The 144179-nt window shown below is 41.0% G+C and overlaps 7 protein-coding genes across 12 annotated transcripts in view; 5 read left to right on the top strand and 2 right to left on the bottom strand.

Annotated features, from left to right (window-relative positions):
• The first annotated feature begins 708 nt into the window (after positions 1 to 708).
• On the top strand, positions 709 to 20676 carry naa15b (N-alpha-acetyltransferase 15, NatA auxiliary subunit b). The gene is made up of 20 exons (XM_084046541.1): positions 709 to 848; positions 6408 to 6492; positions 6833 to 6937; positions 7970 to 8127; positions 9989 to 10123; positions 11004 to 11157; positions 11679 to 11798; positions 11935 to 12030; positions 12496 to 12602; positions 12789 to 12861; positions 13065 to 13234; positions 13745 to 13897; positions 15325 to 15453; positions 15795 to 16008; positions 17264 to 17457; positions 17701 to 17809; positions 18013 to 18111; positions 18326 to 18469; positions 18591 to 18688; positions 18910 to 20676. The coding sequence occupies exons 1-20, from the start codon at positions 795 to 797 to the stop codon at positions 19105 to 19107; spliced, it is 2595 nt and encodes an 864-aa protein (XP_083902667.1). The 5' UTR covers positions 709 to 794; the 3' UTR covers positions 19108 to 20676.
• Positions 20677 to 23368: 2692 nt separating this feature from the next.
• Positions 23369 to 27513, top strand: LOC311059070 (ras-related protein Rab-33B-like). The gene is made up of 3 exons (XM_084076688.1): positions 23369 to 23764; positions 26474 to 26652; positions 26966 to 27513. The coding sequence occupies exons 1-3, from the start codon at positions 23543 to 23545 to the stop codon at positions 27309 to 27311; spliced, it is 747 nt and encodes a 248-aa protein (XP_083932814.1). The 5' UTR covers positions 23369 to 23542; the 3' UTR covers positions 27312 to 27513.
• A 3858-nt stretch (positions 27514 to 31371) lies between these two features.
• On the top strand, positions 31372 to 39686 carry LOC311038137 (uncharacterized protein). The gene is made up of 4 exons (XM_084047494.1): positions 31372 to 31548; positions 35270 to 35364; positions 36192 to 36222; positions 37500 to 39686. The coding sequence occupies exons 1-4, from the start codon at positions 31479 to 31481 to the stop codon at positions 38057 to 38059; spliced, it is 756 nt and encodes a 251-aa protein (XP_083903620.1). The 5' UTR covers positions 31372 to 31478; the 3' UTR covers positions 38060 to 39686.
• Positions 39687 to 44971: 5285 nt separating this feature from the next.
• On the top strand, positions 44972 to 69533 carry LOC311063252 (ETS-related transcription factor Elf-2-like). Of its 4 annotated transcripts, XM_084082553.1 has the most exons (11): positions 44972 to 45469; positions 47803 to 48307; positions 53570 to 53750; positions 54028 to 54262; positions 62652 to 62765; positions 62893 to 63081; positions 65090 to 65176; positions 65850 to 66045; positions 66286 to 66690; positions 66937 to 67099; positions 67204 to 69533. In XM_084082553.1, exons 3-11 carry the CDS (start codon positions 53676 to 53678, stop codon positions 67843 to 67845), a joined length of 2106 nt encoding a protein of 701 aa, XP_083938679.1. In that variant the 5' UTR covers positions 44972 to 45469; positions 47803 to 48307; positions 53570 to 53675; the 3' UTR covers positions 67846 to 69533. The 4 variants fall into 4 exon arrangements, with proteins under 4 accessions (XP_083938679.1, XP_083938678.1, XP_083938680.1 ...); XM_084082552.1 differs by lacking the exon at positions 47803 to 48307; XM_084082554.1 differs by lacking the exon at positions 47803 to 48307 and having other exon boundaries at positions 44972 to 45249.
• Positions 69534 to 70179: 646 nt separating this feature from the next.
• LOC311034242 (nocturnin-like) lies at positions 70180 to 87023 on the bottom strand. Of its 2 annotated transcripts, none has more exons than XM_084042068.1 (5): positions 86893 to 87023; positions 73260 to 73354; positions 72533 to 72707; positions 72005 to 72336; positions 70180 to 71739 (listed from the first exon to the last, which is right to left on the bottom strand). In XM_084042068.1, exons 2-5 carry the CDS (start codon positions 73344 to 73346, stop codon positions 71224 to 71226), a joined length of 1110 nt encoding a protein of 369 aa, XP_083898194.1. In that variant the 5' UTR covers positions 73347 to 73354; positions 86893 to 87023; the 3' UTR covers positions 70180 to 71223. The 2 variants fall into 2 exon arrangements, with proteins under 2 accessions (XP_083898194.1, XP_083898193.1); XM_084042067.1 differs by lacking the exon at positions 86893 to 87023 and adding an exon at positions 75855 to 75970.
• Positions 76862 to 102710, top strand: LOC311054760 (uncharacterized protein; the record flags this gene model as incomplete). The annotated part of the gene is made up of 12 exons (XM_084070765.1): positions 76862 to 77212; positions 78164 to 78269; positions 79976 to 80187; positions 80310 to 80478; positions 82991 to 83137; positions 83856 to 83915; positions 94832 to 95166; positions 95992 to 96056; positions 96495 to 96652; positions 96888 to 97409; positions 97716 to 99271; positions 99986 to 102710. The coding sequence occupies 12 exons, from the start codon at positions 76862 to 76864 to the stop codon at positions 100622 to 100624; spliced, it is 4320 nt and encodes a 1439-aa protein (XP_083926891.1). The 3' UTR covers positions 100625 to 102710.
• A 40858-nt stretch (positions 102711 to 143568) lies between these two features.
• LOC311057991 (uncharacterized protein) overlaps positions 143569 to 144179 on the bottom strand; it is a 6203-nt gene continuing 5592 nt past the window's right edge. For both annotated transcript variants that reach the window (XR_014602020.1, XM_084075230.1), the window contains one exon: positions 143569 to 144179. This exon is cut by the window's right edge. The gene's annotated coding sequence lies outside the window, so the exon portion shown is untranslated.

Below are 144179 nucleotides of genomic sequence, written 5' to 3' on the forward strand. Positions count from 1 at the left end.
GTGATGAGGGGTAACCTCGCGGTAACTGAGGCTTTCTCAGTACCTGTGGAAAGCCTGGTTTCTATTTACTGCTTAGTGCTCAGATCTGGTTTAGAGCCCGCCTACTATATTGGAACATTGCATAAAGGACAATACACGCATATATACTAATTCCGTATCCGCTCTAGACCGGATCTGCAAACTGCACAGTGAATTGAGCGCAGTCTACGCGAGAGGGAAGAGAGGAGAGGCAGAAAACGGAGCAATCGAACGGAATGAGTCCGGAGAACAAGGAGCTTGTCGACATCAGGGTTGCCATGTCCGCTTATTACAAGCGACTTTGGGCTTCTTTTTCTGTACATTTGCTTGTAAATATTGGTAGTTGCGGGTTGCGTTTTTTGTTTAGCTTGTTTCTAAAGTGTAGTTGCTTTTGGGCTTGCTGTGTAATGTTGTTTAAACCAGTGGTTCTCAAACATTTATATGTCAAGGACCCCCAAATTAATATGTGTGGATCCCATCTGAAAATATGTTATGCCAGGGACCCCCCCATACAAGATGTGTGTTGTTAAAATGTTTTTAAAAAAATATATATATATATCTATATTTTAAATTATCTACAAGATTTTCAAATAGCCAATGTTTAAAGTGCGAAGGGCTCGCTTCTTTTGGGCTTGTCTTCATGGACCCGGTTACTTGTTTCTTTCGCGAAACCTGGCAACACGGGTCGACATCATTCAACTCCGCTTTGACTATCCTTGCTAACTTTAGCTACATGTGCTGAGGACGAGGGTTGGAAACCGATCTCCGCCGCAACAATGCCGACCATTACCTTACCGCCCAAAGAGAATGCTCTCTTCAAGAGGATTCTGGTGAGATAATATACAACCTAACGTTGTATAAGCGGCCCGTGGGCATCATGGTGAACAGTGTCCGGGTTGGAGATCTATCGACGGGCAACGCTGCCTCGTTCTAGCACCACTAGCTAGCTAGCCGTTAGCTTCCACCGTTAGCAAGATGGCATAATTGAATGAGTTAGCTAGTGTGTTTAGGCATGGTGATGTGCGCTGTCATTGTAACGGATAGCCGAGTATAGCGTTCATTGATGTGCTTTTCTTTCTCCGGTTTGCTACCGCAAAGCCGGCTATCATGTGTGTTTGATATTTATTTACGCAAAATGTGGATAAAGGTGAAACCACTGCACGCTATTTACATGGAGCCGTGGTTCCGTTAGCCAGGTTATGGCTAATTTATAGGCTACTTCGTCGCACGAGCGCATCGCTCGATACAATAATGTGATTTTCTGCTGGATAAAGTGTCCTTGCGACAACAAGCTGAAAATGCAGCATTTTTGTCGACCCACACGCTGATGAGATGAGGTGTAAATGATAAGGTGTGAAGGCCTCACAGCTTGTCAAACACAACCAACTGCACACTGACAATGATATAATATAATTAAATTCACACACATCAACTCTGTTAGTTGTGTGACCTAAATGCCTCAACTTAAAAACAACTAAAGTGGTCCCTACTGTCGGTTTGTTTAGTATGAATTCACAGAGTCCACAATCGACCATCACTGACACACAGCTCCTTTATAGCCAACTATTGATAGCAAGTTGTAGTTAGCTGAATAAGTAGCGTGAGGTTGGCTAATGTAGGTATAGTTTCTAAACTTGACATGTCTTGGAAGAGAGACAGCCTGCACTGTATTCCAGAAGTCAACGACTTTGAACACCCCGTTTGCTCTGTGGGGGTTTGTGTTAAAGCGAGGTGAAAGGGTAGAAGAGCACTGATGGGACTGTGTCAGCACATTTGTGGCTAGAAATGTCAGCTGCACGGCTACTTCAGGCCTGCCATGGTGCTGCCCATCCCTCCCTGTCCACTGTTTAAATCTTTGTGAAGCTCCCTCTGTTTTATGACATATTTTATTCTTGACACCGTTTCAGCCACATGGAGAGATCTAATCTTCACTCAAACGCGATATTTTTCGCGGGTTGAGTAAACTTTTAGTCCGAGGTTAATTCTCATTTTCACACGATTTATTTAGGACCACAGGCTTGACTCCCTGTCTGTGGTATCAGGTTGGGTGTCTGCCCCCTCTTTGCATGCTGGCAGTTGGGGCATTCTGCATGAGTACAGTAAGCATCCATGAAGCTTTTAGAGATAAACATTATTTGAGATAAGGGCTCTGTAGACTTGGTGGTTGTTTTTGACCTTGTAGGTCTAACAGCAATATGAACTGAAGTTGCTATAGCCTACGTACAGCTGTTTATATATTCTTCTAGATCAAGTCTAAATATCATAAATGTGATGATTACCCTTATGCATTAGTTACCTGCTGCTGTGTAATTTGAAAATCGCAGATGACATTCTTTCTGAATGAAAGCATGGACCACACCTCCCATTATTTTTGCTTTTGCAGACAGGGAGTCTAAATACACTCTTATTAGTTGGGCAGGCCTCCAACTTCCAATTGGCAGTGGTCTTGGATGAGGTTCTGTTCTCTTTCATGGCAAGCAGTGGTATCCGAATAGTAACCAGTTATTAAAGAAACTTTTTAAGCACTACGGAAGACAGGTGAATTATTATTATTAATGACCATATAGCTCAAATGAACATTTATTGACAATGTATTGCCTTAAGCTTAATCCTTGTTATCCCTAGTTCCATTTATAGGAATAGTATTTTCTGTCATCTGTTAACTATACATCAACTCAACACACTGGAAAGGTTAATTGATAGGTGACCATGAATGTGAAATAAATAATGCAAGTATATATAGTACATGGGCAAGAATGGTTCTCCAAACATGTTCAATCAATTGAGAATTATTTGAAAATTCTGTTTGACAAAGGTACGCCTTTGCCCTTTTATTATACAGCATTCCGTGAGCTTTTCTATGTCCAATGCTTGGACAGAACAGAAATACTGTTCACTCTCTGTGCTTTTGAGCAAAGAGGCCATGGTTGTTTCCCAACTGTTAACTGTTGCACCACAAGTCCCACTACTACACTGTTTGGCTTGCACTCTCACTGCTGGTCAAGTTATTTTGGGTGAGGTGTAGAACATGCTGGATAAGCACTACTACTGGTGGTGATGTTACTAAGGTTACATTTAAAAGTGTATTTGTGCCTGTGTGCATCATGCAGCAGCCTTTTTTTGCATGGACAATTGAGATAGATAATACTGCTTGGGGATCTCTGATCAAGTGAGTGTACTGTATGAAATGGATGATGGAACTGAATCGTTTATAGTTGTAACTTGTAATGAATAAAAACTTAGCATAATGGCCAGGAGTAGTTATTACTTGAGGTTATGGCTTCCCTAGTCCATACAGAGTATGCATTAGAAGTGGCATGGCACATTCTCATTACTTTCTGTTGTAATGAATAAAGAAGATAACATTTCATTCAATATCAGGGTGCTCAGTCAGCAGATTAAGCCAAATACCACTGACGCGTCATTTTATATATAGCTCTAAATTTGACATTAACGTCATGCGTTATCCCCCATCTGTCCACTTGCTTCTGTTACTCCACTGCTGTCCAATAAAGTAAAAACGAAGGATTTAAATACTATTCATTCAGTATCACAACATTAATGTTTTGAAGTCTAGTGCAGCACTGCTTTGAATTTGTTTTGGAAGTTCCACATTGCACTTTGCAAAAAGGCATGGGCCCAGCTTATTAGTATTATTAAAGGCCTAGGCAATGCCAATCAAGAGTCTACTCTTGGCAGTCTAATGTCACATCTGGAATGAAGCAAAAAAGAACTAGGGCTAGGCAGAGAAACATATTTTCAAAAGATTAAGTGGGTAACAAGTTATTCTGTAATGGTTGGACCGTCATCTCCTTTCACAGAGCAGAGGCTCATTAGTTGGTCGACACATTGTTCTCCTAACTCATCTTACTCGCTGATAGTAAAATTTGTCTCTACGTATGGAGAGCAACAGCATCAATAAATCAGATGTTCAGGCTTCTCAGTGGCCATGCCATTGTCTAGATAGCAACTCTGCTCAAAAGTAGGGAAATAAAACCTTTTCCAATCTCCATCATTAGAGAGATTGTATTAACCTTTCCATAGCATAAAAAGTTGTACGACAAATTTGTACCCAATATTTATAAGTAACGTAATGTTTGTAAATGTTGGAGCTTATGTTTGAGGACCATTGCTTCAGCAGGCCTTTAAAACAATCTGCCAGTTTCAATTCTGTTTGAACAATTTGTTTAGATGTATTTCCAAATTCTCATTGATTCCTAAAATGGGAAATTGGCAAAGAGATTTACTGTAAAGTAGGATAAATATTGTGTTTATCTTTGGGGCTGACATCATTTTACTCCTTTATTGTCATCAGTGACATCTGTAGCAGGCCACTGAAATTCTATCTGCCAGCTAATTCCGCTGCAATCTCTCTCTCCCTCTCTCGCCCTCATAATACAATATCTCTCCGGGTAGGCACCGATCAGTTTTAATGGAGTGTAGAGAATGGTAGTGATTGTGCAACACTATACCGAATAATGGCTTCAAGACTGCTAATGTGGAGGTTGTGGGGTGATGGGAAGATTGCATTCTGTGGAGGCAACACTTCAAGCTCAGAGGTTTTGGACAGTAGTTGGCATGCATGGTATAGTATTTAGTGCTTATTTGGGTCCTATGAAAGTATGTATGGTAAATAATGAATCCAGTTGCTAAATCCACCAATATATTTGTAGCAGCAACATAATTCATGACTCGTGTGTACTGTCAGAATGGGTTCTATACCTGGTCCTATGAGATGATTAGTGCTGCTGGTTTTCAGACCTGGGATCCCATGTTTGTACAGCACAATTGCGATTGTTGTAAATGTGCTCTATAAATGTATTGTTTTGCTTAATATTGTTGTTAATCAGTTCAGTGGCTGTGTAGTTGGAGTGTCAAAACTGAGAATTTGGGGAGTTTGGGTGCTAAATCCCTGGTTGAGTCATACTGAAGAGCGAAGACTATAAAAGTGGTAGCCAATGCCTCCCTGCATGACACTTTGCATGAAGGTTTGGATTGGGGGTCCTTGTGACATAACTAGTGTCATGTCCATGGGGTGTACTTGTACATCAAGCTGCCTCACTCCGAGGAAACGGGAGATAGGCTCTTGACATATGGGCCACATGGCTGCCAAGGTTACTTACTTATTGTTGTTAATCACAATCAAATATATAAATTGTTGCTCATTGTGCTCGCCGGTCACATATCTTTGGCCAAACGTATGTAATGTGGCCTCTGATATTAATGTGCCCCTTCGAGCCTAACGGATTGGGAGATGTACAGTGTTCTGGTTATTAGGCTGACTGGTGTTTAATAGTGAGGAATTAGAGGGCAAGGTGCAACAGCTGACCAAATAAGGCGTTGGAATTAAATGCCAAGTTTAACAGTTACATAAATTGTAATTATACAAATTTTAGTTATTTGTCATATCTGTCCCGTCCAATTTTTATTTACAAAGCCTAAAAGCCAAGTAGAAATGTAATTTTTATGTTCCAGTGTTCAATGGAAAAACACAATAAAATTGGTAATTGCAATTATTTGATGGTGATTAATCGGCAAGTAAAATGTCTTGCAACACATACATTAAGTTTGAAAGCTAGCCGTGATAATAGAAGTACAATTTTTTTTTTAAATAAAAGTATCAATACCACAAAGTAAAAGTGTAAAACATTTACATGAGTAAGAGTACAAAAGTTTTGTCATTAAAATATACTTAAACCAAAAATAAAAGTACTCATTATGCAGTATGTCCCATTTCACTGGTTTGTCATGTATACAAATCCTTTGAAAATAGCAGATCTACGAGCTCACGACGCATTGTGGGCTTGTATATCTGCTTGTATAGAGAATTGGAAATAACTCCAGTAAAGTAAAAAATTACATGGTGCTTTACTTGCGTAAATCTAATTGGTTGCTTTCCATCGCTGCATACTAGACTGGCTCAGCTGTCGTGTGGCCAGGATGCAGCACAGCTCAACCCTTGGTGGTGGTAACAAGGGACAGAAATGGTATTGCAGTCAGATACTTCTTTAAATTGTCGTAAAGCCTTTTCATATAACAGATAAGCTTAACACATTCAATACAGATAAGAGGAAAGCTAGGAAGGTTAGGCCTTCACACAATAAGTTGTCTTTTATGATCGAAAACTCAACCTGCATCCACGTGAATCATTACTCCAAGAAGGTTAAAACATAGTCTAAGAAATAATTACAGTTAAATGGGGTTTGATTCAGACAGCTTGCTGTCTTTTTTTTCTCTCCATGCTGGGTTTAGAATTAGTTGTACTACATGCTGTCATTATTCCTCTAACTGTTCTCTCTCTCAACCTTTTAAAATGTTTCTGAAATATACATACAATAAATACATACTCTTTCTTTGCTCTAATGTGCTTCCTCTCACTCTCTACACAGCGATGTTACGAACACAAACAGTACAGAAACGGACTCAAGTTCTGCAAACAGATCCTGTCCAACCCCAAGTTTGCTGAGCATGGAGGTAAGGACTATGATGTAGGCATGGACCCTGGTCGGGGGGCTTGATCAACCCCGGCTGGGTCACCTGGGCGAGGGTGTATGTTGCAAGAACCGAAACACCCGTCGACCCCAGGCAACAACACTGATGATACGTCCCAGGTGCATCCATGTAATGTTTTTCTTTATAGTCAACTAAAACTAGACTAAAAGTAAAAACATTTCAGATGACTCCAATATGACTAACACTGAATTGAATTTTATTCAATAAAAATGTGCCTTCAAAATGAACACCGCTGCAGCCCTCACTCACTTTGTAATGGGCCGTCTTTCCCTTCCTCTTTGTCCTCCCTTCCTCCCTGCAGAGACCCTGGCGATGAAGGGCTTAACGCTGAACTGTCTGGGGAAGAAAGAGGAGGCGTACGAGCTGGTGAGAAGAGGCCTACGCAATGACCTCAAGAGTCATGTCTGTATCCTTTCACAAAGTTGGGTTTCAGGGGTTCTTTTGGACACTAGGCACATTATGTATAATGTGGCTTATATGGAGATAGTGGTAAGCAGCATCTTGTGTTCCTACAGTACAACACGCACCTATACGCAAGTGGGTGATGCAAATATGGGCTGACATTTCCACCAGATAAAACGTTTGCAGATGAGTTCCCAAATCTCACTCAGCCCAAACACTGCCTGAAGTCAACACATCTTGGTTTCTCATAGGCCTTGGCAATAGGATGATGTTATCAGCCTGCAGAGATGCTAGGCATACATCTTGACAAGTGATAATTGGCCGTGGATGTGGGGAAATAATTAATGCATTTTCACAAGCTATGTCCTTACAAAAAAAAGTGAAAGTTCACTGGGGTTTATAAATTACAGATTGCCAGCAAAGTTGGATATTTGGTAATTTTAGTCAGATCAGTGCATAAAATGTAACGCATACAGTGGATAAATCCATTGCATGAATATCACAGGTGCAGGTGTTTTGATTGACAAAGATGTGGTGAGGTGCTGTTCCGAACAAAAGTCGATCCAAATTTTCACTTCTTCTGCCAATTCCTCCATTGCACCGTTACGTTTAACATTTGTTAAACAGCACCAGGTAAGACTGTTTGGAAATACGTCATATCTAAGGTGAATGAACAAGGAAAGTCAAAGAATACAAGCAAGCCCATATGAAAGCGATGCTACAGACCGGTGCTAATAAAGTAAAAGTTGCTGCACTACTTTCCAGCACCAGCGGTATGATAATTTGTTTATTAAAACAGGTTAGCCCCTGTCTTTTTTAATGTTTCCAGTTGAATGTTTCCATGCTGATACTACAAAATACACGTTTCAACCATGATGCAGCTTGCTTTGAGCCTACCCGTTCCTAACAGTGTATACAGCTGACCACAGCGATGTGAAAACCCTTGCGAACAATTGAATCCATCCCCGTTCATTCATTGCCATCAGATTGTATAGCAGATGAGTGTCTATGCTCCTCAACTCCTCACCCTCCCCAGGCTGGCATGTGTACGGCCTGCTACAGCGCTCCGACAAGAAGTATGATGAGGCCATCAAGTGTTACCGCAACGCTCTCAAGTGGGACAAGGACAACCTGCAAATCCTCCGTGACCTTTCCCTGCTCCAGATCCAGATGAGAGACCTGGAGGGTTACAGGGTGAGGACAGCAGATGGAGAAAAGGAGTGGGAGAGGAGGAGATTAAAGGACTAAAAACAGTGTAACCAGACAATCGGTTCTCTCTGCCTACTGATATGTCTGGTGACATCTGAATTCAATGAATGGGTGGAAACAATTCAGAGATTTAGGAACTAAGCATCGCTGAGTCAGTGCAAATACTTAAGGGCGGTCCTTCATATTGAAACGGTCTCAGGATTGATTTTCAATGCAGTGGTTTAGGTTTGTTATCGCTTAGCGGTGTGGGTTTGTTAGCGCTGTTAGTGCTTAGCAGTGTGGGTTTCTTAGCGCTGTTGGTGCATATTCGAGGCTCAATTTATTTACTTGGCAGCCCTACAAACTGGTGGGGTCTAGTCCGCAGTGATTTTGCAAACATTTATTATGCAGTTGTACGGCAGCCACTCTCATGTTCTCTTGCCGCAAATATTTGCAATTAACAATTTAATTGTGTTTTTGGCATCGAAAATGTTTTGCCCTTTAGAGTTTGTAAACAAAGATTCCACAGGGCAGATGTGACAAATAACTTAAATATATAAAGTAAGAAATTACTAATATATTTAATCATTTTATAATATATTATTTTATATATATATATATTTTTTTAAATAGTGGAAATAGCTGATCTTCTGTAGATCTGCTATTTCCGCTACTCGGAAAATGTTTGAAAATGTATTAAGATTTTCCAACATGTAAATGATAATGAAGATTATGACTGCAAAAATAATAGCGATTATCTTAAATAATTGGGATTAAACTATTATGTAGTAATTGTGACAGGCCTACTCTATACTGCTGTGTGTAGCCTGCTGCACTGACAGCTTGTGTGTAGTCGGCAAACAATTGACAGCATTTAACCACCCACTGTGTGCGACTCGTCAACCCCCAGTCTGCCTTCAATAAGGCTGGGGAAAATGTTGATCGCCATTGTGGTGTTTGCCAGTGTGTTTAATGTTAATATGCAAGGCCGCAACAGAGTTAAAGGAATACAACAGCATTCCTGCCTTTCAAATTAAATTAGGTCTGTGGGAGATACAGCTATCCTGGAGTAACCCAGCTCATTTCCCTTCTTTGCAGTCAGTGCGTGTCGTGACCTAAAATGAGTTTAACACCCCTGTCCTAGAGAGCTGCAGGGTGAGGTTGGGACAGAGTGTCGAAGAAGGTGAGGGGGAGCAGGAGAAAGGGGGCTGTAGAAGAATGAACATTGGGCGATTAGAAATGTGAGGTCCAAGGACAAAATGACTGAAGGTAAATAGGCGCTTCTAAAATACATTAGCCCTTGCAGCTCGGCACCAAAGTGAGCAAAATATGCTATAGCGTAACAGCATAACCCCCTCCCACACACACGACACACGTTCTCTCTCTATTGCTCTCTAAATCTTTCTCTCTCTTGCTCTGTCCCGCTCCACTCCCTGGCCCAGGGTACAGTATGGCAGGGAGATGGGATGTCATGTTGCAGTCGGCCTCCTCGATGTAGCACAGCTCTCCTGGGATACAGTCTTGGATTCAGATGCAGATTTTTATGAGAAATTTCAAATGGAAAGACTAGTCTTGGAAGTATAAGAAACTAGGATTGTGTGTGTGTGTGTGGGGCCTGCACACTTTCCCCCCATCCCCTAGTCTCTTTGTGCCAGGTAACATCGACACAATGAGTCAGCAAAAACACCCACCAGCTTCTTCCCTTGCCAATGGTCCATTCCGCTTCTTTTTCTTCCTCCCTCATTCACATTTTAAATTCGCAACTTTGCAAGAACTGGGACACATAAGCATTATGCTAAATTAGCTGCTAGGTTTATTCTCTCTGTACTTTGGTTCTGACGCTGACCATCTCCATTTTTCTCTCCAGGAGACACGGTATCAGCTACTGCAGCTGCGTCCGGCCCAGCGAGCCTCATGGATAGGCTACGCCATCGCCTACCACCTCCTGGAGGACTATGAGATGGCTGCCAAGATTATTGAAGAGTTCAGGAAAACGCAACAGGTTGGCTTCTGTCTTCCTGTCTGTTAAGGGGATTTTGACAGATGGGTTTAAAATAATGTAAATTGCATTTCTGCAGTGCACTACAACACATTGTTGGTTGTCAGATGATGCAAATAGCTCACTTTCTTTACCCGGTTAGATCTGTCTGAGTGGGCCTCAATGTGCGGGTGCAAAAATTAAGACCACACATTTACTGTACACTTAGTTTATACTCCATCGCATGACAAAGTAATACGTATATATTAGGCTTTAGTCTCTCGTTTGTAAACATCCTTTTTAGTGAGAAACAAATGATAACAGATTCAGTTGTCTAAAAATCTCTATTAGAGTTTCTTCTCACCAGCTCATGTACAGACAGAAAGGTAGGGTGATATTGGGGATCGATTATGACTCCCTTTAATTGCAAGAAGTCATCACATTCAAATTGGAAGTAGTTATTAGAGGGGACACAATATGCCATAGTCGGTATGCATTATGTTAGGGTAATTTATTTCTGAGGAAAAGCCCCATTGCCTTAAATGCACCTAACATCTAGCTTGATCGCTATTTTAGGCTCAGTATACACACAGTTCAGCCACAGACTTGTAAATATGGGCTGGTGTTTAAGACAGTCTCAACTACAATAGAGCACTCTCTGGCCTGTTCCAGATAAGGCCAGCTTGTTTCCTGTCTTTATTATACCATGCCTATGTAATATATCAAGCTGGGCCAAGTAGGCCAACACGCATTCAGGAAAAATGTGCTGCCGCCTTCTATTTACAATTTAGGACAATTTAGGTAGACTTTAATCCAATTCGTTTATTTCTCTTGTTCTCATGTGACATCATTGATTATTCACTTAACTGTGTGTGTGTGTGTGTGTGTGTGTGTGTGTGCCCAGACATCTCCAGACAAGGTGGACTATGAGTACAGCGAACTGCTGCTATACCAGAACCAGGTGCTGAGGGAGGCGGGTCTGTATAAGGAGGCCCTTGAGCATCTCACCAGCTATGAGAAACAGATCTGTGATAAACTGGCCGTGGAGGAGATGCGAGGTGGGTTTGTCTCTTGGATCAGTATGACTTTTATCCTGTGTTGGTCTGTGTCCGTGTATGTGTCTGGAGGTAATCTCACAAACATCTGCACCAACGTTTTATACACGTTTTTATTTTATTTTGATGTTTAACTTAAATGTTATAATGGAAGTCTTGGGTCGGGTTAACCTTGCCACATTTGGAGTCATAAGTTAAGTATCTTAGATACTTAATAGGTGACTGAGGACAATTTAGGTAGACTTAAATCCAATTGGGCCATTTGTTTATTTCTCTTGTTCTCCTGACTGGCTACGTGAAGTCTGAGATCCACATTGGAGCCATGCCATTCCCATTTGCATCCTGAGACCCACATGATGAGATTTATTGATTACTTGTACTTTCATGTTTCCGATTAATTTCAGCCATTACGATGTCACACTACCCCTTTATAAAGCTAAGAAACATTGTGGAATTCATGGCACATTGAACACATGCCCATATCACCACATCATATCACCATTGGATACTTGCTGTCTCTGTAGGAGAGCTGCTGTTGGACCTGGAGCGTCTTGAGGAGGCTACCGAGGTCTACCACCGCCTACAGGACAGGAACCCAGAGAACTGGTCCTACTACCGTGGCCTGGAGAGGGCCTTAAAACCTGGTACCCAATTCCATTACACTTTTTCACCTTTAGTTTTTTCTTCATTTCCAAAATTGGCAAAATTAAAATCATTTAAAAAATGCGCCTCAAAAGCCTACTTGTTATACATTCTTTTTTTTTTCTTTTTCATTTTCAGGCAGCGTTGAGGACAGACAGAAGATTTATGAGGATTCCTGGGAGAAGTTCCCCAGGGGTCTGGTTCCTCGTAGGCTGCCCCTCAATTTCCTGTCTGGTGCGACCAATCATATATTTACTCTGTCCTAACTGCAGTTGAACGTTGTATCCCTGTCATCTGTAGAAGTAGACTTGCATTAGTCTTTCAACAGGTTCTTGATTTCAGGTCATGAAAATCTGTCATTTTAAAAATGTGTTTTCTGGGTTTAGAATGTATGAATGAAAAGTCATGATGCTGCTCTTTGGCCTTGGTGATTGTGGATCAATATTGATCCACATAGCATTTCCTGATTACATACATTCCAAATGAGTTTTGTAATTAAAACAACACAGAGCCTGGAATAGTCAAAGTAGTACTTGAGAAGAAAGTGTGAGACAACTTGAAAATGAACAGTGAAATTACTGGTTCTAGAAATGTATCTTTTGTATTGTATTGTATTTTGTAAAAATGGATGTTGTTGTTGGCGGTTGTTTGGGGATAAAACATGTCAAGTTGAATTTCCTGCATCTTTTCCTTCTCTAGGTGAGAAGTTCCGTGAGGTTCTAGACCGGTATCTGAGGATGAACTTCAGTAAAGGCTGTCCACCTGTTTTCACCACCCTCAAGTCACTGTATCACGACAAAGAAAAGGTACTACTGCCAGGGATACCCTCAGTACATTCCTTTCTCTTCCTGATCATTTGTCCTTGGCATCAAACACTAGAAAGGGTTCTGGGCATTCTGAGTACAGTCCTAGACCTGAGAGGAGCCAAGAATGTCATTACTGTGCACTTCACACAGTAGGTTAGATGACCTTGTTTTTGTGTCTCTGTCCAGGTGTCAATAATAGAAGACTTAGTTGTTGGTTATGAAACATCGTTAAAATGCTGCAGAATGTTCAACCAGAATGGTAAGTGACACTTCACACTAAAATGTCACATGTGAATTATTATAAACTGTATGTTGCATGGAAGGATATTGATGTGTTTTCTGTTTGGTTTTAGGTCACTGTGTGACGTGTATTTAGACCAAAATAAGTATTGCTTCCTCCTGTACCCTAAAAGTGTCAATAGCTCTTGTTTATCAATCCTGGAATATGGTTGGCTTTTGCAGATGATGGAAAGGAGGAGCCACCAACCACATTGCTCTGGGTGCAGTACTTCCTGGCACAGCATTACGACATGATTGATCAGCAGACACTGGCCCTTGAATACATCAATACAGCCATCGAGAGCACGCCTACGCTCATCGAGCTGTTCCTCATAAAAGCAAAGATATACAAGGTAGCAAATGAGTTCATGAATCATCACACATTTTAAGGACCATACAGTGGTATTCCATGTTTAGCTCATTGACTACAGCTACTGCTGTAGTCAACTTTCAGATGATTTTAAAACCCATGAGATTCTCAGTCACAGACTTTTGATTTAAATTTGTAAAACCATCTTTTCTCCAGGGTTTATTTTTGACTACACTTCCCAAATCAATTCACACGTTCATCTGCAGTAAAATTTAACATAACATCACTTTGGCAAAATGTGTCAAAGCTCAGTGTTGGGACTACCTAACTCAAGCAAGTGTTGTGTATCTGCAAGTTGATTTTCACACTACTGAAATGAATAGAAACCGGTGACTTCTCTGAAAGTCTGAATAATAAATAAAAAAAGTGCAGTAATTCTGACAACACCCTAACTCATAGGCTGGCTATGCACATAGAAAAGCAGCCGTGCAGGTAGCAATAGAAAAAGACAACAGTAACAGAAAATGAGTTGTTGACATTTGCCCAACTGCAGCATGCTGGGAACATTAAAGAGGCAGCACAGTGGATGGATGAGGCCCAGGCTCTGGACACTGCTGACAGATTCATCAACTCAAAGTGTGCCAAGTACATGCTGAAGGCTGGAATGATCAAAGAGGCAGAGGAGATGTGCTCTAAATTCACTCGGGTAAGCTGTGTGTGTGTGTGTGTGTGTGTGTGTGTTTGTATGTGTGGGGTCAAAAACGCTGGTGAGCTTAAGTTTCACATCTAAAATTCATCCTTTTGAAAATGAATGAGATGCTGTGTCTTAATGTGTTTTGAGAGAGTCCATAGCCGTGTGTTCAGAGAGGACATCTGTGAACTGGAAGGTTGCTGTTTCGGCCTTGGGCTCACCTAGTGTATAATGTGTCCAAGTTAAATGGTAGCACGGGTCTGCCCGGAACCGAAGACCCGAGCCCGGAACCGAGCCGATTTGGGGCCAAAATATTGACTTTTTGGTCGGATCGGTTCCAATTGCCAAGGGTCTCGTGGGATCCATTTGAAATGGATGGATCCGTATGCACTTGTGAGGACCCGACGACCAGCTTTTTATTATTATTATATTAATCTCTTTAACCTTAGGTTTTAAAATGAGACTTATGCATTGTAATTACGCTCCCAAATCCATATTGTCTATTCTCGCATTTTTAATAAGACCCGTTTAATGTTAACAGCTGATTGAAACGCAGCCAATCAAGCGCACTGCTGCTGAAGTTGAACACCATTGCAGGTGAAACGCAAACAAAAGCCACAGGGAAGATTCAAGTTGGAACGTCATCTGTGTGGATTGGAGCATGTTTATGGACATAATCTGCGGGGACGGGCGGTATAAAGTCGGCGGAAATGTTCTGTCTGTCTGCAACACAGAGCAGAACACACGCGACGCAGCTCGTCTGTGATTACTCTGTTGGGGCGGGGGGAGCTGGAGGTGACTGACACACATGGCTAATCTGAATACTACGGTGATTGTAGCAATAAATGAGCTCCCGGGTCCAGTACGGGTCTAGAGACCCGGTCGGACCGGGTCTAATACATTTCAATTATCCTCGGTTCGTTTCGGACCGGGTCCAGTTTGCCTCTGTTCCTTTTCGGACCGGGTCCACTTATCCACGGGTCCGTTTCAGACCGGGTCCAGTAATTTAGAATGTTTTCTCAGTTCCGTTCGGACCGGTCCAATTATCCACAGGTCCGTTTCTGTTCAGATCTGATTTTTTGGACCCTAGTCTAGTCCAACTGTCACGATTAACCCATAACTGCTCCCCAGGCACTGCATTAAAAGCGCTCACTGCTCCTAATATTTAGGATGGGTAAATGCAGAGGAATTGTGCAAATTTTAAAATAAAAAACTCTTTGAGTGTTTCCAATGATTCTAAATATTGGGTAACAAAATGAAAAATATGGTAGCTTTTACAGTGTAAAAGGCTAGCATGTTCAAATTAGCTGACAAAATAAATCAGATGAGCTCCTGTTTGAATGTGTCTTACTCCCCCTAGTGTAGGTTTGCAGCAGTGAACATGAGTAAGCACCATAAAGAGTGCATTAACTCTAACTTAACTGTATGTGTGTTTTCTCCAGGAGGGGGCATCAGCGGTAGAGAACCTGAATGAGATGCAGTGCATGTGGTTCCAGACTGAGTGTGCGCTATCTTACAAGTCCATGAACAAGTTTGGGGACGCCCTCAAGAAATGCCATGAGATTGAGAGGGTGAGCTCATCATACTTTTATTTGTTTATGTCCAAAATACACATGCTTTGTATTAAAAGTTAAAAGAGTTCATATACAGGTAAAGTTTTACACAATCAAACTTCCATTAACTGAGGATTTTACTGTGTATGGTTGAGATGGATCCTTGCCAATTACTCTATCTCTATAGGTCTAATACATTTCAGGATACTTAACATTCCTTTGCTTCTCCCTCTGCCTTCCACTGTGATCCCACACAGACACTCTGAAATCACAGTGTTTAAAATCAGGATTGTAAACCAACATACACTCACAGCATGCAAATCCATCTCATGCCATCCACACCTCTCCTCTCCCACCAGCATTTTGTGGAAATCACAGACGACCAGTTTGACTTCCACACATACTGCATGCGGAAGATGACACTGCGCTCGTACGTGGATCTGCTGAAGCTGGAGGACGTGCTGCGCATGCACCCATTCTACTACAAGGCCGCCCACACCGCCATCAACATCTACCTGAGTCTCCATGACAACCCCCTCACTGACGATAACAAGGAGCTGCAGGCAGACACAGGTGAGGGTTTGGGTACAACTGTGTGTGCCTGCCCTTCTTTAAAAAAAAATGTTATAAATGTATCCACTTTAACAAAGTAGACAGACACACTGCGCACACTGCTTGATAGTTGTACCGCTGTTCCAGAGAGGTGATATTAACATGAACATAAATCCTGTTGGATTTATCCAATGTACTATATATCAATATCCAATATTGCTGGCGGCCTCAAAATCTATAACATTGACAGCAAAACAAGTGGCACGTTAAGGGGGAAATTATCACTTTGTATTCTGCATACAGTATAAACCTGGCAAGTTTAATTTCCGTTTTTAATACCTTGGTTTAAAAAACTATACAAAATGCTTTGATCTGAAGCTGAAGCTGATAAAGACACATGTAGGAAACCATGCAGCAGTGGAAAACATTTCTATCTCTTCACCGGTCTTCACCTTTGTCATCTCTGTCTGTATAATGAGACAGTGATGTGTGTGTGTGTATATGTGTATATGTATGTATATATATATGTCACAGGGAAATTGGCATTCCAGGGAAATTGAAAAAGGAGCGCTCGTTTTTAGGTACGGGGCTTCGGCGCGAGGCAGGGCTTTTCGAGACGGGTTTTTTTTCGCAAGGAGGAGGAGGCGCGAGGCGGGGCTTTGATGCGAGGCGGACCTGGCTTTTGTTGTTCCCCCCACATAGCAACCAGGAAGCTACGCTAGGGGAACGCTGAACATGCGTTCACACGCATGCGTTCACACGCACGCGTTATAATAGTTATTGTCCATGACGGAGGCGTGCCGACTTAGCAGAGCTTGAGGCTGAGTCGAATCAGCGCCGTCCGAGTTGTAAACCGATAGGGAGAGAATAGATCTTTTCATGGATTACTATCCACGTGTGTGTGTGTGTGTGTGTGTCGTGGATAAACTAAAACAAATGTTAAAAGCCAGAACACAATAACATTTTCTTAACAGTCATGCTTTCAATAAACCAAATTGAAAGCATGAGCATGTGTGCGCGTGCGCGCATGTGGTCGGGGCCATATATGTTAATGCACTGTGGTTGGGAAGCCTCGTGGCTTGCATTGCCCTCTAGTGTTGGTTCTACAGAATTGCCTGGGGGGGTGGGTGAAAACGAGCGCTCCTATTCCAATTTCCCTGGAATATATATACGCACGCACGCACGGACGGACGGTTTGGCCTTTGGTCACCTTAAAATAGACAAACTATTGCTTATCCATTATATAAGCCATTATTTTCCTCTTTCTCCTTCCTAGCCAACCTCTCAGACAAGGAGTTGAAAAAGTTGCGGAACAAGCAGCGGCGAGCCCAGAAAAAGGCCCAGCTAGAGGAAGAGAAGAAGATTGCTGAGAAAGAGAAGCAGCTAAAGAACCAGAAGAAGAAGAAGGAAGATGATGATGAGGAGATCGGAGGCCCAAAGGAGGAACTCATTCCTGACAAACTGGCCAAGGTTTGTTTGTGTGATTGAAGTGAATAGAGTGTGTGTGTGTTTGTGTGGCAAATAAATATAAAAATCCACTTTCTGTGTTTAATCAAAAAATACAATAGGTATTCTAAGTTGTGCATGTTCCTGACAATGGTGCTGGTAGAGTATGTCAACTACAACTACAGTACATCTAGGTCCTGTGATTGCCTCCCTCCTTAATCTGTTTATCTTTTCTTTTTTCACCTCACCTCCATAACCTGCTTGCAGGTAGAAAATCCACTGGAAGAGGCTGTCAAGTTCCTGACCCCCCTCAAACATCTGGTCAAAGACAAAATAGACACACATCTCCTGGCCTTTGAGATCTACTTCAGGAAAGGTACACATAACCCTGTCTGATTATGACTCATTATTTTATCCCTTATCCATCTGGTCATGTACCAGTCTGTTGGTGAGTTAGTCTCACATTGCTGAGCGCTTACATGTAGTTTCTAATCTTAGTTGCACTCGTGATTATCTTCTGACCCTTTCCTCCCATGTTGTCCTCCATCACACCCTAAACTTTCCCTGCCTGTTCTTCAGGCAAGTTCCTGTTGATGCTCCAGTCAGTGAAGAGAGCATTTCCCCTAGACCCAGACCACCCGTGGCTACACCAATGTCTAGTACGCTTCTTCAAAGGAGGTGAGGGATGCAATGCACCTTTAGTGATATTGTACTGATGTTTATTTCAGTGTAAGGTCCAACATTTTAGTTTATAAGATGATTTACAGCTAACATTTCTACAACAAACCCAAGTATCATACAACGATTCCATCCTCTCACATTTCACCACATAAAATCAGTTGTTCCACTCGTCCCTTCCATATGTCCTACTTACCCTTTTCGCTCCATCCAGTGTCGGAGAGTAGAGACCTGCCAGAAGCAGTGGGGACGGTCCTGAAGCAGGAGATTGCACGACTGTGCGGAGACAGCAATGCCAAGAGTTTCAACCAGGCCTTCCTCACTAAGCATGTTGACTCTGTACCACACAGATTGGCTGGTAGGCCTCTATCTTTACACATGCAGTTTTAACACATAATTTGATAAGAGAATGTCATCTGTACTGTTGCTTTCATATTTTATTAATTGTTCTATGTTTATGTCTTGATTCCATCTGGCAGCTGCTAAGATGATGGCGTATCTGGACTCATCGACGGAAACGAAGGCTGCGGAACTGGCCACCGCGCTAGATGAGTCACTCAACAATAGAACCATACAAGTATGCATGCTTGCTGAGCACTATGCAGTCTGACTGCTATTTCAATTACTCACAATAATGACCTGATATGGCTATAATTTCAATGAAACATTCCAAGTAGAAGATATTGCATCATTTACTATTCACCTGATTGCTAATGAATTTGGATATGATGTACATGGATGCCTCCTCAAGTCTTCTGCCCCTTCATAGTTATGCATGTTTTTTCCTCCCTCTGTCAGATCTGCACAGATGTCCTGGAGAATCTTCGGAACGGCACGTTGGGCGACTGTAAGGAGCGGATGGAGTCGTACCGTGCAGAGTGTCACAAGCTTTACCCTTATACATTAGCTTTCATGCCCCCCGGATATGAGGAAAACACAAAGATCGTTAACGGAGACATCTCTGTGGAGACCGAGGAGCTAGCCAATGAGATGTGAGGTGCAGAGGTTGAGCAGCTGTGGAGAAGAAACGGAAGCAGGCCGAGCACAGAACCTTGGGAAATGCCCGGTGGCCATTTTGTAGAGCACAGACACAAGAGAAGCAAAAGAGGAGTTTTTGTTCTTTGGCTGAGCTCCATATGGTCTGGCCTGGCATGGCTTGGCTCTGTCCCACATGGAGAAAATCAGGACTGTGTGTGTGCTTACGTGCGTGTGCGTGTGTGTGTGTGTGCGCGTGTGTGTGTGTGTGTGTGTGTGTGTGTGTGTGGAAGAGGGGAGGGGGGAAGAGGAAGATGACATAACGGCCATTGTTTTTTTTTATGACAAAATGCTACGCTAAATTTGAAAATAAACTATTGTTATTGACAATAAACTGTTCTTAGAGACTAAGACAGTCGGACAAATGACAGTCCGTTTCCTTGGAGATAACGAACAACAATGACAGCAGCCACTTGGGGGTCTGGCTCAGTACTGCTCTGACGTGCACATGAACTGCCGCATCCTGTGTTCTGACCAGTGTTCTCCAGGTTTTAAAACAAAAATGTACATGAAAAGAAAAGAGGACACGTCGTCACTGCAGAATGGAAATCTTAGCTGACTGGATCTCTGACTGATCTGTAGGAAGCTGAATACATACAAAAGACCCAAATTTCAAACGATGACATGCACCTCCAACACACATGGGTGTCTATATCTTTAATTGCTGTAGCAAAGGTTCTGACACCCTCAGTTTATCAGCACTCTAAAAGATTTCATCTGTGTGTGTGATAATGGCACTGTAGAAAAGGTTGATTAACAAGATTTTCATCTATGGTACTGTGTTTTTTCACAGATTACAGATTCTGTTTCAGATTTTGCTCATGCTTCCTTGCTGGCTCTAGTTTAAAATGTGGTAAAATATCCTAGCTCTGTGGTATTGTCTTGAGGGGAGCCTTGGAGCGTAATCATGTGTCTTAAATGCAGCACAGGTTAAAAACAGTAAAAGGTTGTATGTTGTGCTCAATTCCAAATATACTGCGATTCCTAAACATGTTTTTCTGTAGCTCTGAAAGAGTTGGGTAGCTCTAAGCAATACTGTAGACACTGTCTAGTCCATAATGAAATGACAGGGCACTTAAACTCGTTATTGTTGCTAATCATTTCTTGATCCACATGTTTTGGAATAGATTGGGCCTCTGCAGAATGACTTGTATTATAATTGTCACTGTCATCAAATGGTTTTATCTGCATGAATTACCCAGGGCTTTTTTTAAGCAGTCGATGTGGAAATGAGCCTCCTACATCCTATTTCCTCCAAGAGAGCTCTTCTCGGCCAGTCAGAATAGTTTGTCAAAGGTCAGAGTTGGAGCCACCTGTTGCCCATGGTGACAGATGTTACAAGGTAAACGGTATAAGCACCAGGTTTGTCTGTTTTGCTTTTTTCTTTTCTCCACCTTCCAGTTTCTTTTCAGCTCTTTTCATCCCTGCTCTCCCTTTTTCCCCTCTAATTTGGGTTCTAATGTGAAAGATGGAATATGAGATGCTGATGTATATCTGAATTTTTGTATTAAAACTAAAAGGAATAATAGATTTTGGCATCAGTGTTTATCCATTTTTGTTGATAGTAAAGTTGCATCCAAATTTTGTGACACCTGACAGCTATTGGTGAAAAGTAGGGTACTAAATTGGTCAACAAGTGATTCTTGTTTTTGCCTCTGGGGCACCGCCACCTTTTTTGTGCAGAAACAAACTGTTTCGCTCCTCCCCTTTCTTAGCCCACTTCCTCCCAGATGCTTCTGTGTTATTGTGTTATTTCTAACAATTACATATTTAAGGCAGTGGTGTTGACTTGAGAGACTAGGTGCCAGGTGATGCAGCATAATAGCATACAGTTGAAGTCACCTGGCAAAATGGCTGTTCAGTGGCCCTTAAATACCCTGATTTCACCATGGCAGGCTTCACATCCTCAAATTGTGCTCTTATGACTGCATGGGAGGGGTCCTTCTGACCTGTCTGAGTGGAGCCCCAAAAATGAGTAGTTTAATGTCTATTATTCAATTCACTTTAAATTGTTCATATTGCAATACAACAAAAATGAGTGACTATTGTTTAAATATGACCACTATGTATCTATTTATCATGTAGGTTAACTACTGTTATGCCATTTAGACCATTTAATTTAAACCATATCAGGGTCCCTAGAATAATTTGTAATGATAGCCCATTTGTGGCGGGGGATTAAAAAATATATATACAATTCAGTTGTAATGTCTAAATTGGTGGCATGCAATTTGACTTTTAAAGAGCACTATTGTGAGCAGTATCCATAAAGAGACTTTGTTGTACTTCATACCATATTTTGGTAATACATAAGCATATTATGCTACGCTGTTGCCCTAAAACTACAGTACATTTTGGGAGATCTGTATGTGAAGCAAGATTTCTTTCAGCAGTAAGAGAGACCAACTGCTATCAATATGCGGTGGTCTGGCCTACTGGTCTGATTGTGCATCTGGGTGCATAGACTGTTTAGACATAATCTCCTCCCTCCAACAGCCCACCAGTGTTGCCATGTCGGCTTATTATAAGCGACTTTGGGCTTTTTCTGTGAAGTTGCTTGTAAAAATTGGTGGTTGCGTTTTTTGGGGGCTTGTTTCTAAAGTGTAGTTGCTTGTTTGGGCATGTTTTCAATTTTTAATTATTACTCAAACTAGTGGTTCTCAAACATTTTCATGTCAAGAACCTCAAATTTAACGTGTATTTGTCCACGGACCCCCATCTGAAATGAATGTGCGCCCGGGACCCCTGTACCATATTTGAGTTGATAAGATGTTTAAACAATAAGTCACATTTTACACTCTTTTTCCACAAGACCTTTTTGAAATTAGCAGATCTACAAGCTCACAACGTGACGCGTTGTGAGCCTATATAAACCGCTCACAAAATGTAAGGAAACTTGGATTTGGGCCATTATATCTCCCCTTTACTAATACCAATCAGTAAAGTGTTATATATCATTTTTATCGGTGATTAGTCAACTTTACAATGAGGTACAGCTTGTAAGCATCGGGCATTCATGGAATGAGCAACACAGGCAAACGTGTGAGTAGCGCCGAGCAAAAATGTGCCAAAATCACCCAATATGCTTTTGCTGGTAATCACTCTTGTTTTGAGCGACCTGCCAGCGCACACCTGCTGAGAGGTGGGTTCTGCAACTTTGCGTTCTGCAACATGGGTTCTACAACTTTGTTGAGTTTGTGTATGCTCCAAGCAGCAACACTGCCCCCATAGAAAGATGCCACATTTGTCCCTTCAGGATAAGGCCCGTGCAATAGGGCAAGTGAAGCTGGTGTTCCGTTACGCAGATTACGCATTATTTGGTCTTAGCCCTGGTACCATTTGCAGGCAGGTGTGTGCCAGTCAAAGGTGTGTGACTGGCACCTGAGCATGGGCCCTGCAACTTTGACATCTGTCTTTGGTACCGTTGTGCATATCTTGCCTGTAAATCTATGGTTCCTCAGTGAAGCAAGGGGTCTGGGTTGTTGTCTATCTTGTTGACTTCACCAGTCTCACAGAACTTAGTCCTAAGTTTGGAAATGGTACCAGGGCTAACACCAAATAATGCTATCACTCTGCATAACGGAACACCAGCTTCACTTGCCCTGTTGCACGGGCCTTATCCTGACAAAAGTGGCATCTTTCCATGGGGGCAGTGTTGCTGCTTGGAGCATACACAAACTCAACAAAGTTGCAGAACCCATGTTCAGGTGCCAGTCACTCACCTGTGAGGCAGTCACATACCTGAAGCCCATTGAATGTCATGAATGTCACGCCATTGAATGTCAGCAGAAAGGGTTAACAGGCCATTTTGGCACATTTTTGTTCGGCGCTACCCACACGTTTGCCTGTGTTGCTCATTCCATGAATGCCCGATGCTTACAAGCTGTACCTCGTTGTAAAGGTGACTAATCACCGATAAAAATGATATATAACACTTTCCTGATTGGTATTAGTAAAGGGGAGATATAATGGCCCAAATTCAAGTTTCCTTACATTTTGTGAGCGGTTTATTTGTTTCTTTTGGGCTTATTTCCATAGACCTGGTTGCTTATTTCTCTCACAACACCTGGCAACACTGCAGCAGCCTACCCCGCCCACTTCCTAGACTGTCAAATGAAGTCGCGGGGCAGCCAGAATTCCAAAACACACCAAACAGTTTTATTTACTCCTCAGTCTGTCTGCACTTTTAACTCTATGGTCTGCACTCATTCAGAATCAGCAGTAGCAGTCTCCTTTGGGAATGTTAGACATGAATGAAAAACACGTGTAAAGAACACAGAGTGTGAAAGTAGTGCATTGTTCATAGAGCCACTTACTTGTGGAACCTGGAATAAATTGGGATCGATCATTTCTAACACGCCTATAGTTCCTCCACTGTGACAAGGGCCCGACAGACATGGACTCATCACTGGAGTTCTCCAACTCCCTGACCAGCAGCATGTCGTCGCTGCCGGCTCGGTGTCGGACCTTTAAGGTCATCGTGGTCGGAGACTCCGGCGTCGGGAAGACCTGCCTCTCCCACCGCTTCTGTGCCGGAGAGTTCCCCAGCAGAACGGAGGTCACCATCGGCGTGGATTTCCGCGAGAGATCGGTCGAAGTCGATGGGGAGAAAATCAAGGTAAAAGATCGAGACTTTTGTTACTCAGTGGTGGAAAGTAACAACAAGTAACAAGTACAAATTTGAATTTCAGTACTTCTACTCCACTACATCTCGGAGGCAAATATTGTACTTTTAATCCACTATTATATGAAAACTTTAGTTACTTTATTTGTTTTACAAAACAATGTTAGCCACTTCAGCCCTATATACATTTCGGCCATTTGAAAATAGCCGATCTACAAGCTCACAATGCTGGCATGAGCTTGTAGATCTGCTATATTAAAAAGATTCTTATACATTTTAAACTTGTGAAATGGGATATTCAGCATGATGAGTGCTTTCTACTTTTGGTTGCCAATACTTTTGTGCTTTTACTGAAGTAGCCTACTACATTTTTAATTCCGGACTTTTACTTGTAACAGAGTTTTGCATTGCAGTATTGATACTTTTACTTAAGTAAAAATGTCTTCCACCACTGATGCTCACCAAATCATTGGATACGATATGCTTTACGCACGTCCGTGCGTAAAATAGCTATAGGCAAAGACACTACCCATCGCCGTTGTAGTCGATCCGTTTATTTTGTGTAGATAAGTGTGTGGGTGATGTTTTTGGAGAAGTGGCACAAATATAAAGAATCAGCCTAGTTGTGTTGCAGTACGCTACACTGGTAACATTGTAAACATCATCAAAGACGCGTTTAGGGCTAGCTCCAATCGGAACCTCACCCTCCGCTGTATAGCTCCGAGATGAGGTTCCATATCGTTCTCTGCCGTTCGGCTGAAAAATGTCCGCACATTTGCCACTTTACATGTTTCTTACCCCTTTCTGCACATCGTATCCAAAAAGTAAAGGTATTCTGAAATTATCACAGATGTTTGACATTTTAACTCACCATAAAATCTAACAAACGAGTTGAAAAAAGCACTTTATTCGCCTCTCTCCTCCACCGGTTACATGTTTTTAAGACATTGCGCAAGAGTTGCGCCCATAGAGATAACATTACTGATTGCCCTACTGGTCAAATGTTGAATTGCATCTTCTAATGCATAATATTATTGAACCGGCTCAGGAGAGAAGCGATTTAAACACTTTTTTCAACTCGTTTGTTAGATTTTATGGTGAGTTAAAATTTCAAACATCTGTGATCATTTCAGAATACCTTTACTTTTTGGATACGATGTGCAGAAAGGGGTAAGAAACATGTAAAGTGGCAAATGTGCGGACATTTTTCAGCCGAACGGCAGAGAACGATATAGGACCTCATGTCGGAGCTAGATAGCGGAGGGAGAGGTACTATATGGGGCTAGTTTAGGGCTAACCTTGGTGTGCCATGTTAATGTGGGACTCCCTGCTTCCAGCTCCCAAGAACCACCAGCAACAGCTTTTTCAGAGGTTTTTATACTTTTATTAAAATCCAGTGACTTCAGGGTGTGCTGACACTGACAGCCAAAAAACATTTAACAAAATGAATCAGAACCTTAATGACCTAAACTTACCTAATCAAAAGAAACCATCGAATCATTAAGACAAATAACACCTAATCAAACACAGGAGAAAACAAAATAGCTACCCACCCCTACCAAGCACCCCTACTGTTAAAAACACAGAAGGCGTTAAAAACACACAAGTGTAACATTGCCTGCCATTCCTGCTGGAAATGGAGAGAGGAAAGCCCACTCAGGGTCATAACTTGTTATCCATTAACCTCAATGGCTTTATTCTACTGTAGCAACTCCAGGGTATGATTCAATGCATCGCGAAACCATTATCATACATACACAACACATGTGACATGAGCACTATTCTATCATTTTATGGATTTCATCTAGTGATAGTGATTAAGTAACATTCGTGATTCTCAGTCATGTATTTCCATGTTGGTTTACCAGTTCTTCTTTCCATGACATTGGATAACACCACATGATAGAGGAAGCATTAACGTGAATGCAAGGCTTTGTTTACAGGTTTGTGTTTAGGTCGGCAGAATGTAAGAAATGTTTCCTTTTGTTAGTAAAGGATGGATTGAAAACGGTATGTGGCATGATCTAGGGGTTATGAAGATCCAGTCTCTCTGTCTTATGCTAAGGAAATGGTTTAAGACCGTGGAGATGTTTTGTAGGCTCCATTTTGTTGAATCATTAACAAATCTGAACATTCATACCTAGAGTAATTGTCTTCCAGTGTGTGTTTGTTACATTGAGTAAAATAGCTTTAATAGTTTCAGCTAGATAATGGTAACTATTTTCTGTTACACACAAGATAAGATCTCATATTAATCCCTTGTGCTCTCAATAAGGAGTCCTGTTTTAGACTTGTGACTTTCTAAAGAAGAGTGTGTGTGTGTGTGTGTGTGTGTGTGTGTGTGTGTGTGTGTGTGTGTGTGTGTGTGTGTGTGTGTGTGTGTGTGTGTGTGTGTGTGTGTGTGTGTGTGTTGCAATACTTTTTTTTTTTTTACCCCATATGCCTCCATATGTTCAACTTCCTCTTTTGTTTTGCTCGCAAACCTACTTTCTCTCCCTATAATCCACTCATCACCCCCTCAGCTCTAGATGTGTGGAAGTGTCTACATGTTCCTGGCTGAGCTTCCTTAGGCTTAATTGTACTGTATCTATACGCTCGCCGATTTTGAATGTTCTTAGTTGAAAAACTTATTTCGGAGACACTGTTGTAAGACTGATTATTATTTTGGCCTCTTTTTCCCCACCCCTCCCCTTCCCTCATCAGCTCCAGTTGTGGGACACTGCTGGCCAGGAGCGCTTTCGTAAATCTATGATACAGCACTACTACCGTAATGTTCATGCTGTCCTCTTTGTCTATGATGTCACCCGTCCTGCCAGCTTCAGTGGCTTGTCAGCGTGGGTAGAAGAATGCAGGCAGAATTCTCTGGGCCAGGATATACCCAGGTAAATGCAGCGCCTCGCAAAGAGTGCCATGACATTCTTCCTTCACTGTCCATGAAGATGTGTTTGACTCAGCACATTATGTTCATCAAGTTTTCAGGGTGACGTCATCCGAAAATGTACAGGATAATAAGTCATATTGGTTGTCTGTCTGAGCTTCATCATTTTAGCCAGGCGTAGGTACATGATTAATTTCAGAATTTAAAAAGGTTCAGTTTATGTTACACCATCTTAAACTGATGATGAATAGCCAGGGTGAATAGCCAGGTGCCCCAATTATGTTCCCACCGTTTTCTTGTCTTTTGTCCTCTCCCAGGTTCCTGGTGGGCAATAAGAATGACCTTCGTGACCATGGCGCTATCAGGTTGGAGGGGCAGGTGAACTGGGAGTGGGCGCATACGTTTGCAGAGGCCCACGGCATGACACTGTTTGAGACATCTGCCAAAAGCCCTCCAGACGGAGGCATGAACGGAAGAGGAGGGGACAAGAAGATGCCATTCCATCAGGATAAGGTGGAAACCATTGTAATGGCTGTAGCTGCCAGGCTGGCTGCCAGGAGGCAGAGAACACCCACAGTGCTGTGCAGCAGAGCTTACAGCGGCTCTTTTAAATTACCAGCAAAGAAGAGAGCAGAGAAAGACCTGTGGGCCTGCACTTGCTGAGAATGATATAGAAAATACCAGAGTACCCTTTCCCATGGAAAGTGTGTGTGTACGCCAGTGAGGTGAATGAACATACATTATACACAATGAACTGTGCATTAATTTGTGACCAAATACAGCCATGAAGAATTTTTAACTTGAAATACATGTATGATAATTTCTTAATTTTGTACCTGAAGACCCAAATATAAAACTAATGTTAGTCCTTTCCTCTGATTCTCTTAACTACTGTGTATTGGTTAGAAATATTGTGTATATTTGTGATTTAATTGGTTGATGTTCAGTGTCAAATAAAATAATGTGAATGTACTGTAACATGGTGGTAGGGATGCTTTTATCTAAAGCATCTTCCTGTATCATGGGTGCCATCTTTTTGCATGTCTGCTCGCAGTGGGAATCAAACCACAAACCTTAACCGTGGTGGTATTCAGAATTTGGTCATACTCTGGCAAGGTGGCTCTCCGTGCTGTTGTAGGTAAAATACTTAACCCGAGTTTCTTAAGCATCATAGCACCTTACTTTGATGCGTAGGCTAAAATAAAAGGAAACAGGCATGTGTTAAGTATGTTTTTGGAAACTATAACTAAAACTCTTTGCCTTTTTTATATTTAAAATCTGTGCTACTTGGTTTGAAAGCAATATTTAAATTATAATTTATCTGGTTTTGAAATGTCATCCAGCTTCTGAAACTGCTCATAGGCCGATCAAATGCAGAATCTGTATATACATACTGTACTTTCTTAATACACATACATCTAAGATTACATACATAAAATGTGTTTCAGATAAAGTTTTTATTATAGGGCCTTTAGAAGCAGAGGCATATTAACTGAGAGGTTACCATTCATTAACTCTAGCCAATAGCGATTTCTCACTTAACAGGACCATGTCCAGATGATGGTCAACACATCAGAGCAGTCATGCATACATTTTGTGCATGAGAAATGTGGGCACTGGAGAATGTGTCACGTGTGTTAATGGCTGTGTTTGTGTCTAACTGATGATTCAGAAGCCATCACATGACAGGAGCAAAGTTGCCTTCCGCCTAATGTTCCGTCCAGACAATGCCCTGGCAATACACTAGTACTAATAGCATGCTGTGTGTGCACGTGTGAGGCTGCAGCGGCATGTTGGTGCAACATTCACCAGCCAGCTGGTAGATCTCTGCAGTCTCATCTGTCACAGCTCTTCTCTACAGACTCTACCTTCATTCTTTTAGTCCAAAGAAGACTGACAACCCCGATCACAAAAGATTGTCTCCGTGTCATGTCTTGGGGGGGGCGGCCAGTGGTTGTCAAGGACCCCTCAGATTAATATGTATTTAACCGTGGACCCCAATCTGAAAATATTTTGTGCCAGGGACCCCCATAAAAATATTTCATTTTTTTCACATTTCAATATAATAAAAAATAGCACATCTAGCTCACAATGCTTTATTAATTCATTTTGCTGGGGACCCCCCTTAAGGACCGCTGGGGGTCCCTGGACCCGACTTAGAGAACCATTGATGTAGGCCATTATCCCCTGTATTTTGCTGTAAAACAGGTGGGTCCAGTTCGAGGGTCCCTTTCACACATATAGCTCCAGGCAAGAATAATGGAGAATTGAATAGATAAAGGCAATATCAAACCAACAACACCTTACTTTAGACTCTAAAGTTCAGAGGTAGGCCATATTGAAAATTCAATGTGTTTTATATTTCCATAATCCTTTCAATAAAGGTACTATATACGTATAATAATGTAACAAGGAAGAATATTAACTCAATTTAAAAATACTTTTCAAAGTGATTCACTGGGGCAGTGGGGCCCAGTGTTGGGGAACTGGGCAAGTGCCCTTGATAAAAGAGTGACCCCAGCTGGAATTTAAGCGTCAGTGCCTGAATAGTGTCTAATGCCTAATAAAAAAAAGGCTGGGATTCCGAGGCTAAATGCCTAATGACAACCAGAAGAGTGCGACTACATTATTACAAAGTAGCTAGCTCCCTCATGCTTGGGATGATTCAGATAGGCCTATATAACTTGTGAAATGGGACATTTTGCATAATGAGTACTTTTACTTTTGGTACTTCAAGTACATTTTGATGCCAATACTTTTGTACTTTTATTTAAGTTCATTTTGAATACCGGACTTTTACTTGTAACAGAGTATTTCTGTATTGCAGTATTGATACTTTTACGTAAAACATTGAGTACATTTTCCACCACTGCATACTGCCCACCACAGACTAGGTTGTTCAGCATATAATATTTTACGAGTAAAGCCACCAGGGGTCTCTCTCTGATTCTGATGTGTGTTTCTAGATGCTCTCTCTCCCTCTCTCGTCGTTCATTCTACGGTCATATCTGAAAGTCACGCCAAGCACATGGATGTGAGTTTACAACAGAAGCCTATGGCTGCCAGTGTATTATGCAATCCAATGACAGTGTAGGTTGTAGGGTATTAAGCAGTCCAATCTTCCAATAGGTGCCTGTAATCCACTTATACAGTGTATTCAGACTACTCTCCCACCGGTTCTGTGTTGTTGTTTTTATTATAAGGGAGTCAGACATGTTATATATATGAAATGTTGAAAGTGGCAAAACTGAGTGAAGAAAGTTCCAGAGCAAATGAATTGATCAAATGGAGAAATGGAGAAGCTGCAGAGATGCATCTGAAAATGTCAGATCTTAATTGAGAATAGACCTAAACCCAGGCTCTTTAATGAGTCGCATTCTTACGATTTTCTATAGAACACAGTGTTCAATTTTTTGTTACTGTTATCATTGTCATGCCCCCCTCCCCTTTTCAAAGGACAAATGTCAGTGTTGCCATGTCTGCTTATTATAAGCGACTTTGGGCTTGTTTTTCTGTAAAGTTGCTTGTAAATATTTGTGGTTGCGTTTTTTGGGCTTGTTTCTAAAGTCTAGTTGCTTATTTGGGCTCGTTTCCTAGTGTTGTTTAAACCAGTGGTTCTCAAACATTTTCATGTCAAGGACCCCCCAAATTGTATGTATTTGTCTGCAGACTGAGAATATTTTGTACCAGGGAGTGGCCCGTGTATCAGATTTGTGATGTGAAAACATTCCAAATATTTCCATTTTCCCCCCAAGACTCTTTTGAAAATATCAGATCTTCAACGTGTTGTGAGCTTGTAGATCTGCTATTTTCAAATAGCCAATGTATGTAGGTTTAAAGTGCTCATGTGGCCTAATAGTCACTAATAGTCCCAAAACAAACTAGTAAGGCTACTTCTCGGCCTTAAACATACAACTCATCTAACCCCTGCTCATTTTGCTAGGGTCGGATGGCTCAGGGTTGAGGACAGAGTACGGCAACTGGCAATGGGCCTGGTCTACAAGATACGCTACAACATTGATACCCATGGCCATGTACCTGTCAAAATACTTCAAAAACGTAAATGAAGTCCACAATCACAACACCAGAGGGAGCTCCACTGATCATGTCCAACCCAGATTTGGCACAAACAAGGGAATTAACTCGTTCTCATGCTATGCAACAAAAATGTGGAATGACCTTCCAAAAGGAGTAAAGGAGTGTAAAACCCTACTCACTTTCAAAACTGCCCTAAAAATACTTTCAGGAGGCTGCAATTCCAAACTGGCCCCTGTCAAAGTCTTAACCTAACCCCCCCCCCCTCCCCTCCTCGAACTGTTTAATGTACATATTTCTTGTTTTTCATACCAGTAACCTGTAAGCTGATTGTATGATGTTCTGCATAGTAGTGTATATCTGTCTGTTTTCTTAAATGTCATCATGATTTGAGTGCGTGGGGATCTCATTTGAAACAAGCCATTGTGCTTTTATGGGCGATCCAGTTTAGAGGACCTTGTATTGTTGTACTGTACTTCCATGTACTTTTTCCATGTATTTCTAAATAAATTACTTCAATAAATCAATCAATTATGTTGGGCTAGTTTTCATAGACCTGGTTGCTTACTTCTCTCACAAAATCTGGAAACACTGGACACATGTTATTCGCACACGTGGGACGTGACGTAACACATGAAGGGGTGTGTGATGTGATCTCTCCTCTGCAGCCTCAGCTTGCAATCTGCTCAACACACAGTTGATGCTCACCTCTTCAGCCATCTGAGGAAGAACCTGTCCAACTCACACACCGTTCATTTATTGTCTGTGGTGTAGGCTTACTGTGACTGAACCAAGATGTTCTGTAGACGGGCATGGCAGAAACTTGGGCCCCTGGCACGGTTGGCAGTCAAACCATCGTCCAATGGTGAGTTAACTGTCTCCCGTTGAGCTTTAGACTGTGTTTGGATGTTAATTAAACCATCATCATAATTCCTTTGGTAGGTTTGTGCAGTGTGCACGTGCCCGTCAATTAGCTGTCCAATTAGGCCTGTAGTTGTGCAAATCAAGTTGCCATGCCAATTAAGTTTACTCATTTCTTTCGTGGATTGTCCCATGATCTTAATTGTTCGTGTGCAGTAGATTCTAACGCTTTTAACGTGCCTTTGTACGACGGATAGTCGAGCTAGTGATTATATTTAATGCATTGCGTTTTTTTAAATATAAAACGAGTGATGATAAATGTACTTTTATCGCCATGTGGTCGGTTGAATTATAGCTCCCAACCTTTGTATGGGGGAGGTGTGTCTCGCATCGGGAACACGCAGTTCTGCACAGTTTGTTACGAAACAGCGCATCGCAGCCACAAAGGAACAGAACAAAAACATTTATGTAACGGTGCAGCATCCCAATGCATTGGTGAAACACTTTGTATTTCTAACGAACCGACTACCCTTTAAATGCGATTGCTGACACCAGGACTTGGTGTCATTGTAGGATCTGGCGATGGGGACAATAAGGAACAGGCCCCACCGCCCCACACTTGAGCAGAGAGGTTATAAACATGAACTTGAGCATCGAATGTGTCCGTTTGTCTAAAAGTATATGCATAGTGAGATTTCAGTTCAAACCATTGTTTTTTCTTCTTACACAAAACACAATACATAGCCAATTTGTATTTAATGTACTTTCATTGTACCTTTTCACATAATTATGGCATGTAGTCTTTATTAAAATCAATTTAGACTCAGTCTAAAACATGTTTACAGTTTGACTGTATTCACTTAATGCCCTTGAAAGGATCCAGCTTCCACAGCTGCTTTAGTTAAGTGTTCAGAAGCTGATGCAAACATATCCAAAGTTTGGAAGATGACAGTGCAAACTGTACTGTAGATACAGCATCATGTCTGCAGAGCCAGAAAGTAGTTTTGCTGACTTTTGAGTCTAGAGTCAAGTGGAGAGAAGAGAAAGTAGTCATGGTTCTGAGGCCTAGTTTTGGGCCTTGTTTGTCTGTCTTTAATGCACAGCAACGTAGCCTGTGAGGAAAACCTGGTAGCCTACATGGTGGGCGGGTCTTACATGTGCACTTGTATGTCAAAGGGAAAGAAAATGGCCTCTGTCCAGCAGAAAGAGCAGGCATAGCCCATAATATAGACAGACAGAGTCCATAGCCTATGGATAAGAGGGTCTAACTAACCTATCCAAGTTGTGCTGCCAGCCTGTAAATCATCATCCTGAATTCCTGATGCTGCTATCTCAGTGAAAGCACATACCAGTCCTCCATGCTTGTGCATGGCCCTTGCATGTGCACAAACCAATGTCAAATCACCACACATGTTTGGCAGCCATCTTGGCTGTTTGTGTTATTTGGTGACAAGCGTGCCCATTTATTTTTGACAGGCTTTAACTCCTATGCAGGGATTATCTGATTAGTTTATAAATACTTGGCCTGGTGCGGTCAACATGCTGCATGCTGTGTCATGGGTATTAGAATGAGAGCTAAGGATGGATGGTTGGCACAGCATCCATGACCAGGCACTATTCATCTCTGGTAGACATTAGACTCTGATTATTGTGTTTAATAAAAGTTGTAGTCTCTACAAGCTCACAACATGTCACATCCCAAACCGTGAGCTTGTAGGCCTGCTATTTTGCTTTTGTATAAAATAGGGCTTAAGTGGTTCATGGAGATTTTGTTATGCATGATTGTGAAAATAAATGAATTTGTTTGTATACAGTTCGTAAATGAGGGGCCTTAATTAAAGACTGTTTATTTGGACAGCTTACCATTCAGCCAAGACCAGATAAGTTATAGGCATTATAAGTTATAGGGGGATATCTTTGGTCTTTTGGGACAAAAAGCTCTCTTAGAAGTCTTTTGTGAAAATACTTTAAAATCAGTAATATTGATTGAACAAATTGGCCATTGGATACATGGTAAATATTTCTTATCTTTATATAGATAGGAAATGTGTGCTCTCAGAAAGGGCACAGGATGAAATGTGATTCCCTTAGCATGTGGACAGAGTAAAGCGAAGGAAAGGGGAGGGGATGAGTGAAGGGGGAGGGAGGCGAGGCTGCTGTACATTGTGTTCCCACACTGCTCCGACTAGGCTAGCCAGGCTGTTGTATGTGCCTACCATGAAATACACGCGCCTACATTACTGTACATGTATGTGGGAAGTTTTGTTAGCTCGGAAATCAGTTTTTGTCTGCAAGAGACCGTCATACCACAGTATAAATTAGGCTCAGTTTGTGAGTTAACACATCAATCACATAAAGAAAATCACGGGAACTGTACCCACACTCCTCCCAACCTTTGCTTTGTAATAAAATGTGAACTTGAACCCAGGTCTCCAATTGAACTTTGAAAGTCTCTGTTCTCAACTGTGTACAGTATATATTTCTTTATCTGCAGGGAGCGACGAGTGTAAGATTATTGTTCATCCGTTCGATTTAGCTAAATAGAATGGACAGCAGAAGAGAGGGAGATATATCTTGCAACAGATAGTCAATGGCAGTGTTCGGGAGGATGGTTTTATTTAAGCCATCCTAAATGCACCACTGGAAATCCTCTAAACACCATACAATCCTTTCCCTGGAGTGCAGTTAGTGCACAAATAGCACGTCACAACTGCTCTCTCTACCAAAACAACAGCCTATTTAAGCCTCTTAACAGCCTATTAAGCAGTTGATTTAGGGTAGGCAGATCCTTTGCTGTTAGGTTTGTCATGTTGACTCTTACTACCTGCGAGGAGTTGAGGTTTGTTGTTGATGATGCCAATAAATGAGCAAAAGGTCACATTCAATTACTCGGGTGACGCTTTATTTTACAGTTTTTATGTTACATACACGTACAAATGTATAGCATACAAAAAGAGATTGCGTTGATATAACATACAAGACTACATAAACACACATACAACCCCCCCTCCTCCCCCCTCCCCCCTTAGTGGTGACGCTTTTTAATGGATCATGTATTCTATTATGTCTCAATGCAAAAGTTTTGCACATACCACATAACGTGGATAAAATGTTAAGCATCAGGCAGCTGCTTGTATGAACCTAATTCAGAGACAATAATTGTCTCTTTAAAGAATTAAAGAACAATTATTGTGTTTAGTTTGGCCTACTGTAATAATAATAATACATTTATAATTGTCTCTTTAAAGAACTAAATAACAATTATTGTGTTAAGTTTGGCCTACTGTAATAATAATAATACATTTTATTTATAACGCACTTTACATCTTTGGAAATCACAAAGCGCTACAGGGTTTAAAAACAAAAGGCACAGAAATAAAAGCAGGGCAAAAACAAAAAAAAGCATTCAGCAACAGGAAGACCCTTTCTTGGGGGAAATCTTTGATTTAAAAACAAATTAAAAGACCTAGAAAAAAGCTTTGTTAAAAAAGGTATGTTTTGAGTCCATTTTTAAAAGCATCTGTAGATTGTGGGGCTCAAGTGGTCGGGGAAGGCATTCCACAGGCGTGGAGCAGAAAGCCCGGTCGCCAATGGTGCGGAGATTGGTCCTTTTGGTTCCATTTTACACTGAGTTAAATGAACAGTAATACGATTTATAATTGATTTTCTAAAGGAGCATTGATGGTTTTTACTTAACTTTGTTCCTTCTCTCCATATCTCCGCAGTTCCTGTACGACAGATGGCGTATGGGATCCCTGGTGGAGCCAACATGACATACGTTCTTCTCGGTGGAGGTGGTCTCACTGCTGCAGTGATCTACGTGAGTATCCCACTTATCCATCTAATTTTCAGCCTCATTTTCCAACTTGGAACATTCAACTTGGAACATCCAACTTGGAACCCAAGAAACATTAAGGATATGTTCCATCTCTGTTCTCAGATTACCTTCACTTAAGTCTATATATCCATTAGGGTAACCGGAATGCTCGCCCCAAAACACACTCGACCCCATTGTTCTCGCGGACCGCTCGCCCCCAGCGGTTCTTGTATTCTTGAACTTGTTTTACCGAGGGTAAGTTTAGTAACTATTAAGTTTTGGCACCGTTTTACTGAGGTTACATTTAGGAATAAGGTTAGATTTTGGCATAGTTGACTGAGGTTACGTTTAGGAATACCAGGATTTGACCCGGGGCGAGCGTTCTTGTATTAAGGATTAGAACAGACGCTAGTTGTTGCCCAACCGCATCTTCTTCTCAATAGGGATTGGGCTGCCATTTTGTGCCTAAACAGTGAGCCCCAGCTACATGGACTCTCCTTGAGAGACTGGGCCATGTGCTAACTGTTGTCATGGAACAGACATTACCACAGTGTATGGAATGGAAGGCATATAAAAGAGCATTGTTGTGTGTTCTGAAGACGCTGCTTGTTAGGATAGACTCATGCATTGTTCAAGATCATATACATTCATCACATTTATGAACTGTCACCAAACATCTTTGTATTATACAAATGTCACAAGAATCTTGTCTGCATGGCTTTTACCAAAGCATGGGGGTGCAGAGTGCATTGAATGTATACAAACGAGAGGAGTTGGGTAAGCACGCAATGCAAGGTGGTTATGTTAAAATTCTGCTATGCCTTCCACAGGCCTACAAGACACTGAATGGCTCGAAAGAGGGTGAGTATTAGAACTACTGTAATGCATACACCAACACAAGCTCAGGGCTCCAGAGTGCACCCAAAAGGGTGCACAACACATGCACCCAAAGATTTGTCCAGTGCAACTGAAAATGTTAATTGCTTGCTCCAGTGCACCTTGCATTTAGGTCCGTGTGTGTTTGTATGTGGGTGCACCTAAATTATGCTGGTGCACCTAATATGCACCAGCATATTTGGGCGCACAAGTGCAACTAACTCAAAAGTCAGCCTGGAACCCTGAAGCTGCTTATTGTAGCCCTCCATATCTCACAGTGACTAAATGGCAATTTTAGTTGTGATTTTTGTCAGTTCTGTGCAGTTGTCAGCTAGTGGAGGAATGCCACACAAACCCCCATAATATTCAGTTCAATACCATAGCTGACTCAACTGCTTGCATGGCTTTTGCCAAAGTATGGGGGAGCACAGAACATCTGAGGACGGAACACATGCTTTGGCTAGGTTTGGTGGTGCCACCCAAATAATGAACATGGTAGAGCGGTCATTCTCAATAGATTAATCTGGCTTGTCCAGTTGGATTTCTGTCTGTTTTGTCTACAGAGGTACCCTGGGGGGGGGGGATGGCTGTACGCCCAGACTAGCCAACTAGTCTCTTACGGGACTAAGCTTCTGCTTTCATTGGTTCACCTGGGTACAGTCCGGGGATGCTTACAGCTTGACAAAAAAATAAAATTCAAAGCCCTGCTGTAGTTTTGACTACCTGTGTTTATCACTCTATGGAACTCGTGTTATCAAATATGTACTTGTTGCATTAACTTCAGGTGTATTTTTAAGATAAAAAGATGATTATACAGTATATTCTCTTTACTGATTAATGAACTGAATTAGACTTTTGGTTAGCTTAAATGAATGAATGATCTATGGTCATTTGGGGACAGCCCTGCTGGGATCAAATAGTATTTCAAATCCTGCTGTTTCATGGGATCAAATGGCATTTCAAATCCTTGATTCAAATGCCTTCAAGCAAGCCCAACTAGAGTGTTATGATGGCTAGGGTTTAAGAGTTTAGAGCATGGTATTAGTTGCTCATGGCAGGCAAAGTTGTTCAGGCCAGTTGTAAATGAGAGGATTAAAAAGGTTTTCATTTTGGGGTATGTCCTGTCCTGGATGGGTCACCCAGGGTCACCAATTGCTGATCACTGTGCAGGGTGACTGACCTGTTGCCTATATTAGTGCAAAAGCAAATCTTTGTTTTCACTTTTCCCTAATCCGACCTTTATCTTTGTCCACAATCGGCAGCTCCAGCAGCAGAAGTTGTAGTTGTTGCCCCAGCTGAACCCGCCCCTGTGGAGGCCGTCGCAGAGACTGTCGCCGCTCCCGCAGAAGCTGCAGCAGAACCTGTAGCAGAGGCCGCTGCCGAGCCTGTCGCAGCCCCAGCTGCTGAAGAGCCCCCAGCTGCTGTAGAAGCACCAGCACCCGTCGCTGAGGAGGCCGCAGCACCTGTTGCGGTAGAGGTTGTCGCTGAGGAGGCCGCAGCACCTGTTGCGGTAGAGGCCGTCGCTGAGGTGGCTGCAGAACCCGTTGCGGTAGAGGCCGTCGCTGAGGTGGCCGCAGCACCTGTTGCTGAGGAGGCTGCTGCACCTGCAGTAGAGGTCGTCGCTGAGGCGGCCGCAGCACCCGTTGTGGAGGAGGCTGCAGCACCTGTTGCAGTAGAGGCCGTTGCTGAGGCAGCTCCTGTTGCTGTGGAAGAAGCCCCCGGTACGGCAGTAGTAGAGGAAGTCCCTCCACCTGCTGAGGCTGAGACGGCCCCTGCAGCCCCTGAGGCTGCGGCTGCCCCAGCTGCTGAGGTGGCAGCATAAGTTTTTGAAAGTTCTAGGTTCACCCCGAAGGGAAGGGTATGGGTTAACTGTGGTGTGTATCCCTCTCCTTTGGGCCTAGACAAAATGGACTGGTGACCCTATTTAAAGCCTCATGAAGTCCATAGCAAACCCCATGGATGTTCACTCAGTTAACTCATACGAAATAGGGGTCCTTCGTTCCAGTTTATTGGTTGACCTTAACCACAATCCACCCCACCCAGACCAATATTACAACATTTGACAATAAGTTGCAAAGTTAGACTGTGCTATTGTGGACATTTCTGCTTAGTATTCAGTTCCTGCCAGTTTTGTCACTATCCACAGTTGCATGGTAGTGTTGGGTATAAGGAGTAGATCTAAGGGATTGAACTAAGAGATGATGAATGTAAATAATGTTATCCTGATCCCTGAATATGAAACCAACTGTAAAAAGATGTACTAAGTGCCCCTTACATTAGGATGCAACTGCACCTTGCTCATTCACTTTTGTCTGAATGCTTAATATTGAAATTTCGCCAGCTTTTCATGTAGCCGCTTGGTGTGTTTTCAGCTTTCAACAGATTTTACAGTCTCAGCCAGGTCCACGACCCCGTAAATTCAGATAGACATAAGGGCATGCCCAACTACTGTTTAGCACTAGAGAAGGATTATGGAGGTTATGCAAATAATAATATATTGGATATGGTGGAGAGGATTGTGCATCTTTCTGTCTTTTCCAGAGAGCTTATTGTGAAATGTGACCAAAGGTCTGCTAGATCCTCCTCCCCTGCTCTTGTCTCTTTGTCCTCAAAAGTGCTGTTCATACAACCTTTCCTAGAAGTAAGAAGGATTAAGTGGTGGTCATAATTGGGCAGGTTCATGATGGTGACATTATTTTTGAAAATGTCTTTTAAGGCTTAAGTTATTATGTACTACCTGCATTCCAGAAGCAGACCCTATTTGTTTTCTCGATGACATGGTCACCATCTAATCCTTCTTTATTCCAGAATAGTGCTCCAGGTACAAGTCAGACCCCATTTCACAAGCACAGATTGAAGTTTCCCAATCTCAACACTGCGCTGAACCCATTTGCAAATTGTTGAAACAAACTGATATCCAACCTGTGCTGAAGGAGGGGTGTGACTTGAACAAAACATCCTTACAAATAGCAGTTGGTTGTGGCCAGTTTAAGCCGGTTTCCATTTGCTTCATCAAACTATCAGACATGCCTTACAGCTTGTGAATACTGCATTCTAAACGTCTTTGTTATAGATTAACATTGGATTATTGACAAGTCAAGCCTACTATAATAACCCACCTGATAAATAAAAATGTATACAGTATTTCTCATACAGTTGACAAATATTCACTACTTCAATATTCACTCCGTTTCATTCTTGACTAGCCTTTTCCTCAAAAACAAAGCCTTTTTTTTTATGAGCTGATACTGTTCTGGTGTGTCTTGATATTCTGTGTGACATTAAGATGTTTATGACAACACTCTAGGAACCACATTCATGCACCTATACCTCCTGGCATTGGATGTTGTGTACTTATGTCACTGCTGTTGAGAAATGTGTGAGAATGTTTGAGAAATGTTAATCATAAGGGAAGTTGAAGTTCTTCAATAAAGAGATTGTTATAATTTTTTGGGACCTATATTGCATTTTTCCTGACACTTAAAATGTAATTGGACCTTAATGGATTTATTCATTTTCTTTTGAATTGGTTCAGCAGTCTTCACAATATTTACCACACCAAACTGGCTACTTTTTGCTGTAGGATCCCTCCTGTTCCATTCTTTAATGTGTATCTCTAGTTAAGATCACATTAACAGTTGCTTTAGATAGTGAATGTGTTTGACCCCAATTATTAAACGTATTTCCTATATAGTTTAGATGCTCCCTGGTGCTTTATGGACTTGATTCAGATGAAGTATTGAGTTTGTATGTACAGTATATCTCAGTCTGCACATTTGTCCACCAGAGGGTACTGAAAATGTGGTTATGAATGCCTAGTGTTGCCTTGTTTATAAAGGTTTGCCTATTGGTCAGTTTAACACTCAAAATCAAATGAGGTTAACCTATATTGTTAGGGTTGTTTTGTTCCGTATTAAGTTAGAGTTTAATGTTGGCTATGAATGTTAAATTGATTTAACCAGACAGTCAGAAGATAGCTGCAGGCATTAACAAGGTAAACAACCTACAAGATAGTAGAACCTGTTCAACAAGTTGTGAAAAAGAAAGTTAATTTAAAGCAAGCTGCAAAAACAAATTATTTTCCTTGACTAGGATGTTAAATACAAGGTTACTGAACTGTAACATCTTGTGTATTTCTATTAAGCTTTTTTGAAACATTTGTCATACAAGTGTTCCCTAATTTTGCTTTTATTTATGTTTGGAATTGTGTTCAGTTGAAGTTCTACTCAATTTAATTTGAGTTCAATTTAAATTATGCCACATAGATGAGTTTAACTTTCTGGGGTGTTAATTGTTAAGGATCCCCATTAGCCTACACTGTAGTGGAGACTATTCTTCCTGGGGTCCAGGCAAAAACATCAAAATACAAATCAACATGCAGTACAGCATGTTCAATGTTAATAAATAAAACACAAATTCCCATTAAAAGTAGAATTTTAAAAAGCTACTACTAAAATCGCAGACAAGTCTAAGTTAGTCAGTTTGTCTGGTGGCTCAGCAGGTTGGGGTGCAACAAGTTACAGAATGGCTACCTACAACCATTTTCATTGCACCCTGCTCTCTCCTGTCTGTCTTGTAATAGCCTACTCCTCCAGTAACTAATTCAAAAGTCTAAACCTAGGATTATTTCATGTGAAAGAATCCTGTTAAAGGAGTAGTTCACCCCCAAAAATGACTTATTTTCTATCAATTACACACCCCATGAAGCCTTATTCATGGGGCTCCTGATTATTTTATTTTTTATCGCATTCCTGAGCCAATAATTTCATGACCGGCCGAGTCTCTGGCCCTTTGAGTCTCTGAGTCTCCTACTGACCGATGAAAAATATTGGCTCAGGAATGTGACAAAAACAAAAAAAAATCCATAAAGTCAAGGCTTCATGAGGTGTGTAATTGATAGAAAATAAGTTATTCTTTGGGCGAACTACTCCTTTAATGTTAGCAAAGTAATCTGGAATGATATCCCCAGAACATAAAAGGACTAGAATTTTCTCCAGGGGCTATCAAATGTGTTAAGTATCAATACAATGATTAGACTGTGTTCAAGGACTCAGGGATCATGAACTACCTCTTCCTTCTGTAAAATCCCTATTCCCCAATCCCAAAATGACTTGAGCTTGTGGTAGAGGTCTGAAGGTAAACTCAAGGTAAGTGGAATGGTCAATTCAAAACGGCACAGCACCTCACAAAGACTGTCACTTTCTAGTAATACAATATACCCTGCGGTACTGTTACACAAATTGTAACACCAACAGGTGCATGCTTTATTACCTGCTGTATTTTGATGATACACCTGACAGATTATGCCATCAGAATGCATGGCCATTATGTTAGAGAGCCAAAAAGCTTGGAAATGGAGAAGAAGAATGTACCAATGGTATTATTTGCCTGACATAAGGCACAATGGATCAATATTAACTGCCCCTTTTTTGTTTTTTCTTCTTCAGATGTGTCCCCTGTGAAGATATTGGGTGGCTTTACAGTTGAGACTGCTGCAGCATCTGTTGTTAAGACCATGATATTGGATGCTGTCCAGCAAATGGAAGAAGATGGGAACGACCCTGAAGCCTCAGAATCAACAAAGGAGATTTTAGAAGCTTTTGCAGAAACCCCAGAGGCCAAGGATGAAGTTTCTCAAGCAGTAAACAAAGACGCTGTTGCAATTGAAGAGGAGGAGGCACCTGTTGTTGATGGCCCCACAAAGGAAGAGGATGACACAGCAAATGTAGAGGAGGTTCTAGCTGACAAAGCCGTGAATACAGATGGAGAGTCTGCAGCAGAGGAAGGAGTAGAACCTGAAGCTGAGGTTCCAGCCGTTGAGGATGGCACTGCACCAGTTGAGGAGGTTGCTTCTACTGAATGTGCTACCATGGAAGAGGCTGCTCCCACTGAGGATGCTGCTGCAACTGAGGGTGGCCCTAATGCTGAGTCAGCAGTGCAGGAGGACGAAGTAGCAGTTGAAGCCAAAGCAGAGGAAGTACCAGAGGCTGAGGAAGCAGAACCAGATGTGGACATGGCCCAGCAGGCAGCAGAATCAGAGGCATCAGAAGAAGCCATGCACTGCCACTCTGCATCCCTGGCAGAAGAGGAGGTAGCACCACCTGTTGCCTTGGCAGAGGAAGTGCAAGGAGAGGTCCAAATGGCCAGCGAGGGAGCCGATTTAGCAGATGTGTCCCCTGTGGAAGAACAAAGTAAGACCATTGTGGAGCACTGTGTGACTGGGTTTGCTTGGGTGTTGTTGTATACTACTGTTTAGATGTAATCTGAAAATGCTGTCACATTACAGAGCGAAACTTATCGATACTAAATGTGTAATAACATTGACATGACATTTGGCATGGCATAATAAGGTAAATCGGAATCCTAATTCAGGAGCACTGCAAGAATAAGGCACAGAACGGCTCTACAATGATTACTTCATGTTCCATGCTTGACCTGACCAAATTTGGCCCTGACTAAATATGACCTCTGCCTTACAGTATGTCCATAGTCAGAGTCAAAGATGTCTCTCTGGTCAGTAAAAATCTGCTCAGTAATGTAAAAGTACAGTTGAGAAGACAAAGATTTAAGCTGAGACAGAAACAGAGTGATTACCATAGACTGTAAGGGGCATTACATTGCAGATAATAGTCATCCCGATACAGATAATAGAATGGACGTCTATTTGAAATGTTACATCCTTGAAACAAGCTCCATGTTACGTGACAAGGCTAGTCATATTAAATATAAATTCAGCTTCTGGCTGTAATTGACTGAATTGAGTTTAAAAGAAGTGGGTGCACAAGCCAATGGGAAAGTATAGTACATGTCCATTCTACTTATTCAAATTCTATGATAAGTCAATCCTACCCCCTAAAACTTCAAGTATGTAATATATGTATGTCAAACAAGACTTGTATTTGTTTGCTTCAACCACAGAGACTATGGTGGTGGTGACAGCCCAGTCGTGAAATGATGACGGACAGATGTGCCTTCTGGAACTTGATTTTCCATCAATCAAGTCAGGATGACCAATTCAGAGAACATTCAAAGAAGAATCAGCAATACAAATAACTACATAATGTTCCTAAACCTTTCTTTGTCCACCCAATATGTATATCATAACAGGCTTTCTAAGGTTTCATATAGCACCTCCAGCTTCATTGCAGTATTTGAAATGCATTCCATTTATGTACAGTACAGTACATGCCACTTTTGCCAAGCTATTCATGCAGAGATCCATGGGGGACGCCCTATGCTCCAAGGGGTCAAAGGAGATTAAAGGTAGGGTAAGTGATTTTCTTTAGTTAAAATAAGTGTTAAATAGCAGTATATTCTGATAGTACTCACACTATTAAAAATGAAGCTTAAAAATGGGTACTTTCTTCTGATTGGCTGAGATTTTGACACCTACCGGAAATCGTATTTTCTGTTTATTAAAGAGCTGGAGAGACGGGGAGACTCCTTTTACTGAACAAACACTCTATAGCAATGATTACTATCAGAATATATATATAAAAAATACTTTTTGTTTTAACCAAAATATATCGCTTACCCTACTTAAGTCAAATAAGTCATTCGTGACCAGTTCAATGCAACGTAAGTTACTCGAGGTGCTATACTTTTTCTTACTCTAATGTGAAATGACATGGTGGGTTTCTTTGTTTTGCATAGGTGGATATTTGCTTACTCATATCACAAACTAAGATTTCAAAATTGTATAAAATATAATCTATTATTTATTGTTCAGCAATACTCATGACCCTGAGGGCCATGAGTATTCGAATAACGTATATATTTGAATGTATGTTGTATGAAGAATAGTATAAATGCATGTCTATATTTTGCAGGTTCTACAAAGAAACAAGTCCAAACTTGCAACTATTCCTTATAATCTATAAATCACACAATAATACAATTCAGACTATGCATCTGTTATTTTGATAGATGTAGTAGCCCAGTGTTTGATGTTAAATAATGATATGAGCCCTTGTTCATCAAATTATGTGAATCATTGTTCTTTTGTCAGATAAGTAAAGGGGTATTTGATTAATTGTTAGTTGCTTTATTTATCCATGAAATGATTGTTGTGCTCAATTTAATAGGTCTATCTTTATGCCCAACAGTTTTGTGGCACTGCATGAATAGAGGTTGTAGTGAATATCAGTTTATTATCCATTAGGTGGAGACAAATACTTAATTCTGCCTTGATTTTCTTTGGGGCTTTGGGGAGAGAGAGAGAGAGAGAGAGAGAGAGAGAGAGAGAGAGAGAGAGAGAGAGAGAGGGAGGGGGGGGGGTAACCTCAAGTCAAATGTCATAAATTGTGGTCATAATTTGTGGAGCAGTGTTTAATTCGAACATCAATAGCCTTGGACCAAGACTGTCATAGATGTCTTTTTTTTTATCGAGTCTGACTTTTGCTTTCGTATAAGCAAAAGTCAGACTTGATCAAATACATCTATGATGATATCCCGGGCTAGGACAATAACAACAACAAAACAAACAAAAGAAAAGAAGAAAAAACAGGGGAGGCGAGGGAAAAGGCATGGAGGTGTGGGTCCCAAATAACTTGTAGTATCTAAGATTCACACTTCATCTTACTAGGGTGTTCGCGTGCCAAAAACAACGCGTCGGATTGTTCGTTGTTGTTATAGCTTGTAGATCAGTCATTTTTGGCCACGCGACACCCTAGTACGAAGGAGCATTGTACGCCGTGACGTCACGAGTGTCATTCGCAGAACAAGCAGCAAAGCAAGTAAAGTGACAAGTGGCGTTGACCTGGACCAGACCTGTGTGTTTGTGGAGGACCAGCCCCTAGTGTCCACCAGCCTTTTACTCATTTATCTACTTATTAAGGACGATTTATCCCTTCATTAACAACAGAGGCAACGTGCGCGTGTGTAGACACACCGTCATTTGGGGGATACATCGTAATGAAGAAAGAAGAGCAAAAGCAGCTAGCGTTCAGTTAGCAGCTAGCCTGTTAGCTTCAGGACTGATAGGGAACAACATCAACCAGACCTTACGGAGAGGTGACTGCATGTCACACACATAACACACACACACACACACACACACACACACACACACACACACACACACACACACATGCACACGCACGTGTGTGTGTATGTACACGCACATATACAACACAACGCACGTTAGCCAGCTCGCTAACAAACATCAACTCAACGGCAAACTAAAGTTAAAGTGCGTCCATCATCTGGTGAAAAGAAGGGGGTGTAAGGTCAGGTGAGGAACAACTGTCATATTTAATGTTAATAACGTTACTGTAAACTGTAATGTTAATAACGTTACAGTAATTTAATAACGTTACTGTAATGTAATGTTAATAACGTTACAGTATTGTTAACGTTACAGTAATTTAATAACGTTACTGTAATGTTAATAACGTTACAGTATTGTTAATACTGTTACAGTAATGTTAATGTTAATACTGTTACAGTATGTTGATATTAATAACGTTGCAGTAATGTTAATGTTAAAGTTAATAACGTTACAGTAATAAAATGTTAGTTTTTGGCCTATAGCCTATTTGCACAGTTAATGATCATGCTCATACTACAGTGTTCATAATATCTACAAGCTCATGCTCATACCTTGGTTCGCAAGCTTTTATATTATATGTCAAGGACCCCCAAATGTATATGATGTATTTGCCGGCGGACCCCAATCTGAAAATATTTAGTGCCAGGGACCCCATACAAAATGTGTGTTGTTATAGTGTTTGCAAAATATTCCACGTTTTTTTCAAGATTTTTTGAAAATAGCAGATCTACAAGCTGACAATGCATCGCACCATTGTAAGCTTGTAGATGTAATGTATGGAGGGTTAAAGTTGTTGTTCAACTGATTGTCCCCGGACCCCACTTTGAGAACCATGCTGCCTTACAGTAATCTTCACTTATACCGTGAACTAATCTTCATGTTCATATACATTACAGTAATGTAACGTTATAGTAATGTTCATATCATATGTATGTTTGTATAACTCATATCATATTATGTTAACGTTACAGTAGTGTTAATTAATGTAACACAGTAATGTTAATGTTCCTATATGTTACCGTAATGTTTATGTTCATGCGTTACAGTAACGTTCTTGATAATAGCTACATTTAGCCACTTTTGATCAAGTGTTTGTTTGTCAAGTTTGTCTGTTATTCCTTTTGCTGTTAGCTATGAGTTGTAGCAAGTGAACAAAAGCAATTTCTGCTGGGATGCAGCCAGATAGTTTGTGCGCAACATGTGGTTTGTGTGTTTATTTGGTACAGTATTTGCACTGTACTGTACATTCATCTTCTAACATGATGTGAACTGTTATTACATTAGAGCTGGATCATGATTCATTGAGAGTGACTGTATTATTGTAGTAATGCTGAACATGCTTAGTTGACATAACAGCCTACATAATTTACAATGTGCCACATGGCTCTTGTCCCTCTGGATTTGTAACAAACTGAAAGATTGTAAACAGGGGTGGTTTTCACAGACCTTTGATCAAAGTGTATGATAGCCAGCTGCCTTGATTTTCATATGCGGTTGACTCATTTTGTTTTATTGTTTGCAATTAAACTAATAAATGCTATAACAAAATGATGTGATATAACGATGACAAAAATCTGATAAAATAGAAAAGTCACACATCCATTTCTATCCATCCCTAACTACTCACTAAAATGTCCACGTATACGGCATACCATATATTATAAGAAGAGATTTTGATTATGAGTATTATTGTAATATAATAATGTTTGGCTCACTACAGTCGCTAGATTATCCTCTTGGCCAAATGAGCGTAGTTCACTGGAGGTTTGCTGCTCTACAGCTGCAGCGTTGCTTGAATGTGTTTGTGTTGGAGAGAGAGAGAAAGAGAGAGAGATAGAGAGGCCTGTAGGGCAAAGACAGGCACAGAACACGAGGGATGTGTTACCATGGTGATGGGATGGAAGGGGGACAGGGGAGGTTGGAGAGTGTTGATAAAGACACAGAGGGAGTGTTAGGTTTACTTATCAAACAGTAGGGCGGTTGTTAAGCGTGTGTGTGGAGTGGAAGAGAAGCAGAGGTTATTACTCAGAACACTGTAATTGAGATGGGGATTAATGTCTCACTTTGTATAGCACAGAATTCCTATTGTAATCACCCTGTTTGCTGGTGTTTGGTTTTGAATGAGACAGCATTTGATGGTAAGGAGAAATAATTTGTGTTGATTAGATAATTAGATAGACATCCACTGTAGAACCTGAAATGCTAATTGCTATCATGTCACCACCACTGTGTGTTAAGGGCCAGGCACAAGGCAGGGTGTTGTACTGTTAGCAACAGCCCTGGTCACTTGGAACAAAAGCTCTGCTGTTGAAGAATCATGTGATGGTGTGTGTGTGTGTGTGTGTGTGTGTGTGTGTGTGTGTGTGTGTGTGTGTGTGTGTGTGTGTGTGTGTGTGTGTGTGTGTGTGTGTGTGTGTGTGTGTGTGTGTGTGTGTGTGTGTGTGTGTGTGTGTGTGTGTGTGTGTGTGTGTGTGTGTGTGTGTGTTCTCCACCCTTGTCATGTGATCTGGGGGCAGGGCTGGGGCTGTGAAGTGCTGAGTCGCTCTGAGAGGTTCCTTCCACGACCACATGGAACAGACAGGGAGACACAGTAGCATTACAGACAGAGGCGTGAAGATGGATGGAACGGAGAAGGCTGACATGCCAGACAGATGGGATGAGAGAGTGAGAGAGGGACAAGTCTCGACTCAGAAGCATTCTCTGTCTGCCGAACAGCCAGACTCTGCATTTCTGTCATTCTTTCACTCTCCGCCTCCTCCATCCACTAATGTGGATTTTTAAACGTCAACCAAATGGAAGATGGAAGTCTACTTTGTGAATGTCACAGGCTCTTGATGGACAAGGCGGGTTTGGAAGGCTCCTCTTGTGTTGGGAATGTATCCATTGGGATTCCATGGAGGGAAAGCTGGCTTGTCAGAATGAATCTGCAGTTTTCTGAGCGGTCATGAGACTCTGACTCATTCACCGGCCGGAGTCATCATGGCTGTGTTGGAGTTGAGCGCCCTATCCTTTTTGACCCCGGTAAGATGAGGTTAGAGTTACAGGCTGCTTCAGTGTGTCCATTATTGATAAGCGTCAACGCAATCACTGACGGTTCTTGGCCTATTCGTTGGCGGGTTCTTCCGCTTGAAATCTGTAAAGTGGAACTAACTGTAAAAGTAGCTTAAGAGTTGCATGTACATGAAACTGAAAGTGTCCAAAGTTTATTGTGAACGTTTTACTGATTTTGTATTTCCATGCTCTGTTAATTTGGCAGCCACACACATGCAGTGTTGTAGTAGGTCCTGTAATACCAGTTTGTATGTATGTATAACTCGCAAGTCTGGTTTTCAAGTAACAAAAGTTAAAAGGTCCTGTTCGTGTGTAGTTTGTTGACCCAGTTCTCTGTGAACTATGCATAAGAATTATAGGGGGATTGAATAAGTGTGTGTTCAGGGTTAAGTTATTATTCAGACAAATCGATTTAGTCGACTTCTTTTTTGTTAAAAAATCTATTACATTATTTTGTGTTGATCAGAAAAGCTACTTCTCGGCTATTTGATTAACCTACACAAGTAAGATTAGGTTGGTTATTTGTTCTAAATGTTGGTTTTGATATATTTTTGTTTAATTGCCCAACCCTAATATATGCTCACTTTATCTAGACAAGGGATAAAAAATAAATAAAGGAACATGATGAGAGGTGGAGGGGAAAAAATGTGCCCGTCATTAAGATGTTTAGAGAGGGATTGGTCAGACAATAACGACAGAAACAACCTACGGTGCCCATTCACTACGCTACAATGTTTTGTGGCAGTGCCACGTCTGCTGCAAGGTGCATTGAGTGATACTGCTTAATACACACACACACACACACACACACACACACACACACACACACACACACACACACACACACACACACACACACACACACACACACACACACACACACACACACACACACACACTTTCTACACGCCTTCTACAGTATCTGTACCAAAAGTAGGAACTGAAAGTATGAAAGAACGGTTGCATTTGAAACGGTCAAACAATGCTGATAATGTAAGAGCAGAAAGAGAGGAAGGTGGCTTTATTTTCCTTTGGTAGGGTACTGTTAGTTTATTGTTTTGTTTTTTTGGATGATAATGAGTGACAATAAGGAGAGGTATTGCCCACGAAGGTAAAGTTCTGTTCTGGCCTGACAGCATGTACTGTAGGTCACCACTAATACAGTAGCTTCAGAAAATACTGTTCACTCATTGTTAAGCTTTGCTTGCCCACTTAGACATGTTGCTATACGTTGTTATACCTTTCATGCCGGGAACACATCTATGTCATTCTAGATGTTGCCATATATACGTATATATTTACTTCTCAGCCTCTGTAGCAGATGGACACATGAACTAAAAAGCATTTGAGAGCTTACACCTTACTGGAAATAACATTCATTAATATAATTCATTAATAATCTTAAAAGAATCAAGTAAATAACATAACAAAACAATATAAATATAAAGACTTTCTTATTTTATGTTTCCATCTGCTACAGAGGCTGAGGAATATCTTTCTTTGTGAACGTTGACAATTCTGTAGTTTTTCAGCAAGGGATTTAGAAGCCGTTTTTAGAATCTGCCTCAGGTCTCATGGGCTAGTTACAAAGACTGTTATGGGTAGTTTAACCCATTTTAGGCGGGAACCCTATTTGTAACTATACCTTTTGAAGACGGGAACCCCTTTTGGAACTTTTGAAAAAAACAAAAAAAGAGGCAATGCTCGTGGACTGTACAGTGCATAGACATTGTTGCTATGTACAGTATATAGCAACATACTTTTTTGAATACATATTTGAAGTTTTTCAGAAAACTTAGGTCAGGATTTAGAAGGCGTTTTTAGAATTGGCCTCAGGTCTAAATGGGTTAAGGGAGTAGGTCGGTGTTTCCATCTCGAGTTATGAGAAAGACTAACCTTAGTCTAGGAAAATATCCATCCTCAGAATTCATTAAACGACATTCAGCACAGTTTAAACTGAAGTCTAATTTAATGACAAAAGATAGATAGATAGATGGATACAGTATATACTTTATTAATCCCGAAGGATTTCTTTTCTGTTCAACAGCTCCAGTTGCAATACATTCATACAGATTGTCAATGAAAAAAAGCATGATGAACAAATATACATTAAATAAATGGAAATAGAATGCAGTAAAAAACTGTAAATGTAAGTTTTGATGTACGTTTTTTTTCAGTTCAGATGTTCAGATTGTTGTCAAGCGACACTCATCGAAAGCGTTGTGCAATGACATATAAATTAAACTTGTTTGTAGACACGCAGTCATCTTCTGGAACTGCTTAGTGACGGGCGCCAGCTGGAACTGCAGAGCAGTACAACAGTTGGGGAGTTGTTTGCTTCTGTGCATATTTTGGTGCAGTCTTCTTTATGAACTGTTTGTGATTTGGCACTGTTCACACACTGTTGAAGTAATGGATGATTAAAGAGAGTATGTATAACTGCACTACGGTCCAGCAGGCTCCAGCAGATGTTAATCTGTGAGAGCTGTCAGTGTGGGAGGATATGCCTGACATTGGGGTTGCCAAATACCTTTATGTCCACACTGAAACTCTGAAGTGACCTTTGATCATCCAAATGGAGTGGACAGTTCATAGATCAATGTCTGCCTTATGCTGTTGAATAATGTAACATTGGAGTTCCATTGACTTTGATTCCATTGTCTGTACCAGTGGAAGAGGGGGCACCAGCTCCAGCCTGATTCTTCAGTCATACAGCAGTACTGAACAAAGGCCCACCATGTGAGGACATATTCCATTAGCAGTTAGCGCCATTGGATTCATATAAAATTCACAATAGTCAACATTTAATATTAAAATGCATCAGAAAATGCTTGGGTGTACATTTTGCTTTCTCTTAGAACTGAGTGAATTGTAACCCCAATTACGCATACAGTAATGTATGTATGGATCATAGACTGTAGGTATGGATGCATGCATGTAGAACCCTTTTGTGCTCTCCCAACATAACTGGATCCTAACCGGGAGTTAGGACGCAGATAGATTGTGTTTGAGAGTTCTTTTATCTATTCTATTCAAATGACAGGGTTGGATTATTGAATTGGGAAGTAGTGTGTTTGCGCAGGTCAGAGCTAGCCTGGTAAACCCTCCCTCCAGAAATCTCATTTCCATTTGATTTCTGGAGTGAGTCTGGCCTGATCGCCCATTCTGCAATATTGGCTGTGGGCTGGAGTTGGGCGGGAGTAATACCGTTGACTGACCTTCAGCCAATGATCGTTTTTCCCCTTCAGCCAATCAGCAGTTCCTTTTTACCACCTCCAGACTATGTGACGCAACGGGACTTTTGAGACGGCCATGCCCAAAATAGGTTGCCTTATTGGGATACATGCGTGTCACTCCCCGCCGGTTCTCTAAATTTATATTTTTAAATAGGCTCTGTCATGATTAATTGACCACATATATGAAGTTAAACAACTAAATTCTATCCAAACGATATCTTAATAGTAAATTCCGTGCCTCAAAAAATAAGTTTAAGACCGTTTTAAAAACGAAAGTAAGAAGTGAAGGCACTCGGACAACAACAATGGCTGCCGTTCGTCTTTTGTCGGCTGCACTCAGGCTGCACTCGGCTTCATTCGGGCTCACTCGAACTCGCCACCTGATTGGCCAACTGTCGCTGTCAATCACAGAACGATGTGCGACGACGCTGATAGGCTCGTCAGTTTGGCGTACACAGCCAATATTGCAGAATGGGCGTTCATGCCAGACTCACTCCTGAAATCAAATGGAAATGAGATTTCCGGAGGGAGGGTTTACCAGGCTAGGTCAGAGCAACAGAACTCCACAACTCTGCAGCGGGCCTACTACATGAATGTAGATTCAGGTTTGATTCAGGACAGGTTTGATGTACCTCAGCATGTATTTGTACAATGCCTCACAACTCAAGAACATAATGTACCGTAGTCTGTGACTATGTCAAAGGAGGGCAACCTGCCCGTATCTTTCTCACATAGGGATCACTATAAAAACTCATGATCATTATAATGAATTGCAATTATTGGGATAATCACCCTCTCACTCTCTAGGCCACAAGGCTAGCAGTACTGTTTTATGACAGAAAGGTTCCAAAAAAAAGTCTTGGATTATGTCAGCCATATTGTTTTGGTGCCGGCGGTGTAAACAAAGGCTGCATATACCACCACTTAGGGAAGAAATTCATTAGTGATACTTCAACACTCTAAAATGTGTGTGTGTGTGTGTGTGTGTGTGTGTGTGTGTGTGTGTGTGTGTGTGTGTGTGTGTGTGTGTGTGTGTGTGTGTGTGTGTGTGTGTGTGTGTGTGTGTGTGTGTGTGTGTCTGCCTGAACCTGTGATATTTTATAATAAGGTAAGCTTATCTGTACACACCCGACCCATGGATCAACCCACACAGTGCACAATACTAGTCTGTATGCTCTTATCCTCCCCCTATCCCACAGAGTGGCCTTGGGTAGGATAGGGCCCATTGGTTATTAACAACTGTAGCTATGGCTATAGCTGTCCCTCTTCCATTGGATACTGTACGCAGGCACGCTCATGTGTGTGACAGAGTTGGCTTCCTGTTGGAGCTCCAGCTTCCTGTCTTGGCAGACAGTTACTTCCTGCAGGCCAAAGTCTTGGAGTGAAGATATGATGTGGGGGGGGGGGGGGGGTTAAATAACTTTAATGAGGCCTTGGAATTGACTGTGAGCAATAGGTTTACTACAGGACAACAACTGAGGTTGTTGTATTGTCTCATTAAAAAGAAAGCTTACATGGTTGTTTTTGTATTTGGGAGAAATACACAACTTTTTCAATGTTTCTCACAGTTCATAGGAAGCATCTTACCATTTGTTTTGCTGTTGATGAATCTGAAGCCTACATAAAGGAATGTCTAGAAGACAAATTATGTCCACTGCAATCATTATCTTAGCTTCACGCAGCATGGCCTTCCACTGTCAATGCTATGCAGATTTCAATGCATATCCTGAAACAAGTACCGTAATTTGATTGTCCCTCCTGTCTACGGAGAATACAGAAAATTGACTATATTTTTCACGTGATACCATTGTATGACAAAGTGTAGAATAGAGCTTAAATAGTTAATCAGACTAATCAATCTAGTTGATTATAAAAATATATCATTTTTCGTGTTGATTCATATACTGTAAATATATATATATATATATATATCATTTTTTAGATTGCTTAGAAAAGAAAATCAACTGTTGCATCCCTACTCTCGTCCTTTCTTTAGGGTCCACTGCTTACTGAGGAGGTGGAACCACTCCCCCTCCCCTCCACGACAGAGTCGCTGTGGCGAGGCCTTGGCAGTGAGTGCTGCTCCCAGAGGAGCATGAGTCATGACGTCGGTGGTTCTGGTTGACAGCGGGGGCTCAGTGGTGGAATACGTCACCGCTGAGGAGGACCCAGGCCAGGTGACACACACACACACACACACACACACACACACACACACACACACACACACACACACACACACACACACACACACACACACACACACACACACACACACACACACACACACACACACACACACACACACACACACACACACACAAAACTCTAACACTAAATAAGGCTTTCTTTCCTTCATCTCCCACCCCTTTGCCCTCTTTCCTAATACCTCATTCCGCCGTTGTCTCGCACAATCGTCCTCCCCCCGCCACTGTGCACGGCTCTCCCCGGCAGGAAGTAGAGTGTGATGTGGACTTGGAGTTAGAGGGGGAGGCAGAGGGGGAGTGTGAGGCTGAGGATGCCTATGAGGACTTGCAAGATGGAGAGGAGGTGGAAGAGTACCTACCGGTGATCGTAGAGGAGGTACCCAGCACCAGCTTCTCCGCCCAGGTGTTGGTGTTTGATGACGAGGCATACCTGGTTCAGGATGTGGGCGACGAACAGGAAGTGGAGACCCAGGCAGAGGCAGGTAAGAGGGAATGTGTTCATTTATTTTTTTATTTAATATGTCCCTGTACCTGTTGTGTTATGTAGTTTATGTTGGCTGGTACTGTGTATTGTGACATCTACGGTTCACGCTCTGCTGAGATGCACGGTTCTGAGAGCAGTGGATCTGTGAAGCTCTGGTACATGCTCATCCAGCAGATACAGTACATACCTCAGATAAGAGAGAGTAAAGGGCCATTCACACCAAGCACTTACATTCATTAAAAAGCATTCTAACTCAAGAGGATGGCAGAGTCCGCACCACAACTATAATGAAGACAATGATAAACGATATAGTTATCGTTACAGCACTTGGTGTGAACAGCGGCTTGTGAGGCAGGGGATTGGGAAGGCTAACAGTTGACCAACTTGTATTCTTGTTTTAACAACTGCAAAGGATGTTGTGTTCATAACAGCAATTTGATGCACTGACCACAAACAATAACGCACAGCTAATAATGCAACACAGTAAAAGTAGTCTGACTACTAAAGTGACATGTGTAGGCATTCTAGGTATATATGACTGACCTTCATGAAACAAATTATTAGAAACAAAAAGAGTAAGACTTAATAACAACAACATAAGGCTAATGTTTTCCCCCCTTTATTTACCCAGGGTAGGTATGCTGAGATCTATTTTTCAGCAACGTACTGCATCACCCTCACACAGACACACACATGCACACATTAAAACCTGGCCAGTACAACCACAGTCTTGGTCACTGAGCAGCTCCACTGGGGCCTTGCTCAAGGGCACTTCAGCTGTGTTGGTGGGGGCTGGGGGGGGAGGGGTAAGTTGTGGCCATACACTACCCCGATTTTTCCTGCCTGTCCGGGGGATCAAACCGGGAACCTTTCGGTCTTAAACAATTTCCTCTAACCTTTAGGTCACCACTGCCCCCTAGGATACAATCATTAATCAGAGCACTTTTGCGCAATAGTAGTACAATTTATGATGAATTCGATGTCAAAATCAGCAGAGGAAGGCACGGATCAACAACAAATTAACTCGCCTAAGTGGCGTTCTGTCTGTCTGTCTTTCTATTGACCTCCGATCTCTGCTCCTTTTCAGTAACCTTACACCTGACACACAATAATACCAAAATTGAGGCATATCTAGATCTTTATAACTGGTATTGGAACTGTACTGACTGATCTCAACTGCAAGCAATGCAATGGGTCGTACGACCAGTCGAGCGTATCAGTGGATGTGAAATTCCCTGTATACAAGACATATACAATGAGTCAGAGGGCCCTATCTTGCGTGCCGCCTTAACCCTTATGCCTAAACTTTTTTGCCGTTTCTTTTTAACCCCTCTTTTCTCCCCAATTATTCGTTATGCCAATTGATTCCTCCGCGCACACATTTCTGTGTTGTCAGTTGTCACTGCTGTTGTATCCTACTGACTCACCTGCAAGTGAAGAGCCCCCACCGGGAGGACGTAGAGCCTTCGTCCTACTCCTTCCGCCCAACACCTGCTGACAGGTGCTGCCCCGTAAGAGTACATGCAATGACCAATATCACCTTCTCCACTCGGCTTCCCTCCCCGAACATGGGCCAAATGTGTTCGCCTAGACACCCGACAAGGCCGGTTGCACCAAGGTGGATTCGAACCCACAACCTCTGTGGTGGTGGGCAGGGACTTTACCACTGCGCCACCCGAGCGCCTTTTTTAGCAATTTCTTACTATTTTGAACCTGACCCTGGAGTTGATCGTCATATAACGCCGCCCATGCTAGTGCTGCCCATGCTAGTGAGAACTTCTCTGACCAGTTTTGCACCAAGTAAGAATAGAAATGCAAAAAAAGGTGGGTAGAGGGAGGCTGTGAGCTGGGACTATCCAATGTAGCCCTAGAATGGCTGTGATATTACATACATTTCATGTATTCCAAATAGCCATAAATCGCTCCCATGCCCGACCGGGTAGCAGACTGATCTTCGTGGCATTAATCTTTGTTACGCTGTGTGTGTACTCACCCAACAATTAATTCCTGCGACTTGGAGTCAGATATTGTCCTCTACTTTCATATCCATTTGAATGTTCTGGCAGAAAACGTGTGTTTAGTAGTCCACTTTTCCACGAGCTGCACACGGACAACATTATTTGTCAGCGATGGGGCCCGAAATGATTGCTGGACTGAGCGAATGAAAACTTCCTTTGGGGAGCACTATGTATGGGGCACACAATTGACAGGTGCGTTGCGATTGGTGTGGGGCAGAGCCAATCAAGGAGAGTTTACGTCACCTCCGTCCACTTCTTCGGTCCTGAGGTCTTCTACATAGCCTTCTTCTGTTTCCTAGGCTGTGTGTTTTCCACTTCCTGTCGATTTCATTGGATATCATTGGTCATCTGACCAGTTTCATTGGATTTCATTGGATCAAATCAACAGGAAGTGGAAAACACACAGCCTAGGAAATAGGTGAATTGGCGAATAGTGACAAAGCCCTAAACCTGAAATTTACGGAATGCATTGGAGTCTATGGGCGTTTGTAACTATTTCCAGTTTACATGAACCACATGACCGACGCTGTTTCTGCCCCCAGTGCCGGAACTCTCTAATATAAGGCTCTGGTGTGGGGTAATTAATCACACCTGTCAATGGCTGTGTATTTGGAACACATGAAATGTATGTAATATCACAGCCATTCTAGGGCTATATCCAGGAGCAGGGACTATCTAATGAAAAAGCAGACGTTCCAATGGAAAAGCACCACATGTGTCACACTATTAACAAGCTCGGTCCATGTTGTTATGATGCATGTTTCAGAGAACAAGAAATTGGTTCTGGGCCTAAAAGCTGTCTAGAGCTTGAACAATAATGTTGCCTGTTTGTTCTTGACCAATGAATCCATTATATAGTATGAAGAGTAATATTTAATGTCGAATTTTCATGGACGAAGAGTTATGGGAATTAATTATGCAGGTTTTAACACTGTTATGATTAACTGCAGATGAAACTTTTCCCCTGGCTATGTCTATGATTATTTTTCATATAAGTTTTCCTTATGGTATTCACATATTGTATCCCCATTGCTTACTTGTAGGTAACAATACCTCTCTATATGCATTGAAATGCTACTTTTTTTTTTCCATTCAACCTTTATTTATTTTCTCGGGGATACATTGAGGGCAGAGCCCTCATTTTCAATGATGCCCAGATTACAAGCATAGTACAACAGTGTAAATAATAATGATGAATAAAAACAACAGGATAAACAAGTTATAAATGTGAAAACAAACCAACAGAATAAAACAGTAATAAAGACATCTTAATTAAAACAGTGACAATCTAAAACAACAAGATTGGCTAGCAAGTTTTTAAATTGACCCAGTGAGACCATTGAATCCCTTTTTAAAGTGCGTTGTAATTTGTTCCTGGTGAAGGGAGCGCTAAACCTGAAAGCTGATTTGCCTAGCTCGGTGTTGGCCTTGGGGACTAATAATGGGATGTATTCCTGAGAGCGTGTTTGATGGGTGGAAGTATTTGGTTTTAACAGTGATGAAATATATGTTGGGGATTTATTTAAAAGTGCTTTATAAATATATATGTACCAATGATGGTCTCGTCTCATGGAGAGAGAGGGCCATCCAACTGTAGTGTATAAAGTGCAATGATGTGTGTTGTATGGAGGCGTGTGTGTGGTGGTAGAGGTAGATGACATCTAGGGGCTTAAGGGTGGTGGTAGCAGCATATCTATATATGATGTCCCCATAATCTAGGACTGAGAGTAGGATAGCCTGTATGATTTTTTTCCTGCAAAATAAAGGGAAAAACTTAAATGTATCAGTTAGGGGATGTATCACAGATGAAAGGTTTTGTATTCATTTTCTTATAAATCAACTTGGATATTTTGTTCTATAACAGATTTTAAATGCATCTTTGTCATTTATCATTTTTCCACAACTGGCTATTCATTATAGCTTGGCTGACTTTTTCTGGCAGTGACTGAAGTAAATTGAAACACTGACATGGTACAGTGAAGATTCAGTTTTGTCCATAATAGCATGTGCCACAGGGTAGACACTGCCACCTTGTGGAAACTCTTGCAGATGAAATACTCATTACTGGACAGTCACTGTATTGTGTAAAATTAATTTCCTACTCAGAATTCTGCAGACATAGAGATGGTTTAACATTTTTGAAATAGTAAAAGTAATTAATTTAAAATACAGTATAAACCTTTTTTAATTTATTGTTTATAACTTGCATTCACATAGTTCAGTTCAGTTTTATTTTCGGATACTGGACAAATATTGTATGAAAGTATACAATTCATTCAATTTAAGTTTATTTACAAATTAGCAATAATAATAACGAATCAAACAAAACAAATCAAACAAAGTAAACTAATTATAGTCCATTTGGTGATTCACATCATATCGCAAGACTCCTGGGTTGAAGAGGTTCCAGGTACTTGGAAATATTTGTATTGCTTAAAGGGATTTCATAAAAAAAAAGTGTCATTTTATCGTCTACTCAGGCTTATGTGAGCCCCCAGACAGTTTAAGTTGCTTGATTCAGTATTTAGATATTTGATATTCAATTAATCAGACACGCCCCCTTCCTATACAAACTCATTATAATTTCAAACTCCATTTGTAACATTCATCAAAAACACCAGTCCTAAGTCCTTGGTTCTGGTGACTCATCCTGCCCTCCAAATACGTGTTTTTTTATCATTTATTTTGTTTTATTTTTTTATTGTATTTATTTTTTTCCCCCAAAAAAATATAAAAAATAAATGAAAAAAGTAATTGAAAAAACACGGTCTCCTCACGTATTAGAATGACAATATCAGTCACCAGAACCAAGGATGGGTGTTTCCGATTAATCTAACATGGTTAAAATGGAGTTTGAAATTACAATGGGTTTGTGCGAGCGTGTCTGATAAAATGAATATCAAGTATCTAAATACTGAATCAAGCAACTTAAAAACTGTCCGGGGTGCTCCCAAAAGCCAGAGTAGACCCATTGACCCATTTTTTGGGGGAAAGTGAAATATCCCTTTAATCTATATTAAGCCGCATACAGCAAGTGAGTTTGACCGAATTATGAAATGTATAAATAATTAGTTATTATTGGTTTTAATTACATTATTTTTTTGTTGGTGCTATACTTACACTTGATATTGTTAAATTGGCAAATTTGTCATGGACATTTAGGGTTATGCGCAATTATCTATTTGTCCTGAATGAACTAAATACTTTTCTTTGACAAATATAGATAATTAGTTAAATACTCAAATAAATAAATAAAATGTATTTATAGCATAGCATAACTAGATACAAATTTGCAAAGCAATTCTGGTAAATTGCCACTACACTTTAAAAATCACTGCTAAATAAGGTGTCATGAGAGCTTCTGTCTGAATTTTGAGTGTAAAACATGTGCAAATTACACAAGTACAAATATAACAGAGCCAATGCTGGCGATTCGTTCCTCTTCCTGTGTTTTTGTTGACGTCCTTACTACGCAAGAGACCGGAGGATTTCCTGTGTGTGGCAGCGGAAGCTTAATATGTCCGCCGCTGTTGTGTGCGTGCTTGAATTCGAGGAGCTTTCCTTTAGCGGCGGAGTGATCTGAACTAGTAGCTGCCTATGCAATTCAGTCAATGTGAATCTGCAGCAAGCAAGGGGGAGAACATGGCGACTTCACTGCATGAGGGGCCCGCAAATCAACTCGATCTGCTCATCAGAGCAGGTAACGCACTGGGGAACGTATGAACCACCTCGATTCGGGAGGAATCGATAGCCTCGTCCTGTGTGTTTTTCCACGGGGGTCCGCCGCGGCCCCGGTCCGCTTAAGTAGTTTGGTGAAGTAATGGAGGGCAATCAGGAAGTGATCACCTTGGTAGCAACCTGCATGGCGTCGCTACACGGGTTTCTCCAAATCCGATTTAAACCGTGTAAAAGTTTGGTGTGGCTCGTGAGGCTGCAGGTTTAGATGCCGTTCTGCATGGAGTGTGAGGTGCATAGTGTAGTGTGATCCGCATAGTCGGGGGTTTTCAAGATAACTGTTTGCTGCTCGGCTCTGACCAAACCAGGAAGTGTACAGATGTTGTCTTTCCTACGTCTTTGCCACGCTGTCTGTGTGTCGGAAGGACATGTGGATGTATTTTTATCAACACGATTCCGCAGTGCGATGTAAAAAAAAAAAGTCAAGCCACTTACTACTATTAATCGACATTAATGGTAATTTAATAGTGTCATCGGTTTATTTTTCTGCAGTTAGAATTAATTATATAAGTATCATCACTATTCACATTATGTACGAATAACAACTTCGCGAACTGCTCTCGTAATGACTATGCTGTAAGTGTCGGGTGCAGTACGTTAGTCCGACAGCGCATTCCTCCGAGGGGTATATAGTTGTGGATTTCCAGATGTTTGTAATGTGGTAGCCTTTGATCAAGACTATTTTAGATGTATTTTGTCGAGTCTGACTTTTACTTTCAAAATCGACAAAATACACGTATGATAGTCTTGATCGAAGGCTTGCAATGTGGATGTGTTTGTGCTGTGTCAGGTTACATGTGTGTTGTAACTGTAAGCCCCGGTGCGGCTGAACGTGGGACGGCCTGGCAGCCTCTTTCTCTCCCATGGAGGAAGAAGCGTTTCAGCTTTCGATGTATCGACCAGCACCTTGAAGTTTAGTCGATTTCATGTCGCTTGGGTTATTTATAATTATTATTATTATGGTCTAATATTGCCTGCATGTGTTTTCCCCCCTTCCTTCTTTCTTTTAAAACATTTTTTGGACTATGTTTATAGTTTTCCAGGCTTTTTTTATTGCCTCAGTCGATGGCGGAAGCATTGTTATGCGTACGGGGCGGGTGCAAGATTGATTGACGGGTATTAGTAGTCCAATGACGGACTTGGGGGTGTTAGAAGCGCTGCCCAGAACCTATCAGAATTCACCGGGGGTTGGCCCAGATGAGTGAATCAGCCAATGATGTGCGGGGCGGGTGTTGAGTGACGGGGGGGATTTGTATTTGTCTTCGAAGAGAACTGGAGGGAAAGGATCGAGTGTAAACACGGAAGTCAGAAGAGACGGTACTACTTTCTGCCCGTCTTTCTGCTATCCTTGGTACTACATTCTTGACTTTATTCCTCAGTTTTATTGATACAGGAGAATGTGAATGAACATTTCCTTCCAGTTTACATTGAACATATTGTATATTAAAATTTCTAATGACTCCCAACAGTATAATCATTACATGGTACCATAATAAAAAATCATAGTAATTATCAATTAAATAATCCGAAATACCTATGTAGGGTATGTGTGTGTGTGTGGGTGTCTATCTATATATATAAATATATAATAATTTACTATATAGGTCAATACAATCTGAAACTCTCTGACCTGTTGCCCTTTAGTGTGCTTACTACAGCACTCTGCCTGGTATCAAGGGCAACTAGGCAGCCTATAGGTTCTTTGCTCTGGTGGTGTCTTCTAGTGTGACATGTTTGTTTGTATGGTGGTCTGAATGAGTGGGATAGTCTAAAGATAGACCTCTCCTCTCCCCTATGTTATGCCTGTTGCCTCAGTCTGATAGCCAAACATGGACAGAGAAGGGTGTAACAGGATCTAACATCTACCACCAGTGATTGACAGCAACAGCAGATGCCCAGGGTGCCAAATGGGCTGCGTACCGTTTCTCTATTCTCTATTTAGTCAGTTGACTGAATATTTTTTGGGGTATTGAAGTATAAAATAAAATCCATTCCATTCTGATAAATTGCATCCAACCTTTTCTTGCCTCAGTTGGTCATTTCCTCAAGGATGAAAGCGTAAATGTATGCTCAATAGAGGTTTCTCGTGGCTGGCCCTGACAGGTTATCGCTGATCTTGTCGAACAGCTGTAGGCTTAGTTCACACTTTTTCCCTGACAACATGGAGCCAATGAAATGGCTCATTGGCTCCAACTTTTAAACCTGTTACACCTCAGATCCAGAATTTGTCCTCAAACTTCCCACCGGGTTAACATGTTGGATGTTTTGTAATCTTTATTTAAACTGAGCCAATACCACACATATTAATATAAACATGCAAAAGAATGAAACCATTCAAACTGTGAAGAAAGTTATACTTTCTTACAACAGAATTACACAATCTATCTCTGATTGTTTGCCTTTGCAACAAGAACAGAACTGATTGCTAGGGGGCGCCAACTGACCTGTTTCTGTGTGCTAATGTTTGCATCACCATGTTACTGTCAGTGGAGGTGTGAGGTGTGAGGTGTTCAAATATTCAAAAATATTGAATGTAAATTAAATGGGTGCAAAACTGTTGCTCATTTGGACCAGAGTATCAGTGTTTTTCATTGTCACATGTTGATTTGTGTGTCACTGTGTATGTTCCTTCAGTGGAGGCTTCTGTCCATGGCACCAGTATTATCCATTGCTCTGACAAGACCATCGAGGCAGCGGAGGCTCTATTACACATGGACTCACCTTCCAGCTTCAGAGACCGCGGTCTAGGTAAACGGTCTAACAATTATAATACTGACACTAGTAATGTAATAATACTGTTTAAAGCAAGATTAATATGAATAATAATCAAAATGTTAGTATTCATCAAAATCTCGTAACTTTTTTGCTGCTTCAGATGTGTTTGTTCCACCTTGCGTCTCGACGCCGGACTTCCTCCATGCGGCTATGCGTCCAGACGTGATGACTGAGACGGTGGTGGAGGTGTCAACAGAGGACTGCTGTGAGGAGGACGAGGAGATGATGGTCACACTGATGGAGGAACCTGAAGCCGAGCCCGACCATGAGCCCGCCAAGAAGAAGAAAGGTATATAGGAGAACAGCTTCATCAAAGTAGCTTCAGTTTTTGTGGCTACTGGGTTATTTATTAAATGCTTCCTGTGCAGATCTGGTGGAAAATCTGGGAACTGCAAAAATGTGTCATTTGAGATAGTGTGAGAAAGGGTTGTAACCATTTTAGCAGCGATACGGTACGCATCATGATACATGTTTGATGATACATGTACAATATTTGTTCATTAATGGCGATACGATACGATTCAATAATTTTTGAATCGATGATACAGTAACTATTTAGAAAAAGAAATGTATCTGTGTAAAACATGTGGACAGTGCAGTTTTTTAAAGGGAAAATGTTGTTATGAATATGAAAAAGTAAACGCGATGATTCACTGGACATTGTAATATTTGAACACATGTGGACAAACTGGCACCTTGCCATGAACACAGATTACACTCATTTATCAATAGACCAAGTGAAGCGATATGGAATGGAAAAGTAATGAAACCCCTCTTTTTTCTTCTTAAAGTTGCTTAGTACTTAGTATCGATACAATCGATTATTTGCTTTGCAAAACGATACGATACAAAGTCAAACGATACGATATGTTGCTGTTTGCATATTGATACAGTTCAATCGTTAAAATTAAAATCGATGCTTTGTAAAATTGTGGAATGTTTATCGAGTAGCTCTTAGATGAATTATGACTATTGAATAGTGCAGTTTTGAAAATAGCTGATCTACAGACTCTTGTTAGATAATTTAGATCAGCAATATTTAAAATGTTTACCTGTGGAACCAAGTGCTTGTCAGAGTGGGGGTCCCCAGTTCAAATATGATTATTTTGGGGGTCGCGGCCTGAAAAGGTTGAGAACCACTGGAATATGGTACCGAAGTCTTGATGTCAAACCCATGCCCCCTGGGCGTTTTTAAATCACATCATATAAGAACTGCTGATGCTTCATAACCACATGAGTAAAATTGCCTGACCAATTTATTTTTCATTTTTGGAGCACAGTTCTTATATGACGTGATGTTGAATGGGAAAAAAACACCTCCGTGACCATGGGGGTGTGGTTTTTGACGTCGGACTCTATGCTCTATTGACAGCCAGAAACTGACCCAGACCTCAAGCCAAAACCAGCAGCTCAACAGCATAGTCTATGAGCCAGAGCCCCAAAATTGAGCAATGATTTTCGAAAGAGTGGGCAAAACCATACCTATATTACATTGTTTATAGGGTCAATATAAGTAAATAAATATATGATAACCTTTCCACAGGAGCAGCTTATTCATATTTATCACACATTTTGTTATTTTCCCCATACGTACATGACAGGTGAAAAAATTACAAAATTTGAAAAATAGTTATCATAATGAAACCTCCCCAGTTGATTACTTACATGAAGACAATAATTTATCGTTTTACAAGTTTTCTGAAATTGTATATTTAAATATGCAAATTAGGCATTTAATCCATGAGCCAGAGCCCAAAAATTGAGCCAGATATTGCATATTCCCTCGTTAAAACTCCAACATCTTAACAAAATGAAATAAGAATGTTCACTCTGGCTTTGTCCAATGTTCCAGTGTTGATTCTGGAAAATTCGGGCATATTTTCCTAATGCCTAATTTGCATATTTATATATACAATTTCAGAAAACTTGTAATACAATAAATCATTGTCTTCATGTAAGTAATCAACTGGGGAAGTTTCATTATGATAAACAATTTTTTTAATTTTGTCATTTTTTCACCTGTCATGTACGTATGGGGAAAATAACAAAATGTGTGATAAATATGAAAAAGCTGCTCCTGTGGAAAGGTTATCATATATTTATTTACTTATATTGACCCTATAAACAATGTAATATAGGTATGGTTTTGCCCACTCTTTCGATAATTAAATCTTGTCTGGCTCATGGACTAGCAGTGCCTTTACGGCAACCTATTGGCACCATCTAGTGGTTTACTTAGAGCCTATTGGCTAAGTTAGTCACTTATGCTCATCAGCCTTCATTTGTCTCACTTGTAGCTGGACGAAAGCCAAAAACACACCAGTCATCAATGTCCAATGGCTCGCCAGACGTGGGCATCAAGAAAAAGCCCAGAGAAGGAAAAGGTATAGACCACATTCACCATTATACTCTTTATTTTCTCTTGACAAACTATTGTATAACCAGTACATAAAACACAAAATAATTGTAATGGGTATTAAGTTAACCCATTTAAGATCTGGAACGCATCAGAGTCATTTTTTGATTTGAACTAAAAAGCATTATTTTACACTTTGGCTATTCAAAAATAGCAGATATACAAGCTCATAGCGCTGCACAGCGTGCCGCGCTACGAGCTTGTAGATCTGCTATTTTTGAAAAATCGTGAAAATGTAAAGCGAACATTTTAACTCAAATCTTTGCTTCTGGGGGTCCTTGGAACAAAATATTTTGAGATGGGGGTCGGCGACCAAATACATATAATTTTGGGGGTCCTTGACATGAAATAATTTGAGCACCACTGATATAGAAACATAGGTTCAGGTCTTAATGGGTTAAAGGGACATACAAGCAGCATACACAGTAAAATCCTCAATGTGTATTTTATCCATTTGTAACCAAATCCATTTGTACACTAAGTTCAATTAACACGGAAGAATTTACTGTGTACTAAAGGTGTGTGTGTGTGTGTGTGTGTGTGTGTGTGTGTGTGTGTGTGTGTGTGTGTGTGTGTGTGTGTGTGTGTGTGTGTGTGTGTGTGTGTGTGTGTGTGTGTGTGTGTGTGTGTGTGCTTTCCAGCAGGTAGCACTACATACCTGTGGGAGTTCCTACTGGACCTCCTCCAGGACAAGAACACATGTCCCAGGTACATCAAGTGGACCCAGAGAGAGAAGGGCATCTTCAAACTGGTCGACTCCAAGGCTGTGTCCAAGTTGTGGGGCAAACACAAGAACAAGCCTGACATGAACTATGAGACAATGGGACGGGCTCTCAGGTGAGAACAGGATTTCATTTTTGCTATTCTCTATATCCATTCTGTGAATTTAATCATAACGTTTATATGATTTCATAATTCAGTTTTATTTCATGTCCTTCCAGTAAGTACTTACAGCAGTTGTAAAAGTGGTGGACTTGGAAATACATTCTCTATTCTTCAGAGAGGATTTAAAGATCAGAAATAACTGCCTTTTTTAAAAGATCTAACATTGCTGTACTGCCAACTCTCCTCCACCAGGTATTACTACCAGCGTGGCATCTTGGCTAAGGTAGAAGGCCAGAGACTGGTCTACCAGTTCAAAGAGATGCCCAAAAACATTGTCATTATTGACGATGACAAAGCAGATGTCCCCAGCCCTGACCACCTGATGGTCTCGGAGACGGCCATGTCCTACGAGCGGGTACCGCCACCGTCAGACATGCTGCTCCAAGTGTCTGAGGTGACACACTCCAAGAGGCCCAACATCCTTAGGGGCGGTGGGAACAGAACGACCTCTGTCGCCAAAGGCAACAAGCCAGTGGTAGGGGGTGGCACAGTGATGTCAGCAGGGATGCCGAGGATTGTGACCGTTTCTGCTGCGCCAGATGGGAGCCATACACAGCATTCTCACACAACCATCATCTCCACAGCCTCTGGGCCCAGGTTAGACGGACTTATCTACATACCTTGGATCAGGTTCTGATGTTAATATATTATTCCTATGTATGAGGTGCAAAGGCTCCAAATCCAGTCGAGAAATTAAGGTCTGAAAAAAGTAAGGCATTTTGGAATAGAAAGAAACAAGATAAACCCTTGTTGGTGGCATTATCAACATTTTCTTTCAACAGCAAACGTTGACTGTAAATTATGATGTGATATCGAAGGCTAACCGCATTTCCTGGTCTGCAGGACAGTACGTGTCGCTATGCAAGTGCCAGTAGTCATGACAACATCACTGGGCCAAAAGATCTCCACAGTCGCCATGCCGCAGGCAACACATAGCCACGCAACACTCCTTGCCAACACCTCTCCCATCAGCACGGCAACTGGCACCGGCAACTCCCAGCAGAAGGTCTATAAATTATTGATTTGTTCATGGCTTTGCTCAGAATAATGTCCAATATTGAGCAATATCCAGATATACACTGTTTTCTTTAAATACTGTTATTTCCCCAGGTGGTAATCCAGACCATCCCCACCATGGTACCTGCCACAGCAGAGAATGGAGACAAGATCACTGTCCAGCTGGCCAAGATCATCACCATCCCTGCCCACCAGTTAGCTCAGTGTCAGCTCCAGCACACTACAGGTGTTGCCGGCTCCGCCAAGCCCAGGTTTGGGACATCCCCAGCAGGCATTAGCCTGCTTGGAGGGCCCTTGACGGTCAGGGCCCTGGCCCCGGGAACACAGGTGATGAGACTGGCTGTGCCGGCTCATCAGCAACAGCAGACAAAACAGACTCTGGTGGTGTCACAGGCAGGTTGCGGGCCCGGAGTGGTTACAGCAACGACAGCCAATCAGACCGGGCAACCTCATATCATCAGTGGCATCATCAAGGGCTCAGAGCTGCTGATAGGGGGGATGACACACTCAGCTGGGGTCGGGGCAGAGAACGTGAAAGCGGCTACCGTCCAGGTCCAAGCTGTCCAGGTGCCATTGTCACTGACACTCCAGCAGAGCCAACCACAGCTCCAAACTGTACAAATCCAGAGCCGTTCAGATACAGTGGTAGCTAGCAGATCAGCGGAGAGCGAGGTCGTACCTGTCGTCAAAACTGAGGAGCCCGTCGTCATCAAAATCGAGGAGCCAGAGTGTTGAAACATGCTGAGAAATGTGTGTTAGTGTGTCCCACACACACCCCTATACCCACATTAGCCTCCACCTCTGTCGGAGAGGCTTAGTTTGTACAGCCTTGATGTCAAGTTTTCCTCTTATTCTAACCAGCAACAGTCTGATAGACTTTAAAGACTTCTAAAGTCCCCTTCTTTTAAGCCCCTTCACCCGACACCCTTCCGAACAGAACCTCGCTGAACTCAAACTCACAGAAGAGCCTCTTCTGACAGAACCTTCATGCACATAGCTTCAGTCATACAGATCCCTGCCACAGACTCTGAAATGACTGCTTCAGAAGGACGAAAGGGACCAACCTTGAATCACTACATTCTTATCCTCCCAATAGAGCGCTGTCACTGACTCGCACTTTTCAAAATGGACAACTTTGGGGTGAAAAGAACTATCTGAAACACTACAGAACAAGGCAAACGATTAGAACCAACCAAAATGTGAACTGACAAATGAAAAAAGAAAGAAAAAAAGATGAATTGGGGATGTAAGGAAGCATAGCTTTTTGTATAAAACATTGTTTCATTTTTAAACCAGCAACTTGTTTCTGACTATCACTGTGCAGATCTAGGTATGGCCGGTGGCCGGTGCTATTCAAGTCCTACATGTCAAGAAAACATAATAATGAGGAGAAAGCAGAGCTGGCAATGATTTAACATATGAAAAGGGACTTGTGTGTGTGTATATATATATCTACTATACAGTTTATGGAGCTAAATATAACAGAACAGCCTTAGATTTTAAGTTTTACTTATTTGTTTCCTGTAATGTCTGTACAGTAAGCTGATATTTTTGTTTTTGTTTTGATACCTTGTACCAAGCACAGTATTATTGAAAATAGGGCAACTCATGTTTGTATTGTAGTTTCCTTGCCTCGCTTATCAAACCCTTAAATTGTCATTTGAATCTAATCTCATAGATCTTAGGATCTGGAGTTGTTAGGAGAAACTCCAGGCATCTGAATGTCAGATTTATATTTAAGTGAAGGGTTGGTTGACATTTCTTACACCTCCTTTTCTTTCCCCCCTGAAGTGTGCTCTCTTCACAATCTTAAATGGGCTGACTGCATACAAATGTAACGGATTGCATGTCTGAGCACATGCATGCAGCAATGTCCCTTTTCGAGTCCATTTAAGATTATGGATGCATGTCAACTTAAAACACTTTCAACTTTGCGTCCGTATTTTGGGCATATCATAGGAAATTTGTTTCAAAAAATGGCAAAGATATCCTATCTGCCAGATCTGTGCGCCGCAAAGCGACATGTGAGCTTGTAGATGGGCTATTTGCACCACACACCACCATCATTCAACAAAGTATAAAATAGGGCTTATTTCGTTATGGAAAAAAAGGAGAATGGAAATTATGCAAGGCTGTAGTTACCGCCTCATTTAAATTATGAATTATAAACAAGATTTCCATTTCTTGTTGCTCATAATGGGTCAATTGACTGGTAAAGACCACCATTTTGACTCTGCCCATACATTTCCTTTTACACTTTGCTTTTTCTTGGTAATCTAAAAAGAGGAATATAGAGAGGTTTGTGTTCAGACTGAACTGTTTGTATATTCAACATTTGAAGTATATTCTATTTTGTTGTACTCTTGTTTCAAAGTGTATTCAAGTAGATTTTACTGAAATATAAAATGACATTTGAAACCTAATGAATGTTCTTCCTATTACTTCAAGGAATGTTTGTCCACAACCCAAACCAGGGTAGTAAAGTGTACACAGTGAAAACACTGGCTGATAGTGATGACTCATCCAAGATTAGTCAGAAAGGTAGTATGTAGTGGTAGTAATCCTGGTTTAAAATAACAGACTGCTTGTTTGGGTAGAGCAAGGGAATCTTGTTAAACAGTGATAACGTGACTCTTACCAAGTTTAAAGGAAGCACAAATTATTATAATGCATTAGGCAGCTTATTTGTCACACAGGCAAGTTAATCTCAATTGTCAATGTTTCATTGTCCCTAAAGAAAAGTATAGTTATGCGACTGAATTGATATGAATGGTAATAGATTTCTTATACCGTAGGTTAGTTCTTCATCGAATGAGTCATTTGCAATCCACCACTACCTTTAAATTGGGAATAATTAGGTTAACTATTTACATCAATTAACCCCTAACTAATATTGTTAATGGTAAATGATCTTTCCACTTACGTTATGTTTTACAATACTGGCCTAACATGAAACAGATTATACTTTATAACATAGGAAGAACAATGGAACCCAACAAAAGCATAATTCAAAAACACTTGTTCATTCACTGTCATACTGTATTGAAAAAGTCCAGCTCTTTAAGCCACTTCAATACAGTTTCATCAAAAGAAGCACTAAACAGCAATCATTGCTTGACTTTTACACTGTGCTTTGTTTACACTATGGTGTATGAGCACAAGATTCTGAACACTCTGTCCTGTCCACTGCTGGTTGTGGAGGTTCTTTGTCAGGAGGGATTCCCAGACATTTATGGCAAGTTCACAGCTGTGCAAACATGTTGCAGACTTAAGAACTACTGTTCTTCCCTCTGAGAATTCTAGATCGTACCCTGCAAGCTCACAATTTCATGTTCTCAATAAATCCCACAAACCCTGCATCAAAACAATTCCGTGAAATTGTAGGTAAAACGTCCTAAAACATTTAGAAGTGGAGGGTAATGGCATTTAAATTTCATGACTTAAATGATTTTACATTAAAATAAAAAACAACCCTTACAAAGCTACTGATTGTGTAAATGACAGATCAGCACAATGTGTACAATGTAAATGATAAAAGTTTGAACTTCAATCAAGTCAAAACTTTCAGGAATCATAAAAAGAAATGTCAATGAAAAATCTTAAACCAAAGAATTATAATAATGAACGTAGTATTCATACAAGAATCCTCAACATAGTGAACCAAGTGTGGTATTTGTTTGTACACTGGATCTGGATGTTACATTGTACAGAATTATGTACACATTAAAAGCTGCAAATCACTATCACAGGTCAAATGTAGTGCCATACTGTCTGTTCATATACACAATGCCAAACATGGGAGGTAGGATTAAGTTGTATCAGTGTAGTGGTCCTGCTAGTCCTTGGACAGCTTGTCATCCTCCTGTCTTTCACTAATCTTGGACGTGGATTTCTTCCTGTCTCAACATAACCCAGAGAGTTCTGGCAGCCCCACTCTTCTGTCTCCATGTACAGTACGTGCTCTGCCTTATGCTTAATTTATAGGATACTCTATCTTATGAAGGTTGCTTGCCAAAAATAGCAGCTATACAATCTCACAATACTAGATTGTAGATCGGTTCTTTTCAGCAAGCGTCACTGACATGTGACAGAGTATAAATTAAGCATTACTTTTCATTCTTTCTCCTTAAAGCGAAAGTCGCACACTAGAGAGAGGTGATCGGATGGATAGTTGTAGGAGGGAAGCCTGTTTGGTCCAATCTGTTCTTCTGAGGGCATGTTCAAAACTGCTTCCACACTCAGCTTTTGCGAAGTGTACCAGATATAGTCCAGTGTGCTACAGCACTCGCCTGTAGGCCTGATCTTCCATGTTGTGTACTCTGGTTCGGTCAAACCGTCTGGGCTGAGTTTCTTATAGGCTGAGTCCAAACCAAGAGGAGACCAAGCAAAATTTTGATAAACCTCCTCAGTTGGGGAGGCATTTAAATCACCACAAATGAGCAGAGGAGTGTCCGAAGGACCTGTAGATCCACCGCACTTTTCCCGAATTAGGTTCTGGAGTTGTCGCAGGAGGTCGGAACCCTGGGCGCTGCGGATCTGCTCCCAGCCACTACGGGCCTTCAGGTGGGTCACCGCCACACACACACTTCTCCCAGTGAGTCGGCACCTTAGCATTGTCACCACAGCAACCTGTGAACCAGGAAGAAGGGTCTCAAAAGTTAGAAGCGCCAGGAATGGCCTTTCTTTCTGTGTGAATTTCAGCAGTGGTGTGTCTTTCTGTGTGAATTTCAGCAGTGGTACAAAAGCAACTACGGTGGGCTGAAATTAGAAACAGACTTGAGATGGAATCAGTGATAAAACCTCTTACCAAACAAAAACATTTACAAACAAAAGCATTTGCAAATACACCATGTATTTGACCATTATATTTAGGCCTTAAGCATATTACACACACCTGATTGGTTGGAATCTGCATTGCAGAGAGACGTATGTTCACGTTATCCAGCAGCTCAAAGCGCGATTGGTCAAAGAATAGTGCGCAGCCATCCGGACCATTGTTGCCGTCAACAGCCAAACACAGTGACCAGGGCTTAGGGCAGAATATGCCACGGTAGCCCAGGCCAGCCAGGATTGGCTGGAAGGTGTCATAGTAATGATCTACTTCCTGCAGACACAGGATATGAGGTCGGTAGGTGAGGATCTCCTCTAAGATGAGATATTTCCTCTGCGACCAACGAAGAGCTTCCAGAGGACAACAGACAAAGCTGTCCAACCCCTCACCCAGTGCTGAAGGAGAGGAGATACAGGGAGGGACAAGGAGTTATATTGTGCTCGATAGAGCGTCTGGGAATCAGAAGTTCCCCAGTTCGCCACTGTGTCCCTGAACAAGACACTTAAACCTTAACTGCTCTTATACTGTACATACAGGAACACACACACTATATATACATACATGCTTTAACAGAGCTAGTAAATGGTCTACCTTGGGCCAGAATGTTCCATTGCATCACCCTAATGGAGCTGCCGGGTGCAACATCTCTGTCGCCACAATGGATGAAGTTCCTCAGGAAGCGAGGTGGTCTTTCCCTCAGGGCCTCCTTGCATTCTCGGAGCAGGTTCAATGGGTCTGGGGGGCACAGTGACGTCCCCTGACGCTCCTGCAAGGGAGCAATACTATGATTTACTAATAAGCACATATACCCTTGTGTCAGCCAGGTGGTGGTGCATAATAACGTCAAAACAATCAGATGTGCAATTGAGAGAAGAAGCAGTAAAAAATTGTTTGCTGGCTACATTACTAAAGGGTAGTTTAAGAAAGTATGAAAAAAAGGTTTTAAGATAATTAAAAGCAGAAATGCACTACCTAACCTTATGTCCTCAGGTTGTTTTTTCCAAAAGCTAGAGATTCTGACAGCAAAGGCAAGGTCAGACTTTAGATTCCTCAGATGCTACTGTTTAGTCCTCAGATGCTACTGTTTAATTGTTGTAGTTTAGAACAATCAAACAGCAGCGTCTAAGGATCGTAGAGGCCAGAACATAATAGACTTGAGGAAAAGGTCAGATAAGTAGCTCTAGGAGCCGATTAGTGATTTAGATGTAAAATCAATAAAATCATAAAAGTGAGGTAACGATTGGTGATGTGTTACATGTACTTTTTTTTTGTGCCTAGTAATCTGAAGGGTGGTGAAAGACTTTTTGCAAATGAGTACCTGAAAGAACACTGGTTCCAGTTCTGCATCCAGGTGTTGGTCATGATCTGGGTTGGTCTGGGTCAGAGTACCAAACAGTCCACCCATTGGATACACTGCAGAAGGATACAGAGAGGGTGTTAAACTAGGTGAGAACAAGATGTGTGATGAGACATTCATGACATTAATCGTATTTGATAGGGATTCCTAGAGACACATCATCCTTCCAGCATGCAAGATGATAGAGTCTCCAGAACAATACATGAGATACATTCTTATACGGAGTGAAAGCTGTGACATGATCCAAAAGCCAGCCCCCCAGCCCAAATCACACTACTGTTACAATGGGACCATCTGTTTGATGGACAACAAAAGGTCTCATTTCAATCTCTACAGTTCTTGAGCAAGAGAGTTGGGTGTCAATGAAGACTGTGAGATAGGTAGATAACAATGCAGAGACAACAATGGCATGTTGAAAGCCCCTCGGCAGACAGTATAGAATGCAAATATAATTAAGAAAGGTAACACCTATTCTTACCCTGCGTTTTAACAGCGGGCAACTCTGGGCGACGTCGCCCAAAAATATAATGAAAGTCTATGAGAGCCGGCGATCGGGCGAAGTGGGCGGGGGGGCGATGAAAGATGGATTTTCTTTATCTTTTTGGGCGATATCGCCCGGCATCGCCCGCTGTTAAAACGCAGGGTTAGTCTGGCTCAAACTTTATCACAATGTCGAGATAATGTGACACATGATTTTAGCAAGAATAAATTAGTAGGACATGTAAGTGAGGTCATGCAGAGCAAGGAATGGAAGGGGAACAAGTAGAGGGAGGTTGGGTTGGAAAAGAGAAAATCAGTCCATGTGATAGAATCCAGAGACAATTGTCTGCCACATCCCAAGCCTAATCTAATAACATAATATATGTTCCGTTTATGGGCTCACTTTTGTGATCATCAACTTTGTGCATCTTGGTGGTGGACCACAACAACACGCAAACCTTCATATTGACTATGTCACTATGTTGACAGATAGGTGGTGCCCTTTGACAAAGAACTACATTTTCCAGTCCCTCTCATAGTCTGTCACATTACCTTACCTAAAATAAAATGTTGATGCAACCGTTGGGCATGCAATAACGTTCGGCACTGTTAATATGGCTAATGGTAGTTTGAGTTGGTTAAGTTAATAGTAAGGATCTAGGGCAGGCCTTGAATGCCCAGTGGATGCATTTAGTCTCTCCCAAAAATGTGTCTTTTTAACACCACTCTTAATTTCTATTTTCATATATTACGTATTTTTCTTTTTTATGCACAACAAGCAGAAAACACTGATAAGTCACTATCTATGCAGGGTATCATTGATAAATCACACTATCTATACAGGGCATCATTGTTTGAACTGTTGGGCAAACAAAAACAAATATAAAGAGGTCACCCACCCCTGCAAAACAATAAAACACGTGCAGACCAGTCGAGTGCTCCAGTATATTTTATTTGGGTAGTCTCTCCTGAAGTGCCCAGGTATTATTCTTTTCTCCGATGCAAGTTGTCCCTGTTGAGCACCGACGGGCCTTTCTACCTTCTGTTGGCTGAAGCGCACAGGACTTCTGTCTTTACAAATATAAAGGTCCTCTGCTTGCCAATGTATTTTAGCACTACTAAGCAAAAATTATCTGTAAAATAATTTTGTCTGGCCTTGTGGCCTGTAGAACAAAGATTTCTTTATCTTTGTTCAGCCTCGTAGTAGTTGAAGCTTGATAATATTATGTAAATTATGTTTTTCCTGGATTCAGATAATTTGATAATTTAGATAATGTGATAGGATTCTAAGGTGAGTGAGGGGAACATTAGCCAAAAATAGCCGATCTACAAGCTCAAAACGCCTCACGCTGCGAGGCGTTGTGAGCTTGAAGATCGGCTATTTTTGGCAAAGAGGTTTGGTGTAGAGGGTAAAAAGCTAACCAAGTATAGAGCCAACGGTCAAGTTTAATATTGAGGCTTTAAGTGGTTAAATGTCTGATAATAACACATTAACATGAATTAATAGAGAAGCTAATGTATAAAAAAAAAAAAAAAAACATTAATTTGTACAACATGATTGATGTAAAACAACTCTGAAGCCATCTATGAAATCTATGAAAAAGTTTGATCTGCAACACAGTTTTATACAATATGTAGTGGGGGTCCCTGCTTCATCTCTCTCTCAGCTAAGGGGTCCTTAAGTTGGCCTGAAAAACGTTGAAGACCCCTGATCTATAGGGCAAATCCATAAAATATATACGATCACTGGATATGGGGATATGTGTATCTGTATCACTGTGTATGCTTCTGTCTATATGAGAAACTAGGTCATGCCTCAAAATATAGGTCAAACAAATCAACAGAACTTAGTGCAATTAGGTAAAATTTGAAGCATTTGTATTTTGTAAGTAAGTATTGCAAGTTATGTTATGAATAAGTTTCGAAGCCTTCATGTTTGTCAAGGTGGCAATAACTTTCGTTTTATGATTTAGCCTAATTCATGCGAGTTTGTGGAGATATATGAGTATTTTAATTGACAGCAAAGTAGCATAATAATAATCATGTGGGATGAAAAATAAAGAATAATTATCTTACCGATCGTCTCCATCTCTGTCCACTCTCAAAGCTACTGTAATTGGTGGTTATAGTTGACTAAACTTGTATGTAACACACTACACTTGTTGCTCTGTCGGACTCGGGAGAGGTTGTGTGTTCTGTAACCGCTACAGTGGTAAAGCTACAAGCAGATATGTGTTGCCTCATAGTGGGCGGGGATTAGTAACCAGTCCATGTCATCAGACCAAATAGGGTACATGATGTTCTGATTTCCAGTGGTGTAATGTCACTATCATTTACGTACTGTAAACGTACTTTAAGTACTGTACTTACACTTGAGGATTTTTTTTACTTTACAGGAGTGTTTCCAATTTACAATACTTTTACTTCTACTCCACTACATCTGAGGCAAATATTGTACCTTTTAATTACTCCACAATAAGTATTTGAAAACTTATAGTTACTAGTTTGTAGATTTTGTTTATCATTACAAAACATGCATTAACACTTCATCCCTATGCATACTTAGCCGGCTACGCTGTTGTTTTCAAAACATTTTATTACATTTGGAATGTGTGAAATGGGACAGTCTGCAAAATGAGTACTTTTACTTTCAGTACTTAAGTATATTTTAATGTGAATACTTTTTGTACATTAACTCAAGTACATTTTGAATACCGGACTTTCATTTGTAAAAGAGTATTTCTACATTGTGGTTGGTGCTTTTACTTAAGTACAAAATGTGAGTACTTCTTCCACCACTGCTGATTTCTTACATGAACTTATTAACCCAGCCTCACCAGACTTTCCGCATAGTAGCTAAGTTTACCTGTGGAAAACTACAACTCCCATCTACAAGCGACGATAATCTTATCAATCATAAGCGTGCGCTGGTTAGGTTGTAGTTCGAAAGTGAAGGCGCTTGACATTAGCCTGATTCCAGACGAATCTGCCATTGCTAAATTGCATTGCATTTTGCCCTAGGCAGCAGTGTGATATACATTGTCTGGCCACGCGAGGCTATTTTGACATGTGTAAACAACAACATGGCACCGAAAAAGAAAAAGGATAGAAACTTTTCCGACGCTGAGATTAAGGTTTTGTTGGTGGAAGTGGAATCCAAAAAACACATTGTGTTCAGCAGTTTGAGTAAAGGAGTGTCCATGTGGGAGAAGACCCAAGCCTGGCAAGAAATAACCGCTAAAGTCAACGCAGCGTCGGAACAGCCAGGTGTTCAACGCCTGGTCGGGCAGGTGAAAAAGAAATGGACAGACATCAAAATGGACGCAAAGAAGAGAATCCAGGCCTACAGGAGGAGCATGTCGGGGGTTCAGCATGTGGTCATGAACCTGCACCCGGTGGTTGAACGTGTTGGTCAGATTATTGGAGAGATGCCGGTGGCTGGGATAGAGACACACGGGCGGAAACGGAAGGCCTACAAATTCACGCCCACTTTTGAGATAGCGCCGCTACTCGAGGTCCGTTAGAACGACGAACTGCAGCTCTCAATGCATTCCCTATGAGAGGATATGAGAATTAGCCTACTTTTAAAATTATCCTGCATTAACTGGAGACGATATTGATTTAAATAAAAATATGTTTCCAAATGTATGGAGTGTCTTTGTCAACATATCTTCTTGTTTTCTTAATAGTTGATGTGTTTCACATTTAATTTGCCACTTTAACGAGTTACCCATAATGTTAACACAGCAGAGGGTAGACGGCAGACAGACAAGCTGTCGCATATCAGTGACATCACTGCCTTTACGAGCTCCGAGCGCCGACCAGTGGTGTACCCACACTGTAGAGGCAGGACAGGCGGTCGCCTGCCCAACTAAGATCTCGCCTCCCCTAAAAAAAAAAAAATAACCCGAAAATGTGTCATTGCATGCTTAATGTCCTCAAAGTCACGCACCCAACAAGCTTTGAACTGAGCAGATTGGACCTTCTGTTCCAGAGATAATGACCAAAACATATTGAAAACGTCCACTTTCGCCAGTTTTCTGGGTATTGAAAACCTCAAGGGATGCGTCCGTGACGTATATACCATGCGACCACTTAAAGTCTAGATCTCCGATGCTAGCGGTTTTGACATACTGATGGAGTATATTATAGTATATTGTGGGTAGTATATCGAGATGACAGATATGGGACATTAAAAAGGACAAATTAAACAAATGGGACACTTTATTAGAACACCAAAAAAATCGCTACAGCCTCAGTAGTTAACCAGTGAAATGACGGTATTTTACAATGCCTCTCATAGGGAATGCATTGAGAGCTGCAGTTCGTCGTTCTAACGGACCTCGAGTAGCGGCGCTATCTCAAAAGTGGGCGTGAATTTGTAGGCCTTCCGTTTCCGCCCGTGTGTCTCTATGGAAACGGAGGAGGGTGACACTGTTATTGATGAGGTGTTCGCACCAGTCTTGGATCAATCACCCTCCAACTCTGAAGGTTTGTATACCAGCCTTCAGGTGCCATATTTTTGTGAGAGAAATTAAGCAACCAGGTCTAGGAAAACAAGCCCAAAAGAAGCAAATATATATTATATAGTCCACAGCATGAGCACCTTTAAACAACATTTGAAAATAGCTGATGAAATCTACAAGTTCATCTGCTATTTTCAAAAACAATTGCAATATTTAGAAAAATAATTCGGTCATTCCGATCAAAAGGTAAATGCACCGATCTGATCATGACGTGTAATATGTCAAGGGTTTGATACCACTCCGGATCGGAAGGTGGCGGTGAAACGCTAGCTGAATACCAGCCGCCTTAAAACAATGAAGAAGTATTTGTTATGATCTCGCTGCGCTGCTGTGCTGCACGCAAGCAAGTTTGAAAATGTCCGCGGTGTGGAACTTCTTTACAGTGTGTGAGACCGATGCGACACACGCTGTCTGCAAAATATGCGAGGGTAAAGTACCTCGTGGGGGAAACAAGCCAAATAGTTTCAACACGACAAATTTAATTCGGCACTTGAAGAAGGATCACAAAGAGGAGCATGGCGATTACCTTAAACAGACCGCAGAAAGAGAAAAAAGAAAGGCAGAGAAAACGTCAACACGGCCGCTGCTGGTGCAAAGAACTATAGAGAGCACCCAGTCCTTTAACCCTCACGGTGAGATGCCCCTAGTGCCCACCTACCCTGTATCCAGTGAGCACACAATGAGCAAGGGCACAAATAGACAGAAAATAACACCCTACTCTGTGCCACTCACTCACGCACGCGCGTGCGCGCACACACACACACACACACACACACACACACACACACACACACACACACACACAGCTTTATAATTCGAGGATATGTAATTTTCCTGTGACTCAATACATTCTAAAACCAGCGTATTTTGTGGTACTGTGGTTTTATTGCAGAACGATTACAACACGTGTTGTTACACGTGTCTGTTTTGCAACAAAGGGTTTAATAATTTCCATCATGTAGTCAGCCTGCCTCCACAACACGCAGCATGTGATGCGTTGCGTTCTTTCTCAAGTAGGTGTTTCAGAGATTGTTGTTACTAATTGCTTACAACAAAACCGCTATCTTTGTGAGAAGACATATTTAAGCCTGTGTACGATGTCACCACCAGTACGACAATAAATAAATACAAATCTGTGTGTCAACACACACTTGTGAGCAGCAGCCTGGCATTGTGCAGCGAATGTAGCTACAGACATGATGTCAATTCGAAGAACAAGCAAAGTTTGGGAGTACTTTCGGAAGAAGATAGGAATGTTGCATAGATTTGTCCAGTGAAATTGACATATAAGAATTCGACTGGAACGATGATAAATAACATCATATACAAACGTGAATCTCGTCCAGACTCATAGGTGTTTAATCTATGACATCACCGTCATAGATTAGTACATGTCAGTATAAAATAAATGATCCAGGTAACGGCTTTGTTATTGGCATACAAGTGGCAGAAATGTAATAGATTACATTTCTTTATAATAGTCAATATTTTGGCTGTATTTCATGTGTTTACTTAACTTTTTTGTGAGTGATGTCACCTAGATGAAGAATCATCATTTAACTGTCAATCAATTCATTACTGAGCAGCAGTGGGCACACATCCCTGTTGCAAGCATTATGAAAGCAATGAAATTGCCCATTAACAAGTCTGACCCCCCTCTCTCTTTGATAGAAATGCCAGGACAACCAGAACAGCCTTGTAAAGCCATGGAGACACCAGGACAACCAGAACAGTTATGTAAAGTGACGGAGAAGCCAGGAAAACCAGAACAGCTGTGTAAACAGAAGGAGAATTTTGCACTTTTTTCGAAGTACAAGGACCGGGCCAAGACCCACCAAAAAAAACATACCACCGCTCAGATCACAGATGAAGCGTTTCTCTTAGTATGTGATTGATTTGATTTGCAAATATAGTTTGGTTTCTAGTAGTTTTGAAAATATTTGAAGTTGTAATGAATTTCAAAATGAGGTATTTTATTGATTGTGTTATTTAATTCATTTTTTAGCTTGAAAAATTGCAGGCCCTTGGAGTAAGGGCTATTCTTCTGATCTCAAGGCCTGGAAAGAAGCCCGGTAGCTGGGTGTCAGAGCTTCTGTCACCTAGGTGCCAGCTGACAAAGACATCAGCTGCGTGCCTGAAAATAATCCAGGATCTCTTTGACATTGTAATTCAAGGTAAGACGATTATTCTATTTGTGGAAACTGCCTTGTATTTAATGTGTTTTGTATCACTTAAAGCAGGGATGGGCAACTTTGATGATGGAGAGGGCCACTATATTTCCACACTCACTCCAGAGGGCCACATTGCATATACTTTCGGGCCATTCTGTTTTTTTTTGTGCTATTTTTGAATTGGAATCCTGAAAAGTAAAATTTTTATTTAATTTCAAATGCATTTAGTTATACTTATGTTAACTTTTTGAATCTTAAATACAAATACATTGGACATAAAAAAGACAATAGAATTTTAGTACTAGTCATTAAGCTACTAATATAGACTGAAGTAATGGGTCATGTTTGCATGTTTGGAATTGTAACAGCTGAAATCAATAATATATCAAGTATTAAGTGAAGCATTAAGTGAAGGTGGGGGCCGCAACCCCACTGGCAATGTCCACTCCAGACCATGTCACACTGATATCACGCAGGCATGTGCATGCAAGCAGGTTGCAAAATAACTCAACCGCTCATAAGATGCAATGGGAAACAAGTCACAGCACTCATGTGTAATGATATGACTTCATTCAAATCTTGGGTTGCAGTTTTCCTCCCATTGCGGAGGAAAAAACACTTACGGCACGGTCACACCGCACTTTTATTTTACCTATGGGGCGGAATCTGCCAATGCTTTGTCAATGCAAATGCGTGGATTCGCAAAAAGATGTGCAAGACCATAAATCCACGCATTTGCATTGACAAAGTATTGGCAGATTCCGCCCCATAGGTAAAATAAAAGTGCGGTGTGACAGTGCCCTTAGAATGTATTCTGTGACCTGTCTTTTTAAAATGTATACTCCTCGGTTGACTTTTGTCTGTAAGTGATTCCCAAACCAGTTGTCCTCAAAACCCATGCACAGAGGTACTGTAGCTCTCATCCGTGCGGGCACTCACTCTGGATCACCTCACGAGCCTCATACACACAGGAGGTTGAGTGAACTGAAACGAACGCTCCTCAGGTTTGGGAATCGTTTACATGCAACCATTCTGCGCCCATGCAGTCTCAATGTTTGTAATACAAATAATTGGTCTATAAGTGCAATGTGGAACAGGCTGGTGTCGATTTGCGTTTTTTTTTTGTTCTGTCAATCTCCCCATTCTCGACCTTGTATCATTTACATAAGATTTCAGTAACATGTTTTATTCTATGAACAAAACCCCTTCATAATTAATATGTTGGTGTAACCAAGAGATTAGCTGAAAATGTCATTTTTAGAGCTGGCATGGCACTGTGAAGGGTTCAGCTGTCTAGAACAGCTCATGTATGTATGTCCCCCAAGAAAAGTAGACCAATCACAGCGAACTACACTGCAGTGCCAGCAAACTGGCATTGCGTTTTTTTCCCAAACATGCACTTCCACACAGCCACAGACTGGCCTCCAAGTGACTGACTGAACAGGGCGTTATTAGATCCTGTCTGTTTTACATGCATAGATCGTTTCACATTCTCTTAATAACTATCACTTTCATTACCTTGTAGAGTACCTTGTATCTCATACCAACATAGTTCTTGTGAAGCAATTTATATTGACAATTAGGCAATGAAGTTGCCAGTTTGTAGTAATGTTAGGCTTGTCTCTAAATGGATATCAATGATATAATGTTCACCAATAAGAACAAAACTACTTCACAATAACAATGTTGGTGTAACTAAGAGATTTAGAGATTCTTTTACAATAATTATTTTTAGCATGCACAGATTATCAACTACATTGCAACTTTCACAAGTTGGCATTTCAGAGACAAATTACCACATTTTTCCAGCGACAGTAATATGCTCACTGACAAATGGCTCAGTTGACGTTTTCCAAGTTGTATATCAAATAAAATAAAATAAATCCTTGTGTCCCAGTGAGGATTTGTGTTCGTCCCAAATACTTTTTTATCTACATACCCCAAATCTCCCAAATGCCTCGTCTCACATGCTTTAGACATCTCTCACATGAGCATTATGTACTGTACTGTATCTGTAACAGTCATATAAGGCTGGAACAGACTAGCCTGGTATTGACCAGTCTGATAACGTTGATTCACTCTCACGTTCCTCCCTGGTATCAGTCTGGACTTCGGCCCATAGGGAGCGAGTATGAGAAATCAGAAAATGATCTCACTGTTGTACGGACAGCAGTTGAAACACAGTCACTAATTGGCCCGATCATTTTCTGATTTCTCTTACTCGCTCCCTATGGGCCGAAGTCCAGACTGATACAGGGGAGGAAAGTGAGAGTGAATCCACGTTATCAGTCTGGCCAATGCCAGGCTAGGAACAGACAGCACACAGAACTTCTCCATAAAAGGAGGTCAGTGTGTTAACGACAAGAAGGTCAGTGCGTTACCGACAATCCACTGCCAGATTTTATTTTTTATCCAGCAATGTTATGGATTCTATGTGGGAAAGGGGTTTTATAGATATGACTAACTTGGGAAAGTATTCTCACTCTCTTCATGTTGCAATATTTCACTAATGGAGAATGGACTCAGACAGGAGCACCATTAGATACAGCAGAACCCCCGGATGGACCCTCATCAGACCCAATGGAACCCCCAGCCGTCCTAACTGAACCCCCAGCCATGCTGACTGAGCCCCCAGTACCCTCCCCTATTTGTGCTCCACTTGGTAAGAGGGTAAAGGAGCAGTCTAAAGCATCTGAAATTCTGTTTGCAGATGATGTTTGCATAGGTGTCATACGATAAGTATTTATTTGCAAGTGATCTAAACCAATAGTTCTGGCCAACAACCTAACACTTTCTAAGAATCCACACCAGGCTTAAAGAGTATTTCATTGTTTGAAATACTGTTCAATCACAGTTAGTTTTAGAACAAGTAGAGCCAAGCAGTAATGTAAGTATTCTCTTTAGCTTATGAACACAGCTTGTAAAACAGAAATTTCTTGCCAGCGTAGAAGCAGAAGGTGAGTCTCAGAAAGTGACTGAGAACCAGGCCGTGACACCATTGGTCTAGTTTGAAATGTCTATTTATGGTTTCATGTCTGTTTATGGATTTGAATCAACTCATGATGCTCACCTACCAAGGCATATGTAGAGATCAATGCCAAAGGGTTAGTCTGGTGCGCACTGCATTTTTTGAGAACCACCTTGTTTTGAATTACAGTTTTGGCCTGTCACTGAGCGCCAATGTTTTGCCTAAGGTCTTGACCTTTAAAATCCTCAATCCACAATTGTAGGCTGACAACATGCAGTTTATAGAACACATACACTATCTCCTATTGTATCCCTTAAGCATTTACATTGTAAATGTTTTCCAAATAAATTGGCAGTCAGTGGAGATTTATAGGTTTTAGATATGTTAATGTGTTTTCCCTGTCATTTAACAGATGAAACTATGAAGGGAGGCTCTTCAACTTCCAGAACAAGTCTGCTGCTCAAAAATGAAGGTACAGCGATTGTGTGCACAATGTATTGTGTGTAAATTCACACAAAACAGACATAATTATTAGGGTCCGCATTTAATGCTGGAGCCCCATAGTAATCACTTGTCTATCTGTCCGTACACACACACATGTTATTGTTCTTGTGACCACTAGGGGTCCTCAGTCTTTAAGGTGAATTACATTTTTGGTTGACCAAAACATGTGGATGGGTGACAAATTAATAAATAATAAGATAAAGGTGATCACTCAGAATTGTATTGATTTTCAGCCAGTTACCCTTAAGGGTACAAGTGAACCCAAACCATGCCAGGAAAATGCCCCCCACTGCATAACAGTGCCACAGGACCTCTTCAACGTAGGGGTCAAGCATTTGGGCTAGTACTGTTCTCTTGGTGTGTGGCGGATGCCCACTTGTAAATAATATGATGAAGGATGCCTCTGGCTCATCTGGCCACATCTCTGTAGACGGTTATGCTTGTATACTCAACTCAAATGTGCATTTGTCTATGTAATGAGGGGTTCATGCATTGCAACCCTACTATAATAACACCCCCCATGTACTGTATTTGTCAACAGAATATACTTGTTGACAGACACAGTCTGATCATGTCCTGCATTGACATTCGCAGTCACCTGAGGAAGAGTTTCTCTTGTGTTTTTCCATTCACATTGCACTAATGCGGTCATCGAATGTGTGCTGTTGAGTGTTGACCACAATTTCCGACCCTATTGTCTGATGTCTTTCCCGAATTCCTGTAGACCGGAACGCAGATGTCACTGTTCTTATTGAAACCATAGCTATGGTAGTTTAGCAGTCTCTGTGACTGAAGCTCCTGCTATCCATGCACCAATAACACACCCTATTTCATAATCACTCTTATCACTCAATCATTATATTGATCCAAAATCGCGGTAAACTGGGCCTGCTCAGCATTTTTATACATACCACAGACAATAGTAGGATGTGAAATGCTTGATCATATCATGCATTTCACCTGTGTGGAAGCAGTTGTTTCTACTCATTTACTCAGCTCAACTCAACTCTGCCAGAAACAAACTTTTGAACTGGAGCCTGAGTGCATAAACTTAACAGCTAAAAACCACAGTCATTAACAATCTAAACGTTGTCATAAAGAAACATCAAATATCAACACTATTTACTTTTGTGTGTCGCCATAGTCCGGCTTCCCCTCTATGTCGCTATAGTTCGGATTCACCAAGATCAACGGGACCACGATGGAAATAAGCTTGTGTCTATCCTTTTGACGTTTTCCTGTGTACATTGCTTTGTTCTGTGCATATTGTCAATAAATCAATCAATCAATGTCAAGGCTCTCCCGCTTTCCCCCTCTTAAATCCGTCATTTAGATAATATAGCAGTCTTCATTATTCTTAAAATGTTGTGGTATGGTGACCAATGACAGAGCTTGCGATAACAGGATAAAAGCCAGGGTCAGTTGACCGGCATTTTAAGATTGATTGAATACAGAAGATTGATTGGTACAGTTATACAATAATGCTTAAAGGATAACACAAAAAGCCATGAGGGCTGTTTCCATTGTGGTCCTGTGTATTCAATTCATAAACACGAGACATCTAAAGACATACAATACTGTACAAGAAATCATCAGTAAAAGTATATTTACAGAAAAACTGGGGGGTCATTTCTTTTGACGCTTTTGAAGCTAGAAGACTTGTCTAGGTCTATTTGCAAATTGCATTTCATTTTCAAACCAGAAATGTTTGTCACCCCACCCATTTTTCTGTGGGGCCTGAATAGTTCTGGATTACGATTTATTACCACGCTGAAGATACAGTACATTAAACTGTCCAACTTGCCTGATCAAAAACACATTTTGAAAGGTGTTCATACGCTTTACTATATCATTTTCAAAATCAGTGTCAGCAAATGTGCAGCCTGTCTGAATCAAGAGAGCGAGAGCTGTCTGTGGTGTTGGATTGCGACTCTTTGACCTTCATTCAACACCTCCTCCAACACTAAAACACACCCACACCCACTACCCACCATAGTCAGTGTCCTCTTCACTTAGTTCACTAGCCTAGCCTTGCCCTACTTGTGAAAAGGCTCCACAGAGCCTCAGTGTGAAGGATTGAGTTTCAGGCTGGGGAGGGAAGTCTACGATGTTTACACTATATCACCAACTTATCAAGGGATACATTTATTAAAGGATTTTATATGAGGTTAAAAAGACTCAAAGGCCACCACACAATACATGCATAGGCAGCACACTAGCCTACAAGTATGTGCGTCCCAACATTTGGTGGCTTTGGAGAGGTTGAAAACATGTCCCTGGCCCTTCTAACTTTATCATACAGTAAGGACTTTAACAACATATATAAATGATGGACATGGACACACAATAAGACATTACTCAGCCACTTCATAGTATACACCTGAAATGGCATAGAGTTGAAATGAGAACATTACATTTCTGTCATCTATGATAAACAATGTGTGTATGCACTGAGATATTTTCCACACTTACAACCTCAAAATCCATTTCTTCTGGTGGCCAAACTTGAATCAGAGTAAAGCGGTTTACACCATAGATTGTGTGCAACCTTTTACGTAAAATGTGAAATGTACTAAATGATTAACCTGTAACACTTGAGCGAAATACCTGTTGAAGTTTAAGTGATCAAGCATGAACAATACAATACAAAACAACATGATGTTATCCCACAACAAATACAGTCCAGTAATGATGAAATATCCCAGACCAGGTTGCGGTACAAAGAACATGAGAATTATTGGATGTGTTGTGTACATCCAGGTATGATGTGTACAGAACACAAAAACTATTTGCATTAAATCAATTGTGCATTACAAACTTACATGGCTGCCAGAAGCTATAGCGCAAACTAGATTTTGGCTAAGCAGAGCAGTGGTGGCATGCAGTAAACGTTTATACATGAGTATATGTGTTTAAATGTTTTAGTATGTCAGCCTGCTCCTTACCAGAATTAACAGCTGCCTGTCCTTTAGCTGCACCCGTTGAGCTGCAGCAGAGTTTTCCTTAAGTGCGTGCATTGTGTTTGTATTTGACACTGGAGGAGCGCACATACATACAGTATATGCGTGTGTTCTTTGTGATGAGGGAAGTTGCTTGGCTGTCAGACAGCTGCAGAGCAAGGTCACAGCAGCACAATGGTGTGAGATCTGGGTTCTTCTGCCATCTGCTGGTTGGAGCCTTAATTCTGGGATGAAAAGGGAAAGTTACCAATATTCACTGGGTTTACAGTACATGTCCACATGTATTGGTTGTTAGTCTGTCTTTTGCAAGGCTGTCACTATCAAGACAATAGTGGGCCAAGTCGAACAAGGGCAGGGAACAAATTCTTATTTGGAGCAGTGTATTAGCAAAAAGGAGGCACAGATTTATATGTAACTGTAACAGGTCAAAACATTACACCAGCAATGTTTTGCAAGAGACAGGCCACCTTAGAATTGACACTTCAAATATTATCTTGTCTCATAGGTCCCAGCGATGTATGAGAATGCCATTGGTTTTCTGATTTTTGTTTGTCATTCAAGCTTTTACATACAATAGTTGATCATTTAACATAGTTTGAAATGTATAATCACAGTACTTCTGACATCATAGCACACAAGCTCTTAACATCAGAGGTTGCTGTTGATGAAATAAAGATAAATGGACAGAGATAGAAGAGACCAAGCCGTGGGAAAAAACACTGGTAGAATTGGAATAAATACTTAAAACATTTTCTTTAACCTATCAGTGATATAAATATGTTGGCTGTCACTTTAGTAGCTATGTTAAAGGGATATTTCACTTTCAGAAAAACTTTTGGTGATTTTATCATCTATTCAAGCCTTTGTGAGCCCCCCAGACAGTTTTTAAGTTGCTCGATTCAGTATTTAGATATTTGATTTTCATTTTATCAGACACGCCCCCTTCCTATACAAACCCATTATAACTTCAAACTCCATTTTAACCATGATAGATTCATCAAAAACACCCGTCCTTGGTTCTGGTGACTCACCCTGCCCTCCTAATGCGTGAGTGGGCCGTGCTTTTCCGGGATTTTTATTTATTTATTTTATTTTATTTTTTTATTGTATTTTATTTTTTTCATTTTCCCAAAAAAATATTAAATACATGAAAAAAGTAATTGAAAAAACACGCCCCCCTCGCGCATTAGGAGATTAGGAGACGGGTGAACCAAGTACGGGTGTTTTTGATGAATCTAACATGGAGTTAGAAAAATGGAGTTTGAAGTTACAATGGGTTTGTATAGGAAGGGGGCGTGTCTGATAAAATGAATATCTAATATCTAAATATTGAATCAAGCAACTTAAAAACTGTCTGGGGGGCTCACAAAAGCCTGAGTAGACGATAGAATCACCAAAAGTTTTTTTGAAAGTGAAATATCCCTTTAACTTTTATTAATTTGTCTGTCTCTACAATCAACTGACTATATCACATTACTACTAATCCATGGTTTAATTAATCTAATACATTTAAGAGTTGGTATGTTATATAAATGTGGAGTGAAAAACAACGCACATCCTCCGTTCTTTGGTTCTGAGCTTTAACTGTATGAACAGTGATACTGAAACAAATAAATGTGGAGTCACATTGAGACATATGACTCATTATTAATCCTTTCACCTTTTAGCTGTTCAACAATTGGCAGGATTTACATGTCAAAACATTTAGCCAAACTTTTAAAGACAGACTTTAACTCATGACAGATAAATACCTAATACCTTCATTTTATCCTCAACTTATTAAAGCAGGGATGCACAATATATTGTTCATCATATCGGTGTCAGCCATATTAAAATTGCCATGTGGGTGGGTGGGCGTGTGGGATTCACAAACTCTTTACACTAAAATCTAGTTTACTTACAAATGCAATATCGTAATAGAACAGACATAATAATAATCCTGATATTTATTTTATAATTTATGTTTGAATGTGAACCTGAAAAAGCCTTTTGTAATAATTGGAAGGGCAGATTAAATCACTGCACCTAAGCAAAAAAGTTTGAAAAATGTTAATTAAATGTATGTTACATATTACTACATACTTACTACACAGTAGAAACTTGGAAACAGAATCACTCTGAATCAAAATATTTGTCTTTATTGAGCAAGCGAAGACAGTGTACATGTGTTTAATTCTTTAAAGTAATTTTACACAAATACATATAAACATTTGTGTATTTATAACTGTGTTCACTTAGAGTGTTTTTTATTGGCAAGTAAACTACTAATGAATAACAAATATTGATGCAGCTGTGCATTAATGTGTCCTAGTCGAAGCCTTCTGCTTTGCACTTTCTCCAACAGAAAACCTACAGATTCCAACACACCACGATCACTGCCTTGGCACTCTTCAGTAACGAAGAAGTCCTCTTTCCAAGCTTCTGGTAAACCATCAAACAAGACATTTACTTTCTCTCTGAGCCGGCAAATCTCCTGTGAGTGTCTGCTTTTATCCTTCCTGGCATTGCCAATGTCCTCTTTCATCTGTGCTATACACAGACGCAGCCTGCTGTTTTCAATCTCGACCTGCTCCAGCTTTAGCCCGCTGTCATAGATGCTCAACTCTACAGCACCCAGGGCTGAAGCCTGCTGAGCAAGCAGGCTCATGTGATAGGCACGCATCGCATTCAGTTCAACCTTCATCTGCTCCTTGGGCTGTAGCAGACAGATGGTGTTTTCCTTCAACCTCTGAGTAGATAGCACAAGCTGTTGTCTTCTATTTTCAAACTCAGACGTGAGCTTTTCCAGCTTGTTGTGGGTTGACTCCTCTTCCTCAAACTGTGCCTCCACCTCCTTCAGCACCTGCTCTTTCTCTTCCACGTCTCTCATCTTGTCTTCCCTGCTCCTATGAACATGCTCGGACACTGCAGTGTATCGGTCTATCTTTTGGTGGCATGTGTTCACCATATGTTTGTAGTCTAACTCGGTCTGAACCACCTGGCTAGTCAGTGAGTCAATTGTGCAGCTCATGGATTGGTGCTGCTGGAGTGTAACCCCTTCTTGTCGTAGTTCCTGGTATTGCATGCTCGTGGTGGTAATGTCTAAGGAGAGTCTTGCCACATTCTTCTCCTGTTGCCTCTTTACTTCCTCAAGACTCCTACTCAACCGTTGATTCTCTTCTTCAAACAGGCCTGTGTTCTTCCTCTCTATATCTAACTTGTCATGGAGCTCTTCCAGATTTTTCTGAAACACACCATTATTGATGATATTGGCTTCTATGAGTTGTGTGGTCACCTCCTCCATCTCCCCGATCTGGATGAGGTGCTTGGCTATAGAGGCTTTGCGCTCATCCATTCGCAATCTAGACCGCTCCAGACGTCGCAAAACATTGAGGTGGTCTGCTTTAGCTTCATCCTCTTCTTTGCGTTGCCTCTTGAAGCTCTCTGACACTTTACCCAGGGAATCTAGATAAACACTTGTCACTGCCTGGCCCTTTTCTATCTCACGGTCAACCATGATAATGTCTTCCTGGAGACATTGGGTGTTGTTGTTGAAGGACTCTCTGAGCTCACACAGATTATTCTCCAATGTCTCTCTCTGTAGCGTTAGGTCTTGATGCTGTTGGGTCTCCTCTGCGAGCTGCTTCTCACATTGGCTTTGAAAAGCTGTCCGTCTTCTTATACCGCACTCCACCTGAGCCACGTGGTTAGTGAGCTCAGTGAGGCAGTTATCGTTATCCACCTGCTGGTTGATGGCAATGTCAAGTTCTCTTGTCTTTCTTGCATTCTCTTTCTTCTGCTCCTGAATATTCTCGATTGTCTGGTTGACCTCTCTCAAAAGGTTTTCCTTGGACATGGCAAAGGTCTCTCCCTCCAGTTCAATATCTTTCTGTAGCTTGATTTTGTTCAGTTCCAAAGTGCCTATGCAGGTCTTTAATTTGTTCAACTGGTCTAGAGTCTGACTCAACTGCGTCTGCCTGCTGTTTTTTTTAATGATTTGGTTGTTCAGAGTGGCAATGACGTTCTCATGTTCTGCCTTCAAATGGTCTCTTTCTAGGTAAAGTGCAGCATTCTGTCTGTAAAGTGCCTCCTGTCTCTTAAACATGACTTCCTGTCGCTGTGAGATGGTGCTCAGGTCTTTGTGTAGTTGCGCCATCTCTTCAGCATTGCACTCTCTGGCTGCTGCTACATCAGCGGTGATGTCTTGAGTGATTTGATCTTGTATGTTGTGAACACGATGTCTCAGTTTGCTGTTTTCGATGGTTTCAATTTCTAATTGCTCATGGACGGCACGTGTGGACGCCTCCAGTTCAGTTATGGCAGCTGTTATCTCTTGCAGATGCTGACTGGCTTCAGGGCTGAATGGCACTCCTCCTTCTTTCAGCTGCTTGTCCAATTCTGCTAAATGCTCCAAAGCAACAAATACAGCAGTAAAGTCAGGAACCAAACAAGAAGCCATTTTGGAGAAAGAAATTCTAATTTAGCCTAATATCTTATTGTGTGTTGAGTTCTTATGTTGTGGTCATTTAGAAGGTATGTCCGTGCCATAGGGTCCGTGCATTTATTTCCACTGATGATTTGTGAGTGGTCGCCATGGCAATCACAATCCATCCCATTCTGAACGACGAAGAAGAAAGGTTACTACGGCAAATCGGAGGTGCCAATTCCATCGATTTTTCACTACACTGGCTTGCGAGACACAGCAGCAGACAGTACCAACCAGATTTAGCGCACTGACCACTGATTGACACAATGGATCTGGTAGGTAAACCCAACGGGAAATCCTTAGTTTGGATGTATTTCGGTTTTCGAGCCAACGAACACGGACAGCCTCGGAGTACAGACGACCCCATCTGTCGTCTGTGCCGAAGGATAGTGCGCACGAAAGGCGGGAACACAACGAATTTAAGAGCTCACCTAAGAAGTCGGCATCAGAAAGATGTGTCGGAGCTGGCCGTCACGTCGCCCCTGGAGGCAGAAGGTGTGTGTGAGTGTAATGTGGAACATAACGGCCATACAGCACGCATAGAAAAGGTCGGATAATGGCAGTGTTGCATAGGGTACCTGTTTTACCCTGGATTTTGCTAGTAAGGCACAGTTGGCGTGTGCCTGTGTAAATGAACACAACGGGCTCCCTTCGCCCTAGCTCAGGGGTCTTCAACGTTTTCAGGCCAAGGACCCCCTAGCTGAGAGAGATATGAAGCAGGGACCCCCTCTATATTGTATAAAATTGTCTTTCAGATAAACTTTTGCTGCTACAATCTACAAACTATCTACAAACGATCTACAAACTCACTGCGAGGCGTGTAAGTGGTTAGAGCGAGAGAGAGAGAGAGAGAGAGAGAGCGAGAGAGAGAGAGAGAATTCTTTTTTATTTTATTTTACTTTTACAACATTCCTTTGAACTATTTTTTTGGTCTATTTTTTAACTTGCATCTACATTATGCCCCGTGAATAAGAATTGTATTTTGAATCGTGTGTTCTGAATGATGAATTAAGTAGCTCAAGTAGGTTACTGTACTAAAGTTTGAGGTATTTTTACTTACTGGACTGGAGTATCCAATTTTCAGTACTTTTACTTCGACTCCACTACATCTCAGAGGCAAATATTATACTTTTACTCCATTACAATTATTTGAAAGCTTTAGTTACGAGTTACTTTGATTATGTGATGTATTTGATTATTATTACAAAACATACCCCCGGCCATTTGAAAATAGCCGATCTACAATGCGATGCCACGCATTGTGAGCTTAAATCTGCTATTTTCAAAAGATTTTTAGACATTTTATACTTTTGAAAACTTGTGAAATGGGACATTCTGCATAATGTGTACTGTCTACTTTTGGTAATTTAAGTACATTTTGATACAAATACTTTTGTGAGTAAATCATGAATTCCGGACTTTTACTTGTAACAGACTAGTATTTCTACATTGCAGTATTGATACTTTTACTTAAGTAAAAAACAAAACAACTTCCTCCACCACTGGTCAGAAGAACTGTGAACTTGGTTACGTTACTGTGCACTTGTTAACTTGTCCTAACGGCTACAACGCAAGGCCAAAGAAGTACCCCATACTGCACTGCTTTGCTTTGCTGTAACACCCAAACTAGCTTCATAGTGCCAGCATTGCTGCGCCAAACGAAGGAAACATAAACCCCGATAGAATGGATCTCATATGCAAACCCAGGAGCAAGTCCGCTGTGTGGATTTATTTCGGTTTAAAGGCAGATGAAAGTGGCCGTCCTTTGAACAACGGCGAGGTTGTTTGTCGTTTGTGTCGAAAGATAGTGCAAGCAAAAGGAGGGAACACAACAAATTTAAGAAGTCACTTAAAAAGTCGCCATCGCAGAGATTTCTGTGACATCTCTTCAATGACGTCTCTGGGCACTTTATCCGAGTCTCAAGGTGACCAAATGGAAAGAAACATTTGAGTTGTTTTGATCGCAAAAGCATGAGGTGTTGAGTTGAGACCAGGGTTGCCAGATGTGGTTATTATAACTTCCCCGCAAGATTGTATTTGAAAATAGCCGATCTACAAGCTCATAACGCGTCGCGATGCGACGCGTTGTGAGCTTGTAGATCGGCTATTTACAGATAGCTGATGGATATGTTAAAGTGCTCATGCAGCCCATAGTCGCTTCTTTTGGACTGGTTTCTCAGACCTGGTTGCTTGTTTCTCTCACAGAATCTGGCAACACTGGTTGAGACCCCATAGCTCAGAGGGGCTGCCACGCTGAATGGCTATTTGGTTGCATGGCAACCTCTGTCCATTTTCTCTTACGATTATGTAAAAAAACATAACATGAAATATCAAAAATGTACAGTTAAGAGTCCTGACCATATCGCCAAATACGGGTTAAATACAAACGAATGTAAATTACGTTAATACATAAGTCAAACGTTTCTCTCCAAATCGTGAACCAGTTTGTTTGGACAAAATGGCCTTCTCTTTGCTTGATCTATTATCAACCTAGTTTAGTATAATACTGTTGCATTTAGTATTGTTACTATAACGATTACGACACATATCGTCCCTTCAGGCTATGGGGTGGGTAGAGTGTCTCACTGCATGAAAATGGTGGCCTCTTGGACCGAGTGTTGAAACATTAATAAGAAGCAATCGCTCCTCTTGAGCGAGTTGTCGAATACAATGAATATTGTCATTTCTCACTCTTTCAATTTAGAACAATAGAGTGCTGTGAGTGAGTGAGTGTGGTGTTTTGTAGACATCAAATAAACAGTGAAGCGTCTGGCCTCGATTAGGCTGTTGCTCTGTCAGCATTGTAGTCTTATTGGTAACAGGATAGGTGGGCAGTACTGGGCACCAAGAAAGAGTGGGCACCTCGTGTTAAATTTCCAAAAGTAAAATATATATATATTTCGATTTTTTTTAAGTATACATGATTAGAACCTGGTCTGATTGCTTCAAACGTATACACACTACCTCCTTATGTATAAGACACAGCCTTATCCAATTTAAAGTCACACAATAGATAGACTTCACTATTCTAATGATACGTTAGCCAAGATTTACCCTGGCTTTGAGGCTGGGTGTCCGAGATGTCAGCACAGACCAGCCACGCTGGGTCACATGTTTTGGTCATGCAACTCACTGTATGTTTCTAGAATTAAAGACACGTAACTAAATTACTTTTCCCTCTGACATTTATAGTTTATTCTGGATTTGTATAAGCCAGTACCTGAGAGCAGACACTTTGTGCATGTGCTTGTGCAGCAGAATGTGCACACATGCTTGCAACTAGACTGCACATTATACACAACGCACAACATTTTATGTAGGCACATTTGTTTCTCTGTTGAAGCTGAATTCTTTGCTTGGAGTGTCATTCTCTAGAACTCATAGAATCTAATGTGAGTTACAGAATAATTGTTGACATTTTGTATCACAAAGACAACTTCTTGTATTTTGACTGTTCAGGATACGACTTTGTCCAAGAAGACATGCTTGAGGATTTCCCTTCGCTCCACGCCTCAACAAACCAAAACTACATTCCAGATGCGGTGCTGCCGCTCGGGGAACCATGGCTTCAGGGGGGACCCTCCCGTGCGATGCTGTCTGTGCCTTCCTGCCTCCGTCTGTGGAGGGAACCTGTGTCTGGTAGAATGGGTGTCCATGGGCCCTCCAATGACGAGAGGGCAGGGGAATTTAGAGTGTACACCAAGAATGAACTTCAGCAGGGAATAATGTTTGGACCCTTTGTTGGAGAAGTGACCAAAGGACAACTGCTCAATACTCTTAAACATGCCTGGGCTGTGAGTAGACCAAGCAAGAAAGAATGATTAAAGCATTACGGAACATTAGACTTTATTCTGTCTTGATATCATTTCATATGCATGTTGCTGTTGGGCAGAAACCTTGTCGTAGCAGTGCATGTGTTTATATTGAGGTAAGGAATAGGGAAGATGCACATTTTTGACAATTTCTTCAATCAGTCATGAACCGTGTTAATGATCTTGATATACAGTATATACAGTGGTGTGTTCTACCGTCATACGCTGTATACGGCGTACACAGTCCAGATTATTTTGGGAAGAAGCGTATACAGTCTAATAACCATTTCATCCATTGAAAACGCGAGAGCGTATACCCACGACCACGCGCATCGTATCCTAGCGTATACCCTCCGAAAAAACCTAGAACACAACACTGAGTATATACTTATTTTATTATCTCCGCCAGGCCAAAGGCATGCAACAGAGATGGTTTTCACCCCTCTCTGTATATGTCTGTCTGTGTGTCTGTCTGCAACTATTCTCGCAAACTGCTGGGCTGATCAGCGTCAAACTTTTGTGCATGCTACTACATTTTGACTGTCTCTCTGTAGGTCGTACAATCAAAATGTCCTTTTGATCATGATGCAACACCCCATAAGGTCATGCCCATTTCCGCCCCAATGAGATTTTCCACCATTTTGCGTTTTCTTCAAAACAAACTCTTTGCTACTACTACTACAAATGTTTAGTCAGATTTGAAAAATGTCACGCCGTTCAGTCCAGCGATGGCTGAGATTAGCTGCTTACAGACAAATAAAACCAACCCAAGAATTTTTTTATCTAAAAAAATCTTTTTATCTACAGATCAGGGATGATTCTGCTTTCTACTATGTAGATGCTTCGGATGAAAATAAGTCTAACTGGATGAGGTGGGTAGTTTTATTTTTATTCAGTGCCTTCTGTATTTAGTGAAAATGCATATTGTAACTATTGACCCAAATATATAAAAAAGATTTTCATTTTTGAGAAAATACTTTCTGAAGAACAAAACCTTTTTGTAAAATAATAATTGCATTTAAAAATAACTCATGAAAACATTTAATAACATTTTAAATTAGATCATTTATTAAATATATTTTAGATGAAATTATTTTATTTCTATAAAATGTAATCAACATGACCGACTTGGTATTTAACTAGAATGAAAATAAGAATAAATACGTTTATTATTATTTGTAGCTGTAGTCTCTGAGGTAGCCAAGAGACAGAGTCCCCTGTCTTATATTCAGATTAAGTACCGTATTTTTTATTCTTTTTCATGATCCAGCTTGTGGTTGATTGTGTTCGGTCTGCTTTTTCTACTTCAGATATGTGTCATATGCCAGCAATGAAGAGGACCACAACCTTATAGTGTTCCAGTTTTACCGTCAGATTTACTACAGGGTTTCCCAGACTGTCCCAGAGGGAGCAGAACTAAAGGTCTGCATTGGAAAGGATTATTCGGCCATGCTCGGCCTAGGGATGGGTGAGTTTTGTTATATTCGTAGGCCATGTTGCCATGTAGTAAAATAACATTATGTCTGCAACTGCAAGTCCTTCAGAAAGTGTTAATAATCTTTAATTTAATTTATCAAAATACAAGTAAAATGCCTGATGAGGCAAATTTTCTGTGCTGCTTATCTAGTCAGATTTCAGCATGGACTTGCAGATTTACATACAGACACCCTGATTATCTCCCTCTATTTCTTTGGGCCATTCAGATGAGAATGAGAGGTGTGATATTACAGACAAGGAGATGATGCTGCGCAACCTCCAGGACATCCAAGTGGTCACTCTCCCAGACGCCAATGTCTCCTCCCTTTGGTCAGACAACAGCCAATCACAGAGTCCCATGCCTCTGATCAGCGAGGTGGCCAGCATGTTGCAACCAGAAAAAGTTGTTGACTCGGCCACAGCTTCCACCTCTGTCCCCACCTCCTCTTGCATTGGATCACTCGCACTCCCTACCTATCATTTGGAGAGGTATGATTTTATCCCTGGAGCTGAAAAGCTGCTGACCCACCCGCATGCCACCCAGAACAGGGCCTGGTACTTCTTTGGGTTTGAGCCAGACCCTACTGGACGACCCCTGGACCGAAACAAGGTGGTGTGTAAGCTTTGTGGGGAGCATGTCAGCTGTGGCGGTGGGACAGTAAACATCCAGAACCACCTGACACAGAAGCACCACATCAAACCACGTGATGTTGCCAAGGACCTCAGAGATCTATGGCCCCAGACAACTGGTAATTATTTGCATAATGTCCAGTTTGATATTTTAACCTTTCAATGGACCACAATGGAAACAAGCCCCCTGGGGCTTTTTGTGTTATCCTTTTAGCATAATCTTTGACTTCACTACCTGAACTGTTAACATACTTGCTAATAGAGTATTCAATCAATCAATCAAAAGACAGAAAAACACAGATTGATAACAAGGGCTTAGATTGTTTATTTTTTAGGGGGGTGGCAGGGGCATTGTTATGCTTTATTTCATATTTCATTTTGAGCTGCTCTTAAAACAAACTAATGTCAAATTTATTTCCGAACAGGTCAAAAATCACAGCTACTGAGCAGTCTGGACATGTTGACCTCTACACCCTTGTCAAAACCGATCGGCACCCTCCCACAGATCATGGCTACTCAAATGACTGATGCCATCTCAAATTTCCTGATCAGGGACCTCCACCCTCCAGCCCTGGTGGAAGGGGAGGGCTTCAAACGACTGATCCATACTTTGCTGCCATCCTGCAAGATGCTGCCCTCGGCTTGTCTGATCGAGGATATACTGAAGGACCTCCACACCAAAAGCAAGAAGAACCTGTTCCATCAGTTAAAGACCAATACAGGGAGTGAGGACATTGAGGACAATTTGAACTACACCGCTCCCATCGAGTTTGAGGAAAGGAGACGCGGTCGACCTCGTGGTTCTCAGATGGAGCTCCCGCACTGTGTCACTTTGAGCGTGGATGTCTGGTTCCATGATTGGCAGGGCAACACTGAAAGATACGCCACCCTCTGGGCACATTACATTGATGCAAACTTTAGTTTTCACAACCTAGCCATAACCACGCAAAGACTGGCAGAGAATGTGGGTGGTGACTACAGCCTAGGAACATTGCAAGGCCAAGTGAAAGTTATGGCCCAGGAGTGGGGAATTTCTCAGCCTAATCTAGTCTTGCTAGGAGGGGAGGGAAGTGAAAAGCTAAGGTTGGGGTTAAAGAAGAGGGAGAGAACTGGAGAGCCGGCAGGGAGTGGCCCTTGCCCTAACTCTACAACATTTCTTGAGAGGGAGGACTCTGTGTCTTCTGATGAACTACGTGGTTTAGAAAGCCGTTACTCCTCCAGTGAAGGTCTCCCATCGATTCCTTGTTTCTTCAGTGCTGTACAGGGCTGCATAGAGGAAGTGATGTCCCACCCTGTCATCTCCAAGACCCTCAGTCATTTCCAGATTTTTCTCTTGTCCCTTTTCCCACTACACACTCCAAAGAAAAGCTTGTCTCAGCTACACATTGAGAGCTTGCTGCTAACGATGCCCAGGAAGGACCAGGCTCAGTTGAAGTCCTGGGCTCACAGCAGACCAGGCTGGAATAAGCTGTACACTCTGTGCAACACCCTCCTCAGACATCAGAACCTGGTGGGCGATATGATAAAGGAGTTAAGAGGTGAGAACCCGACCAGCGGGGATGCCACTGATCCCACTACCTCAGAGTCCACAGCAGCTGACAACTCTTATACAAACTCCACCTCTAGTGCAGCATCATCATCATCATCATCATCATCAGGCGCCATTTTTGCCCCCAAACGTTCTGAATGGAAGGTTCTAGAGGAGCTCTGCTCAGTCCTCAAACCGTTGGATGTAGCTTGTCAAACCCTGGCTAAGGACCCCTTTCCCCGCCTGTCCCTGATTAAACCCATCCTCACCGGCCTGCTGTCCCGCCACCTCGTCACACGCCCGGGAGATTCCTCGGCCATCTTGAAAGAAGTGAAGAGAATGATGAAGCGGAACTTGGCCGGCTGCTATGACAACCCTGTTGTCAACAGGGCTCTGTGTGTAGCATGTTCCCTCGACCCGCAGTTTCATGGCCTGGGATTCATGGAACTGAAAGTAAGTCATGAGGCATGAAATGATAGAGGGACTGACAATACAGTATATAACTGAAACGGAAACGGAAAGGGAAAACAAACTGAGAAGTTGTAGGGGGCGGTCACCCGAGAACCATCTCTAGAAACGCCTGCCAAACCATTGTTTTCCTGTATGGTACAGTGCACCTTGTGTACTCTTGCTGTGTGCTTTCGCGTATTGTAGGCGCACATAAAAGTTAAATATTTTACACTGCTCAGCAATGTTACTTTTTGGGCCACTCAGCCAATTAAATCAAGCAAAAGGCTTGAAAAGGCCCAGGTGCTCTGAGCTGTTTTGTCTGTCTGCTCTAGTGTCTGCAGAGCATCTTTTCAGCAGCCTCATCTGTGCAACACTTCTCGGTGTGATTACTGTTAGTCATTAAAGACGCCATGACCTGGCCAGAAATCATATTGATTCTTCATATCACGTGATTCCTGTGAAAACAGTAAGCTTGAGTGGGACATATCACGGATATATGTCATGTCAAGTGAAGCACAAGAAATAATTGATACATTTTTATGTCAAAATACCTTTAAATGTACCAGCAGTGTGTCTTGTTGCTTAACTGTGTTGTAAGGGGTAATTGTGTCTAACTTAGATACTGCCTCAAAGGAGGAGGTTTTGGGGAGGGGGACCTCTTGAAAAATGAAAAAGCTTCACATTTGGATCTCTAATTATTATGTTTTCATTTTCAAGGAGCAGACGGCCACTTTCGATTGGCTGAAGAAGGAGGCAGTCCGGATAGTGAAGGAGGACAAGAGGCGGCGTCAAGCTAGAAGGCAAGGCCAGATGAAGAGAAGCTCCTCCCCTCTGTCATCCGAGACAGACGGCGACTGCTTGCGAAGGAGGAGCAAACGGCTGAAAGAAGCGCCTCAGTACAACTTCAAAGAGATTGTGGATTCGGGAGACGAGAGTGACATGGAGGAGAATGAGTCAGCTGAACCAGGCTCTCAGGGAGGGCTGTCCGGTATGGAGTTCTTACTTGGGGATTTGTTTGGCTCTGTCCCTCAAGGCACGCAGAGCTCTGTGGAGGAGTCTGTGGACAGGGAGATGTCAGTGTACAGAGCAGACAAAGGGGCCTCTATGGGAGTGGAACCATTGCAGTGGTGGAGAACCAAAGCAGGGCAGTTTCCTCTCCTGGCCACGGTGGCACGAGCGTACCTGGCTGCACCAGCAGTGGCAGGCAGTGCGGCGCAGGGCTTCCTCCAGGAAGGGGGAGGAGCCACGTGTAGAAAGAGAGTCAACATTCCACCAGAGAGTCTGGATGACATGTTGTTCCTGCATTATAACCACACTTTCATGGGTGTGCCTGCTAAGAAAGATGACAAGTTGTAACAGTGGGCTAGAGAAGGTCCCTGTCTCCTACACGGAATGCCTTTACACCTGGCATCAACATGCTTTACCTTCTGATATTGAGCCGATATCCCAAATCACCTTGAGTTGTTCAGAAATGTATTTGGCCTCATTCACTCACCAAGTGTCAATGCATTTTCAATCATTTTCTTCAAGTCAGTAAACAAAGCATGCAGTGGGCTTGTTCGACATTTTTCCATACTATATGATTGGTTTGTAACAAAAAAAAGCATTTTCTAATATAAAAGTCAAAGATTTTACTTAAACTATTACCAACTTCAAAGACAACCCACCTACAATCATTTAGTCGTGAATTGTACTTCCATGTACATTTACCATGTCTTCCTAAATAAAGTATTCAATCAATCAAAAACACATAACTGGCTGCAACACCACCTACAGCCACTGAGTGGTGCAATTGAGTTTCATTACACAACATGAAAAGGCATGTCATGGCTTTTAATCTGGCAGGGCAGAACCGGTTGGTTCCCCAATGTGAGCATGCCTTTTCTTTTACACAAGATCTGTCATTCTCGCCTAGTCTGTAAATTCAATGTTTGTGCTTGAACGGTAGAGAAAACTAGTGCTAACAAATCTTTGAAATTGAACTGAATATGAAGGACCGCCCTAAACTCTTTGCATTGGTTCTGCAATGCTGTTTAAAAAAAGAAGAAAACGTTTATTTCCTATTTGTTTCCACACAGTTTTAACCCATTAATGGAATTGAGATGTTACCAGATGTATCAGTAGGCGGATATCTCTGATCATCTGGCTACGCAAGACTAAATTGTTGGTAAAATTACATTACAAAAATGACAATTACATTATGTCGATCAAGCCTAGCATGCAGTGTTACATCTTCTCTAGTGCCTTCAAGATTCATGCAAAATTAATAATTTTGCAGTTGAGTTGCAATGTATTTGCATTTTGCAAGGAATAGCCGTAAACTGATGAGCCACTAAGATACATGTTTAAAGCCCTGTGTAAATGAAACTTCAGTCTCCGTTTATATCCAGGCGCAAGATGCATGTTAATGCAAGGTGTAAAGGGGACCATTTACATAGCACCAATTTTTCTACTGGACATCATCTCACCAGTGTTTTTGTTTTTAATATAAGCTAACCCATATACTCTGCATACTTTGTACTCTGATACAGTATACTGCTGTCTTAGTTTAGTCTAGTAATGTAGGTGTATATACATATAGAGCACCTTGTAGTGCCTAGTGCCTTACCTCATTTATATACTGTCATTCTTACTATTGTGTAGGTTGATACACATGTTTTAATTTTTTTAATTTTAAGGCTAAATGTCAGTGTTTACATTACAATGTTTATCCGCAATGGTTTGAAAAGATACAGTAAAGTCCTCCATAAATGTGAAACATCCTGCTATGACTTAACATGGTTCACACAGGTAAAAAGAAAAAAATGTTGGAAGGCTCCGCCCTTAGGCCACACTTTCCACTTGCACAAAAGATATACACTTCTATATCAGCCGACAATGGGGCAATGTTTATCACAAAACAAGAAAATTAAATGAGTTACCATTCAGGCAACTTCAGTCTCCTCAGCCTTTGGGGAATACCCATTGAAATAAAAGTGTCACTTCCATAAAGTATGTCAAGTTCACTACAGTGATCACTTCTGTTCACTTGACGCCCAAAAATCTACCGCAATGCAAAGTAAACGCCACCTTTCTCATTTAATATTTGAATGTGCAGAGTGGCAAAATGAAGTATGTATGTGGGAACATTTAACTTGGCAGTCTTAAATCAATTTGTTAAGCACCCACACAAAGTGACCCTCAAAATGATGAGGATCACCTGACATGAAACACCCCTTGTGTTGTGTTACATGTCACCCCACTTTACGGGCCTGTCTATCTACAACTTATTTTGGGCAGAGCAGCAATGACTGTTTTAACTGAAAAAAATCAACCCACTGTCCTTGGTATCTCTGAATATACTGTAATATTACAAGATTTGCATGAGAATGTCTGCATGTTATATGGTAAAGATGTTCAAGTTTTGTTCTGTCCACTTGCTCTTTTTATTAAAATAAAAATATATTCAACAAAGATGTCTATAAATGGTGACCACTAGGCCAATGTGCTGTTTTGGGTCCTACTCAGCTATGTATATCTGTGAATATCTGTCATAGAGGATGCATTGAGAATGTATGGACAAGAACCTCCACGCGCTGTCCCAGTAAAAAGAAGCCTCTCCATGTGTAATGGTAGGAGGTATGTATCTTCTCCTTCCCCAGACCAATTCCTGCCTCTACAGTGGGTACGCCACTGATAGCGCCACAATCATTTTTAACCACTTAGCTTTGGCTATTCAAAAATAGCAGATCTACAAGCACCGAGTGCCACGCTATGATGAGCTTGTAGATCTGCTATTTTTGAAGAATCTTGAAAAAACTAAAATCTTTGCTTCTGGGGGTCCGCGGCCAAATGTATATCAATTTAGGGGTCCTTGGCATGAAAAAGGTTGAAAACCACTGTTCTAAATGGCAGTGGTTCACAAACGTTTTAGCTCAAGAGTCTTGAGGCTTGGGTCCCGGCTCCCGGGGAGACATCATATTTCTCTTTTGGGTCTTGAGTCCCAAGACTCAAGACCCAAAAGAGTCTTGAGTCAAGACCCAGGCTCCCGGGGAGACATCAAATTTCTCTTTTGGGTCTTGAGTCCCAATAATGTACAAGGTTCACAATAGGACCATTCCAATCTGCTTGCAGGAGCTGTTTGAGCCCAGAGAAAGCAGGTACAAACTGAGGGGAACGGCTATATTTAAAAATAAATGTGCAAGGACAAACACCAGAGAAAGATGCCTATCTGCCATCGGGGTAATCACGTGGAATAAATTAGACAAAGAACTTAAACTGAGCAACTCTAAGAAAATTCAAATTAACATATAAAGCAAAGGTAATAGATAGATATAGGGAATCACTAGTGATAGTTGATTACATCTTCCCACTATGTACGTGTGCATACGAACACACGTACGTATTTTTATGAATATATATATATATATATATATATATATATATATATATATATGGTCGGGGGATCTTAGTATAATCTCACATTCAATTCCAATTCACTTTTGAAACAATTATTTTACTGATTTTCCTTTCAGAACCCAAATAAAACATTGCTCCATTTTTAAAATAGTCACTTCCAAATTGAAGCTCAGATTATACTAAGATCCCTGGCCTTTTGGAGTCAGGGCATCTTACTGATTTTCGTTTCAGAACCTAAATAAAACATTGCTTCATTTTTAAACTTTTCTCGTCTCCCCTAAAATCTGGAAAATGGCCCATTTTTCTGATATTCTCATTAGTATTTTGGCTTTTTTTTATTTGGGACTGACACTGAAAAAAAACTCTTAAAAACGTTTTTGGGCATTTTTTCATCCCAGACCAAAAATAAAAGAATGGCTGTATTTTTCCAATTTTCTAGCCCACCAAAAAATCAGGAAAATGCTCCAATTCTTGATATTCTGATTAGTATTTTGGCATGTTTTGATTTGGGACTGACATTGAAAAAAGCTCTTAAAAAGTGTTTTGCCATTTTTTTCATCCCAGACCAAAAATCTAATAATGGCTTCATTTTTCCAATTTTCTAGCCTACAAAAAAATCAGGAAAATGCTCCATTTTTCTGATATTGTGCTTAGTATTTTGGCATTTTTTGATGCGCCGGTGTATACGCTGCGTTGATAAATGAGGGCCCTCATTTATCAACGCAGCGTATACACCGGCGTATATTTTTCCATATATTCGGCCGTACACCAACGTCGAAGTCACATTTATCAACGCATCCTACACAGCTGATCCGAGCTTACACTTGGTCCCAGCGTTGATAAATGTCACGGCTGAAACGAGCGTCATTTAAATAACACGCCCTTAAAATATTCTCAAAACGCCCCGATTTTACGACATGAAGACGAACCAGAATACGACCAAAGACATGAAAAGCCAATAAGAAACAGTCACCCCCCCCCCCCCCCGCTGGCCTCGCCGCACACGCCTCTCTCTCTCGCTCTCTCTTGCTCTCTCGCTCTCTCTCTCTCACACACACACACACACACACACACACACACACACACACACACACACACACACACGCGCGCCCGCCCAACTTTGTCTTTCATGTCCGTGTCCGTAGCGTAGCGGTACATGAGACTCGGGCGGAATGCAGTGATTCCGTGCCGCCACGTTAATATTGGAGCGTCGGGTTTATATCCTTAACCCAGCCAGGTTGTGTAGCCTACATAACTCTCTATGACATAACTCCATAACATAGGACAAGCCACTGTAAGTTTGTAGACCTCACTGTCCATGAAAAGGTGGCCGCCGGCGCAAAAGCGCTCGTATATTTTTTAAAATAGCAGATCTACAAGCTCACAACGTGTCGCGATGCAACGCTGGCTTGTGAGCTTGTATATCTGCTATTTGCAATACAGACAGATCTACAATCTTATCTGAATGACTGTTAAAGCAGTTTGTTTAAATTACTTTATAAAATAATATATTTTCACAGCGATTATTTATTAGTGTAGATATACACATTTAGGACTAGGAGTGGATTATGTGTCCAGATGCTTGTCAGACAGTCAGACAATGGTGCTCCGCAGGTCTAGAATGGAATAAACGGGTGCAGCCAACGTCAACAACTGGTCTCGACCAGACGTGAGATCTCAGCGTAAAGTAGGATGAAGCCCACATCAGGATATATTGATAAATGCCGAAAGGTGCGGTGATCACGCCGTACGCTCATTATTCGGGCTGCACCGCGTTGATAAATGAGGGCCACTGTGTCCACTACATGACTTTTGCAGCCACAGTGGATGAGGATGGCGCAAGCTTTACTGGCATCTGCAAGATGGGTCCAGTAAGGTTCCCAGGTTCGGACATGCTGAATCAGTGCAGCTTGGGTGGGAGGAAGTTCTCAAGAGACCTGGTACCATTTGACCAACATCAGCCTTCCCTGACTATGGGAAAAGGAGTGCAGGTATCTCAAAGAAACTCTGGTCACCCTTACTTTGGAGCCTGAAAAGATCAACTTTCCATGTCCAAAGATTGGAGTATATGGTCATCATCATATACTGTACGCCGGCAAGAGCCGTGGTGACAGCAGAGTAGATGAATCCTGACAGTGGCTAGTGACTAGTACCGTATGATATCATACTAGTCAATGGTGTATAGAATAGTAATACTATATAGTATTACACTTTATGCTGAGCATTGTTGAACATACTGTATTAGCTGTAGCTGTAGGCCTATCATCATAGGAATTAGTTCTTTTTTTTTGTCACTTAAATTTTTATTAATTTTTTCCACACACATACATACACCACATATAAAAATAAAATAAAACGCAACTGGAGACTGACCTTATCCTAAGTAAAAAAAAACAACAACAAGGAAACAACATTTCAAAGCCAGTCATGGCTGTAATATCACATGAGGATTTGAATTATTTTACTTTATTTTTGGGGGAGCCTAGGTAACCCACCTGTTTCATTATCTAGTCTTACTTCTCATTATACCCTACATCCCCTCTTTATCAATAATTTGTTCTTTCAAAACCCCTTCTTTATCTGAATTATGTGACTTCAAAAGTTTTCTACCTATCTTGTACTGTTCTTGCCTGAAGGATCTCCACATATAAAAAGAAACGGCACAAAAAAGTGACTCCCAAACACGTGGTAAGGACCGCCGTGACCCTTAAACCCTCCTAACAGGGTAAGGGGTAAACCCCATGTTAAATGGGGGCCCCACCCTAGGCAACTAGATCTAATCCCATCCCTGGGCTTCCCCAGCGCCTAGCCATCTACCTCTTAACATAAAAAACTCTCCGTTGGTACATTTCCCCCCAAAATGGAAAGAAAAAAAAACAACTCAAACATTTCGTTTGTACACACATCCCTCCGTATTCCCCACATTGAGTTGGTGGTGTTCCCAAAATATGACTGTTGAATCACAACGGTAGGAAGGTTCTCTTTTTTATGTCTATTATCATGACATCAGTGTCTTGTCCTTTTCTCTATAAATTGTCCATCCCTTGTCATTTCCCCTTCCCACCTCCCATCTTCATACCAACTCAATGTTACCTCTTATCTCTTAGCATATTGTATTCAGTCCTTTTTTAAGCACACTCTCAACTTTTCTTTGGCTCTCGTCATCGCTCCTCTTTCCCCCTCCGTTCGTCTTCGCTCCGTGACTCCATGGTTCGCTCCCGTGCGCCCATCCTCCTCCGCCGTTGGGTCCACCGTCGACACGATACAGCTCCCGTCCTCCCTCGGCGTGTCAGCGTCTCCCTCCCCGCTTGGTTGTCCCACCATGAAGCCTCTCTCTTTCATGGCTTGGGAGACCTCTGTCGCATTTCTGTAGATCCTCATTCCGTCAAGCCAATGTATCCTCATCTTCGTGAAGGGGGTCTGGAAACGGATTCCTTTTTCTTTTAACAGTTTTTTCGCAGGGAGATATTCTTTCCGTATACGGACAACTTCGTGTGGGTAGTCGTGATCGAAGCCCAGTTGCTTGTTACCAACTTGTATCTTTGTTTCCCAGGCTTTTTTAAGCACCATCTCTTTCGTCTCAAATCGAAGAAAGTTAATCACAATGGATCGTGGGTTGGTCGATGGGTTGTTGATTTTCTGAGTGCGAGTGCGGTATCCGCTCTGTATGTGGAGTTGGGTCCCTTTAGGTAGAACAAGCTCCGTTTGAAACAATTGTTCCATATATTTCACTACTGAAGCACCCTCCGCCCCCTCGACGAGACCGAAGACCCGCATGCTGCACCGCTTGGCCTGCGACCGCATGTCCAGTAGCTCCGCTTGTAATTGTTCCACACGGTCACCTGCCCCCGTTTTCCACTCTTCCATTTCTGATATGTGCATTTGCGCCTCGTGTGCACCAGCCATCAACGATGTCATCTCTTCATCGTGTCGTTGAATCTGCTGATCTATCTCCCTGCGAAAACTTATTATTTCCTCCTTCATTTCCCTTTTAATTTCTTCTTTAAAGGACGAGAACTCCTGTTGTCTTTCCTGCTTGTCAAATTGTAGTTCTTTAGTGATATTATCGAATCCCTTTCGCAGTATTTCCGCGAGGTTTTCGTCCATTACTTTACCCGTTAATTCTCTCCTTATATTGGCGATTCCCTCACGTATTACTTCGGCCAGGCCCCCGTCCATTTTCCCATTCGAGTCTTCTCCTCCGTCCGTCGTCGTCGTTGATTTTGTTACTTTATTTTTTCTGCTGTGTGTCTTCGAGTGTTTCTACGGCTTCATCTGTGTCTCCTAAACATTACTTTTCATTCCTTTTCCAATTTGGTTCTGTTTTTGTCGAGTTATTGTCGAGTTATGTATGTCCAACTGTAGAGAGCTAACTACTTAAGCTGCACCTCTCTCCGCCATCTTACCGGAAGTCCATAGGAATTAGTTCTACTGTTAAATCATTCTTGTTTCAATAAAATGATGTCGTTATAGCCAAAAACTTTGTCAGGTGGCGGTCATATTGGATTTGGCCACTATGATGACCCTGAAGGTCGCTGGCTCGGGCGCCCTTGCTAAATCATTAGAGCATGCCCTGGGTTACATCTGGGACAAATGTGGTGCTCTTAGATTGATTTGCGCAAAAATATCCCTATGGCCCTGGACTGTAATACGTTTCTTTTAGCTGTTCTGTCAAATATCAAATTAGAAATTTTACACTTTACTATGTTTCCCTAATCATAAGTATTCTGAACATTTTGAGCACCTCAGTAAATCTGTAGCTCCAAAGGTTTAGCAGATAGAGCCATGTTAGAAGTAGTGCACCGGTTATGGTAATTTAAAAAAAGAGCGTGGTCATTTTCGGGTATTTCATCCCGGATAGAGAATTAGTCACAGTTCCTAAGTTGTTCCCTGGGGTCAAATTAGCCAAGAACAGTTGAGATATTCTCTCCTAAATTAAGTGCATACAATAAAGAATACATCACATGGATGCACCTGGGATGTATCATCAGTGTTGTAGCCTGAGGTCATAGGGTGTTTCGGGTCTCGCAACATACACCCAGCCGGGGTTGATCAAGCCCCAACTTACATCCCAGGTAGCTACCCACGGTCAGTCCTATAGGGAAAGACAGGGCCACTCAGTCCGCTTCTCCGGAACTACTCTGCCTGAACACGGGGAGGCTCTAGCTAGCACGTGGAGGGACTAGGCTCTGTGGGTGGCCTCCTGGCCGGGCTCCTCCTTCGTCTGACCAGGTCCATGACCTGAGAGTCATAGGGGCTGAAACCTGGTCCAGTCGGGCAAATGACCATCACCAAGTCATCGAAGACAAGAACTTTAGAAGGACGCTTTAGTGTACACGTGTGCAAGTGCGTGAGTGTGTATGTTGATGCTAAATTGTCTAAATCATGGTTCTCAAAGTGGTGTCCGGGGACCCCCAGGGGTCCTTGAGGGGGTTCCAGGGGGTCCCCATCTAAATGAGTTATTTCAGCATCAAGATCAACTTGACTACTTTTATCCTAAATGTGTTATGGCCGGGATTTAAACCTCGGTCTCCCACGTGGGAAGCCAACATCTTAACCGCTAGACTAAACACTATTTTCTATACTCTGGGGGGAATAGGCTCTATGGACAGCAGCCATATTGTGAATACATTCACAGGTGTTACCAAAGATACTAAGGCTCTGTTCCATTTAGTGTAGCACAGTGGTTCTCAGATTTTTCAATTTCCACGACCCCCATAACTCTGAGAGTGTACAAATGGAACCAAATGGACCCTTACGGGTCCATTTGGTTCCATTTGTACACTCTCAGAGTTACACACTCGTAAGGGGCCATTTGGAAACCCTTTAAGGAACCATGAGGGTCCCTGGACCCACATTTTAGAGCCACTTGGTGCAGCAGGCCATATATGTTAGTGCACGGTGGATTTGTAGTGTAGCAGTGTTTCCAGTGAGCCAACATGCACAATATCAACACCCTGACCTCTGTTTGAGCAGAATGGAACAGAGCCTTCATTAGTATCATTGGCAACACCTGTGAATGTCTTCACAATATGGCTGCTGTGCATAGAGCCTATATCAGAGTTTTATAGAAACAATAAAACTGGCACATCCACTTCTTTTTTTTAGTGTGCAGACTTTATTATTTCTTATAGATATCAGACTTTTATCTCATCATGATGTGAGCCACTCTGCTACATATACATGATGCAACATGTTGTGAGCTTGTAGATCTGCTATTTACAAAAAGAATCTCGGAAGAAATTGGAAAGAAATTGCAATATATATATATATTTTTTAACATTTTAACAACACAAATCCTTGTATGGGGGGTCCCTGGCATTAAAACATTTCAGATGGGGGTCCCTGGCATTAAATCATTTCAGATGGGGGTCCCTGGCATTAAAACATTTCAGATGGGGGTCCGTGGCCATATACATTTTATTGCGGGGGTCCTTGACATGAATTTATTTTGAGAGCCACTGGTCTAAATGTCCAAGATATCATCATCATCATCATCATCATCATCATCATCATCGGCATAGTCAGATAATAGTTTGGGCAGTGGTGTAAAGTAACTAAGTACATTTACTCAAGTACTGTACTTAAGTACACTTTTGAGGATTTTTTACTTTGCTGGAGTATTTCCCATTTTTAGTACTTTTACTTCTACTCCACTACATCTCAGAGGCAAATATTGTACTTTTACTCCACTACAATTATTTGAAAACTTTAGTTACTAGTTACTTTGCAGATATAAATATATTCCATTATGAAACACATTAACCACATCAGCCCTATTTTAGGCTATTTTCAAACATTTTAGTACTTTTACTTTTGGTACTTTATTTTGATGCCAACACTTTTGTACTTTTACTCAAGTAACATTTTGAACAGGCCTTTTACTTGTAACAGAGTATTTTTATATTGCGGTATTGCTACTTTTAAGTAAAATATATGAGTACTTCTTCCACCACTGTCAGAGAATAGTTTGGGTAATATTTCATACATGTGAATCTAAATGTACTTTTTCTTCCTACCTTGACCATCTTAATGGAGATAAGATGCTGGTTTCCTTTTCCAGCAGCACTTGGCAAAACTGCTGTTCATCATCAGACACTACATGTGTCTGACTATGGCTGCTATAAAGTGGTTCTCACACCTTTTCATGTCAAGGACCCCCAAATTAATGTATGCATTTGGCCACGGACCCCCATCTGAAATTATGTTGTGCCAGGGACCCCCATGGACCCCCAGACAAGAAGATTTATGTTAAGAAGTTAAACATTATTAAACGTTTCCCACACATTTTCGAGATTTTTTTTAGAAAACATTTCTAAAATATCAGTGGTGCTATGAGCTTGTATATCTGATATTTAATATGGATAAAGTGGTTAAAATGATTGTGATGCTGATGCTGTATTAAATACATTTGCTGGGGACCCCCTGAGACCTCCCCAAGGACCCCTGGGGGTCCTCGGACCCCACTTTGAGAAACAAAAGCTATAGATAAAACAAGTTCATATTGATGTGTGGTTTTAAATAGACCATTTATTCAAATATGTAAATTGTCTCATTAAATATGCACAATTTAGACTACAAGAAGAATCACATATCAGCTGAATGTCCAACATGTTTTATTATTATTTTTACTCACGCAAATTGAGAATAGATGGACTTTACTTGTAACAGAGTAGCTATGTTTATATTATCACTACTTTTACTATAACAAGTTTAGCATTTGTTTATAATAATTTAAGTTAATATAAAAGTTTGAATATAAGCTACTTCTTCCACCACTCGCCTACTTTCCACTATCACAGGAAGAGTGTGTGTGTGTGTGTGTGTGTGTGTGTGTGTGTGTGTGTGTGTGTGTGTGTGTGTGTGTGTGTGTGTGTGCGTGCGTGCGTGCGTGCGTGCGTGCGTGCGTGCGTGCGTGCGTGCGTGCGTGACTCAGTCAATGATGTGTTTAATGTTTATTGTGTTATTTTCTCATCAGATTTCTCTCATCTCACACTGAACACAAACACAGCATCCAGAGCCCTCTCTCTGTCTGAGAACAACATGGTGGTGACACAGAGGGGAAAGGATCAGCATCATCCTGATCATCCTGACAGGTTTGATGTATATCCACAGGTTCTGTGTACAGAGGGTCTGACTGGACCCTGTTACTGGGAGGTAGAGAGGAATGGATGGGTTGATATAGCAGTGACTTACGGAGGAATCAGTAGGAAAGGAGATGGTGATGACTGTTGGCTTGGACACAATGATAAGTCCTGGAGTCTGTACTGTTATGATGACTGCTTTGTCAAACACAATAGAAAGCAGACTGACCTCCCTGTCCGTCCCTCTGGCTCTAAGAGAGTAGCAGTGTATCTGGACTGTCCTTTAGGGACTCTGTCCTTTTATTAGGTCTGCTCAGACTCACTGACTCACCTGTTCACCTTCACCTTCACCAACACATTCTCTGAACCGCTCTATGCTGGGTTCAGGTTATCCACCTCCTCCTCCTCCTCCTCCTCCTCAGCACGTCTGTGTGAGCAGAGATAGAGTCTCTATGTGAGGAGGACATCAGGTCTCCATGGTTACTCCACATGTTTGAGTGAGTCCAGGTTGTCATGGTTACCATGGATACTTTGACACCATGCTAAGTCTGACATCATAGAACTCCATATTTGGGCATGACTGACTCATGGTGACATCATAGTGATGTCATCATAAATAAAACGGTATAGAAGCAGCACACTGACATAAGAGAGGGTTTGTGTCGTTAAAAATGTTTACATTCTGCAGTGATATGAAATGAGCTGAATCTACTCTGATGAAGCCACTCAATCTTCCTACAAGTAACTGCTCGGGCAAGTTTCTCTTTCAGATAGACAGCAAGCATGTTAGCTTCCAGTTGAGGGGCCTCAGGCCTTAATGGGTTAAACACTGAGTTATACACATTTTTATCTGATCTGTAAGTGTTCAGCTGGTCACTGTTAGACCATATCTGATCTGTAAGTGTTCAGATGGTCACTGTCTCATGGTGACTGTTTGCAGTGGTGGAAAAAGTACTGCATTTTTATTTATTTAAGTACAAGTATCAATACCATCTTGTAGAAATACTCTATTACAATTATTGAATGAATTATAATCATTAATGGATGAAGGCTGGTGTGTGATGGGAGTGTAAATGTTTGATCTCCCGTGGCGGCCCAAATGAATCCACAGCATGAAGAATAACCTGCGCTGGTCAAAGGTTTGGAGCGTCGGGTTTATATCCTCAACCCAGGATGTATATGTAGATCTGCTATTTTCAAATAGCCAATGCAGCCAGATCTGCAATCTTATCTGAATGATTGTTAAAGCAGTTTGTTTAAATGAGTTTATAAAATGTTATCTTTTCACAGGGATTATTTATTAGTGTGTTAGATTATACATTGGAGTGGATTATGTGTCCAGATGTCAGTCAGACGGTCAGACAATGCTGCTCTGCATGTCTATAATGGAACAAACGGGTTTAGCCAAAGTCAACAACTGCCTCCGACCTGTCATGAGATCTGAGCGTGCCGTACGCTGAAGCCAAAGTCAGGATATATATATTGATAAATGCCGAAAGTTGCGTTGATCTCGCCGTACGCCCATTATTTGGTCTACACCGCCTTGATAAATGAGGGCCATAGTATTCAAATCGCAAGCAAAACGTTTCAGAAACTATCAAACGTTTTAGCATTCTTTCTGGGAACACTCACACACATATAGACTTCACTACGTCCTGAGAGTATAATCTTATATCTTTACTCACACACACATTCACTACATCCTGAGGGTATAATCTTATATCTTTACTCACACACACACATTCACTATGTCCTGAGAGTATAATCTTATATCTTTACTCACACACACACATTCACTACGTCCTGAGAGTATGATCTTATATCTTTACTCACACACACACATTCACTACGTCCTGAGAGTATAATCTTATATCTTTACTCACACACACATGGGCTTCACTACGTCCTGAGAGTATAATCTTATATCTTTACTCACACACACACACACATTCACTACGTCCTGAGAGTATAATCTTATATCTTTACTCACACACACATGGACTTCACTACCTCCTGAGAGTATAATCTTATATCTTTACTCACACACACACATAGACTTGACTACGTCCTGAGAGTATAATCTTATATCTTTACTCACACACACATGGACTTGACAACGTCCTGAGAGTATAATCTTATATCTTTACTCACACACACACATAGACTTGACTACGTCCTGACAGTATAATCTTATATCTTTACTCACACACACACATGGACTTGACAACGTCCTGACAGTATAATCTTATATCTTTACTCACACACACACATAGGCACTACATGTGTCTAGAGATTATTATGGATCTATATATCAGTTCTCAAACTTTTTCATGTCAAGGTAAAGGACCCCCATACATTAATGTATGCATTTAGCCACGGACCCCCATCTGTAAATATGTTGTGCCAGGGACCCCCAGAAGAGAAGATTTATGTTAAAGAAATGCAACATTATTCAAACTTTTCCAAACATTTTCGAGATTTTTCGAAAACATTAAAAACATATCAGATCTACAAGCTCACCACCGCACACCACGAAGTGACGCGCGGTGAGCTTGTAGATCTGATCTTTATGAAAAGCCAAAGTATAAAATGTGGAGCTTTATGACTCCACACAGGCAGTGGTGGAAAGTAACTTAGTACATTTACTTAAGTACCGTACTTAAGTACAGTTTTGAGTTATTTGTACTTTATTTGAGTATTTCCAATTTCCAATACTTTTACTTCTACTCTACACTACATCTCAGAGGCAAATATTGTACTTTTACTCCACCACAATTACTTGAAAGCTTTAGTTACTAGTTACTTTTCAAATATAAATTATGATATAATGAAACATACATTAACCACTTTAACCCTATTTTATACCTAGGCTATTTGAAAATAGCAGATCTACAATCTCACAACGCGTGGCATCGCGACGCGTTGTGAGCTTGTAGATCTGCTATTTTCAAATATTTAGTACTTTTACTTTTGGTACTTTAAGTACATTTTGATGCCAATACTTTTGTTCTTTTACTTGTAACAGAGTATTTTTTATATTGCAGTATTGGTACTTTTACTTAAGTAAAGAATTTGAGTACTTTGTCCACCACTGCACACAGGTGTAGATGGTTTAGTGTTAATGACTTGAAAGCAGTCTGGGGATCGATTCACTCTGCAGGTTGAACATCCGGTTCGAAAACGGAAACGGAAATGCTGTGTCCGTGTAACGTGAACTTTCTCAACACACCGGATCCAGTAGGCGGGGGTTTGGACCGGATGTGATACGGGTTTAAAATGGACGCAAGCGCACGACGCTCGTTTGCTTTGAATTGTTTGGTGTGCACTGCGCCACTGCTCTATAGAAGGTATTTATATCAACATGACACGTTTTTATCCACCAATATTTAACACCATTATTATTTAAGCTTTCAAGGTGTTGTAGGACTGTGAATTATTATGACACCAACATGGACAAATATGTGAAATATTGTGTTTTATAACCGAGGGAGAAAATGCATCAAACTAGTCATTTCTATAGAGTCTGACTTGTTCCAAATGATCACTGAACTAAATTGTCAATAAAGTTTAAACCTTATACCACACTCACTGTGAGGAGGTTTGTAGATCGAATCCCGCCATATATACATTAATGTGCGTTTTGTAATCTATATAAGCTTTGGATCAAGACGGTCAGGGATTTTATTTATGGTGATCGAGTCTGATGTTTGTTGGTCGTTTTAAACGACTCATAAATCCCCATAAATGAACCCAAACCAACACATAAAGTGTTTAAACCCAATGTTACCCGTCCACACGGGTCAGTTGTGTTCCGTAATATTGCGTAAAGTTTAATAAATAAGTGTTTTAATCCCGTGTGTGTCGGAACGCCGTTCTATTTCCACATTTACATGGAGTGTAATACCTGCGTTCACCCGCTGCGCCAGTTTACCAAATAGTTTGTGGTTCTGTGTTTAAGGCGCGTGCGTCTACATTTATGTATGCATTGTAAATATAAAGTGATTATCTTAAAGCCACAGATGTTATCCGTACATACGGGGTGTTAGTGTTCAGTTAATGTTCAGTATAGTTTAATAAAAAAGTGATTTAATCCCTTCTGTGGATGAACGTCATTGTATTTCCTGGATTACATGGGGTGTAATACCGTAGATATGGATGGATGGATGGATGGTGATGTTCAGACAGACCAGATTGAACCATTTATTCATTGGATAATGTGGAATATTACTGAACATAAAGGGTCCGTATGGTGGGATAACATCTGTGGCTTTGGGATAAACACTTTATATTTAGAGTAACATACATTTATCAAGATGTTTGAGACTTTAACATGGAACTAACTACAAACACTATTTTTGGAGTGTTCAAGAATGTCATAGATGAGATCATCATAATAATAATAATAATAATAATAATAATAATGACATTTTATTTGTACAGCACTTTACACATAAAACATTCGTAAAATATCTAGAACAAAACAAATGTAAAAGCCTAAGGATAGGAGAGATAACGGAGCTATAAATTGTAACATAAGATAAATGACACTCAGGGCAGGAGAATGATTAAACTAAACTAAGTATCAATATCAAAATCGATAAGAAGAAATGTGAGTCTTGATCTAATGCTAAGATGAAACTATAATATCATCTCTATCGGGAGGAAACCTCAGAATGTCCAAAAACCTTTACTTTTCAGGATTCAAAAATGGCAAAAGTATCAGATCTACAAGCTCAAAACATGTTGCTTTGTGCGTTTCAAGCTTGTAGATCTGCTACTGTTGATGCTTTTATGCGACGCTGTAGTATGATCAAATGGGACGAGAGGTTTCTGCCCGACAACAACAAACGTATACTTAACACTATAGCATACATGGGCAACCGGCCGCCCGGGGGCCACATGCGGCCCTCACCTTCACTTAATGCAGGTTAATAGTGATATATTATTGATTTCAGCTGTTACAATTCCAAACATGCAATCATGACCCGCTTTAATTACTTCAGTCTATATTATCAGTTTAAAGGAGTAGTTCACCCAAAAAATTACTTATTTCCTATCAATTACACACCCCATGAAGCCTTGAATTCATGGAGATATTTTTGTTTTCTTTATTATCATCATCAAATTATTGGCTTAGGAATGCGACAAAAACTAAGAAATCTCCATGAATTCAAGGCTTCATGGGGTGTGTAATTGATAGAAAATAAGTCGTTTTTTTGGGTGAACTACTCCTTTAATGACTTTATGTCCAATGTATTTGTATTTAAGTTCATAAAGTTATCTTAAGTATAAGTAAATCCATTTGAAATTAAATATAAAAAAACTTCAGGATTCCAATTAAAAAATACCCAAAAAGAATTCAGGATTCCAATTCCAAAATAGCAGATCTACAAGCTCAAAGCGCGTCGCGGTGCGCTTTGAGCTTGTAAATCAGCTATTTTTGCTACTTTTGTGTGACATACTAGAATGACGAATTTAATTTACAAAAAAAAGTTAAAATAAGGAGATGAGAGGTTTCTGCCCGACAACAACAATATGCAGTGTGTTCCTCTGCAGTGAGTGTGGAAATATAGTGGCTCTATTTTCTATTATTGTTTTTATTATTATTCTACAATATATTAAATGTAATGTTGGTTTATATCTGTGTCTTGCAGGTTAATCATGAGGTGACCTTCAGCAGAGTGGACTAAATCTATTTCATACAGTGAGTTAAAAACGCCGAGTCATGGCTCCTAGCTATGACTCAGCGTTTGACTCGCTGTATGAATGCTTCAGGGACGGTTCAAAGGATGGATGGAGTCATCAGGAGATAGCTGGTAATAGAGTGTCTGTAACTCAGGACAAGGGGCTTGAAGATGGAACCTCGATGGAGTCGACGCAGCAACGAGCCCTGAGAGCTGAAACGTATAACGGTGCCAACGCACGCTCTCCGTCGAGATACGAGGCGTACGGTGCTCGGGACGTGGTGCCATACAACCTACGCGGCTCTATTAATACCAGCTATCTTCAACCACGCAGCGGGAGACCCCACACGGTACGTACCTGGATCACACCTGAACAGTATAAACTATAGGGCTGTGTCACCATTAAGACCGGGAACGCATCTGTGTCAAATGGCAGATATACAAGCTCATAGTGCCGCGCTATGAGCTTGTAGATCTGCTATTTATTGGAAAAATCTTGAATTTGTGCAAATCATTGAATTTATATATTTTTTTAACTAACATTTTTTAACTAAAATCTTTGCTTCTGGAACAAAATATTTTGAGATGGGGGTCTGCGGGGGTCTGAGGATTTCTACATTTGTAGAATCCCCCCAGAAGCAAAGATTTGAGTTTCAAATGTTTGCTTAAAAAAAATATATATATTCAAAGATTTGCACACATTTTCACGATTTCTTTCGAAAAAATTGCAGATCTACAAGCTCATAGCGCGGCACTCGGTGCCGCGCTATGAGCTTGTAGATCTGCAATTTTTTTTATAGCCTATTAAGAAATCTAAAAATGACACGGATACCTTCCCGGTCTTAAAGGGTTAGAGGAGAATTCCAGTCATTTTAGATGTTTGCTTTTATGCGTTGCTAATCACTCACCAACATACAAAGGGCCGTTGAATTTTTGAATTGTTGAAAAAGTACGGAAGAGGCCCAATCCTTGGTCAAATGCATTTTCATTTGGGGTCCTTGATATGAAAACATTTGAGAGCCACTGTTTAGTTGTTTCTAAAACTGGATTAAATGCTAAGCATTGTGTATTTACTTGAAAATGGTGTTTGATACAGGAATAGTGGGCACGTCTTTGTTAAATTGGCTATTTTTGTTTCTCAAATGTTAAACAAATTAAGAATTTGCTAAATAGTCTTAAGTGATGTGAAGTATACATGATGTGAACATGTGTACTGTACATCATTATCAGACCTATATGCCCACAGTGAATTAAATGGCCAATTACACATTTAAGTGCCCACTTTTCCCAGGTGCCCACTCTTCCGGTTACATAATCGCAAATTATTTGAGGTAATTGCAATTATTTTGCATAAAATCGTCATAGTTTCCAGTTCATAAAATGGAGGAAATGGCCGATCTACAAGCTCACACCGTGCCGTAATCGCGACACGTTGTGAGCTTGTAGATCGCTTTTTTTTTTACATTAGAAAGTCAAGTCGGGTAATATGGCATTCATTTAAGTTATTTGCCATATCTGCCCTGTTTACAAAGTTTAAAATCCAGCCAAAAATATATTATTTATGTTCAATGCCAAACAAACACAATTGAATCGTTAATTGCAATTATTTGTGACAATTAATGAAGTAAAATGTCATAATGGTGACACAGCCTGTCAGTGACTAGGTTATGACATGTCACTATGACTTCCAAAATGTCACCCTGTAGGGCTGGCACAACTCAACCTTTTGTTTTCTTTTTCTTGTGTCTTTACAGAACATGAAGTTGACAAGAAGAAGACGTCTGTAGATGGCAGGAAGGTAGGAACCTTTTGATTTCTGCTGCTGCTTGTTAAGGGGGCTACATGCTACCATACCATGTATGTCGTCATTCGCGTCGTCTATCGTATAGTTTCACGTCATTTGCGTTGCCACAAATGACAAATGTCTGTCCAAATCACATTTATGTGATTTATTTATCGTTTCACGTAATTGTTCGGCTAAAGCTTTGGTCACGTCGGTCCACATCACATACGACCATATGTGGTCGTAACTTCTCCTCTTTTCCTCTATTCTTTGCTTTAATAAAGCAATAACAAAATGATTTGTTTTTATTCACTCTTGTGTCTGAGTTATTTGATCGATTTTTTATTTTTGTCTTTCTTTCTTTTCACAAACACATTTCTTTCTTCTTGCCTGTCTATTGCACTAGTTCTTCACTAGTGGTTTGTGTGTACAAATGTATGTGATGTGGAGCTATGTGATTTATGTCTGGTATCATTATGGTAGCATGTAGCCCCATTAACACTGTGTTAACTTCCATCTGTGCTGTAGGTCTGTGCAAACTAATAGAGAAGGCAAATGATGTGCGTCGTGTCATTTGCTTCCTTTCTTAGTGTTTTTTTTCTTCATTTGCTGCTGTTTGAGTCGTGGCTGCTGTTGAAGGTAAGTGTGAAGGTAGTAGTGACACGGTCTATCATTAGTTGTCGGGCAGAAACCTTGTATCTCCATATTTAAACATTATTTTTGGTAAATACATTTCTTTACTTGGTCATACTACAGTGTCACACACTAAAGCAGTACAAACAGCTGATCTACAAGCTCACAAAGCAAAGATCATGATAATTACATTGGCTCCATTGGAACACAGTTTATTTGTTGTGCCCATTAAGACCTGGAACTGTCATTTTTAGATTTGAGCTAAAAAGCATTATTTTACACTTTGGGCTATTCAAAAATCGTTAAAATGTGTGCAAATCTTTGAATATATATATATTTTTTAAAGCTAACATTTTTAACTCAAATCTTTGCTTCTGGGGGGTTCCTGGAACGAAATATTTTGATGGGGGTCCGCGGCCAAATACATATAATTTTGGGGGTCCTTGACATGAAAAAGATTGAGCACCACTGATATAGAAACATACGTTTTTCAGAAAACTGTTGAGATTCAGGAGACATGTAGAATCGGCTTCAGGTCTCAATGGGTTAAAAAGTAACAGTTTTGGACATAAAAGGTTTCTACCTGACCTCCATACTTTAACTTTCCCTCTTTTCTCTTTATTATTTGCTTTAATAAAGTTATTACTTTTTTTCCCCCTAGTGTGTCTTTGTGTGGTTTTTGTGTGTACAAATGGAACCAAATGGACCAGTCATTGGTCCATTTGGTTCCATTTGTAGTACTGACAGCATACGTATACTAGGCTGTTTATGTAATGACAGGGTACAGTATATGTAGGCTCACACTAAGCTGTATAATATAGTGACGGGGTACAGTATATGTATACTAGGTTGTATAATATAGTGACAGGGTATAGTATATGTGGCTCTTGGTCACATAGCAAACTCACATAGTTAAACCTATTTGCGCTTTATCTATTTTTGATAAAGTTAAAAATATAGTTTTTTTTTGCCCTGTCATAGTATCAAGTAAACCTTTTTTAGTTTTAACCGTAAAATGTGCACTATCAGCGTCATTCGCTTAGTGCCGCTTGCGTTGCGTCATTTAACGGGTGGCGGGCCAGCGGTTTGCGTAGTTTGCGTTCAATGCCCGTCATTCGTGAAGAATAAGTAAGAAGGGACTGGACCAGTGTTTTTTTATTATTGGGTCACGGCCAGCGTTTTGATTTGATTTGCGTCGCGTCTCAGGATTTCACGTAACATCCGTGCAGGTAAGTCATCACGTCAGCCCACATCACATAAGTCCATGGTGTAGTGTAGTGTAGTATGTGATGTGGATTGATGCGATGTATGTGTTGTCATTTCACAACACATGCGGGTAAAAATTACATTTGATTTCACGTCGCTTCCGTCATATGCAGGTAAGTCTTCATCACGTCAGCCCACATCACATATGACCGTACAGGGGGGCCGTATGTGATGTGCATTGATGTGATGTATGTGTTGTGTTGTGTCATTTCACAACATATGCGGGTAAAACATCATCACGTTAGTCCACGTCACATATGAACATATGTGGAGGTATGTGATGCATGTCGTCCTTTACGTCGTGTGTCGTTTCACGTAATATGATTGGCGTTGTACCGTTTAAGGTTATTTGCGAGTAAATCACGTCAGGCCACATCACATTACTGGTCAGTTAATGTGATGTGGATTTATGTGATTTTGTGATTATTTCACGACATTTGCGGATAGCTCGTCATTCACATCGGTCGGCAATTTTTTTCTTTTAGGCGAGGTACACGCCGTTGTTTACAGTATGTCAGAACAGGAAGAGATGTAGGGCCATCATTCATATCATATGCATTTAACCTATTAAGACCTGGAACTGTGTCATTTTTAGATTTGAGCTAAAAAGCTTTATTTTACACTTTGGCTATTCAAAAATAGCAGATATACAAGCTCATAGCGCAGCACCGAGTGCCACGCTATGAGCTTGTAGATCTGTTATTTTTGATTTTTTTTTTTTAAATGTGTGCAAATCTTTGAATATATATATATATATATATATATATATATATATATATATATATATATATATATATATATATATATATATATATATATATATATATATATATATATATATATATATATATATATATATATATATATATTTTTATATATATATATATTTTTTTTTTTTTTTTTTTTTTTTTTTTTTTTAAAGCGAATATTTTTTAACTCAAATCTTTGCTTCTGGGGGGGTCCCTGGAACAAAATATTTTGATGGGTGTCCACGGCCAAATACATATCATTTTGGGGGTCCTTGACATGAAAAAGTTTGAGAACCACTGATATAGAAACTTATGTTTTTCAGAAAACTGTTGGGATTTAGGAGACATGTAGAATCGGCTTCAGGTCTTAAAGGGTTAATGACTTTGGTTATTCCTGTTGCTTGTGTTTTATGTTGTGTATTAATGTTGTTCATAGTGTTGTATGTTGTTTACTAATGTTATTCATAGTGTTGTATGTTGTGTACTAATGTCATTCATGCTGTTGCTGTATTGCTGACAAATATTGGCACAATTGATTTTAGGTTGCGTCATTTGCGTTAAAGCTTAATCACGCCAAATCACATCACATATGACCAGTATGTGATGTGAAGGTGTGTGACGGATGTCGGCATGTGCATCACGTGTAGTTACTCGTTATTTGTGCCGTCATTTGCGAGTAAAGCTTCATCACGTCAATCCACATCACATAATAATAATAATAATAATGATATAATATAAACGATATGACCAGTATGTGATGTGGACTTCGTTTCACGTTGTTTGCGTACAATGCTCGTCATTTGGCAGGAGAATAATTAAGAAAATGGACTGATGCTGGACTGAGACTGATGCAGAGAACATGAAGCAAAGAATGCTGCTGCCATTGCGTCATATGCGCCTCGTATAATTTATGTCAATCGTACACAAATGATGTAAATTATACAAGTCTCTCTATCTCTCTCTCTCTGTCTCTATCCCTCATCTCTCTATCTCTCCCCCTGGTAAGTATGTTGGTGAATGTAATGCACATTACAAAGTGCTTTGGTTAAAGGTACTATAGATAAATGCACCATTTAAATTATAAACTTTGAATTGAACTCATAGGCATCAGCTAGCAGCCACTGTGACACTGTGTAAGAGGCAGTTCAGTCACTGTAGACTGTATTACTCCTGGAAAATAAAATAAACATTAGTCATAACTGTGTGATTGCATTCTAAACATTACAGTCATAACTGATGTCATTCAAAATGTGTAAGCTCTATATTTAACAGCTACCAGGCATTGTGCCACTGCAGAGGTTCCCAAACCTTTTAGCTCAGGACCCAAACTAGTGAAGATAATAGATTTGCAAGCTCACAACGAGCATGTAAATCTATTTTCACAACCTCTTTTTTTGTTTGTTTCTAATTTATTGCTTAGATTTGTTGTTTTCACGAAATAGCATATGTTCTATTTTGCTTGCTTCTTATATGTGCTTTTAATTCATTTTAATTTTACTATTTGACCCCAAGAAAAATAGTCACTGTTTGAATCTGGATCTGAAATTATCAATAAACAAGCAATGGCAAAAACACACTGTAATGTAAACATTTCAGTATAAATATTTTCATAACGTTTTAGCTCGAGACCCAAAAGAGAAATGTGATGTCTCCCTGGGACCTAGTGAGAATAGCAGATCTACAAGCTCGGCTTGTAGATCTGCTATTTTCATTACTCTTATTTTAATATTTTAAATGGAATTTCTTTGATTTTTGTTTTTAAATGTATCGGGTTCTTTTGAAACATAAGGACTTTTTACTACTCTAAATATTTTATTTTATTCATGTAAAACAAATGTAGGATACTAAAAGGAAAGAGGAATATTTACTGACTGATCTCAAAAACAAATGAAAACTGGCAGAAATAAAGACTCACTCCATAAAAACCTTAAGGAAAACTCCTCGGACAGAGACTAAGAACATATATTTTTATTTTATTTTTTCTATGTTCATCAAGTGCTCCAAGTGCTCCAAATGAAAAGTGCAGCAACACACATTTAGGTCGTAGGACCATCGTCAGTGCTATATCATCAGATGTAATCATTTGCAATTAAAGCTTCATCACGTCAGTCCACATCACATAATGACCGTAGTGTAGTGTAGTGTAGTGTAGTATAGTATGTGATGTGGATTTATGTGTTGTCATTTGTGGGTAAAGCTTGATTATTCACGGCGGTCAGTAGGCGATGCACTGACGATGGTCCTTTGACCCAAACGTTTGCTGCTGCACTTTTCACTTTTAGCACTTGGAGCTCTTTATGAGCATGAAAAATTAAAACACTAATATATTTACTTAGTCTTTGTCTAAGGAGTTTTCCATAAGGTTTTTGTGGAGTGAGTCTTTTCTTCTACCGGTTTTTATTTTTTATAAAGATGTTAACATGCCTATCCATTTATGGTCTGTAAATGATTACATTATTACAATTTTCAAAAATATAACATTGGTTGGAGTAGTCGAGATTTTATTTCACACTTGTAAGTTTTGTGGACATTTTTGTTTTTTGATAACAAATATGATCTATATGTCTTTTACCCGATTAAAAGCATTATCAGGTTTTTATTAAAACAATGTCCACAGAGCTTTAAAAAAGTGTTAAAATAAAGTTCCTCTAAAAATGTCAATCTTAATTGTGAAACTTAATTACATGTTGCTCATGTACTTAATCCATAGGGTTAGGTTTTCATCTGCCGTAGTTGTAGATCTTTATTTAAATGTTCATTTCTGCTGTAGTTGTAGATCTTTGAAATGTGTAAATCAGTGGTTCTCAACCTTATTCTGGATCTGACCACTTAACATGGCAGCCGTGTTAAGTGGACAGATGGGTGGGCCTTTTCAGAGCATGCTTTAAAGACCAATCAATCCATTGGTACTAACTTAGTATAAATTCTTTATTTAGTATAACTTTTTTATATTAAATCTTAATGTTTTTGCCAAATATTTAGGAGGAGAACCACTGGTTTAAATTTCAACTAAATGTACGTTGTATGTTAAACAAATGATTCCCCTACTTTATGGAATTGCTTTTCTTTTTTTTATTTACTTTATGAAATTATTTTGAGCTTGTAGATCTTCACTCTTGCAGATTTTCATTATTTTCTTTTCTTTATGGAATTTCTTATTTAGCATTTTCTTAAATTACATTATTTTGAATGTTTTTCTTTATTTTGTGACATTGATCTTGTAGATCGGCTATTTTCACTTTTTATGTTTTTTGGACATCAACAATATTCCAATATGTCATATCTGCTCCATTCAGAACAAACCAATGTCATTTTCAAATGTATTTAATACATTACAATGTTCAATGAACTGTAATCCACAGGCCAATCACCTGCTGGAAGCTTTGATTGAATACTTAATTAACAGGTTGGGGGAGGGGGGGGGGGTTATTTACTCATGACCCAAGAAAATGTGTCCACGACCCTTTATTGAGTCCCGACCCATAACTTGGGAAACAGTGGACAAGGGTCCATTTGGTTCCATGTGTTAACTTAAATATATGAAGTTCCTTTGAAAAATAACGTTTTATTTCTGTACATTTCTTTCTTTTTTTTTATTGTAGGAAACTGAAAGGAAAAAGAGGAATATTTACTGACTGTAGCTGGTCTCAAAAACAAAGCAAAACTGGCAGAAAAAAAGACTCCCTCCACAAACTCCTTAGACGGAGACAAAGAAAAGCTATTTTTATTTTATTTGTTTCATGATCATAAAGTGCTCCAAGGGATCAAAGTGAAAAGTGCAGCAGCAAACATTTAGGTCATAGGACCATCGTCAGTGCTATATCATCAGATCTAATCATTTGCGGTTAAAGCTTCATTACGTCAGTCCACATCACATATGACCATAGTGTATGTCTGGTGTAGTGTAGTATGTGATGTGGACTTATGTCTCGTTTCATTTTGTGTAATTTGATTTGCGTCTCGTCTTATCATTTCACGTCACTTCAGTCATGTGCAGGTAAGTCTTCATCACGTCAGTCCACATCACATATGACCGTAGGCGCTGTATGTGATGTGGATTTATGTGTTGTCATTTGCGGGTAAAGCTTCATTATTCACGGCGGTCAGTAGGCGAGGCACTGACGATGGTCCTTTGACCCAAAAGTTTGCTGCTGCACTTTTCACTTAGCTCTTGGAGCACTTTATGAGCATGAACAAATAAAATGCAAATATATTTTCTTAATCTCTGTCTAAGGAGTTTTCCTTAAAGTTTGTGTGGAGTGAAAACATGGCTACCTATTTATGGCCTGTCCATGAATTTTCCATGGCCAGTCATTTTGGATCAATAAAAGTAGGAAAAAAAGACTGTTAATCTAGTCCGGACTTGTCCTTTAACATGGCAGCCTTGTTAAGTGGATAAACTAAATTGGTAAATGGATGAACTGTGACGGGATAGATGAGGGAGGTCAGCACAAGTTTTTTTTTTTGTGCAAATATTAATTTGAATATCTGTTAGTTTATTGTATCTTATCTGTATTTTGTTTTAGTTTTTCTCCTTTTTTATGGTTGTAATGTTAATTATTGACATGTATTTTGGGTTGTTTTCCTGTTTTCTTCTTGGTCGTCATGATTTCATAGGCTTGTCAAAATTACATAATAGCATTAGTCTTTGATGGATAATATCATTGGAAATTATGTAATATTTGCACAAAAAATATTTCAGTTGAAATGTATGTTTTGTTTTAACTTCCATTTACTGTATTTGAATGTGATGTTTTTTTTGTAATTGTATTTATTTGTTTATTTATGCTTTCTTCTTTTTTTTAATAAAGGCGCTATATCACTAAACATTACCGTATCTGATCTCAATAGGCTCATTATCTGTAACTGTACAGCTGTGCTGCTTCAGGAATTCTGTGACAAACAGCGTAGCTCATCATTGTTGTAATGTGAAGAGACTCATCTTCAGACTCCACCTCATCCTGTAGCACTTAGATGCATTTTGAGCTTGTAGATCTGCTATTTTCAAATGGCCAAAGTTTAAATAGGGTCAATGTTTGTATGTTTTGTAGTAATAATCAAAATCTACAAAGTAACTAAAGGTTTCAAATAATTGTAGTGGAGTAAAAGTACAATATTTGCCTCTGAGGTGTGGTGGAGTATAAGTAAAAGTACTGAAAATTGGAAATACTCCAGTAAAGTAAAAAATACCTCAGATGCTGGATTCATTTGTTGACCTGGCATCCTATAGTTTCTATGTACAGATTATGAATTTATTATACCGTTTAGACTGATGCTGGGTTCTTGGTTTACCTGTGATCCTAGTTTACTGAGACACTACACTGTCTCTGCATTCTATGTATGTGTTTACCTTGTTTATTGTGAGTCACTCTGGACAAAGAGTATAGATGAATATCTACATTGAAAATTGTGAAGTGACTTTACTGTTGAAATGTAAATGAGTGAATGTTACCATGTGATGATTTGTAAATAACAACATAAAAACAAAGGCTCTGGTGTGGTTCTCCTGGTTTACCGGGATGGGGTTCAATTCCCTGCAGTGCCCTACTCATAGTGTTGTATTTACCATTTTATATGGTCTGTTTTATTAATGTTCATAGTGTTGTATTTACCCTTTATGGTTTTATGTTTTATTCTTTATGTTCATTGTGTTGTATTTACCCTTACATGGTTTGTTTAATTCTTTGTTCATAGTGTTGTATTTCCCCTTATGTGGTTTATTTTATCTTTACATTCATAATGTTGTATTTACCCTTACATGGTTTGTTTTATTCTTTATGTTCATTGTGTAGGGTTGGGATCCTTCATTATAATTGTTGATGACCAAATGGACCATTACAGGTCTGTAACTATTTAGCGTACAAATGGAACCAAATGGACCCGTTATGGTGGTCCTTGAAATGTAAAAGTTTGAGGACCACTGGTATTGTAATGGTTTATCAGACGTGAAGTCCACACACCAGCTCTGACAGTGTGATGGATACGGTTCCAAATGCTAACGCAGCTACAAGCTCTTAGCCTGTCTCAAAGTGGGGTCCGGGGACCCCCAGGGGTCCTTGGGGGGATTTCAGGGGGTTCCCAGCTAAAGTAGTTAAGATACATTTTAACCACTTTATCCATTTACTAGAGTCTCGGGGGGGCTACTCCCCCCTCGACCCCAGTGGGCATTAAGATGGGATGTATGCTCCTTTAAGGGAGGTGGATCGTGGGATTCTGTTTGCAAAGAGGCGTTGTGAATATTGTCTTATTGCAGACTCACCTTATTGATCGTGTGAGTGTTGTGTGTACGTAGGGCGGAATAGCTTGCGGGGTTGTGTGCTTTTTTGTTTGCTACTGGGCCTTGCATAGGAATGGATATTTTGAAAAGATGTGTTGTGATGACATGTGAAAAGGAAGGCAACGCAGGGCCTGCAGAATGGGAGTGAAAGAGCAGCCAGGAATCAACCACACAATGTGACATGTTGAAGAGGGATTATGTGAAAGGAAAGGCAGTGATATGTGTGTTTAGTGTTAAGCAGCAGCGGCGGAGAGCTCGCGCACATCGTAGTTCATTTCTTCACGGATGAGGGCGTCTTCGATGTTGACCAGCCCATGGACAGTGGCCTTTTCAGCATCAGTCATTGGTTCCAGGAAAACGTCGTGGAGGTCCTTGTGTGATGGTCCAATATTCCACAGTGGCTGGCGACGTGCTGTTTCTTGGGCTGAGATTCCCACTTCGGTTGGATCAGGGGGGAGTTATGCAGAGAGAATGTTGTCCACTTGGTCGGGTGTGTTGGGGCTGTCCTTAGCTGCCAGGATGATAAGTAAATGGCGTGGAAAACCCCTTTTTTGGAACTCAGTGACCCAGAGGTAGGCAATGGTTTTCCCAAAGATGCAGCCCTTGGTGATGTCATGCATGAGCTGATCTTTTTTTAGTTTGAATACCCGGGCCACCAGGTCAGGTCGGTCTTGGGTTGTCTGGCCTGGGGTGAGGGCGTCAGCAATCTCTGACCAGTGAGGATTGCAGGTCATGGTGATGAAGAGGTCGGGCTTTCGCATTTGTCGGACTATGGCCATTGCGTCCTGGTACTTGGTGTGGTACCAGCGTGGACTGCCCGGGAAAGAGCTTGCAAGGACAGCCTTTTGCTACTTTGGTAATGCTTGAGATGTTGGTCCAAGCCAGATGTGCCTTGAATGAAGAGGAGTGTGAAGTGGAGGGGCATGGCTTTCGGATTGAGGTCAGATATGGTTGTGAGGCCTCTGCCACGCAAGTTGAGTACCAGCTCATGTGGCTCTTCATTGGTGACAATGCTAAGTTTTTGGAGATTGGCCTGCAGATTGTAAAGTTGGGGATGGCCTCCCTGTGGCCTTGCTTTATCACTGATGACAACTTTGCCTTGGTGTAGTTGTTGTTCTGGGATTTCAATAATCTGCTTGAAGTCTTGAATGAAGGTATTGTGCTGGTGAATGGCTTTCTGGGCAGTCTCAAGCAAATCCTTCATTGTCTCCTTCAAGGGATCAGATAAGTTGGTAGGAAGGGTCATGTTGGCAAATCTTGTGGTGGTCTCCAGACTGGGGTCAAGGACATAAAGTTGTGCAAAGACAGGCTGGGCACCTGCCTGTGCCTGGAGTGGGCCCATGCGCTGGACGACCCTGCCCTGGAAGATGACAGTGGGGGAGTACTGAGTGAATCTGCGCTCATGTACTGCTAGGCTGGCGAGGCAGACAGCGTTATTGAAGACACAACTGTGTGTGCGAAAGAGCTTGGCCTCAGGGGTGTCGGCAAACCACAGATCATTGATGGGCTGTGGGGGCGTTGGGAAGGCTGGAAGGCGTACCTTGCCCTTTAAGCAGCAGAGACTGCTCGTCTCCTTCTTGAATTTATATGCGCCACATTTGACGCACTTGATGCTGATTGTGCCAATAGTGTCAGTTGTGCGTGTGAGTTCAGGGATTTGTACAGTAGGTTGCCATTGAGAATGTGCAAAGTCTTAGTTGCAGGTTTGAGATGAGGCCGGGGTTGTTGTCTTTGTGGCTGTTTGTGGGTAGTTGAGTTGCGTGGTCGGTGTGGCCTTTGTTGGCTGTGTTGTGCTTCCATGTCAGTGGCCTGGGCCGGTGTCTGGCGTGTGTGTTCCTGGTGTGCAGCTGAGAAGGAAAGACAGTGGAGTTAGATTAATAAGTGGAATGTGAAATGAAGGCATGAAGGGGCCAGGTGTTGTATGGAGGAGAATGAGAGTGGTGTTTTTTTAGTGGTGAGGTTGTGAATTGGCATGTCAGTGTAGTGGATGCATAGTGTTTGACGATGAATGTGAATGCATGCATAACTCACCAGTGGCCGCAGCTTGTCGCAATGAGCGTCTACGTCTCTGTGCCTGGCTTTGCTGTTCCCGCCTGTGTGTCTTCTTTGCGAGGAGTCGAGCTGAGAAGTAAAGATAGTTGGATGTGAGGGGGAAAAAAAACACAGTACTGCTATATGCATGTGAGGTGTGGTCATGAACGGTAATGCTGTCTTTGGGATAGATGTGAGAAATAATGTGCAGTGTGTTTGGGAGGGATGGGAGAAATGATGTGCTGTGGTGTTGGTGGTATGTGCAGCTGGGCAGGCAAATGTAGATAGGGGTGTGGGTGGAGAGAGTAGTACATGCAGGCGTTGCATGTTGGTGTGTATGTAGTGTGGTGTGCTGTTTGTGGAGGGGGAAGCAGTGTATTAGTTATAGGGCATGTGTGAAGTGCATGGAAGTGCAGAGGAGGGGCAACTGAGGAGCAGAGATAAGGGAAAAGAGGGCTGTGTGTTGCAGACAGAACATGCACACACACACGCACACACGCAATGCACAGGGAGACACATACCCAGACTGTGTGCATGTATGTGGTGTGTGAGTATAGGGTGTATGACAGTGCAGTGGAGAGAATGTGTGCAAGAGTGGAGAAGAGCATAAGTCATTACCTTGTTTGGGAGACAGCTGCAAGGAAGGTTGTGCTGTGGCTGCAGCCTGGCGCAAAAGTCTCAAGGAGCGTCTCGTGTGTTGGGCTGCGGTTGGTGCTGCTGGCAGCGTGTGTTCTTTGCGAGGAGTTGAGCTGAGAAGTGAAGACAGTTGGCTATGAAGTAGTGTGAGGAGCAATTATGCAGTGTGGATGAGAGGTGCGTGAATTGGCAGTAAGGCAGTCTGTGTGATGTAAGTGATAGATAGTGGGGGCTGGTGTAGTAGGTAGCTAGTGTTCAGTGTGAAGATGTACATAGGAATGTGGGGTGGAGACTGAAAGAATTGCACACACATGTATGTTGCGGTGTATATAGTGTGTGGTGCTGTTTGTGGAGGTGAAGCAATGTGAAGGTGAAAGGCAATGAGGGCAAAGAGTGTGGCGAGGGGTGTGATGTGAAGGCCAATGCAACAGCAGAGGACGTCCACCTGAGGACAACAGATGTGCGCAAGGACGTCTGTGTCGTGCAGACAAGAGAGTGAAACACAGACACTCTGTGTGACAGAGAGACATGCATTAGGCAGTACCTTGCTTGTGAGGCAGCTGCAAGGAAGGGCCTGCTGTGTGTGCAGCGTGCTCCGGTGTGTGGTGACTGCGTTGTTGATGGTGTTGTTGTTCTGTGCCAGTAGGCAGGTGTGTGCTGAGGCGATTGGGTTGATGGTCTGCACCTAATAATGGAAGACAGTTGAGGTGGATATATTTGTTGCATTGGAAAGGCAAGTAAAGGCATCAATGAGCAATGTGTTTTTGACACGGTAGGTGTACTGTGGAAGAGACGTAGGTGAGGGTGATATGGTGAGGATGTGAAATAAAGATGTCCCTGAAGAGAAGAGAATGTGTTGGAGGGTCAATGTAATAGCATGAGTCATCACCTGTGGCATGGGGCTGGGTGAATGTGCGTGTCCGTGTGTCTGGCGGCTGTTGCTGGTCGTGCGGGTGTGTGTCCTTTGCGAGGAGTTGAGCTGGGAAGTGAAGATAGTTAGAGATGAGGTAGTGGAATGAGCAGTAATGGCATGTGGATGTGATTATTGCAAGGACGGCTGCGTGTTGCAGACGATAAAGGGCCACGCACAAAGACAGACACACAGACTGGCAGTGTTCCTCTGTGTGCATGTTGGTGATGTGAGGGAAAAGGTTGTACATATGCTTTTGCGAAGAGAATGGCTGGAAGTTTGGGAATGCAGTAAAGTCTACCTTGGCTGTCAGGCAGCTGCAATGAAGGGGTGTGAAGCTGGCGTTGTGGTGTGGCATCATGACCGGCATCTGAGAAGTGATGTGGCATGTACAGTATATGAGGTACACATTGGATGAAAAGGATTAAGTGCAGGTGGGAGACGTGGCGTGCTTTGGGTGGACATAGAATGTGCGAGAAGGTGAGTGTAGTCATGATGGGAAAGTGTGCGCCAGTAATGAGCAGTAATGCGATGTATGTGAATCAGTGAGACAAAATAAGTGGTGGTGTGTTATTGTGCTGGGCAGAGCATATGTTGGTGATGAGCGATTATAGGTGGGAAATAGTGTAGAGTGGAAAGACTTCATGGAAGGGATGAGGACAACAGAAGTCATTACCTTGGCTGTCAGGCTGCTGCGGTGAAGGTGTGGGAGGTAGGGCTGGTGATGTGGACTCACTTCGTGCTTGTCAGCTGAGAAGTGAGGTATGCATGTTAATAGGTGTTGAATAGGATTGACTGCATGTGTGGTGACACAAACACATATGTATGCATAGTGGCTGTGGCATGATGTGTAATGCTATGCGCAAGGGAAGAGCTAAGGACATGCAATGGAGGGGACTGCATAGTGAAAGAGACGTACAGAGAAGGTGGTGAAATGGAAGTACTGCATTACCTGATGTGTGTGGCAAGTGTGGCCGCTTGCGTCGTCTAGCCAATGCAGGCCTTTTCCTTTTCATGACTGCCAGACAATGTGACGGTCCCAAGCAGGAGTGGGGTGGTTGTAGGTAAACTGTGAAGTAGGGAACATTGTGAGGCAGTGTAAGTGTGGTGTGACACCTTGTGAGGGCAAATGAAAATGTAATAACGGTGTGTACAATACAGCTGCGTTCCTCATAGACATGCTGTGCAAAGTGCTGTGGCCAACGAGAAGCAGCAAAAGGCACAATAGGATTGACAACGTAAAAGAGGGCCGAAGAAAACAATGTCTTGAAAGTAATGGGTCCAAGACAACATAACAGGCAGTGAGGCAAAGAGTGAAGAGATGAATTAGAACATAGAGAGTGGGAAGAGAGGAATGGAACTTTTTTTTAAATTGCCTGAAACGTAATCCTAACAGGTTTTTGGGAGAACAATTTTGGCCTCCACACTTAGTGATTTTTTCGGATTTAACTTTGTTTCGGTAGTGAAAAATGGTGTCACTACCCAAACGAAAAAAAAAAACTAAGTCCAGAGCTCGATGAATGTTAGGGACCAAAAAAAAAGTCACTACCAATCAACTTTAAATTGCCTGAAACGTACTCCTAACAGGTTTTTGGGGGAACAATTTTGGCCTCCACACTTAGGGATTTTTTCGGATTTAACTTTCGTTTCTGTAAAATAAATTTTACCGAAACGAAAATAACCAATCAACTCTAAATTGCCTGAAATGTACTCCTAACAGGTTTTTGGGGGGAGTATTTTGGCCTCCACACTTAGTGATTTTTTCGGATTTAACTTTCGTTTCGGTGGTGACCAACTTTCGTTTCGGCAGTTTGATTACAAAATGTAAGTTGTGTAAAAAATAATCTGACTATACTAAGTTGTTATTTGTGTGTTTAAGTCAGGCTATACTCTACTCAGAGTCATAAGTTTACAAAATGTACTAAAGTACAGTGAACGTCTGTGCGGTTTGTCTTCATCACTGAAAATAACGTACATGTAAACTGATATAAAACTGCTGTCATGTGCAGTTGGGGTGAAGAAACACAACCATTTCACTCCTAATAATACCTATTTGATTTGACATCCTGACTTGCTGCTGTAGCTGAGGCTGAGGCTTGACTCTATCCATTCACCTACAGCTGTTTCCTTGGAATCTGTGGTTCTGAAACGTTTTGTTGTCAACCCCCCAAATTGACATGTATTTGGGCAGTGGACCCCAATGTGAAAAGATGTAGTGTCAGGGCCCCCCATGAAAAAGATTTATATTTATGCTGTAACACATTTTTTTAAAGTTATTTGTCTTGTTTGTTGTTCAAGTCAAAGCACCAGGAAGGCTGTACTTGTCAGCCATCTGTTAGCTCAATGGGTTGAGACGCAGTATTCATGATCCAGAGGCCATGAGTTCAAATCCCATTGATGTCTTTCCTATGATTCTTTCCTTTGCAGACTGGCTTCCAGAAGATCAACTGAAAACTACCAGGAAGGCTATATTTGTCATCCAACTGTTAGCTCAATGGGTTGAGACGCAGTATACATGATCCAGAGGCCATGAGTTCAAATCCCATTGATGTCTTTCCTATGACTCTTTCCTTTGCAGACTGGCTTCCAGAAGATCAACTGAAAACTACCAGGAAGGTTGTACTTGTCAGCCATCTGTTAGCTCAATGGGTTGAGACGCAGTATTCATGATCCAGAGGCCATGAGTTCAAATCCCATTGATGTCTTTCCTATGATTCTTTCCTTTGCAGACTGGCTTCCAGAAGATCAACTGAAAACTACCAGGAAGGCTGTACTTGTTAGCTCAATGGGTTGAGACGCAGTATCCATGATCCAGAGGCCATGCGTTCAAATCCCATTGATGTCTTTCCTTTGCAGACTGGCTTCCAGAAGATCAAGTGAAAACTACCAGGAAGGCTGTACTTGTCAGCCATCGGTTAGCTCAATGGGTTGAGACGCAGTATACATGATCCAGAGGCCATGAGTTCAAATCCCACTGGTGTCTTTACTGTGATGCTTTCCTTTGCAGACTAACTTCTAGAAAAACAAGTTAAAACCACCAGCAAACATGTAACTCTCAGCCTACAGCATAGCTCAACTGGTAGAGCGTCTGTCCAATAACATGACTTGACTTGAGTGGGTTCGATTCCCACTCGAGTCAAGTGTCCCCGGTAACTTGGGGCAACGGATAAATTGACTGATATCCTTAGTGATGCTTCCCTTTGCAGACTAACTTCTAGAAAAACAAGTTAAAACCACCAGGAAACCTGTAACTCTCAGCCAACAGCATAGCTCAACTGGTAGAGCGTCTGTCCAATAACATGACTTGACTTGACTTGAGTGGGTTCGATTCCCACTCGAGTCAAGTGTCCCCGGTAACTTGGGGCAACGGATAAATTGACTGATATCCTTAGTGATGCTTCCCTTTGCAGACTAACTTCTAGAAAAACAAGTTAAAACCACCAGGAAACCTGTAACTCTCAGCCAACAGCATAGCTCAACTGGTAGAGCGTCTGTCCAATAACATGACTTGACTTGAGTGGGTTCGATTCCCACTCGAGTCAAGTGTCCCCGGTAACTCAAGTCAAGTCAAGTCAAGTCATGTTATTGGACAGACGCTCTACCAGTTGAGCTAAGCTGTTGGCTGAGAGTTACAGGTTTCCTGGTGGTTTTAACTTGTTTTTCTAGAAGTTAGTCTGCAAAGGAAAGCATCACAGTAAAGACACCAGTGGGATTTGAACTCATGGCCTCTGGATCATGTATACTGCGTCTCAACCCATTGAGCTAACAGATGGCTGACAAGTACAGCCTTCCTGGTAGTTTTCACTTGATCTTCTGGAAGCCAGTCTGCAAAGGAAAGAATCATAGGAAAGACATCAATGGGATTTGAACTCATGGCCTCTGGATCATGAATACTGCGTCTCAACCCATTGAGCTAACAGATGGCTGACAAGTACAGCCTTCCTGGTAGTTTTCAGTTGATCTTCTGGAAGCCAGTCTGCAAAGGAAAGAATCATAGGAAAGACATCAATGGGATTTGAACTCATGGCCTCTGGATCATGAATACTGCGTCTCAACCCATTGAGCTAACAGATGGCTGACAAGTACAGCCTTCCTGGTAGTTTTCAGTTGATCTTCTGGAAGCCAGTCTGCAAAGGAAAGAATCATAGGAAAGACATCAATGGGATTTGAACTCATGGCCTCTGGATCATGTATACAGCGTCTCAACCCATTGAGCTAACAGTTGGATGACAAATATAGCCTTCATGGTAGTTTTCAGTTGATCTTCTGGAAGCCAGTCTGCAAAGGAAAGAATCATAGGAAAGACATCAATGGGATTTGAACTCATGGCCTCTGGATCATGAATACTGCGTCTCAACCCATTGAGCTAACAGATGGCTGACAAGTACAGCCTTCCTGGTGCTTTGACTTGAACAACAAACAAGACAAATAACTTTAAAAAAATGTGTTACAGCATAAATATAAATCTTTTTCATGGGGGGCCCTGACACTACATCTTTTCACATTGGGGTCCACTGCCCAAATACATGTCAATTTGGGGGGTTGACAACAAAACGTTTCAGAACCACAGATTCCAAGGAAACAGCTGTAGGTGAATGGATAGAGTCACTGACTAGTGAGCCGCAGGTAACAGGTTCAAGCCTCAGTTACAGCAGCAAGTCAGGATGTCAAATCAAATAGGTATTATTAGGAGTGAAATGGTTGTGTTTCTTCACCCCAACTGCACATGACATCAGTTTACATGTACGTTATTTTCAGTGATGAAGACAAACCGCACAGACGTTCACTGTACTTTAGTACATTTTGTAAACTTATGACTCTGAGTAGAGTATAGCCTGACTTAAACAAACAAATAACAACTTAGTATAGTCAGATTATTTTTTACACAACTTACATTTTGTAATCAAACTACCGAAACGAAAGTTGGTCACCACCGAAACGAAAGTTAAATCCGAAATAATCACTAAGTGTGGAGGCCAAAATCGTCCCCCCAACAACCTGTTAGGAGTACGTTTCAGGCAATTTAGAGTTGATTGGTAGTACTTTGTAGTGACTTTTTTGGTCCCTAACACCACAAATGGTTTACATACTCTTTACGAATGTCTTACGCATCATTTGCTTAACATGAATGATAATTCTAGTAATTGTTTGGTGTCTGCATTCATGAAAGCCAGGTAGTTTGCAACAGGTAAGGAGAAAGTCCACATTAACAGACAGTCATAAATGATGAACTGTCTTCACTTTACTGTAGGGCACATAATAACATGTACAAAGGATTTATAGATATTTTAGGAATGTTTTACAAAGCATGTTAAACATGAACAAACACATTAACAGACAGTTGTAAATGATGAACTGTCTTCACTTTACTATAGGGCACATAATAACATGTACTAAGGATTTATAGATACTTTAGGAATGTTTAACAAAGCATATGTTAAACATGAACAAGCTACCAATAGCTTGTATATATTATGTAACATCAGTTACAAATGATTTAATAATCATTTACAGATGTATTATACATGGCTTATTCATGAATAGTTACTAATACCTTTATAGATGATTTGTAACCGTAGTTATAAAGGTTTTAGTAATCATTTACGAATGTCAATAAACAGGTTGTTAATGATTTGTTAATAGTCTACAAACTGCTTATAAACGTTTATAAATGCTTTAGAATGGGTCGTTACAAATGATTTAATAATCTTTTACAGATGTATATAAATGGCTTATTCATGAATAGTTCACTACTTACTAATACTTTACAAATGATTTGTAACTGTAGTTATAAAGGTTTTAGTAATCATTTACGAATGTCAACAAACAGGTTGTTAATGATTTGTTAATAGTCTACAAACTACTTATAAACGTTTATAAATGCTTTATAACGGGTCATTATTGTAAAGTGCTACCCAATTTTTTTTTCGTTTCGGTAGTGTCACTACCGAAACGGAAAAAAAATTACTAAGTCCAGAGCTCGATGAATGTTAGGGACCAAAAAAAAAGTCACTACCAATCAACTTTAAATTGCCTGAAACGTACTCCTAACAGGTTTTTGGGGGAACAATTTTTTTTTCGTTTCGGTAGTGTCACTACCGAAACGGAAAAAAAAATACTAAGTCCAGAGCTCGATGAATGTTAGGGACCAAAAAAAAAGTCACTACCAATCAACTTTAAATTGCCTGAAACGTACTCCTAACAGGTTTTTGGGGGAACAATTTTTTTTTCGTTTCGGTAGTGTCACTACCGAAACGGAAAAAAAATTACTAAGTCCAGAGCTCGATGAATGTTAGGGACCAAAACAAAAGTCACTACCAATCAACTTTAAATTGCCTGAAACGTACTCCTAACAGGTTTTTGGGGGAACAATTTTTTTTTCGTTTCGGTAGTGTCACTACCGAAACGGAAAAAAAATTACTAAGTCCAGAGCTCGATGAATGTTAGGGACCAAAAAAAAAGTCACTACCGATCAACTTTAAATTGCCTGAAACGTACTCCTAACAGGTTTTTGGGGGAACAATTTTTTTTTTTTTGTTTCGGTAGTGTCACTACCGAAACGGAAAAAAAATTGCTAAGTCCAGAGCTCGATGAATGTTAGGGACCAAAAAAAAGGCACTACCAATCAACTTTAAATTGCCTGAAACGTACTCCTAACAGGTTTTTGGGGGAACAAATTTTTTTTCGTTTCGGTAGTGTCACTACCGAAACGGAAAAAAAATTACTAAGTCCAGAGCTCGATGAATGTTAGGGACCAAAAAAAAAGTCACTACCGATCAACTTTAAATTGCCTGAAACGTACTCCTAACAGGTTTTTGGGGGAACAATTTTTTTTTTTTTGTTTCGGTAGTGTCACTACCGAAACGGAAAAAAAATTGCTAAGTCCAGAGCTCGATGAATGTTAGGGACCAAAAAAAAGGCACTACCAATCAACTTTAAATTGCCTGAAACGTACTCCTAACAGGTTTTTGGGGGAACATTTTTTTTTTCCGTTTCGGTAGTGACACCATTGTGTCACTACCGAAACGGAAAAAAAATTACTAAGTCCAGAGCTCGATGAATGTTAGGGAGCAAAAAAAAAGTCACTACCATCAACTTTAAATTGCCTGAAACGTACTCCTAACAGGTTTTTGGGGGAACAATTTTTTTTTCGTTTCGGTAGTGACACCATTGTGTCACTACCGAAACGGAAAAAAAATTACTAAGTCCAGAGCTCGATGAATGTTAGGGACCAAAAAAAAAGTCACTACCAATCAACTTTAAATTGCCTGAAACGTACTCCTAACAGGTTTTTGGGGGAACACATTTTTTTTCGTTTCGGTAGTGCCTGCCATGTTAAGTGGTCAGATCCAGAATAAGGTTGAGAAGCACTGATTTACACATTTCAAAGATCTACAACTACGGCAGATGAAGACATAACCCTACCGATTAACGCTCTGTACATGAGCAACATGTAATTAAGTTTCACAATTAAAGGTAGGGTAAGTGATATTTTTTGGTTAAAACAAAAAGTATTTTGTTAAAAGGTTAAAATACTATATTCTGGTAGTAATCATTGCTATAGAGTGTTTGTTCAGTTTCAGTAACAGGAGTCTCCCGTCTCTCCAGCTCTTTAATAAACAGAAAATACATTTTCCGGTAGGTGTCAAAATCTCAGCCAATCAGGAGAAAGTACCCATTTTTAAGCTTAATTTGTACAGTGTTCCAGTTCCAATTTTGCATGCTCATTTCTTAGTGTCATCACTTCCAATTTCACTTGTTTAATCTATATCCTGATTGAGTTCTCTATCCTGGTTGGATAAAATTGGAAATAAACTTAAACTGAAACTGAAACGAAAATGCATTTTCTGTTTAATAAAGAGCTGGAGAGACAAGGAGACTCCTTTTACTGAACAAACACTCTATAGCAATGAGTACTATCAGAATATAGAGCTATTTAACAATTATTTTAACCAACGCAAATCACTTACCCTACCTTTAAGATAATTTTTAAAGGAAAAACTATTTTATTCTCTTTTTTAAAGCTCTGTGGATTTTGATAATGTAACCTGATAATGCATTTAATCATCGGGTAAACAATACATCATATTTTTATCAAAAAAACAAACAAAAATATCCACAGAACTTGCAAGTGTGAAATACAATCTTGACTCCTCCAACCAAAAACATTTAGACAATTGTAATAATGTAATCATTTACAGACCATAAATGGGTAGCCATGTTAACATCTTTATACAAAAGGAAAACCGGTAGAAGAAAAGACTCACTCCACAAAAACCTTAAGGAAAACTCCTTAGACAGAGACTAAGAAAATAAATTAGTGTTTTATTTTGTCATGCTCATAAAGAGCTCCAAGTGCTAAAAGTGAAAAGTGCAGCAGCAAACGTTTGGGTCAAAGGACCATCGTCAGTGCCTTGCCTACTGACCGCCGTGAATAATGAAGCTTTACCCACAAATGACAACACATACATCCACATCACATACTACACTACACTGCACTACGGTCATTATGTGATGTGGACTGACGTGATGAAGCTTTAACCGCAAATGATTATATCTGATATAGCACTGACGATGGTCCTATGACCCACAGGTGTTGCCAATGATACTAATGAAGGCTCTGTTCCATTCTGCTCAAACAGAGGTCAGGGTGTTGATATTGTGCATGTTGGCTCACTGGAAACACTGCTACACTACAAATCCACCGTGCACTAACATATATGGCCTGCTGCACCAAGTGGCTCTAAAATGTGGGTCCAGGGACCCTCATGGTTCCTTAAGGGGTTTCCAAATGGCCCCTTACGAGTGTGTAACTCTGAGAGTGTACAAATGGAACCAAATGGACCCGTAAGGGTCCATTTGGTTCCATTTGTACACTCTCAGAGTTATGGGGGTCGTGGAAATTGAAAAATCTGAGAACCACTGTGCTACACTAAATGGAACAGAGCCTTAGTATCTTTGGTAACACCTGTGAATGTATTCACAATATGGCTGCTGTCCATAGAGCCTATTCCCCCCAGAGTATAGAAAATACTCTTTAGTCTAGCGGTTAAGATGTTGGCTTCCCACGTGGGAGACCGAGGTTTAAGTCCCGGCCATAACATATTTAGGATAAAAGTAGTCAAGTTGATCTTGATGCTGAAATAACTCATTTAGATGGGGACCCCCTGGAACACCCTCAAGGACCCCTGGGGTCCCCGGACACCACTTTGAGAACCATGATTTTTAGACAATTTAGCATCAACATACACACTCACGCACTTGCACACGCGTACACACACACACACACACACGCACACGCATACACACACACACACGCACACGCACGCATACATACACACAGAGAGAGACAGTAAAAAGTCCAGCCTTTCAACCCTGGTAAGTGGTTGTAGCAAGATTTGTATTTTTCATATAACTTACAGTACAATCAAATAAATGAAATCTACCATTCGTTTTTGGATACGATGTGGTGAAAAGGGTAAACAGCGGACCCTTTGCGGCCGTTCGTTTCAGCGGAGTGAGCATTATATTATACCTCTATGGGAGTGAAAGGTTCTTAATGTGACCCAATACAACAGCACTACAACACACCACTGGTTTAAAATTAAGTGTATTTATTAATCAAGCAGTACTTAACAGAGATCTCTGGGCTCACTATAGCTTTCCTTATCAGCAACAAATTGCATCAAGGTCACTTCACAAAGTCTGAGCCCTCCTATCTGTCTTAGTCGACGACTTGTCTGCGTTCAAGTGGTTAGTTAATGTAAAAAAAACGAAATCCTATCACACAAAGATTTGGCGGACCCCCTATAGTAGCTCTGAGGACCCCCTAGGGGTCCCGGACCCCCTGTTGAAGACCCCTGCTCTATATATTGTCCAGCAACCTTTATGATAAAGGCGAAAAAAGATCCCGTGGGAGCCAGATTGCTCAGATGCCAAGGTTTCTGTGCTGGGACTCGATCCCATGATCTTGTGGTCAAGAGCTCTTCCGACTGAGCTATGGATAGAGCAGCCGCATTTTAAGCAGAAGTCACACTTTCAATTGCCACCCTCACCAGGGTCAAAAACTTTATATTTTGTTTAAGACTTACAGTAGGCTGCCTTGCCCCACTGGAATACAGTGACTGATATGAATTAATAATATACTGGACCATACGTAAAATGAAGAATACCTTGTGATGTCAGTGACATTTTATTACAAATGAAAATAAAAATAAGAAACCGTGCCGTAACAATACGTTTTCGTGGACAATATAAATATTAATATATTATCTGTCGGGCGGAAACCTCATTGAGTTAAACTCTTGTTATCTTGATTGATCATAATATGTCTAGTGTCCTAAACCTGCTTTAAATGTCAAATTAATATAGGTATCATATTGGCCTAAATTCAGTCATGTACTCTATTCTGCTATTTCTCTGACTATGCAAGGTCAAACTAGCTACAGGCTTTCAGTGACTATCTGTTGTTTTGAGAACACTATATCTCGGTGTTCTTCTCCAATGCATAACCCTTCTCGCAGTGTCACGAAGTCACCAGTGACCGGTCAGAGCCGAGGTCAACGTGTTGTTTGAGACATGTGGACGCTGTTTGTCCAAAGATAAACTGTCACACCATCATCATCATCTTCATCATCTACCATCATCATCTTCATCTGACGACGACGTAATCATCACTCTCCACCAATGGCAGGATTACACCTCCGACGGCTGGACGCTCGATGTATCTTCAATGATGTCATATGTTTATGTTTACGGATGCTGTTAAAATCCAGTGCTTTCTCTGTTTAACGGGAGAGAGACGACGACCGATGATGCGTTAACACCTGTTGATACTGTAACCTTCCATTCTCTCTCTGTCTGAATACAAGATATTTCACTACATCCAATGGCTGCCTGTGTTCTGAGTCTGATTTTTCTTTGTCGCCTTTTATGAAAGTTACCGGTACTTTGTGTGGGTGATAAGGGAAAAAACAGATCCATCACTCATTATGGCCAAAACTGTTACTTTTCAGCATGAACATTCTAAAATAGCAAAAACAGCATCGACAAAAAAAATAAGACTCGCGCATCATAATTTGGCAAGACACACCATCTCTGGTTTACTTCCCGTATCTGCATAGTCTCACGTCTCGCGTAGCTATCTGCGTGAAGTGGGCGGACGCCAACCTGCTTCCGGTCTCCTAAAAAGGCCACTTCACGCAGATAGCGACGCGAGACTATGCAGATACGGGAAGTAAACCGGAGATGGTGTGTCTTGCCGATTTTTGTTGTGCGAGTCTTGTTTTTTTTTTCAGGACTTTAAAAAAGCGTTAAGCATTGGTTCTCAAAGTGGGACCCCCAGGGGCCCTTGGGGGGTGGGGGGGGGGTTCCAGGGGGTCCCCAGCAAATTGTTATTGTTAAATATGCCTCTTTTATTGCTATTTTTTACTTTTTAATGGATCCTATGTAAGTACAGCCTGATAAAATTGTCAAACTCCCAAAATCCACCAGCATACTGGAAATTACATCTACTCTGTTCAAAAAAATCCTGGGGAACAAGCCCCCCCCCCCCCCCCCCCCGGGGAAAAAATCTTGTGTTATCGGACGGTCTGAGGTTGGCGGAGTCGAACCTTTGCCCCGCGGCTTTTCCGTACTATAAATCCTTATTCGAATATTTTGAGAAACTGGATTTCTGATTTCATGAGCTGTATGCTGTAATCATCAAGATTAAAACTAAAAAGGTTTGAAATATTTCACTTTATGCACAATGAATCACAACAAAGTTTTCAAATTGTATTACAGGAGAAAAAAAATCCACGATATTAAAATTGTTTGAGATGCACGGTGCACCTGTATCACTGCAAAACTAAATTCAAACTCAACCCAACTTTATTGTCACATCACAGGTTTAAAAAGTGGGTTAAAATCTTTGCTGTACAAGCTCAATCAGTTGCAGTTTCAAGAAAGGTAGAAAGCGGTAGAGAAAGAAACAGAAATACGCGTATGTACAGTATATTTGAGGTTATGCATATGTAGTGATACTGTAAAATTTCAGTACATGTAATGGGGGACAATAAAATACCCAATAGTGTGGGCCAATAATATGCCAATAAACTATTAAAATGAAAAACATCTTCTAAAAATGATTTTTTTTTAAAGAACAAATGTTTTACATAGAATATTTAATTACAAAAAAACATTTTAACAGTACTGTGTACATCCATGACAACATGTTATGTCATGGTTTATTCAACCAACATTGGCCAATTTCACATTCCCATTGCTAGTCCAATCTAAATTGAGAGAGAAACCAAAGAAACAAAAATGTGACTGTTTACAATACCAATGCAATACCAGTTGTACAAAATGTTCTCTTTTTTGTGCTTAAAAAGGAGTAGTTAACCCCCCAAATTACTAATATTTTCTATCAATTACACACCCCATGAAGCCTTGAATTCATGGAGACTTGTTTTGTTGC

This window comes from Gymnoscopelus microlampas (assembly GCF_963454915.1).
Source record: "Gymnoscopelus microlampas genome assembly, chromosome: 2".
Lineage (NCBI taxonomy): Eukaryota > Metazoa > Chordata > Actinopteri > Myctophiformes > Myctophidae > Gymnoscopelus > Gymnoscopelus microlampas.

Coding starts and splice junctions, on each gene's coding strand:
- naa15b (XM_084046541.1), top strand. CDS start 795: ATGCCGACCATTACCTTACCGCCCAAAGAGAATGCTCTCTTCAAGAGG. Junction 17,810..18,012: donor TGAGATCTACTTCAGGAAAG/GTACACATAACC, acceptor CCTGTTCTTCAG/GCAAGTTCCTGTTGATGCTC. Junction 18,689..18,909: donor TCAACAATAGAACCATACAA/GTATGCATGCTT, acceptor TCCCTCTGTCAG/ATCTGCACAGATGTCCTGGA.
- LOC311059070 (XM_084076688.1), top strand. CDS start 23,543: ATGGACTCATCACTGGAGTTCTCCAACTCCCTGACCAGCAGCATGTCG. Junction 23,765..26,473: donor TCGATGGGGAGAAAATCAAG/GTAAAAGATCGA, acceptor TTCCCTCATCAG/CTCCAGTTGTGGGACACTGC. Junction 26,653..26,965: donor CTGGGCCAGGATATACCCAG/GTAAATGCAGCG, acceptor GTCCTCTCCCAG/GTTCCTGGTGGGCAATAAGA.
- LOC311038137 (XM_084047494.1), top strand. CDS start 31,479: ATGTTCTGTAGACGGGCATGGCAGAAACTTGGGCCCCTGGCACGGTTG. Junction 35,365..36,191: donor TCACTGCTGCAGTGATCTAC/GTGAGTATCCCA, acceptor TGCCTTCCACAG/GCCTACAAGACACTGAATGG. Junction 36,223..37,499: donor ACTGAATGGCTCGAAAGAGG/GTGAGTATTAGA, acceptor CACAATCGGCAG/CTCCAGCAGCAGAAGTTGTA.
- LOC311063252 (XM_084082553.1), top strand. CDS start 53,676: ATGACGTCGGTGGTTCTGGTTGACAGCGGGGGCTCAGTGGTGGAATAC. Junction 62,766..62,892: donor CTTCAGAGACCGCGGTCTAG/GTAAACGGTCTA, acceptor TTGCTGCTTCAG/ATGTGTTTGTTCCACCTTGC. Junction 65,177..65,849: donor AAAGCCCAGAGAAGGAAAAG/GTATAGACCACA, acceptor TGTGCTTTCCAG/CAGGTAGCACTACATACCTG.
- LOC311034242 (XM_084042067.1), bottom strand. Junction 72,337..72,532: donor ATGGAACATTCTGGCCCAAG/GTAGACCATTTA, acceptor CCTCTCCTTCAG/CACTGGGTGAGGGGTTGGAC. Junction 71,740..72,004: donor TGCAGATTCCAACCAATCAG/GTGTGTGTAATA, acceptor CCTGGTTCACAG/GTTGCTGTGGTGACAATGCT.